General features: G+C 41.3%; 4 protein-coding genes across 4 annotated transcripts in view; 1 reads left to right on the top strand and 3 right to left on the bottom strand.

The window, feature by feature from the left end:
• LOC147906009 (peptidyl-prolyl cis-trans isomerase FKBP42-like) overlaps window positions 1-11,326 on the bottom strand; it is a 15,948-nt gene extending 4,622 nt beyond the window's left edge. The window contains exons 1-2 of the mRNA XM_087382656.1: window positions 11,206-11,326; window positions 10,653-10,824 (exon numbers count right to left, since the gene is read on the bottom strand). The gene's annotated coding sequence lies outside the window, so the exon portion shown is untranslated. The remainder of the gene's footprint in view (window positions 1-10,652; window positions 10,825-11,205) is intronic.
• Window positions 10,639-12,862, bottom strand: LOC147906008 (peptidyl-prolyl cis-trans isomerase FKBP42-like). The gene is made up of 6 exons (XM_087383352.1): window positions 12,701-12,862; window positions 12,340-12,516; window positions 11,558-11,647; window positions 11,206-11,381; window positions 11,038-11,124; window positions 10,639-10,824 (listed from the first exon to the last, which is right to left on the bottom strand). The coding sequence occupies exons 1-6, from the start codon at window positions 12,756-12,758 to the stop codon at window positions 10,639-10,641; spliced, it is 774 nt and encodes a 257-aa protein (XP_087239478.1). The 5' UTR covers window positions 12,759-12,862.
• A 35,856-nt stretch (window positions 12,863-48,718) lies between these two features.
• On the top strand, window positions 48,719-75,482 carry LOC147906007 (microbial Terpene synthase-like protein 13). Its single transcript, XM_087383253.1, has 2 exons — window positions 48,719-49,664; window positions 75,289-75,482. The coding sequence occupies exons 1-2, from the start codon at window positions 48,719-48,721 to the stop codon at window positions 75,480-75,482; spliced, it is 1,140 nt and encodes a 379-aa protein (XP_087239379.1).
• A 1,925-nt stretch (window positions 75,483-77,407) lies between these two features.
• On the bottom strand, window positions 77,408-98,540 carry LOC147906006 (peptidyl-prolyl cis-trans isomerase FKBP42-like). Its single transcript, XM_087383140.1, has 7 exons — window positions 98,483-98,540; window positions 98,119-98,295; window positions 97,337-97,426; window positions 96,976-97,160; window positions 96,473-96,594; window positions 77,769-77,827; window positions 77,408-77,607 (listed from the first exon to the last, which is right to left on the bottom strand). Exons 1-7 carry the CDS (start codon window positions 98,538-98,540, stop codon window positions 77,408-77,410), a joined length of 891 nt encoding a protein of 296 aa, XP_087239266.1.
• Between the last annotated feature and the right edge of the window lie 45,639 nt (window positions 98,541-144,179).

Here is a 144,179-nt window from a genome sequence, read left to right as displayed (position 1 = left end):
TTGGACCTGGAGAGTGTGGGGCTCATGAAATTTACCACTGGCAGGCGTGACACACGTCAGAGGTGCTGGTCAGGGTGCTGGTCACTGAAAATTTTTAAATCAATTTCTTCACTTTAAAATTAATACAAGTTTGACGTTTGAAGTTTGAAGTTGAAAGTTTTGTAGCTCTCTGTCAATTAAATGTGTACAATGTATATTTTCCTGGTTGTTTAAATTGTAAAATTAGGGTCACGAATGATTCAGCCCTAGGGGCTGATCCATACTTCCGTACCCATATACCGTATGCGTATGTTAACGTATGGAAAAAACTATGATTGCAGGCATGGACCCCAAGGGATTTGGAATTTTTTGAAGAAGGCGCCTTAGCAGCTTCTTCTGCCTTCCTACTTTCCCATCCGGCCCCCCTTCTCTTCTTTCCCCAGCCACCCTCCTTATCTCTTCTTCTTTCCCACCCATCCTCCCCTTCATCAGGGCTGTTCCTCCGATTTTCAACACGTGTGTGTGAGTGATTGGAGTGGATCCATGGCACACCCGTGTATGAGCAAGGAGGACAAATTCAATGGATCCAATATGCTCATTGGAAGCTGAACATGAAAATCTAGTTCATTCACAAAAGCCTCTAGGAAATCATTCAAGGGTATGAAAGGAAGACCAAACATCCAAAGAACTCGATATGTTGGGATTGACCGGGATGAAGCTTTCCTTGAGGAACTCCAAGATTGGGAGGACCGTGATTCTAAGGCACATTCGGCGTTGGTGCGGACCATTACGAACGAGGTCTCCCCAGCAGTGCAAACCTTGGCTAGTGCCTCTAAAGTCTGATCCAGGTTGAGGATCTCTATGCCCGGGATTCTTCATACGGGGGTTGTCACTTTGCAAGGTCAGCTCTACAGTCTTGAATTTCCTGCAAGTAGCTTGATGCAGCCGTTTATAATGAAGGCCAAGGTAATCCATGACCAGCTACAGGCAATGGGTGCTTCCTTATCCTCTCCTCAGTTGGCTGCATTTATCCTCACGAAGCTTCCAACAGCGTATGATGTCATTTCCCAAGCATTGCGGTGCCAAGTTTCGACAAATCAGTTGGATTTTGATGACATCTGCTCCCTTCTCTTGGAGGAGGAATCTATTCTCCTGTCCCAGGTAAGTTGAAAGTGTCTCATGGTGGTGATCAGGGACTTTTGATAGTGTAGAAGAAAGAAAGAAGCTGGTGCTATGCCCGTGGGAAGAGAAGTCACTTTGCAAATGATTGTCGGTCCAAGCACAAGACGAAATCCAAGGACTAGGACACAACTTCATCAGGCACGCTCTTCTTCGGACAAGTCTGGTGATCCGAGGCAGCTCTTGCTCAAGAACTCCAGATTGCAGCGGAAGAGCGGGCTGAGCTATGGACTTGATGTGTTCGAAGTTCATTGCTTGGTGTAGCAAAGACTATGGACAGGACGTTTTCGAGTTTATTGTTCGGGGTTCCTAGATGTTATGTGTTCGCCAATGGATATTGGGCATGGTTTGCTCTACAGCTCAGCATTCTTTACTTGGAATTCACTGCACACTGGTATGGAAAACCAAAAGCCAAGCAGATCTCTTTGCTGTTCATGGTGGCATTGTGTTTCGAGGATCCAGATTGACAGGTGCTCTCTCCAAAGTGATTCCAATATTCAGGTGCTGGAGGGTCCATGGTTGCATCTTCATTTAGAGCATCTCATGTGTGGAGAGTGAAGAGCTTCTATGTGAGTGTGCCTGCCCTGAAAAGGAGTAGTTTTTGCAGTTAGTTTGGGGGCTGTTTACCAGGGCATTTAGCCAGGGTTAGGGGCAGGTTAGAAGGCTGGTCAAGGGCCTGTTACAGGCTGGTTTTGTGCCAGTTGGCTGGGGCTAACCAGGTCAGCAGTGTGGCTGACCAGGGCCGGGTCAGTCGGCTGACCAAGGGCAGGTCAGTCGGCTGACCAAGGTCGGGGCAGCTGAGCTGACCTGGGTCGGGTTAAGCGGACCTGGGTTGGCTATTTGCAGCCCCTATCCCAACACTATAGATAAGGCTTCCTTGCCACATATGGATTGTTCCATTGCGCTTGCCACGTATTCATTCTTCCATTTCCTCCTCACAAACACCTCTGGTTGGCACTGTTTTGCATGCTATAAACGAGGCTATCTTGCCCCTCTCTCTCTCTCTTGTGTACGCAATGTGCAACATTGACAGTACTCTCATGATGATTTCAGTTTTCTTTCTCATTGACTTTTTAGACCTTTTTCAGGCATTTCACATTTGATGAGTCCCCTGTTGAGGTAGTTTCATCATACACTTATCTGGGGGTCGTCTTTTCCGGACCCACCTTCACCATGAGACCCGCAATGCAGGCGCGCCTGAGCAGAGGATATGCTTCATTGGCTAGACTAGAGGGACAGTGCTGCCGCTCTCATTTTCAGGATCCACGGACCAAAGGGTTGGCTTTTTGACTCCTTGGTCCGCCCTGCAGGGATGTATGGCAGCCCATGCTGGGGGGCAGATTTGTCGGATACAGAGTGGGCCAAGGTGGAGCGGCTACAGGTTCTCATGTTATCACGGATGATCTGTGGTAAGCCATCTGTCCCTCACCAGATCATTCAGGTGGAGTTTGGGTCACCCCCATTACAGCTAGATGCTGCATTTCAGGTCATTACATATCTGTACCGAGTCAGGGAGTATGGGGATTACACATCCGGGCGTAGCAGGATACCATGGCTAGCACTGTCCTCTTCTATGGCACTTGCAACAGGGCAAGATCAGAGGTGTTGGTATGCACGCACAGAGAGATGGTTTGCAGGACTAGGGCTCCACATGGACAGACTACCTCCTTTCCAATACAGCATGGACGCTCCTTTCTCTCCCCTCCTATCACACGAGGTCAACCAAGTTATTCTTGAGGATCTACTACAACTACACATATTCCGGACTTGGTTGAGCCCGAGTGATCTTCCAGTGAAGATGAGTTCTACAAAGATCACTTCCTACATATCACAGTGGAGGGTTTCATTGATCCACCAAGATACATGCAGATTCACCTACCCCACTCGCTGAGGATCTCCCTTGGGCAGTTCCGGGTCTCTTCACACAGACTTCGTATCGAGAGTGGCCGAGCAGAGCGGTTACCTAGGGAGAGGCGCATATGCACACTGTGTGACATGCAGGAGGTTGAGACGGAGGAGCACTTTATCTTCAGGTGTCCTATTTACTATGAGATCCGAGGGCGTTTCTACTGCCTCTTCAGAGATAGTTATGGGATGTTGGCCCATGTCCTCTCCTACCCAGACTAGCGATGCTTGGCTGGTTTCATTCATGAGATGCTCAGACACCGAGATAGGATACTCCGAGCACAGAGACAGGAGTAGCCTTCTCCCTCGACTGATCCCTCTCAGAGCTCTATCACGAAGTTCTTTCAGCTAGATCACATAGACTCCCTCGAGGCGAGACCCCGACATGACCGTGACCCGGAGCCTGTGACCCGACAGCTCAAACAGAGGGTTGACTCACATATCACACTTGGGGACATCCCCTCCTTGTTTAGAGTCGGAGCCCAACCGACGGGGGTCACAGTGGCCTTGGTTAGACGCAGAGCTACGACCAAGAGACGTATCAGGACTGCACCCTTGAGGAGGCGACAACGTTCTATTGTTGACCTCATGCCTCCACTTCCACAGCCTCATACATCCCGATATTGTGTTGCTGACGATGATGATGATGATGATGATGGTTATGGTGATGCCGACGATGATGCTGAGATGGATATATATATACATATAGTCGGGATATGACTATGTTGTACTTAGGACTTAGTACTGCCATTTTGCATTTTTTTGCATTCTGCATTGGTATGGATGCTCGTTTAGTAGCTCCACTACCACAGCTCATTGTATCAGGTTTTTCAGTCTCATAGACCCATCGGTCTTCCGAAGACTTTAATAATCTCTCTCTCTCTCTCTCTCTCTCTCTCTCACACACACACACACACTTTTTTTTTTAATAGTAATATCTAGTGCAGTATATTTATATGCTCATGAATTTACATGATGGGAGGTCTCCGAAATGGAGAGTATCCCAAAGATCAGAAAACTAAAAAGAAAAGCTCTATGCAAGAAGCATCCATATCACCCTCATGGCAAGCATCATATAAGGATTGCCGCAATGAGGCTCGGAAAGATTCATATGACTTGTGAATCTGCCGACCCAAGTATGCCAAATTATGCTCACTCCAGATTGTCCAAAGAGCCCAATATCTCACCCAAGAGAGAAATAGTGAGTATTGAGACAAAGACCTCATAAATCTGCCAAAGAGCCAGAAATGTTTCCCAAATCTGTGACTCGGGAAACAGAGCCGAAGATGATATGAAATTCTCCTGAGAAGGATCCTAGAACACGGGCAGTGCCAAAGCAAATGAAGAACAGTCTCTGAAGGAGCCTAACATCTTAAACATGTGGATGGTGCAATGCGACGTTTAGCAAGTGTGACCCCCACTGACAATATGCCTGTCATACATCTCCAAAGAAAAAGTCTTTGTTTCAAAGGCATTTTACACTTCCATAATATCCCGAGATTCTTCCGCCACCATGAGAGGGGCTTCCTTATATGCCACAGAGAATTAGCATATTGCTGAATCCATGGAGCAGGCTGAAGAAGCCTGTAGGCTTTGATGGAGGTTAAGGCAGAAAGAGGAACAGGATGAGTGCATGTAGCAGAGGGTTGCAATTGCCAATCCGTAAGCATGTCTGTGTCAGCCACAGGAGGAACAGGTAGAAAAGGATGTAACAAATCAACAATTTTCTTCCATATAGACCTATGATGCATTCCCAATGCATAGGAAGCAGTGGCCTGATAAAAAGATAAAACATAGCCCTGATCATCTACCACATCATGTATGTATCTAATTCCCAATTTCATGAGATTGTATGCTCGTACAGGTTCCTGTAAAGCGAGTGGAATGTCAAAGATGGCACTCCAATGAATACTTTCTTTCCTCATTGAGTTTGTCCCCGAGCAATTATCAGGAGCCCATTTGACCTTAGAAAGTAGTTGTTTCCAGTCAAGTATCAGAGCAGTAGAGAAAGGACAACCAGGTATCTTCCCTACAAATCTCCCAATGACAACCTCCCAATGATCAGTAGTCCAACGACCATAAGCACAAGTCCTCATGTTGACACACATGGATGCTAGCATACAAGTCCATGGCTGTTGTTGGCGGAAAAAAGTATGCAGCATAGTCGCCTTCCTTGCAAGTACATGATATCTTATATTGAGGACATTAAGTCCACCATGCATCCTAGGAGAGCACACCATTTCCATCTTCATCAGTCTCAATGCTTTCACAGCAGTTTTTGTCCTCCATAACATCTCCATAGCTTGAGACATAAAGGCTGAAATATCCCTGGAGGACCAATGCAGCAAAGGCAAATAGAACTGGACATAGGACATTACAATGGATTGTACTATTCTGAGCCTGACATGAAGAGGCCAAGTAGAAATCTTCCAGTATTCCAGTTTATGTTGAAGTCTTTGGAAGATCCATTTTAGCTGCTGCTTCCTGGTGATATGCCATCCTATGGGATATCCCAAATGCCTAACTACATCTTTGGAATGCACCACCTGACCTGGCCAAAGAATAGAATGCCAGTCACATTGTTTCAGGGAAAGTAATTTAGATTTGTCAAAATTGACATGCAATCCCGTTGCCAAACCATACAATGAAAGAGTGGTCATAAGCATGTGAACTTCCCAAGGAGAATTCTGTGGCATAAAGAAGGAATCATCAGCATATGCTTGTGCCAAAAAAGATGCAGCCCCAGGGATTTTAAGACCAGTCATCTATCCTGTGTTTGTAAGATGATCAAGATACATTAAAAGAGGATGGGTCGCAATGGCATAGAAGAGAGCACTGAGAGGGCAGCCCTGTCTAACTGATCGACCCAATGTCCATGACCAAGACAAATGACCCCCAAGAATGCACTGAGAAGTAGAGCTAGAGTAAAGCCAGTAAACTGCATTTGCTATCTTGGGACCAAAGCCCAACTTTGTCATGATTTGAGAGATAAAATCCCATTGAACAGTGTCAAATGCCTTAGCAATATCCACCTGCAATATGAGCACATCTTGATGCGAATACTTAGCATATTCAATTGCAGTCAAGGCATTGGATATATTGTCATGGATTTGTCTTCGCGGCACAAACCCATACTGATGAGGATGAAGTCCCGCATCCAGTATCCTGTGAAGCCTATGCACAATCATTTTGGCAATGAGTTTATAAACTACAGGCATCAAAGTAATAGGCCTCCAATCTGACATATGGTCACACAGATGTTTTTTGGGCACAAGTTTGACTATGCCATGCTTCCAAGAGTGCGGCAACTAATTTTCTTGCCAGGCAACATTGATCATTTGCAAGAGGACTTCTTTCAAATCATCCCAAAAAGAAATATAAAATTCCACTGTAAGGCCATCCCAACCAGGGGACTTGTATTTGCTGAGGTGGAACAATGCATTATCAAGTTCTGTGTCAGTAAAAGGTCTCTCCAAGATAAGAGCATCATCCATTTCCACTATTCCAGAAACATATTGGAGAAACTCAGTCCTAGCATCAGTCATTTGATTTGATGGGGAACCAGGAGCGGAGAACAATTTCTGGAAATAATTTTGGCATTCATCTTGGAGATCAGAGAAAGAGTGCGTCCAAGAGCCATCGAGCTTCCTTACCCTTAGACATGAGTTTTTCTTTCGAGTAGCATGCAAGCCCTAGAAGAAGGCTTTTGATGAGCAGCCCTTATCCATGAGGGGTTTCATTCTTGCCCTAATCTGCCATTTGTGCAATTTCCTCTAATCATTAACAGTCAATTTAATCTGAGCATGTGAAAGGGAATCGTTTTCTGAATCAGAGACAGGCCTTAACTGAGAAAATTCAGTCAATTGTTGTGCTGTCCTTTTTGCCCATTTGACCTCATTCCTCCATTCAGTCATATGCAACCTGCAAAGGCAAGGGATGAATTGCAAGTCTGATCATTTGCTGGAAATAGTGATGTCAGAAATAAGCCTGATTAACATGCAATAATCTACTGGAAAGGGGTGGCAAATCATCCAGAGGCATGCCAAGCTGCAAATTCATCCACAATGGGGCATGATCTGACAAGCCCAATGAGAAATCTATAAGGAGATGAGGGCTAAAATCTGCAAATTGTTGTGGGTGAAACAAATACCATCTGTCAAGCCTTGCCCAGTATGTAGTAAGAGCATTATGATGAAAAGTATATCCAAGCACTGACCCTTGGAGAAGCAGCCATAAATCTTCAGCCTGCACAGAAAGAAGCATGCTATCCCATTTCTGTCTTTCCAATGATAGCATATGAGATCTTGAAGTGGTGTTATCTCTTGGTAGAGGGGAATTATTAAAATCTCCACAGATGAATGCATTGGATCTCCATGGATATCTGCATAAAGAATCCCATAATGAAGCCCTCATGGCAGAGGTCTGGGAAGCATAGACTGATGCAAACTCAAGAATATCACCATTGACATTACATTGTATGACCATCATCTGCCACTGCTGTCATTGAAGGCTAACTAAGGTTCCACCAGCTCATGTCTAACCAGTATGCATACACCTGAGTAGGTAGTGGTACCAGCATAATATATATCATAACCGCCAAAATAATCATGACGGCCAACCATGGAGTGTTGATTATGCTCTTGCAAACAAACAATATCTGGCTGCATTTTATGTACATAATTCCCATAAAAGCCTCCACTTGGAGACATTGCAGAGGCTCTGTACATTGTATGTAAAGCACTTAAGTGTTTGAGGCATGAAAGAGGTATATACAGCAAGGTATCAGAATAAAACAAAACATCAGAGAGGCAAAGCCTTTGCCTGCATGGGCTGCATTCCTTCATGATCCATGAAAGACATAGCATTTTTACCTACTTTTGAATCACATATGGGGATGCCCTTCTTCAATACCCCCACCCAATTTTGAAGGATAGGAGCTGAAGTAGAAGCCTGTCCGGGTGAAGGAGAGGAAGCATCCCATTGACGAGATTGAAGGGGGCGTTGCTTCAATACAACCACCTTCTTAGGTTGTTGAAAACCATCCTGATCATTCCCCGTAAATTCCTTCATCTTCTCTTTTCCTTTATCTTTTCCTTTTCCAGCAAGTGACTGCACCTGATTGATTGGTTTAGCATTCTTTGCTCCATTTCTATTTGCTGTCTTAGCTTGCAAATTCTCATTCATTTCCCGTGTCTGGAGCGGCAAGGCATTGGGAGGGGGCTGATGCAGAACCATTGGGCATTCAGAGGCTAGATGCCCAAACTTGTGGCAGGCAAAACAAGCTCCTGCAAACACGTCCCACTTCAATTCAAAATACTTTTTTCCCAATTGCACTCCCTCAACTTCCACTGCAATAGAAGGAGGGGTAGGTGTATCAGTGTCCCAGAGAATGCAGAACCTGTTACGGTTTCCCATGAGGCGTGAAGAACAAATGACCTGTCCCAAAGAAGCAGCCAAGCCAGGCAACTCTTCAAGCATATAGTCCGGGAAGTTAACAACCTCAACCCATACAAGACAATGATGTTGTATAAGACTTTGATAATCCTTGTTTGGGGACCAAGGCATAGCATGTACCATCTACTTCTCGTAAAACAGGGGAGAGAACTCGAGAAGCCTCTGCTTACACGAAGCATCTGATAAATGCACCTCATAAAAGCCTCTGGAAGCAAAATACACTCCCTCTACAAAGCATCCTCCAAGGATGGCCTTAATCCAATGCGCGACATCACTGGCCACTGGGATTCTTCCTGGAAAGAAAATTATAACCGCAGTTTGAGAAAACTTCCTGAGAGGATTCACGAGGGACGGCAATTTCAATTTGTACGTGACCTCTGGAACCGGTTTGCCCCATTCCTGTCATGACTGCTGAAAGTCATCCTTAAGGGTGTCAAACACGTACTGAGCTTCCATAGTAAGTTCATCATCTTGTGATGCAGGCTCTAATAGGCGGCGCTTAGCATCTGCGGGCCTTTCTTTTCAAGCATATGTACAAATATCCAAACCTGAAGCCATGATTGAACTACGACAAGACAAGAACGAAAAAAAGAGCGTACAGACACAGGACTGTACGGAGAAGTACAGAAACAACAAACGTGTACGGAGCTGCAGACGGGACTGTATGGAGATGTAGACGGAGCTGTACGGACGTACGAAGCGTGGTCTTCTTGAAATCTGTACGGAGATGCAGATGGGACTGTACGGAACTGCGTGCAGAATTGCACGGAGGTATGTCCACCTAACCTATCTGTGTGTACGGACGTACAAACAGCGTGCGAACGCTGTATGGGGACCGTACAGGTGTATGGACAGAAGGGGGAGGCTGTACGGAAACCTTGACGAGGCTGAACAGCAGAGGTCGCACTCTCTCTCTCTCTCACACACACACACATCCACACACACACTCTCTCTCTCTCTCTCTCTCTCTCTCTCACACACACACACACACACACAAGTTCGCACACCCGGCATGCACATTAGTTCCTTCACTCATTTTCTCATTCCTTTTGTCCCCTCCTGCTATTTCTAGCATCTAGCAGACTAGGGAGATATGAAGGTCATATCAAACTTGATGTATTGTGCACTACAAAGTTGACTTGTATAGCCCTTCCTATAATGCCCCCTATTGCACTATTTGGCTAGAACAGTCCTACCCATATTACTCGTACTGAGTTTTTGTCACAACTCCAAAGGTCAACAGCAGACCCAGCTGTGCTGACACCTAGCATTGAAGGAGAAGGCAAAAGAAGAAGTAGGCTCACTCTCCTCAGTCAAGCTTTAACTGCTTTAGAAGACTCTCCCACACAAGCAAAGCACAAAAGCCTAGAAAGAAGGTGCAGCGGTTATGCAAGTTCATTCCCAATATGGAACATCTTTTTTTTTCATTTAAAAGCCTTGATGAGCCCATCAAGCATATAAGAAACATAAGGCAACAACAGTTTCAACACAGATTAAGTCATCCACATAATCATATACAGGTGAGCAAGCACAGACGGTTGAGGTGTTTCAGCCCACAAGTTGGGAAAGTATGGTTAGGGATATTCCTCGTTAAATATTCTGCCATGATTGACAATCTGAATGACACATACATATGATAGTCGTATGGCTAATATTGAGATAGTTCTTTCTAAAGACTCGTTTTAGCAGTGTGTTATCATCCTAACTCTGACAGCTGCTAATGGTAAGGGAGTTTGATGATCCGGACATAGCATCACACACATATGAGCACATGGTGCTGCCCAGAACTACATCTCACGCACCCCTGCTATGGAGCACGTCCCATGTTTAAGCCAGCAAGAGTCAAACTTGACACCTCCATCTCTAGGACAAAAAGATGGATTATAGTGACTTGCTGTTTCCAAGGTTCTTTTCTGCTGTATTTCTTGTCTTGCAGGCTGCACATTATATGCTTTCAGCAGGAGCACACCTTTGAGGGATTATCAATGTGCACAAATATAATTTTTCCAAACTAGCAATCTTAGCTTTTGCCAGAATAGCTCATAAAAAGTGAGTATAGAATTGTGTGGCATTTCATTTCTACAGTTGCATTGATTAGAAAAGGAATTGACAGCCCTCTTGTTAACTCTGATAACCTTTTAGTTGTTTTGGGACGAAAATCAGGTTTTGGCAAGGATTAGGTAACATCTCGTACTGCTGTATGGCTTCCTCAATCTTGTCATCTTTGAAAATCTGGTTTCCATCTGCCTTTCTCCTATCTGCTGCTTCAATACGCTCCTCAACAGTCATCTGAGAACGAGGCTTTCCCTACATGCATAATTTCAGCATAAGCTTCGTTAATCGTGACAAATTTCTCGTGAAAAAGTAGATTTTTAAAAACATTTGCATGCACAGGTACTCTGCCAAGTTACACGTGCAGTGTTTGATGTTGTCATCTACATGCTCTATAAAATATGCACATCACACACTATAAAAAGCTACTCTCAAGCTCCACATCAGAGATCGTCTTTCAATCCTCACCAACAAACAGTCATGCATTAAAACATAAACTGGAATTGGGAAAAAAGCTGGTGTACTTGGTCGAATCATGACAAATCCACTGCAGAACTGTACATGAATCAAAAAGGACACCAAGGAGAGATTGCATGAATTCGGAGCACAGTTGGAAAGGTACACTTGCACACTCACTTCTTTCCCATCCTCAAACCCAATCATCTCAACTTCATAGATAAGGTCCGCCTTTGGTGGCACGTTAGGGAAGGAAAAATTCCCTTCTTCACCATAACCAAGTTGCCAACCAACGTGAAAGAGACCAGCTTTCATGCTTCCAACTGCTATAGCGAGACCTCGATGTACTGTCTTCTCTGGTAGAAAAAATAGATAAGGTTGTAAAAGTCACATCTGAAATTTAAGAGAATTTTGGCAGCATACATAAGAAAGTAAAAGGTGAATGCACCCATCCAAATAAGCGAAATACATGTAGTTCTAACAATTCTGGGCAGAATACTAGAGGGATAGGAAGCTAAGGCTGATGATTCACCATGCCCCAGGACCAGTTCCATCGGTTGCTGTTCCTGGAAAGTATCCTGAAATTTGTGCATGATCATCTCAGTCCATGCTCGATAATGTACTGCCAGTTCAAAAAACAAGAGACGTAAAGGCAAGTTATCAAAAGTTATCAATTCACAACAAGCAGAACCCAAGTTCATTTACACTGCAAATGGAAACAAAGCATCAGTGTAAAAATGGCAATATTCTTATCATAGCACAGTAAAATCTGTCCTTGGGTTGTTACGCTGGCATGATGTTTCACCTCTATATTTCATAATAGGCTGTATTTTATATAATGGTCCCGAAAGTTTAAACTTTTGACAAGAACTAAAGATATGGGAAGACCCAGTCTCCGAGAATGATAGTTTCCATGCAAAGCCTTGACAAGTCCACAAAGCATTCAGCCGATTGCTCAACTACCTTGGCAAATTATAGTACCTCTTAAAGCAAGCTTGCCATGTCAATTATTTTATCGCTGCATTGTTGTGATGCGTTGGAGATGTTATATTGTTCCAGGGAAAAGAAGTCACAGATGGACACACATTGATTGAGAAAGAGAGTTGTTGGCCTCTGTCGTATACAAGAAATATCAATTTTGCCAGTCTTAAGTATCTATTCCCAACAGCGAAGCACGCTTACTCCTATAAGACTCGGTCATAACATTCCCTGGACAAAGATCCTGTCTGTACGTTGATCTATAGAGGTACCCTCTTGTTGAAATAGTTTCACAATGAAGCAAATCTCACTGCATAAACCTCAACGTGCACTCACAAAAGCAAGTGGAATGTTGCGAAGGAGGCTTTCCATGACCCTCCTTTACGATTTGTTTTGTCACTCCCTCATGCAGCACTTCCACTTCCGACGCGACCTTGGGTGGCAATGCTTCGTCTCGCTCGAGAGCGGCGCTTTTAAAAACGGAGCCCTCAACTTGGACTGCGTCGTCATTGCCTGAAACACAAGCGAAACTGTCATGGGCGTTCATGCAACTCGGGAAGTGTCCAATCAGCTGCGTGCAGGCCGGCAGAAACGCTCAAAGCGCACAGGTAGAGGCAGGATGGACAAAATTTGAAGAGAAAATCAAGGAACTGTGAGCAGGCAAAGGAGCTTTGAGAGAGAGAGAGAGAGAGAGAACCATCGGAGGACTCTGATTCATCTTGCTGGATTTCTGGGCGAGTGGCTTGCTGGTTCATGGTGAAGTGCAGAGCAATGGATGCTAAGGGGGAAGGGAGTTAGGCAAGAGGAGGATGAAGATGAAAGGTCAGAGAGCCATGGCTGCAACACAAGCTCACAGAGCATCTTCAATCCATATTGAGACATTTAAGTACTTGCTTGTTAGACCATCACATCATAACCCACCTCTCACTTGAGTGCTCACATCACAACCCAACCTTGGTTTGCGCCTGTCAACATGACCTTCGGAGCCCCGTGGCCATCATCACCCGGCTCTCATTCAGAGTGGACACTTGCTAACCCAACTTTGGTCCAACGTGGACAAGCCCCAGTTCACTTGAGCAAGCAAGTTGACCAGGCAAAAAAGGACTTGCTTGAGAGGACGTGATGCCCTCTAGTTCATCAACCCACATGAATCAACCTCATAACCCAACTCTGGTTCGGAGCGAACATGTGCAAACGTGGTAGCTCTTGAGTTTCACCATGATAGCTTCACTCAGATCGTGATAACTTCGCTCGGGTTTGGAGCAAACACGAGTGCACATATTAACTCAACTTTGGTACATGAATGGACATGAATGGAGCAAACATGAGTGCACATAATAACTCAACTTTGGTACATGAATGGACATGATACCCAACTTGGTTCAGAGTACCCAAGGTTTTGCCTCAGATCACAAATGGAATTCACATCAGATGATCGCACCCCTCAAATGCAACCCCAACACTACCCTTCCACAAATAGACAAACAAGTAGAGGGAGAGATGCGAGACAAAAAAGTACTTTGCTTGTTGACCATAATGAGTGGACATAAAACCCAACTCTAGTTTAGAGTTGACACTAACCCACGTCTGCTTTAGAATAAGCATGGCTAGATATCATAACTGCAAACCCTATACAAACAGGATAGCCCAACGTTGGTTTGTAGTTGACTTGAATGTGGTCATGAGATGACATGATAATCCAACTTTGGTTTGGAGAGTGGAGATTGTTGGGATATGTGTGATCGAGGGCTTGCTAGGAGCATGTGTGCATCCACTAGCAGTCATATGGTTGTGTGTGTGTGTGTGTAGAAGAGGCACACTTAGTGCCATAGGCCATGACACAGGTGATGATGTAATGCAAAGGCCCCCACATGGGGTGGTGCCTAGAATGTCCTTTATGCTAAGAGTTTGGGGTATTTAACTATCTCTCCAACCAATTATACTTGTGGAGAAGGAGACTTCTTTGTAAGGGACTGGACACTGCCACATTAGTGGTAAGACCTTCCCAATATGCCTTCATCATATAGTTCCTCTGACATTAACTATGTATCTCAGAGGAAAGCATTCCAAAAGAAGCCAAGAATGAGAGTAAAGCCCTGTAATGGTGAATATTTCATCAAGGTGAACACCAAGAAAAAGATATGTGCCTTCTGTGGAGTACCCAATCATACTATGGAGTATTGCCACCTAAAAAGGTTTTCTCTACAGCTGCTCTCCAAGAGACAAGCCTAAGAAGAGAGGAATGACTCCCAAGAGAATGAAGCATTTCATGTGAAGAAGAGCTGCATCAACAACAAAGGAAATCTTGCTGAAGGAAAGACTCCATCAACAAATGAAGAATCAAACTTTGTGGTAGAAGATAAAGACGATGCCTTTTGAGCACTTTGTCTTTTGAACTTTATTTATCATCACTTGGTCAAATTTTGACGTTCTCTGCCTGGAATAGTACTCCAAAAAGAATGTTATGTGTTTTGTATTTTGTAAATCACCTCTGGTCACCATATGATGTAGGCCATGTGATATGTGTTTACCCCCATGGTACCTCTTGTAGAAATGAGAAACTAGGTCCACACAAAGGCCTAAGATTCATCCTTGTACATGCAAGGGAGATAACCATTTTGGAGGGGTCTATCCCATTTTTGTAAACCTTGACCCTTGGGCACCTTTGCTAGCATGAGATCCTAGCCATAGATTTATCCTTGACCACCATGAGATCGCATGAGAAATTATGTGACTAGATGTATCCTTTGACATAGCATGAGGCAAACCCTTGAGAGGGGGTATGTTGGGATATGTGTGATCAAGGGCTTGCTAGGAGCATGTGTGCATCCACTAGCAGTCATATGGTTGTGTGTGTGTGTGTGTGTGTGTAGAAGAGGCACACTTAGTGCCGTAGGCCATGACACAGGTGATGATGTAATGCAAAGGCCCCCACATGGGGTGGTGCCTATGATTGTGGAGTTCCCATGATTTAGGATTTACCTCCATTGATGTAGGAGAGGTGCCATTGATTTAGGCCACCCTCTCTCCCATTCTATAAAAGAGGGACTTCCCTCTTAAATCAAGAGAACACCCATTGCTAATCTTTTGTGTTCTCACTCCTCTTGCCACCACAATGCATCTATTCTCCCCCACGTTCCAGCAGAGATGAGTGCACATGATGACTAACTTTGGTTTATGATGACCGAAGGTCCATATTAGTGGAAGGCTTAATAACATCTCCAAGTTAGGACCCCATTCAAAGGCAAAGGGACCACTTTGTATCTCCTTGAATATGGAATTTGGGTGTAGAATGTGTTGATTTTTACTTCGGTGTGTACGTGCTACAGTGCTTCATCAATTCTTGGCCAAGATTTTATATGCAATTTGTAGAGACACCTTGCTACTTGTAGTAGTGGGCAAGTTGCCGCTTGTAGCACCTTGCTACTTGTAGTAGTGGGCAAGTTGCCGCTTTCCTTTGTAGTAAGTAAAAGATTCCCACCCTCATGTTGTCATGTAGTTGTTGGAACCCTTCCTGTCCTCGACCGCCTTTGTAGGATAGTACAAAGGATCCCTAAAAGCTTTTGCTACTAGTAGTTATGGGAAAGGCGCCCCTTCTCGTTGCACCTTTCTTAATAGAGTCTCCCACTCCTAACACTCTTCACAATCTCTTCTTTGTGAAGACTACATTGCCATGATGGAAACCTCCTTGGAAACCTAAACTCAATTCTAAACACTAATTTCCTCATGTGACTTGGCCATAGCTTTAACCTACAACTCTAGTCCCCCTTGAACTTTCACACCTAGGCCTTGGTGAAAGTTTTCAAACCTAATTCATCCCTGAGCTTGCAACCACACTCCAGAAAATAAGAAGTGCCTTTATCAACCTAAAATATATCGAGTTAGGATTTGCCAGCTAGGCTTCCAACTTGTCATAAAAAACACCCAAAGACTCCATGTGGCCTCATTTAGGTGATTGATATGATTGACATTGACCTCCCTATACCATAGCGATGCCTTCTTAAGAAGTGCCTTTATCAACCTAAAATATATCGAGTTAGGATTTGCTAGCTAGGTTTCCAACTTGTCATAAAAAACACCCAATGACTCCATGTGGCCTCATTTAGGTGATTGATATGATTGACATTGACCTCCCTATACCATAGTGATGCCTTCTTAATTCTCATCTCTCTTTTTATTAAATGTGCTAGCATCTTTGAGAAAGCATTCATCCTCAATACTCTACTCAACATCCATATTTCTTGGAGCCTCTTCTTCCATCTCTAGAGTTTTAGAACTTGGAAACATGTTGTTTCCAATTTCTTGGAGCCTCTTCTCCCATCTCTAGAGTTTTAGAAATTGGAAACATGTTGTTTCCAAATCCAATGCAAGTTGCCATAGCATCCAAGTCCTTCTATGATAGCTCATCCCACTTTAGCTCAACATAGATTACAAAGATAAGGAATGTGTATGTTTATTTAATGAGTTGCCAAACACGAATAGGGTACTATGATCCAATACAAGGTTGGAGCAATTATATGACATTAAGCTGGTCAATTGATTTGGGTATAATTCTGTGATAACTATCAATGAAATGGCTCATGCTTTCTAAGATGGTAAGTAGGCTAAGCAAGTTATTACCTGAATTTTGAAAAACAATAAAATCAACTATGATATTCACATAAAGTAAGATGCTATAGTAAGATAGATGAACTACATTACTCATAAGACTTTCTAGCTATTATTGAGAGTTTGGGATAGACAACTTATGCAGTGGCATCAAAGAGTGCTTATATTTCATAGTATTCTATACGCAAGGTAGACTAAGTATATTTACTTAACCTATTACTAATCTAGTGGTATCAAAGAGTGCTTATATTTCATAGTATTCTATATGCAAGGTAGACTAAGTATATTTACTTAACCTATTGGTTTGTGTTGGGATAGTTTCGAAATAGGCACCTCATAAGTTTGACGTGATGATATTTTCTTGAGTTGCAATTTTGTGAATTATACAAAATTTGAATTTCGATGATAAAGAATCAATTCCCTTTTAGATAGCTTGTTGCTATTGTTGAGATATCAAGCTCTACCCCCGATATATCTCCTGGATGACTATCATTTATGTCACCGCCTATGTTAGTTGTACTCGTGGTGGAGTTAGACTACCACGTATGTTTTGGTTTGGGTTCACATATGAACCACGTATTCTAGGTTTGACATATAGGGTATTTCCCTCTTCTATTGTATTGTTGTTGTGTGTGCAAAAGTGAAGAAAGGCTTCACCCTCCAACCTTGTGTCCTCTCTCTTTTGTGTGTTGTGAAGAAAGCTGAACTTGAGTCTCCTATCTCTCTCTCTCATTCTTTACATGGTATCAGAGCCTTGTTCGAGGTAAGGAGCTCAAGAAAGCAAGCCAAGTTTGTGGTGTCCTGGTAAGAGGACCAGTGTTGCTTTCCTATTTCGAGTTTGGGAGCAAATCTCTGCAGGTAGCACAGCCAGAAGTGCAGGAGTGCACTGTTTCAGATTGAGAGGCCCTTCGCGGTGTGGCGAGAGCACAGTATTTGAGGCCGTTTCGGGGCCCGTTTTGAAGGCGCAAGTTCTTTGCAGGCACTCAGAAAAAGGCCCTGTTTTTGCTGTGCGACCACCGCGCGGCTAGTCGGTGGAAAGGTGCCACAGAAATTGCATCGTATGCCTGTGTGCAGAGATATTGGGAGTTGCAGATTCATGCCTGTTGCCTATTGATGCAAAATCGTCACTAGGAAGTGACTGTGTGGTGAAATACCACTTTCGTCAGTGTTGCAGATCTGCTCCTGTGAGGCTTTTTGCAGAAGTTTTGCTATTTGCCCTTGTGAGGCATTTGCTGTGTTTACAGGTTGCTGTTGCAATTCGTGATTTGTAAAATGTCTGAGAATCTGTCTACCATTGTCAGTGAGAAGCTTGACAAGAACAACTTCCAAGCATGGAAGTTTAGGATGACAAAACTTCCTTATGGGAAAGGGAGTTTGGGAGTACATCAGTGGTGAAACTGCAGAACCAGTTTTGGGTACTGCTCCTACTCCTGCTGAATTGAAGGCCTTTAAAGAATGGCATGAAAAAGCCAGAAAATGCCTGTATTAGCTGTCTGTTAGCATTTCAGATTCTATGATTGTGCATATACAGGATCTAGAGATGCCTAAGGAGGCATGGGATACATTGGTGAAGCTGTATAGCACAAATACCAAAGCACGAAAGATGCAGCTAAAGCAGGAGTTGCACAATGTGCAAAGGAAAAATCTGAATATAAATGAGTATTCCTTGAAGGTGAAAGGCCTTGCAGATTCTCTTGCCTCCATTGGAGCACCTGTTGATGATGAGGACTTAGTGTCTGTGACCTTGAATGGTCTTGGGAAAGATTATGCACAGTTTCGGACATCCATTGGAGTCTGTGAAACATTTCCTGACTTTCAGGAACTTATTGCTCTCTTGCTGAGTGAAGAGCAAAGGAATGGTGGTTCAGCCACCTCAACTTCTCAAGAGACTGCTTTCTACTCGAATACAGGTAGAGGCAGAGGTAGAGGAAGAGGCCGTTTTGGTGGGCGTGCAGGAAATCAGAACCAACAGCAACAACAGGAAAACCAGTCCTATGGAGGAGGACGTGGTAGTTCTAGAGGCAGGGGGAGCCAAAGAGGCTGTGGTTCATGGCAAAGGAACCAGCAAGTAAATAGCAGCACAGAATGCTATTATTGTGGAAAGCCTGGACACAAGGAGAATACATGCTATAAAAAGCAGAATGACATCAAAAGTGGGAAGTTGCAGCAAAGCAACTATGCATCATCAAGTGGGCATGGTGACGACAGAAATGAGCACCTTTTTGTGATGCAGCATATGGTTAACTCCATGTCAGGAGATGCTGCAGCTTGCAATGATGTTTGGTATGTTGATTCAGGTGCCTCTAACCACATGACCAGTCATGGTGAGTGGTTTCATGATGTTAGAAATTTGGATAAGCCAGGTTATGTTGAAACAGGTGATGATACTGCGCACCCAATTACGCAGGTTGGTAAAGTGCCATTGGCTATGCAGGATGGCAAAACGAAGTACTTGGCAGATGTACTTCATGTTCCAAAAATCACTAAGAACCTGGTTTCAGTTGGCCAGATGGTTGAGCAAGGTCTGCAGGTTAGATTTAATCCTGATGGATGTTTTGTTGAGGACCTGAAAAATAAGTGCCGCTTGGTTGCGAAAGGCAATAAAAATGGCAGAATGTTCACCTTGGATGTTGATATGCCTGAGGTAAAAGCTGCTATGTTTGCGCATGGGAGAGGTGTCATTACAGATATTGAGATATGGCACAAGCGCATTGGGCATGTGAATATACAAAGGCTGAAATCTATGCAAACGAAAAACATTGTTGCAGGTTTGCCTAAATTCAGAGTTGAGGGAATGCAAAAGGTATGTGAAGCATGCCAAATGGGTAAGCAGGCCAGACATGCATTTCCCAAAAATGCTAAGGTGAGCAGAAGACCTTTGGAAGTGATCCATTCAGATGTTTGGACAACCAAAACTGCTTCTATTGGTGGATGCCATTATTATGTGACGTTTATTGATGACTACACTAGGAAGGTGTGGATTTATTTTATGAAGCACAAAAGTGAAGTGTTCAGCCATTTCAAGGCTTTTAAGGCCATGGTTGAAAAAGAGAAAGGTGTGCATATTAAAGTGCTAAGATCTGATGGAGGGGGAGAGTACTTCTCAGAAGAATTTAGTGAATATCTGAAAGAACAGGGAATTCAAAGGAAGTACTCATGCAGGTCTACCCCTCAGCAGAATGGGGTTGCAGAAAGGAAGAACAGGCATATTGCAGAAGTAGGACGGGCGATCCTAAATGAGAAAAACATGCCTGATTATTTTTGGGCTGAAGCAGTAGCAACTGCTGTTTATATTATGAACAGAACCCCCACTGCAGCTGTCCATGGCATGACGCCTGAAGAAATGTATACAGGCCAAAAACCAGATATTTCTCACTTGAAGGTATTTGGTTGCATAGCTTATGTTCATGTTCCTGATGAGAAGAGAACAAAGCTGGATCCAAAGGCAGAAAAATGCATCTTTATTGGATATGCTCAGCACCAGAAAGGGTATCGCTATTATAACCCTTCCACCCGCAAAATGCAAGTGAGCAGAGATGTTGTTTTTTATGAAATGAGCAGCTGGTATGCACCAACTGTTATGGTAGGAGATGCAGATGCAGGAAATGGGAATGCTGCAATAAATGCAGAGCAGCAATCTCAAGCCTTGAGTGGACCCAGAGAGTCCTCTACTAGTGGATCTAATGCATGGACAAGGAGATTGAGATCTAGTGAATCGTCACATGGCAGCCCTGATAGTGTTGTGCAGGTATCACATAAGGGAAAAGAAAAAGTAGACCATGCTCCAGTGTTTGATGTGTCTGCTGGTAGCTCTCATGTTGATGGAGAGTCAAGTGGCTCTGAAATGAGCCTTGATGAGGAACTTGGGATTCCTTCTGTTGTTACACCTGGTGCAAGGAAAAGCAGGCATGATTTAAAGACTCCTGCAACTGATCCAGTTGTACGGAGGTCCACTCGTATTAAGTATCCAGTTGACAGGCTGAGATATGATGGGTATACAGCACATCACTATGCTTATATGGTCAAGGTTCTGGAGGAGCCAGAGCCCACATGTTTTGAGGATGCAGCAGGGCATAAAAATTGGGAAGCAGCTATGGATGAAGAGATGGCTGCCTTGGATGCAAACCACACTTGGGATTTGATGCCTTTGCCTCATGATAAGAAGGCTATTGGCTGCAAGTGGGTTTACAAAGTAAAGCACAATGCTGATGGGTCTGTTAGCAGGTACAAGGCAAGATTGGTTGCCAAAGGTTTTGCACAGACATATGGAATTGACTATGAGGAAACTTTCAGCCCAGTTGCAAGGATGGCAACCGTGAGAGCAGTAATTGCTATGGCTGCTGCAAAGGGATGGTCTTTGCATCAGATGGATGTGAAAAATGCCTTCTTGCATGGTGATTTGCAGGAAGAGGTTTATATGATGCAGCCGGAAGGTTATGAGGATAATTCACATCCCGATTTTGTATGCAGGTTGCGCAAAGCCTTGTATGGCTTAAAACAGGCGCCGAGGGCATGGTCAGACAAGATGGGGCAATATCTTGTCACTATTGGATTTCAGATTTCCAATTCAGATTTTTCACTTTATGTGAAAAGGACAAACAGAGGGATTGTGCTTATAGTCATCTATGTTGATGACTTGATTATTACAGGTGATAGTGATGCAGACATTAATGAAGTGAAGCTGCTGTTGAAGCAGAAATTTGAGATGAAGAATTTGGGAGAGCTGCGTTACTTCTTGGGCATTGAGGTTATTAGATCCCCGAGTGGGATATGGCTGTTGCAAAGGCAATACGGTTTGGACATGCTGTCCAAATATGGGATGACAGGCTGTAAGCCTATTTCTGTTCCATTGGAGCAGAATGTGAAGCTCAATGCAGAGACAGGTGAGCTTCTTGAAGATATTACTATGTACAGGCGCATAGTAGGTAGCTTGATTTACATGACTATAACCAGACCAGATTTGAGCTATGCTATGGGGCTGGTGAGTCAGTTTATGCAGGCACCGAGGAAGCCACATTTGGATGCGGCTAGGCGCATACTGCGGTATGTGAAGTCCACATTGCATTATGGACTGTTTTATGAAGCTGGGTGTGCATTACAGGTACATGGATACACAGATGCTGACTGGGCTGGTAGTGTCTCAGACAGGAGATCTACTAGTGGTTTTATGTTTTCCCTTGGGAGTGGTGCCATCAGTTGGAGCAGCAAGAAGCAGCCAACAGTTGCCTTGTCGAGCACAGAGGCTGAGTACAGGGGTGCAGCAATGGCTGCATGTGAGGTAGCTTGGTTACGGAAGCTACTTGCAGATATGGGACAGTCAATTCATGCAGCAGTTGTCATTCGTTGTGACAACATTAGCAGCATCATGCTTGCTAATAACCCAGTTTATCATGCTAGAACGAAGCACATTGAGGTGCATTATCACTTTGTGAGAGAGAAGGTTCTAGCTGGTGAGATTGATCTTGTCTATGTCAGCACTGAGGAGCAGGTGGCTGATATTTTTACGAAGGCATTGGGTACCGAGAAGCTTCGCAGATTTAGGAGCTTGCTTGGTGTACGTGAGATGGATTTGAGGAGAAGCTTGAAGCTCAATGACGGTATAAGGAGGCCACACAAATCCATAACCACCTTGATAAAAGTAGTCGACCAATCCAATCGATCCAAATGTAACATGCCATGTATTCCATGTGCTTTGACCAATGCATGGCATGTCGCCACGTTGATGTGGAGTCTCTCCTATTGTTCCAGGAGCGTTTCCAAAATTTGCCCCATGATTAGCCAATTAGATCTGACTGTCCACATGATCCATGCCTCTACAACTAAGTGATTGTAATCAAAGCACTTCATACCATAGGAGATGCCACTCGTCAAGATAGATTACATGTCAAAAGATAATTTTGCACTATTGCATACAATTGAGCAAGGAAATAGGGTCAATCAAGCATATTTTCTACACTCAAAGATTATGGGTGAGGTACAAAGAAATGATATGCGTAAATCCCCTTAGAATTTTAGACTGAGACCATTCCCATGTGCACTTCTTTTCATTGAAGAAGGGCAATGTTCAACACAGCAATCCCTTGCCCAGAAGCCCCATCCAATTGAGAGCTTTGTTGATGGTGAACCTCCTAAAAGAGTTTTGTGTTTGTAGATTTGTTGTAATGTGGCTATTTAGCATTCAAGCACAAGAGGCAATTCAACAATATAAGCAACAGTAACCTTTGGGAGACATATGGTCTAATCCCATTACAAGCAGTGCTACACAAACCCCATTTATGATATGATTATGTGGTAACTTAATCCTAAGTAAAGGAAAATGTATTTCCTTGTGCAATCACTATGTTGGTTCTATTTGTAGTGCCGGTTGTGTTTAATCCCAAACCAAGGAAAATGTATTTCCTCGCAACAACTATGCTGTTTTATTTAGTGTGGTGGCTCCACAACGTTAAAGTTAATCCTAAACAAAGGAAAATGTGTTCCCTTGTGCAACCACCGCGCTAGTTCTATTTTAGTGGGGGTTGCAAGAGTTAATTATAAACCAACAAAAATGTATTTCCTTCCAACCACCGCACTGGTTCTTAGAGCTATTTTTGTGCTACTTGTAGTTCATCCTAAAATCAAGAAAAATGTATTTTTGTGTGCAACCACTACGCTGGTTCTATTTTAATGCGGGTTGCCAATAATCCTAAACCAAGAAAAAATGTATTTCCTTGCAACCACCACGTTGGTTCTTGGAACTATTTTAGTGCTGCTTGCAGTTAATCCTAAAACCAAGAAAAATGTGTTTCTTTGTGTACCAATTGCTTGTGCAATGATTGCAACCAACTACCAGCAATTACTACAATATTAGTATTATTTTATATTAAAGTTGAAACTTAAAAGAGATTACATGCAACGAGTGTAACAACTCAACAATTACTGAGAGCAGACGTTAAACAAAGAGATTACATCCTAAGACAACTTATAACAACTCAGGAATTGCTTAGTGGAGAAAAATTTGAGCAAAAGAGATTACATCTACATGCAAATATAGTTTATAAAAATTAACAACTCAGCAATTGTTGAGAGTCTCATGGAGCAAAAATTGAACGGAGGAAAAATTGAACAAAATAGATTACATCTACATCCAAAGAAAGTTTGTAAAAATCAACAACTTTCAATTGCTGAGAGTCTCATGGAGCAAAAATTGAACAAAAGAGATTACATTTATAAAAGCTCTCCAATTGCTAAGAGCCTTAGAGCCTAAAAGATTACATCCAATGAAGATAACCACTTAACCATTGTGGAGTGGTTATGAGACTCATTGAGCAAAAGTCGCAAATTGGATTTTTGTAGAAATCAGTATTGCCGATTGTTGTTAATAGACCACCATACATTATCATATACATAGAGGCCAGCCCATCTTGCTGCATTTGATTTTTTTGAGAGCCAATGGAGAGGTCAAAGACTGTGCATAAATGTAGGACTCAAAATTCGACCCCCCCAACAACACGAGAAGGAAATTGAGCTTAAGCGACGATGTAGTAGTCCACACCCGAGATAATCTAAGCGACCAAATCTCCAGCCTATCAAAGGGCACATAGCTTTGCCAACATTGACCTTTAAAAAAACTAGGAATATGAGGAAGCACATTAGCTGTACTGATAGTTCGAGCCAACCAAGAGAGATCAATCCCTGAACCAGTGATCCACCCACGTAAGTCCAAAGGAAACCATACCACATTGCTCGTAGGCCAATCCGGCCTAAGTTGAGCAAACATGGCGGCAACAAATCTGGCCTCAGTCAATATCCCACATATTAGCGACCTCTCTAAAGCAAACCTACTACATATCTTGTGGATAGTCTCCTGAAGTGTTGCAAACCTCCTCACACAATCTCACCATCAGCTTCTTATAAATTTTTTCCTCCTTATAGGTGCACAATAACTCCTCCTTGTGCTCCTCGGTTTCCTCATCTTTGTTGACTTCTCTCTGAATACACCTTTGATTCTGTGATGTGTCCTACACAAAAACTTATATCATAAGCCAACTTATGGCCAATTGAAATGATTCATGAAACCAAGAAAAAGGGTAGAATATTCACCCTCTCCATGATGTTCATATCAAACAGCTAGGTATGTAACATGTTCTTCTTGTAGTCTCTTGTCATGGGATCAAGTTCTTGCCTTTGCTAGTTCGGAAGGCACTTTAGATAAGAAAATATCTATTGGAAGGTCTTGGGTAGTAGGCCATGACCTATAGGAAGGAGAGGTTACTAGGAAAAGAGGATGGCGAGGAAAGGTTTGGGGCATAGAGACCGTAGCAAAAAGAGCAAAGTAGGGGCAGATGAGAGCAAAGTAGCGAAATCATGTTTGGGGTCATAGTTAAATATGCCTTAAATTAATCAAAATTCAAGGCATTGTGGTGACTAGAGGCCTCGTTGTGCCATCCAAAAAATCATGATCCATCTAAGCTACCTTAAATTAATCAAAATATGAGCCAACACAGTGACTGGTAATCAACTGCACTAAAAAGTTTTTGCAACAAAAATAATCGCATGTAAGTCTAGCAAAGGCATGCAAGCTCAGCATGCAATCACAAGCCACCACGGTGTGACTGGTGATCAACTATAGTAGGACATCCAAATAACCATGGAGCCACCATGTCGGGATGTCCAAATAATCATGAATGAGCATATGAATGCACAAGATTTCCCACGTCATAGATGCATTCAATGAACTCTTAGATCCCATGGCAAGCCTGATGATGCCATCCAACTCATCATGAAGGAGTAGTGATTGGTAATTAAGTGGTAATTAAATTGAATGAAAGCCACCATGCAATGCGCTCTCCCTTGGCTAATAGTTCTCTCTCTGCTTACTTCTTTTCAGCCACCTCTTTCATCTTTCTTTACTCTACTACTCATAGCTATCCCTTGCGGACTCACTTTAGTCACTGTCTTTAGTGATGGAAAACGACAACATCAGCAAGAATTTTTTTGACTATTGTCTTGTGGAAGATGAAAGCCTTTTGAAATGGGTTCCAATAATCATGAAGGAGCAACCATTCCTCCCCAAATCGTTTCTCACACAGTCGTTCCTTGCCTAATCTTAAAATTGTGACATACGGGAGCTCCTCACATACTCTTCATGACACACACAGTATACTCAGATAGATCTTGAAAGATATGCGCTACAATGTTACCTTTAATGCAAGCCTGGTGGTGCAAGACTTATTTTCGACATATTCAATGACATCTAGAATAGATTTTCTAATTCGATCCCTCTCTCTCTACCCCCAAGATTGGGATTGCATGCAGCCTCCCACATACAATTCCGATCCCAAGGATCGGTATCTCATTTCTCTTTATCTATAATATGACGTACTCTTTCTCAATGTGAGAACAAATGAAAACAAAAAATGAATCAAATGAAGACAAAAGACTATTATGAACATGATTAATCCTATACTTAACAACACTAACCACACGTTCAACTACAGAACTAACATGGCCATATACTCACAACATCTACCCTCATTAGCAAAAAACCATCCCAACTCTCCATAGACTCTTAGCAAGGACAACAAAAAGAGAACTATACATTGAGTATACATTTTTGTAGAAGGAAAATCTATGATAAAGGAACAAATGGAGTGGTCACTTTCATTATCAAAGGCTCATCCCTACCGGGTTTACTGCCTATTACAAAAGTGCTTCTCAAAGTAGAGTGTAGTTCAAAATAGAGGTAGCTACTCTTGTTTGGTTATGGACGTGGAGCTTGGGTCTTCCAGGTGTTTTTCTTGTCGTTTGGGGTCTTGGAGGTGGATTTGGCAACAGGCGTGTGCCCTCCCTTTTTAATCATATCTTGTAAATCTTCAATGGCCATCTCTAGCACCTTTTTCCCCATGTATTCGGGATTGATGTCAATCAACGTAGGTAAAGGAAGCACATATTATTACTCTCAGCTCCATGACACACATCATCTTGTGAGTCACTATAAAGTGTGCTTCTCTTACCAGGATATAATAGTTTGCCATCGAGTCTACTAAGCTTTCTCAGATGCAAAAGAAGGGCTGTTAGCTCCTTGGCTCAATACTTGGAATGGTATGAGCCCTGATGGTGGAAAAACCTTGGCTATCCATGGATGGCTTGATGGAGCCATGATGGTATGAGAGATGCCCAACATCTTCTGGCCTTCCATTTCCCTTTCCTTTAAGAAAAGGGAAATAGATAGGCATGGAAAGGCCTGGTGACCTTCCAAATAGGCTGGGTCTTTGTTGTTGAATCATAGTTGTCGATCTCTTGGCTTGACCATTCCCTTTTGGAATGGTAGCCCAATGACGGATCCACAAGGGTTTTAGAAGAAGGGCGTGCCTTGTGTGCTATGCTAGAAGCTGGTTCTCCACCTTTGCATGGCACCTATTTTGTCCAGCTTTTTCTAGAAGCCCCTCATTAAGAATATTTCCCTTGGTTGCCCATCTAGCAACTCCCCTGGTCATGGCTATGGCTCGTGGAGTGCTATGGGATGGACAACCAAGGCAAATAATAGATGCCATGACTTGGGCAGCATTAAGCAAAACGGGCATCGGGGTTGCAATAGAAGATTCATCATAGGGGTGGAAGGGGGCTTTGAGAGCATGGAAGGGGGTAGGAGAGGGATTTTCCTAGGTGCAGCAAATTGTTTCTCTCCCCTTAAGGCCTTTATATAGCTAGGTTGGAGGACTTCCCACCCTCCCACTCTTTTCACCTTTGTTTCTTATGTCAGTTTGTGGGACGTTGGGTGCCTATAGATGCTATGATCGCATAATCTACCAGTGGATTTTTTAATGACCAGATAATCATGATACTGGAACCCCCTTGTCGAGATGAGTTAGGGGAGGGGTGGTGGCACATGCAAAGTCCCAATTAAATATTCCAGTCAGCACCCACCTTTCTGGTAGCCTAGCCTAGCATAGGCGGTCATATACATCATCGTCTAGCCAACCATGACGTGAAATTAGATGGTTGCCTTGGGAGAATTTCTTAGTCTCATCCCTGTCTCATCAGAGCCAAGATCATAATAATTCAATGGCAAGCAAACTACCATTTTGAATGGCATTATAACTAGAAAATCTAAAATTCTAATAGTCTAATTTCCTATTATTCTTACTTTCTAATTCTAGCTTAATGCTAATCCTACCCTGTGGTCCTGATATTGTTATAATAGTTTGATGCAAGCTAATGTGAGTAGAGAGTTTAGATGGTGATGACCGCTCTCATGTAGGGCCAGTGTTTACCTGGTGTCTATAATTGTCCAGATGAACTTTGATCATCCACAATCTTAGAGTTATCCAAGAATACATATTAGTAAATTTCAACCTGCAATGTGGATCTTGAAAATCTGAGCTTGCAAATCAGGTGGTCCTGAGTCTATAATGTTGATCATCAAAATCTGAGCCTGTGAATTAGATGGTCTCTTACAGCTACACACTTGGAACAAACATCGATCCATTTGAAGGATGGTACTATAATGTGGATCTTTTGAATGAGATGGTCTTGAGTCTTCTCATCCAACATGCACACACAACCATACTGATCCCCCTTTTTGCACTCTATGATGAAAATAAAACAAAAAACAGTATGTGCAAAAATGCCTTCTAAATAAAAAAATTTCAACCACCGGGTTGGTTTAGAACAATCACAGATAATCAAGCTAATAACTAAACTAATCAAGATAATAATTAAACTAATTGAGCTATTAGCCAAAAAAAAAAAAAAGTTTAGGATAGTCACATATAATCAAGCTAATAATTAAACTAATCAAGGTAATTATTAAAGTAATCAAGCTAATAGCAAAGAAAAACAACCAAGCTAGCTTAGAACTCGTTTAGAATAGTACCACCGGGTAGGTGTTTGAACTAAACTAGCTTGGTTATATATTGCTGTATGTGCAAAAAACACAATCTAATTAAATTAATCAAGCTAATAATTAAACTAATGAAAGCTACTAGAAGACAAAACAAATTCTACCCTTGGGTTGGTTTAGGATAGTCACATAACTAATGTTTGACCTGAATAGGTGTTCGCGATATATAACAACTATACAATAATGATATGTTGCTGTTCACTTCTGCATTTCTGTCCAAACACAATTTCAATCATTTAATTGTTGCTATTTAACTTGAACCAACTCGGTGATGTTCCAAGCACTAGGCTAATTTACGACAATCAGGTTTAGATATTAACATGTATATGACTGGAACAAAACAAAAATTAAATTTAAATAATTTACTAGTAGGAATCACACTCAGTGGGGTCACCGTGTATAAACCCTATATATCATGTCCGTTCAAGGCCTATTTGTAAAATCCCTTATCTATGAATTTTTCATTATTAAAATGCACCCTTTTCCTATTCAATCTATAAATATTTTTCCAAAGTCCTTTTTATAGCACCCTTCTGTATGTGAAAACGTGTGAAAATTTAGAATTAAATATGTCCTTATGTTGAACTCACGTGATAGTCGCATTTAATATTTAGTGACCCCCCGAGGAATCACATCAATTTTAACCATCGATCTGGTCATCAATTAGACAATAACAATATATTGTTGTTCTGTTGTGAAATATGTTGCTGTGTTTTTCTGCTCAACCACACCGGTATAGGACAATCACATAGCTAGTGTTTGACCTGAACCAGCCATGGTTTCTTGATGTTCCAACCACTCGGTTGGTTTAGGACAACTACGTTAAGTCCATCTAGAAAATAAACATTACAAAACTCAATCACAGACAACCGCCGAGCTGGTTTAGGACAATCACATGATGTTCCAAACACCAAGCTATTTTAGGACAATCACATTAAGTCCAAGCTAGCCAGATTTGAAAATTAGATAATTAAACTATTCTAAATCTCAATCACAGACAACCATTGGGATGGTGTAGGCAAACACTGATCTGCATTGTATCTAGCATGTGTATGATGTGCTCGTCTAATTGCTTACATCCCTCTGCTTTTTATAGATGTCCTTTTGATTTCAAATCAAGATGATTGTGAATTACTTCCGCTCTGTCTTCAAGAGTTGGAGCCATGTTGGTCCTTTTGATTGACAACATCTTCCACATTATACGGCCAAGCCATTTCTTTTGTGTTTCAGGGGATACCAACATAGCTACTGTCACCCTCTTGTAGCTTGTTGATCTAAGATCATGTTCTTTGCTCCAATGATGTGCACATGTAATCACTTCATAGTATTGCTATGTAAGAAATCTTCTTTCTTCTCATTATTTCTCCCTCTGCAAACATTGCAAAAGTGTCCTCCATTGTCATTTTGATACTGTGCCATTACTTTACTCAACCCATAATTTATTCCTTGTGTCTTGACCAAGCTTTTCAAATTTCCTATCTTGTAGCCTCTGTTTGCTTCTCTTGCAAGCCATGACAAACTGCATCTTTCCATTGATTCCATGGCAACGATCAGTGAGCTGCTAGAATAGAACCTCCAAAATAGAGACTGGCTAGCTTATAAAATAATCAAAGAATAGAAGACAACTTACTCGAGTCATCCAACCCTGGGATTGCATATTCACATAATCATATGAATTTTCTTTGATTACGTGTCATGACGACACATTTCATGAATCATGGGCACAATCATGCCTTTGCGCTATCAAGTGGCCCTAACTTGAAAGCCGAATATATATTGGCAGTAGTATCAATACTACCAGCGGTAGTCTCCTACTAGCAGTAGTACTAATACTATTTCCAGTAGTTTGACACAATACTACTGGCGGTAGTATGCACACTACTGGCAATAATATTATAACCGATGGTAGTGGCAATATTCCTGCGAGGGATCCTATTACTACCCATGGTAATTGACATACTGCTACCATTAGCACTACTATTACTAGTGGCAATACATAAATTACCACGTAAATACTACCAGCCCAAGATATATGCCATCCGCTAGGCTCATTTTCACCAAAAGTGGATTGAGAAGAGGCAAAAGTCCTCCTCTCTCCAAGTCTTGGCTGAGGGGCCTAGCCTAGGAAGTGGTTCCTGGTCCCATGTCATGGAATAGGTCGAGACATACATGGTGGTTGTAGCTAGCTTGATTTTTGTAAATAGTTGGACTACAACCTACATGCATGGTGGTTGTAACTATTGTTATAAAAAGTTTAACTAAACCTTCATATTTGTCAAATGGCTAGCTTAGCCTTCTACTTTCAACCATCGAACTTAGCTCTAAACTACATCGACATTCAAAAAGTATAGCTTCCAAGATTAATAGAGTGGCAACCCTCTTAGGCCACATTCATAAACACCTTAATAGCTTTAAAATTTACAATAATAGTATTGATAATAAAAGTTACAATAATAATATTGATAATTGCTTTGTTGTGAATATCAAAAGCCACACAAAATCTCCCATAGTATACTTATTTTTGTGATCTACCATCATGTCATGAACCTTAGTGGTGTACATATGGTGTCCAGAAACACAATTTAAAAGACTGCAAAAGTGCATTAAAGCTCTATTAGATGCCATTCTTCTGAAGGGGTTATGGAAAGCATTTCATGTAGTTAAAAAAAAAAAAGAATGTATAGGGTGGGAATTATTGTCAGATGCCTGCCTGCTCATTATTGTGTGGCAAATGTAGCTCTTTGCTATTGTCAAGTGATAAATCTTTCTGCACACACAGTAAGATTTGCTCGCAAGCATGGGCTTAATGTTAGATATCAATGCTCCACTCTCGTGTAACTACGCGAGAACCAGCTAACTTTACTTGTAAGCCCCCCATATGAGGAGAAGGCATTTGAGTAGCTCGGTTATCCAGTAGGTCCTGGTTTGGACACCAAATGGGGGCCATGTGTGGCGTGATGGCTGAGTTGGCAACCCGCCAATGCCGAAATTAACGGATTCAACAAAATGCTAGGCAGATATATATCTAGATATATGGGAAGGTGCCACACCATAATGAAGTGGTGATGTACTTTGCAAAATTCTTGTACGTGCACTTCATAAAGGGTATCTAGGTGGATTTCTCATCTTATAAAGGACAAGGGTAAGAGATTACAATGTACATTTACGTCCAATAACAGGTTATTAAGAAATTTTCACGGATGGCAATGGATGTACGGAATTGTGCATAATCCTTTCCTAGACCATTCAAGGTCATAGAAACTAAATCATCATCTTCCACTGGTGACCCAATAGAAGCAAGTGCATCTGCAATCTTCTTCACCTTCATATGGTAGTCATTGATGCTCATATTTTCTCTCTGCACATTATGCAACTCCTGCTTGAGGTGCATTTTCCTGGCTTGCATATTTGTGCTATACATTTTTGTCAAAGTATCCCATGCCTCCTTCGACGTGCTTGCATCCTGAATATGCACAATCATAGAATCTGAAATACTGATAGATAGCCATTACATAACTTTTCTGGCTCTCTCATGCCAGCCTTTAAATGCGTGCAACTCCTGTTGATTAGGAACATTAGGAATAACTGGTTCTTGTTCAGCTCCAGTAATGAACTCCCAATAGCCTTTTCCCTTAAGGAAATTCGTCATTCTAAACTTCCATGCTTGGAAGTTGTTCTTGTCAAGCTTTACACATTTTCAACTTCTTCCATTTTAGGGTGAATCTAGATACTTATACCAACAACTATCAATGTTTTAAGACCACCATGCAGTAGTCCCACTAGTTTGGATTCCAAATTTTCAATCCATTTTGGTTTTCAACAAATCAAAAAAAAGTTATGGAGCGTGCGCTTAAATGGGTGTGCGTTATTTTAGCACAACATTAGAGGCCCGCCGTCCTTGGGTTGATGAGAAGCTCACATAGTGTACTTTTGAATGATTACTTGGTTGCATGTATGTACGGAATAGAATTTTGATATTTTTGAATAAATTGGTATATCCTATAGTCTTTTGGATGCATGCTTCACATGTAACATATCACTTGTAATGCTTTAACGTTCTCTTTCCAGATCCTTATTCCATAAATTTTTTGTCTCATTTACGATTTGAAATGTATACTACAACTTGAAGACAAAGTTTGCGGAATTACGTTGAGCAATGCATAAGCTATGGGTCATGCAAGATACCTATATACAGAAAAGTCCCTGAACCTCACAAAAAATGGCTACACCCAAGCAAACAATGACCTCATGCTCATTTTATGAATTACATTGTAGCTACAAGAATCAACTCATGCAAAACGAACGCCACCTAATGATGTTTCTTACTGATATTTATCTTTGAGGAACATATTACTCTAAGGGTCATATGGGTCATAGTGCAACATGTTAACATCTCATCTAATCAATCATTTTTTATTGATTTACATCTTTGAGGCACGGGGGATTCACTAATAGTAATAAGGAGACGTCACCTGCGTGCAATAAATATATGAAAATTCCTCAACACACTATTCAAAATTTTTGGACTTTCTCTCTTGGTTTGGACTTTTTTTTGGAGCATATCTTCTCCACTCAACTTCACTTAGTGAGCTCAAAATTTGGGTTTTTTAGAGCACTAAATGTGTCACTTATATACAAATATGGCCTTACTAAGCTAAAAAGTCAAGTGGTGACCTCTAATTTAAAAAAAAAAGGCTCAGTGAAGCTATAATTCCCAAACTTGTGCATGGTGCCCCCATCCAATAACTATAATAATAATAATAGTAGTCTCCTAACTCTAGTTCAATTTTAACACTATGAAGTGAAAATATGACACCATATGAAAAGAGTTTGTTGAATTCAACATGTAAGTGGTGTATAGATACACCATTTTTTTGAAAACAAAGAGTTTGTTGAATTCAATATATAAGTGGTGTATAGATACACCCTTTTTTGAAAAACAAACCATACAATAAATTATCTTATTGGTGGTGTATAGATACACCATTTGTATGGAAAAAAGCATACAGAACATTATCTTATGCATCTGAATCTTGTTCAGAGTCATCAGATTCATGTAATGTATTTGCACTTGATGGGTCAAGTCTTGCCAAATGATGTTTAATATGGACACGACTTGGATTAGGGATTGTGATACATTTTTCAACATTGTATCCATGCTTCTTTTTAAACCTTCGTGTCCTCGATTTCCAGCAATGAATAATGCTACTGACTTCCACCTCATATCTACTAACATATTTATATCCAAAGGAAAACTTGGTGACCTAGCTTGCCAAAAGGATTCACAGTATTCAATGCTCATTAAGTTTTCTTGTCTTTCTACAGATTGGATAAGTGCTTCAGTTGATTTAATTGTCTCCAAATTCTTAGTTGATTGCTTAGGATATTTTTGCATCATACTTTGAAGATGTTTAATGAAGGCTTTCAAGCCTTTCATTTCATCTATGTCAAGTGATTTGTTTTTTGCAAGAACAAATCTAGTTTCCTCTAATGGAATTATTCGTTGTAATAAAGCGTATGACTCACTCCATAAATGATCTCCATATATTGAGTAGTGCTTCCATTGCATCACTGGAATATTGTTATGCATGTGAAACCGAAAGTAGTGTGGATTTGTGTGTCCTATTAGGGCATCATCTCCTGTTTGTAAATGTGGCTCTATGAATGCTCTCCAATCTACCATCCTCTCTAAGATAGCCACTTTTGATTCTTCCTTGTGAGAACCTCCAAATTTTTTCCCAATTCGAAATAGCATATCCTCCATTGTCAAAACATCCATTGCCTTCAACTCACCAGAGATAACACTGAAGATTTGATCTATGTCTTCATGTATATGGCCGACAAGAAGAAAGCCAACTTCCACTTCTTCAAATATTTTCAAACCAACCAGCATAGAGCATAAAGCAAATATATATTTATTCTTGTTCTCTCTCCAACAATTATCAGCTTGTATTCGCAATGTGTTAGGTAAACATTTGTGAGCATCTCTGACCTTTCTTATTGCTTTCATGATTGATGTAACAACCTGGTTACTATCATGGTCATGCAAACTATCAATCCATACATCACAAAAGATTCGGTATCCATGTACTAATACTCCACACAAGTGTGTTTTTAGTCCACGTTTGCCCTCCTCTAATGCCGGTGGGATATGTCTATATCATGGCAAAGTGGTTGTATTCTGGTCCATGCAATCAATGGTGATGCACATGGACTTATCGACATGTGAAATAGCTTCCTCTCTCTAAGAAGCATACAACTTTCGAGCATCCTGCACATGACATTGATTGCCATTTAATATATCTTCCTCGCTGCTGCTCACATTTACTATGTTCAATGGCATTTTTTAATTCATCACATGTCTTACATTTTGACATCCTTTGCTTTGATGGTGTCTTGACATGGCAAAAATCTCTACGCCAAATTTTGTACAAGGTTGATCGTGAAATCATGCTCTCATCTCTGTTTTGTCTCGTAAAGTTTTATTGATAGTTTCTAGGATGACCTTCTTTGTCATTCCCAAAGGAAGATGTTGTTGGCATTCGACACGTCCATCTAGCATTATTTGTTGAAGATGAGGCTGCGGTAATGCATGGTCTTCGAGAACTTGCTTTAATGTTGTGGTTGCATTTATAGTGCTTCCATGGCATTTAAGCTTGTAGGTATTTCCATGAATTGTATGAACCACTTTTTCTTTCACCTCTGCCCCGATGGTCCAGTATATGCCATGTGATAGTCTAGTTAACCATTGATATCCTCGATTGCAAATGGGTCTCCCATTAACCATGGGTTTCAATCTAGGTTTACAGTGTCTTGTGCTCAAATCTTGATTAGTGCTTTGATGAAGAAAGCATGAAAACTCTTGAAGAAGATAGTTATGTCTATTAGGCACTGTCTTACTCCAAATACCAAGGCGTATGGCTGCACAATCATCTTTCCCAACTTTTCTAATGCAAAGTCTCTTGCAACAAACTCGCATAAGCATCCTTTCCATATTCTCCTCAGATAGCATTACATGTCTCTTTGGTTCTGGAATTTGATGCCATGATTCTTCGCCTCTTCACACTCACATACTTTCTTTTTGTAAATAGTGTCTTGCGTTTTCTAGTTGTAAGACCATCAAACCTCGAATCCATTTTCCTTGAATCTTCATCTTTATAATCAAATGCTGTGTGGGCTTGAGAATTATTTGATACCTTATAATATCTTGGAAATGGCAATCTAGTAGACATGTTTATTGATGTCAATTTGTTGCCAATGCCTCTTGAATTTTGTGGTTGAACTGTTTCTCCTTCGTAACTCAAGATTCTCCCATCTATATTCTCTGGCATGCTAGCAACAATATTACGAACAACATGACAAGTCTCAGATTCTCTACCCCTTTTGCCTTGTGTTCGAGTGGTAACATCATGATCATTGTTACTAATATCATCAATTCCTATTATTGCATCACTTATCCCATCGATCTTTGCATGTATTTTTCTTTGTGGTCCCATCTTATTATTCTTAACACAAGACAAGTCTTCTATATCAGTAAGCATGTTTGAGTCACTTGCAACACAAGACAAGTCTTCTATACCAGTGAGCCTGTTCGAGTCACTTGCAACACAGGACAAGTCTTCTATACCAGTGAGCCTGTTCGAGTCACTTGCAACACATGACAAGTCTTCTATACCAGTAAGCCTGTTCAAGTCACTTGCAAAACAAGACAAGTCTTCTATTCCAGTGAGTATATTTGAGTCACTTGCAACACAAGAAACCTTTTCTACATCAACATCTGTTACTATAATGTCCTCAATACCTATGAGCATGCCACTATGATACTCTTGATTACTACTATAGCTTCTTATCAATTTGGATCCCATTTGTGTTATAGTCTTTTTCTTCTGATAATATTCTGTTGTGTCTTCTCTGTGTCTTCCATGACATTGAAGGAAACTGTCTTGGGCAAACTTGATTTCAAGAAAGCTAACCCCCATTTACAAGTATTATGAACTTGTAGTCGAGACGTAGTATTATGGACGTCTAAATGTGAAGTACTATCCATTGCATTTTGAATGACACTTGCACTAGTCAACTTAATTATCTCCACTATACAGAAAACTCTGAGCATAGGCCTTAAAGTTGCCAATTGCTAAAACTTCTCCAGAGCAAGATAACATCTCTACTTTTTCCCCCTCAAAATAAGTTTTCTTGATATCTTGAAAGTATGTCTTTGGAACAATTTCGTCTTGGTCCTAGAGTGTTCTGTGTGCTTGCATATCAAATATGTCACATTGTAAGCTATCTCCCAATGTTTCAAAGTCTCCATGTGGATATTTCAAATGTACTTCAGGATTTACAACGTTGGTGATTATTACTACACATCTTCTCTCACCACAACGTTGGAAATGACACACATTCATAGGATCAAGACTATGAATTCGTCCAAAAGCCACCACTTCATTCTTTTTATATAACACCACATCCATACCCTCTGTTAGGGTGAATACCTGTTTTATGTACAAAAATAGATTAGCAACTCAAAATGAACATAATAAATAATCATTGAGCTTATTATTACTTTATAACTTCTATATCGAAACTAGCAGAGAAGGCATTAAACCTAAACCCTACATCCTAAACTTTAAATAATTAATACCAAAACATCTTAATCACCGTAAATCCTAAACTTTAAACATTTAATTCCTAAACCCTAAACCCTAAATCCTAAACTCCTAAACAATAAATCCTAAACCTTAAATCCTAAACTCTAAATCCTAAATCCTAAATCTTAAATCCTAAACCCTAAACCCTAACCCTAAAATACAACCAAAATTTAATGAAATTTTTTAATTTGTGCAACAGGTTGGATATATCCCCCAACCTGTTGCTTGAGCAACAGGTTGGGGGATATATCCAACTTGTTGCACGAATCAATAATTTTTCTTATTTGTGCAACAATTTGATATACAATTGGGGAATATATCCAACCTGTTTCTTGATTTGTGCAAGGTTGGATATACCCCCAACCTGTTGCTCGAGCAACAGGTTGGGGGGTATATCCAACCTGTTGCTCGAGCAACAGGTTGGGGGTATATACAACCTTGCACAAATCAAGAAACAGGTTGCCCTAAAATACAACCAAAATTTAATGAATTTTTTTAATTTGTGCAACAGGTTGGATATATCCCCCAACCTATTGCTTGAGCAACAGGTTGGGGGATATATCCAACTTGTTGCACAAATCAAGAATTTTTCTTATTTGTGCAACAATTTGATATACAATTGGGGAATATATCCAACCTGTTTCTTGATTTGTGCAAGGTTGGATATACCCCCAACCTGTTGCTCGAGCAACAGGTTGGGGGGTATATCCAACCTGTTGCACAAGTCAAGAAAATTCTTGACTTGTGCAACAGGTTGGATATACCCATTTTCTTGACTTGTGCAACAGGTTGGATATACCCCCCAACCTGTTGCTCGAGCAATAGGTTGGGGTCACCCCAACCGAGGCCTGTTGTTGGATATATCCCCCAACCTATAGCAATAGGTTGGGGGATATATCCAACAACAGGCCTCGGTTGGGGTGACCCCAACCTATTGCTCGAGCAACAGGTTGGGGGGTATATCCAATCTGTTTCAAGCAACAGGTTGGGGGGGTATATCCAACCTGTTGCACAAATCAAGAAAATTCCTTGATTTTTGCAATAGGTTGAGTGTACCATTAACCTATTCCACTTGCAACAGTTTGGGGGATATATCAAACCTAGTGCACAAATTGAAAAAAATCATTAAATTTTGATTGTATTTTAGGGTTAGGGTTTAGGGTTTAGTATTTAGGGTTAAGGATTTAGGGCTTAGGATTTAAGATTTAGTGTTTAGGGTTTCGGGTTTATGATTATGTTTTTAGGGTTTAGGGTTTAGGATTTAGGGTTTAGGGTTTAGAATCTAGGGTTTAGGGTTTAGGATTTAGCATTTAGGGTTTATGATTATTATTTTAGAGTTTAGGATTTAGGATTTAGGTTTTAGGTTTTAGAGTTTAGGGTTTAGTATATAAGATCATGAGCTTAGAGTCTAGAATCTAGGGTTTAGAATTGAAAATTAGGTTTTAGAATTTAAGTTATAGGGGTTAGGGTTTAAGGTTTAGGGTTTAGGGATTATAACTATTATATAAGTTTAAGAGCTTAGATTGTATAACCTAAGATTTAGGAAACTTTAGGATTTAAGATTTAGGGTGTAAGATTTAAGGTATATAGACTATATAAAATATGCATTCCAAAGTATTTAGTTTAGATATATATAGACTATATGTTATATGCTTTCCAAAGTGTTTTGTTTATAGGTATGATCCTTTGCAAAGGCTTTACTTTAAGTAAGTATAAGTCTACCTAGTCAAAGTATCCTACTGATTAGGGACAAGCACATAGGCTAAAAGCACACCGATTCATATTTTCTTACATTCATGCTGCATGGTGTATTAGAAGGTACGATCCTTTGTAAAGGCTTTACTTTAAGTAATTATAAGTCTACCTAGTCAAAGTATCCTACTGATTAGGGACAAGTACATAGGCTAAAAGCACACCGATTCATATTTTCTTACATTTATGCTGCATGGTGTACCAGAAGAAATGAAAAAGTATGTGATAAGAAATATTCAGAAGAAATATGTATTCCATATAATGGATACCATGGATATCTGGTGGTTGCTAAAGTAAAAAAATGATATGGATGCAATGATACTGTAGTTTTGTGCAAAGCCTTAAACAAAGTTTAAGGCTTTTGCAAAGTATTACACATAGTAACAAAGATAAGTAAGTATGCTAAACCTCTTCTAGATCCTATGGTTTTAAATACCTACCTTACAAATACATTATCTAATTTTTCATTCTTCGACTAACTAAGAAGTATTATACACATGGAAGAAAAGCATACATGCTAAAAGTAAGTGTGTAAAATTTAATATTTTCTTATTTTTTAAATTAATTCAATTCTTTGATTGACTACTTTTTAAAATTGAAAGGTTATTAGTATATAATCTACATAATTTTAAATGTTATTAGTGTATAATATTAATAATTTATATATTTATTTAAATTTATATAATAATTAATTTATATTTATATTAGTTTTTAAGTTAATAATGTATAGAATAGCAATATATTTACTAATTCCTCATTGTTTTAAGAATAAGTATTATATAAAGCACATATGCTAGAAGACTTCCCTTTCAAGTTATATTTTTTTAATTAATATATTTATATAATAATTATATTAATTTATAGATTAATAATATATATTTTCAGTAAAATTATATTTTAACATTAGTTAATAAAAATTTATTATATTATGGAGTAAAAATATTATAAATGGATTTCTTATATTAATAAAGTGTCATGAGAAGAGTTTTTTGAAAGATTTATGATTAAATTTTGTTTTGAAGTTATTGCGTACACAATAGGTAGGGAGGTTTGAGTGGTTTTGAGGTTGAGAGAGAAATTTGTAATAAAGTGTCGTGAGAAGAGTTTTTTGGAGAGATTTATGATTAAATTTTGTTTTGAAGTTGTTGCGTACGTAATAGGTAGGGAGGTTTGAGTGGTTTTGAGGTTGAGAGAGAAATTTGTAATAGATTGTTTTCTTTTTTGAGGAGTTTTTTGGAGAGATTTATGATTAAATTTTGTTTTGAAGTTGTTACGTACGCAATAGGTAGGGAGGTTTGAGTGGTTTTGAGGTTGAGAGAGAAATTTGTAATAGATTGTTTTTTTTTGTTGAGGAGTTTTTTGGAGAGATTTATGATTAAATTTTGTTTTGAAGTTGTTGCGTACGCAATAGGTAGGGTTTGAGTGGTTTTGAGGTTGAGAGAGAAATTTGCAATAGATTGTTTTTTTTTTGTTAGAGAGTTTTTTGGAGAGATTTATGATTAAATTTTGTTTTGAAGTTGTTGTGTCCGCAATAGGTAGGGAGATTTGAGTGGTTTTGAGGTTGAGAGAGAAATTTGTAATAGATTTTTTTTTTTGAAAAATTGTTGCGTGCCCAATAGGCTAGGAGAGAAATTTCTGAAAATAGGTTGTGAGAGTTTGAGGGAAAGAGGAAAATTTGTGGGAAAAAAGATTTAATGCAAAAATGGTTTTTTGAAGTTGTTGCGTACACACAAGTTTTTGAGATAAGAATCGGATTTGAAAAAAAGTTCAAATTTACAAAAACTTGATTCTTAGAAGTTCTTGCGTACGCAATAGGTTAGAAATGAACTCACCTCTTGCAACATTTTGAAAATTTTTGAGAATCTTGCAACAGGTTGATGAGAGGAGAGAAGCATGGAGTGTAAAAGAATGATCTTTGAATGAAAGAGAGAATGAAGAATGTTCTACTTATAGTGAACCTAAAAGAACTAAAAAAACCTTAAAAACTAAAAAAAGCTGACTTGACCTAAAAGCTATCCATTTCCTATAAAACTCTACTTCTCCTCATTCTCTCTCACAATTTTCCTAGAGCTCCACTACCTCTCCACCCAGGTACTCCCTCCCTCCCTCTCGTCCCTCCCCTCCTGCTTACCATCCCCTCTCCTCCCGCTTTCTCTCTCCTCTCCCTTCCCCTCTCCTCCCTCCTGTCCCTTGCCCTCCCCTCCCCCTCCCTTCCCCTATCCTCCCCCTTCTTCTCCCGCTTCCTGTCTCCCCCTCCCTTCCCCTCTCCTCCCGCTTCTCCCCTCCCTCCTCTCTCTTCCTCTCCTCCCCTCCCCCTCCCTTCCCCTCTCCTCCCCCTTCCCCTTCCCCTCTCCTCCCTGCTCTCCCTTCCCCTCCCCTTCCCCGCCTCCCCCTCCCCCTCCCCGCCGGCCCCTCCCTTTCCCTCCTCTCCCTCCCCATTCCCCTCCCCACCGGCCCCTCCCTCTCCCTCCCCCTCCTCTCCCTCCCCCTCCTCGCCGGCCCCTCCCTCCCCGCCGGGAGGGGAGGGGGCCGACGCGAGGGAGAGGTGGGGAAGGGGAAGGGGAGGGGGCCGACGGGAGGGCGGGGAAGGGGGAGGGGAGGCGGGGAGGGCGAGGGGAAGGGGAAGGGGGAGGGGAGGCGCGGGGAAGGGGGAGGGGAGGCGGGGAAGGGGGAGGGGAGGTGGGAGGGCGCGGGGAGAGGAGGGAGGGGGGTTAACCCCCCCCCAATAATACCCCCCCCACCCCACCTATTGCGTGCGCAATAGGTGGGGTGGGGGGGCGACGAGGCAGGGAACGGGAGGGGAGGTGGGAGGGCGGCGGGACGAGAGGAGGGAGGGGGAGGGTTAAACCCCCCCTGTTGCGCACGCAACAGGTGGGGTGGGGGTAATAATACCCCCCAACCCACTTGTTGTGCACGCAACAGGTGGGGGTAAACCTCCCCTCCCTCCTCTCCTCCCGCCCTCCCTTCCCCGCTTCCCCTCTCCCTTCCCCGGCCATTAACCCCCCCTCCCTCCTCTCCTCCTGCCCTCCCGTCGCCCCCTCCCCCTTCCTCGCCTCCCCTCCCGTCGGCCCCCTCCCTTCCTCCCTCCGCTCCCTTCCCCTCTCCTCCCGCTTTCCCCCCTCTTCTCCCTCTTTTTTAAGGTGGGGAGCGGTGAGGAGGACGGGAGGGGAGGGAGGAGGGAGAGGAGAGGGCAGTCGGGAGGGAGGAGGCAGGCGGGGAGGCGAGAGGGAGGAGGAGAGGAGGTAGGCAGGGAGGCGGGAGGGAGGAGGGAGAGGAGGCAGGCAAGGAGGTGAGAGGGCGGGGAGGGCGCAGACGGGAGGGAGGGGAGGGGGTCGACGAGAGGGCGCAAACGGGAGGAGGAGGCAAAGAAAGAGGAAGGAAGAGGCGGGATGGGGGAGGCGAGAGGAGAGGAGGGGGTTAACCCCCAACCTATTACGCACGCAACAGGTTGGGGTTAATCCCTCCCCTGCCCTAAGCTCCCAAAGGGCTTTAAATTTTTATTTTATTTTTAAAGACAAAAAAATTAAATTAATTTAATTTAAAGAAGGAAAAAAAAGACGAAAAAAATTAATTAACTTAATTTATTTTAAAAAAATAGAAAAAGTTAAAATAAATAAAACTTAAAAAAATTTTAAAAAATTAAATTAAATTTTAGATATAAAAATAAATGAATTAATTAAAATAAATTAAAATAAAATAATTAAAAAAAGATAAAAAAATAAATTAATTTAATTTATTTTTAAAATTAAAAATAAATAAAACTTAAAATAATATTTAATTAGAAATTTATTTAATATTTTGAGTTTGAAAATCATTGTAATTCTCATTTTTTATTTTTGATTGTTTTTCAGAAAACTATGACTTCCAGTTTTGATTCCAAGGTGTCTTTCAAATACCTTAAACATGCTTGGTATTTTATGGAGCACAAATCAAAGTATTTTTTGGTGATCACTACAGAGAATGTGTCAAGTGTGAAATATTCTCCAGAGGTAGTAAGAAATGGTGGCATGGTCTCAAACATCAACATTAAAGAAAACAATTTGATAGAAGTTGTGTGCAAAGGAAAGAATGACGAGGTGGTTTACAAGTTACGAGTTACGCACAAGCACTTCTTGAAGCCCTTACCAGATTCAATTGAGGGATCTCAAGAATTGCTTAGTGCCTTAGAAGCATTGAAGAAAATGTGGGATGCATTTCCAAGTGGTGGTGTTGTACCTTCAGCAGTAGTAAGTGCAGCAATAAGTACGCCATCTATAACATGTAACCCTCAAGTTGTACCGCCAATATCTGTGGCGATAACTACGGTAACTCCGGTAAGAGTAACTACAATATCTACGGCAGTAACTACAATATCTCCAACTGTACCTACACCATCGACTGCTGCAACTACAGGAACAAGAAGGAGTGATCGTGGAGCAGATTCAAGTTCTACAGCTATTCCTAGAAAGAGAGCAAGAATAACTCCTACTCCACATGCAGATCGTTCAAGTGCAGGTTATTTAAAACTAGGTGAAAAATTGGATAGCGATGAATAGGAGGATCCGCAAGAAGAAGATACAAGTCTCGAAGACTTTTCTATAAGATTGGTAGACTTACATCCTCCAGAGGATGAGGGGTACATTTGGGAATTTTCACAATTCAGCGTGGCCACAATGCTTATTGATCGAGCTTCGTTGTTCACAAATCAAAGAAAGCTAGATAAGACATTTGCACGCAAATTGTATGAAGATACGAGGAAAACAAGAACTCCAATTGCCACTAATATCACTCTTCGTCCTATGGCGTTTAAGAGACTTCAAGAAGATGATCCTACATTGCCTGATGTCACATTTCAAAAGCGCATGGACTTTCTTGATGCTTTTGAGAACTTTAGAAGGAGTGACTTTGTTCGTGGAGAGGCTTTGTACCAAAGCCGATATGGGACTGACGTCGAGAAGAGATACATGCTGGCAAAGAATAGATTCTTGGAAAGATGCAGGTTGAGCCCATTGATGGGCAACACTTTTGTGAAGCTTGCAGGATCGCCCTTGATGAGGGAAGAAACGGAAACTTGCCACAAATTGAGTGGATGGAAAAGTTTCAACGGGTCATTTGTCATATATGCATATTTAACGATGACTCGAAGTACATTCTAGAATCAAAAAGGCTAAATTCTACTCCATTTAGGTTGAAAAAAGGCTCTTCTCTTTCTGAGATCTTGATAAAGGCAAGGGAGTTATGGATGGGCTATGGAAAGCCACAAACAGTGAAGGGCAGGAGACCTACATCTGAGTACATGGCAAAGAGGACTCGGTTCTATAGATGCTTGAAAGGTGTTGTAAGCAATACGCAAGGCATACCAAGTAATAAGGTTGAGGCAAAGGATTTAAACACTGCCGTTGCAAGATACAGGGATGTTACTTGCATTGTCTTCCACGAGGACTCAGTGTTTCAGAGCATGGTGGATGTTTGCCAAGCATATGAAACATGGAAGATATCCTTTGAGGCACCAGAGCACACTGCAACTCAGAGGAAAGAAATAAAGAAACCAATGTCTATTGTTTGGTGGAGAGCATTAAGGTTTGTTCCAGATGCAATAACAGAAGAAGTATGCAAGAAGATCCTAAGTGGTGACTGCTTCTTTGGAAAGAAGAGCAAGCATAGCAACTTGGATGAAGTGGTCACCCGAATGATTCAAAGTGAGGCTGCTCTCTCGGCACTATTATTTTTATTGAAATCTGATGATGAGTTAGCTGGCAAGTCAATTGATGTGGATAAGAAGAAAGCACTTAGCCTAGGTCAACTCCTTGATAAGACATGGGCTAGAAAGTGGTTGGCTTCAATGGATGCAGATGCCACACCAACAAAGGATCTAAGAGCTAAAATGCCAAAGGTTGTTGAGACAGAATATATGGACATCAAGAAAAAGGCCTTGCAGTCCACTGCCCAAGGTAGAGCAATTGGTGGTTTAGATGATGGTTCTCCATTCAGCTTCTCCTATGATATCCTGCTATCAGAGAATGATACAAAATTTACACACATCAATGGCATTGATACAGAGCATTTCATAACAATGAGCGGTCATGCTTGGGAGAAGCCATGTGTATTTTTCATAGATGAATTGCAAGACCTTGCAGTGTCACGAATAGTTGAACTTGTGCGGTTTATCGTAGAAGGTCCTATGGCAGATAAGAAAAGATCAATGTTGATCCTGTTCATGACAAAATCACAAAAGGATGCCTTGTATGCGAGTTTGACATCTGCATTTGGGTATTTACTTTCAAAAGTATACCATGGTATAATCCTACGCAATCATATGACTGTCTTGGAAGGCACTGCCATTCAAGTCTTGCAGCCTTTCTTAATGTGCTTCTTATCCAGGGGTGGTGGCAATCTAATCAAAATTCCTTTAAGGACTCTCGAGCTTCATTACTTTGAGGACAATAAGGTTAAGCTTGATGCAGCAATGGTGGATTATAGAAAGCTGATGGATCCTGATGTGATACTAGAGATGACAAAGAATTTACTAAATGATGGGTGGGAAGTAGCATTGTATCGAATGGGTTTTGCTGCTGAGAAATTGCTACACCAAGGTAGAAATGTAAATGTCATTGATACCCCCCATCAAATTGAGTTCTTTGACACATATTATAGTTGCACTACCTTCTTTGAAGAGGAAAATGTCAAAGAAGAGGGTAGTGAGAAAAATGTCGAAGACGAGGGTAGTGAATCTGAGGGTGATGATTCTAGCTCAGGTGATGATGAGGATGAAAGCTCTGCATCCGATGACTTACGCCAAGAAGAAATCCGCACAAAGAATAAGGATGATCAATTGTCAACTAGAGTCAAGGAGGTTCCACTCATCATATGGGAAGGCTCGCGGCAGCAAGAAGTAGTAGTACAGCACGTCACAGGAAAAGGTAAGGCTAAAGAGGTGGAAGCACTTCCCTTGAAATTAAAAGTGAGGAAGGCACCCTTGATCTTGGGTGAAGGACATGCAAGTGGATCAAGCAAGGAAGCCTTAATCAAAGAAGGTATGGACGAGGCAAAGCATGACTAGGAGGAGTTACCAGGAGGCATAGATGGTTCTTCTACCATGATCTTACAGACTCCAGAGCAGCCTACTAGTCAGGAACCTAGTAGCCAGGTCCCTACTCACCAAGAACTTGGTCATGAGACTCTAGAGCAGCCTACTAGTCAGGTGCTTGGAACTGAAGAGCAAACTATTGAGGACCTTACTACTGAGACTCCAGTCTTAGAGCAGCCTATTAGTTAGGACCCTGATAGTCAAGGGCCTGGCATTGAAGACATTGGTACTGAGTAACATGATGGCTGACGGCTTTGTAATCACAAGTTTTGAACTTCTTTTTTGATTTCTTTACTCTCATTATTGTGTATAAAGATTGTTTATGAGGTCCATTTTATACTTAATGGTGTATTTTAAACTTTATGTCAAATGTGTTTTTACAGTTAAGGGTGTTTTTTAATACCAAGTGAGTTGTATATGTACACCACTTACACATAAAAGGATTTATCTACACTACCTTTCTAAGGGGTTTATGTACACCACCTTTCTAAAAGAAATGGTCATAAAGGTGTGTGCACACCACTTATACATAAAGGTGTTTATTTACACCACCTTTCTAAGAGAATTTGTCATCTATTATTGGTCATCTATTGATGTTCTTAGGTGATAGTAGCTCAATTCACAAGAAGTTATGAAGATGTTTATGTAGACCACCTTTGTAAGAGATTTTTGTGAAGTTATGAAGATGTTTATGTAGACCACCTTTGTAAGAGATTTGGTTATGCATTGATGTTCTTAGTACTTAATCATCAAATCTTTTGTTTTGAGTTGTCAAATCTAGTTCAAAAAACAACATTACTAGTATATTCAAAATTTTTGGACTGTTTTTTGGTCCATTTCTCAAATTGGACTTTACACAAGTCCAAAAATTTTGAATAGTGTGTTCCTCTTATCTACCCCCTATTTACGGGACCTTACCTTATAAAATGTACCTTCCTTCCCTTATATAACCCCCCTCCCTTACACTCACATGGTACCATACGATAAACCCTAGTGGACTCCCCGGACTCTGAGGGATCTATTGATCTGTAAGGAGTCCGTAAGGGACCTTTGCAACATAATTTAAATGTTTCAAAGAAGAAGACACAATATGCAGTGCTTTTTCATTTTTTAAAACTACTCATAGGACAACATTCAACATCTCATCTAATCAATCAAATTTTATATTGTATTTTATCTCTAAGGAGCCTATTCCTTTGACGGCCTAATTCTATAATGTGGCTTTAAATTTTTTGACACATATATAAGATGGTGATCTTATATTATTGACTTTTATATCCAAGGGACCTTCCTTTGACCGCCTAATTTTCACACTATTTTATAAGATGGTGGTCCAAGGGACCTATTCCTTTAACGGCCTAATTTTCACACTATTTTATAATTTGACTTTTTTATAACACAGATAAGGTCATGGTCTCTTATTAAAATTAAAGGGTTACCGACATGATTGTAATTCTTTTAAAACAAAGACACAATATGCCTCATTGATTCATGTTTTAGAAACTATTTAGTTTTCCTCCAATGAACAATTTTTTATAGGTTTTTATCTTTGAGGGACCTATAATTCCTTTGATGGTATGTTCTGACTATTTTAAAGCTTGCATTTAAGGCTTGATTAATATACAAGTTTCGTTCAATGTAGGCTTCATTATACATAAGATTAAGGTGTCCCACTAAACTCAAAGAGTTCATAAGCATGATTGTAATTCTTTTAAGAGGAAGACAACTTACAATTACTTCAGGAGTCATAGTGCACCCTAAAATCCTTTAATAGGTCAAAATAATTAGGTGGGTGCCGACTAAATGAATAGAACTTTAAGATGATCGTAGGCATGAATAGGAGATATTGTCTTCCTCCAACTTTATGTATACCCATCACCTAAGGGCCTTAGCACATAGATGGGGCTAGCATGGGTTTAGGATGGGAATATTTTTGTCATCATTACTCCCATCCTACACCAAGTGGTCTAGGATGGATTTAGAATGGGAGTAGCCACTTTTTCTCCCATCCTGGACCGGCCTCTAGACCCTGGCAGCCAGAATAGGTTCCCCTTTTTTAGGGATTCAAAAACATGGAAGGATGACATGTGTCCTTGTCCCCACAAGGTCCCCACCTCTTAAACACATGAAATGATGCCATGTGTCCTCTTCCTCCTAAACCCATCCCTAGTTCTTTTTTTGTTAGCACATGGTGGGATGGGAATAGGATAGAAATATGCATGGGACCACTTGGGACCACCTTTTCCCATTCCCATCCTATTTCTTCCCATGTGCTAAGCCCCTAAGTAGGAAGCGTGGCTTTATGATAGATTTAGGGGTTTCCGCTTTGTCCGTACCGGATGTGGGGGGGGCCTGGAAAAGATGCTTATAATAACATGTGATTATAAATACGATGTTAATTATGGTGTGGTAGTTAGAGCGTATAAATGTTGTTGGATCAATTCCCAATCGTCTATAATCTTTTGCACTTCCGACGCTCAGCTTTTTCGCCGACCCACAAAATAGGCTAGGGACCACACGTGACACAAACCCGATACGGCGTTGATGGGATAGGACCTGTGTCAGGTCTGAAATATAGGACACGATGATGTCGCAAGTCTGAAATATAGGACACGATGATAAACGTGTGCGTTGATCTTACTCCGTCGGGCTCTATTTATTACCGATCTTCTTCTTCTCGACTTACCCGCATACCGACTCCCGCTCTATCCCCTTCGATCTGTCTGTCTTCATTCTATCTTCGTTCTATCTTCCTCCATGGAGAACTTGCCTTCCAATGAACAAAATATAACTATTCCCCATCCCCAATGCTCCTTTCCCTGGAACAATCACCCCGATTGTCTTCAACTCAAATCCATTTGTGATTCCTGGGTCGTACCCCGCTTCAAGGACCTTGCGAAATCCGGCTTTACCGACAAACTCCTTGTTGAGTCCAGGTTTCATCTCTTTGCGTGCCTGGCCTATGCCAATGGTATTAGCAAACGGATGGTACCCATAGTCAAGCACGTCGCCTGGATGTTCTTGTTGGATAACTTCCTTGACGATCCCAAGGAAATGGGAGCCAACTCGGCTGCGGCTGATGAGATTTTGCAATCAATTATAGGTGTCTTAGAAGGCAAAGTCATCAGTAACTCGTCCTCTTCTCACGTGGCGCGCGTGATAACCGAAACTGCCGCTGATTGGTGGAACGAGATCTGCGAAGAGATGCCGAAGACGCAGCAGGGTCGCTTTATCCGATACTTCAAGGCGTTCCTCGACGCGAATAGGAGCCAGGTTATCTATCGACAAACACAGACTGTTCCTGATCTAAACACTTTCATTGAAATACGTCGATGCACTTATGGGTGGTATCCGGCCTCCATACTGATGGAGTACACGCTGGGCGTAGAGCTTGATGAAGAAACATACACGAATCCACTCATTTGCAAACTGCAGGACGCCACAACCGACAATCTCTGCTGGGTGAACGATCTGGTGTCGTTCAAAAAGGAGTATCTTGAAGGCGATTATTTCAATCTTATTGCAGTGATGTATTTGGACTATTCAAAATCCAAATCCACATGCAGTCCTGTCGACTTGTCGGGGATTGTTTCGGAAGTGTGCGAGCTAATCAAAGTCAAAGACGAGGAGTGTGTTAGGCTGGTGAACGAGATAAGGAAGACAAGCCTGATGGATAAAACTGGGCTGCAAGGCTATCTCGAAGGTGTGGGCAATTGGCTGGCGGGAACACTTTACTGGAACTCTTTGAGTGCTCGATATGCAGATCTATCTACACACTGATGCTTACATATGTAAGGTCATGTCTACACATCGATCTAAAAGCTTGATTTGAAAGTTTGCCTCTCAAATATCCCTTATTTAAAGGCATCAATCAGTTCATGCTTACATAGTTATCACATGTAAGGTCATGTACTATCTATCATAAGGTCGCAATGTATGCCTCTTGGGACTTGTTATCTTTCAAAACCTCCTTTATCTCTGGTACAATATATATGGAAAATAAAGCCACCAAATTAAAATGTTCCCTTAGTTTTTTGAATCAACAAGTTTTGACCTTATAGATAGTTCTATTGATGGCACATAAGCCAATTAAAGTTTTTCCATAATAAAACCTTGCTCTTACTTTGCTTTCTTATGAAAGAAATAGTTCTTTAATAAGAGCCCATTCCTACTTACTGCATGAAAAGCATGGCATTCGGATTTTAGATAATATGATACATAATATAATAAATGCGGAGTTCCTTTAAGTGTTGCTTCTATCTTTAAAAGCTGCGGCTTTTTCCTCAAAAGAACAATTCATAGCTTTAACCTTTGAAAGCCAAGACATCATTTTTTACAATGCACCTTTCCAGAATATAGAATAGAATCGCTAAAATGTCCCTTAAAATCTTTGTTTCTACACAGTGAACAACATGCCACTATAGACAAGCTAAAGAAGTAAACAACACAACAACATGAGACACAGAGACAAGCACACATAGGTAGTGTGAGGATAGAGCTTCACATAGATGTTGCACATAAAGCAAGCTTCCATAGGCATAAAGCAAAACTCAGATAAGATAACAATTGGCATATAGCCACATTGTTGCTACATGTACCTCAATAGTACTATGTTGCACAATGCCACACCATCACTAACATAGGCAATCCTACCACATAAGCAAGAGTGCCACTTAGGCACACTTACCTTTGTAACATATGTACACGCTTGTTGGTACATGGATAATTATGCAATGCCATCTAATATTCGAATCTTAATCCATAATATAAATTCAAGATAGTCACAAATCATATGAGGAGAAAAAAACCTATCGATTGTAGCTCCTAGTTTATATATGCCTTTTGAGATTGTATCTAAGAGATATCCAAGTAAGATGTGGGGATGTATGAAGCCAATGCATGATTAGGTCATGTAGCCATTTTTTGTGAAGTATATTGCATATGGGTAACTTGCCTGGCCCATAACTTATGCAGTGCCTAACATAATTTGAAAAACTTGGTCTCCAAGCAATAACACACATTCCAAATTCGAATGTGAGATTTAAAAAAAAGAAATTAACGTTTTGAATGAGATTGTTAAATAATTTCAAGAGTTATGTTGCATGTGAAGCCCCGGGGGGGGGGGGGGGGGGGGGGGGGCACTAAGAAATACGTAAGATAGCATGTGTGATCAACAAAAGGGGTTTTATGTAAGTATATATTCATCTTCGACTGAATATCTACTATGTTTAATCATTCAAATGTTTTGTTATTCATATCTACCTCCTTGAATTTGGATCCACATAAATCTATGATTGGTAGGCTTCCAGATGACGACGAGTACATAAGGTCAAGAAGGATATAGAATCAATTGGCAAAAGGTGGCAAAGCATCATGTGAGTATACCCTAATCCTCATCGTTGTCTTACAATCGACGCTCTTATCTTATTTCCTAACTTGTTTCGTTCTTAGGGAGGAAACTTTGACCCATATAGAGACCTAGACATGGAGACTAGATCTTAAGACGAAGCAGAGAGGCTCATAGAAGAGGAGGTGGATCAGGCCTACACAGAGAGGCTATATACGAGGAGGGCAAGGAGGACGAGGAGGGCGAGGAGGATGAGGAGAGTTGGAGGGGGAGGAGGAGCAGTAGGATAGGACATTTTATCGTTTGGTATTTTGGCACTTTTGCCATTTTATAGGGCATTATTTCAGTAGATTTGCCATTTTCCACTTCGGCACTTTTGCCATTTTGTAGCGCATTAATGTGGTAGATTTTCCATTTTCAACCTCGGCACTTTTGCCATTTTGCAGACCCTTTTTGTAACATTGTAATGTAAATTTGTAGACCTCTTTTGTAACATTTATAATGAAAAATTTTTTTCTGGGGCAGGATGGCAAGCCCCATCCTACCCCATAATTTTTTTAAAATTCTGTTAGAACGTTGGTATATACTGACACTCTAGTGTCGGTAGATATCAATGTTCATACCGATGCCCATACTGACACTGGAAACATTCACTTACCGATGCCCATACCGATGACTATATCAACACTTTCTTTGCGATGTAGACACCGACGAACATTCCAACACTTTTCACTGGTTAAGTTTTTTTTTCTTTGTATTTAGCATCAGTATCGGCATCGAAAAGTGGCCTGTATCTTGTAGTGACCTCAATTTCAACCTTTCCCAGCAGCTGAATTTGTGATTGGCAAAGCTGATCGAGATCATCTTGGCTTTGTGTTATTGTTATCTGTTTATAGTTTTAGATTCACAAATGTGTAGTAATAGAGTAGGATATAACCTGATGTAGTTTATGAAGCATCATATTTATGTGACAATAGAGGGTTTTCAATCTTACATGCTGCATCGAGGATAGTTGGTTGAATTTGTACATTTGTCATTGTCATATGTATGTTGTAATTGCTTATAGATCATTGGATCTTCTTTTGAATGCAAGTAACGAATTGTGTTTTCTAGATCAATCATAGCACTGTCTAGCTTTTCATCATGGAATCCAACATCTCGCCTAAATTGATGAGAGAGATACAATCATAGCATTGTCTAGCTGTTCATCATGGCAGCTAACATCTTGCTGGAATTGAGGAGAGATAAAAATGCGAGTTTGTCATGTCACAACTTGGTTTCATGTAGCTTGTAGAGTAGTGCCCAAGCGTGATGTGCATGAAGTAATTAAACTAGAATGCTTGGTGATGTGTTGTGCCAGCTAGAATTGTTGAGATCCCATCAAGATTTTGAGTTGTCATTGGATGGAGAGGCAAAGCTTGTTCTTGTGCAACTAAGTGGTCCAAAATGCATTGCCTAAAAAACATGAGAGAGAAAGGATTAGTTGGCACACACCTTGTGGCCTCCACGAATGAGGCAAAAGAAGAGATTAATGTAGGAGTTGCCCAAGGTAGGACATCAATGCAAATGTGCACTCAATATGTTTCCAAGTGCAAATATGATGTGAACTTTCTACATCGTGCAATAATGGTCCTTAAGAAATTGGGATCGGGAGTGGAAGGAAGGGTGCACTAAGTATCAATTGTTGGTGTTTCAAGTCTAAAATCAATAGCTTCATATGAAGGAAAAAGAACTAAACACGATATTGTTGATGCATATGCCATGTTGAAGATGGAGCTAGCCATGTCAATGACATACAGAGGCGTGTGTCATGCCATAGGACGTTCTGATGATGAGGAGTTATGGATTATCAGTCCATTCTTTAATGGTGGCTCAATCCATAACATGTTTATGCATTTTCTTGCAACTTTGGAAAGCTATAGGTCTAAAGCAAACATTGGTACCTAAGAGAGGACTCTCGTCATGTTTGGGAAAACCTAGTGATAAAAAAGCGGGCGCGATTGTTTGTAGATCAATCCTTGCCTATCGCTATTGGTTGCGATCAGTGCACTGAAGGTAGTGCATGCTAGAAGGTATATACATGTATAGATTTGAATGCATGTAACTATATGCTCGACTTCACTGCCGATGAGAAATAAATGCATGTGGGGATAATTGATTAGGGAACACAACAACACAAAGCAACTATAGACGCGCTTGGTAGATGCGCAAAATAGCGGGCACGTCTATAGGCGTTGCTTTAGTAGAGGAATTACGGGCGCGTCTAAAAGCGCGTGTAACAACTCGTCTATTTGTGCGTGTATTAACACGTCTATTTGCGCGTCTAAACTGAGAAAATACGGGCCCGTCTAAAATCGTGTTTATCAGCGCGTCTATTTGCGCGTGTATTAGCGCGTTAACACTGAGAATCAAACGCGCATTTAGATGCGTAGATAGACACAAACCAGAGAATACAAAAAGTGAGATTTTGGTGTACATCATTGCTTTCCAAACATTGCCCATGATTACCAAAGCACATAATTTTAACAAAAAGATCAATGCTTTTTTGCAAGCCCACATCTATAAGAATTAAGTGAGGTGAGGAGAATGAAACAATATGTAAAATAGTTTTGCCAATATCAATGATGGGGCTATGGTTCAATCTCATCCTCAATGAGATCTTGCCAAACTATCTACTTCAAAATCCAAACAAGTGTTTAGATCTACAAATACATTCAACCCACTACTACTTGTGCTACTCATGTGCTCATCGAAATTAGCATCACCAATGGTAGGCTCGTCCTCACGGGTAATGGCCTCAATATCTGTATCTCCTATCTCATGATCATCCTCCTCTCTCGTATCACGATCATCATCACGTCCATGGCCATGATCATCCTCCATACGCTCCATATTAGTAAATGTACTATACATCACTTTGGAACGTGGCATAATAGGTATGACATGCCACCATCTATTATTATCCACCATTGGTTGATAGACAACCTAATTCAAACACAAATACAATCATGTTATTTTTCTTGCATCAAATATTTAAAAGCGAGTATGGTAGTACTAGTGTGTCCTTCCTACTTTGCCAAAACTTTGTGGAGTCAATAGTTACAAAGCCACTTGCATGGCGTTTGATTGTTGCATTAGGGCCTCTTTCCACCACGTCCTTAAACCACTTTACATCCAAAACATACACAAAGAAGTGTCGAAAGTCAAGCATAATAATATCTTGGATTATGCCACAATAATCATCCATGGCTCCATTGGCTCCCTCAAAGCTAGCAATGACGCCGCAATCTTGTGTGTTTCTCTTATCATCAATCTGTTGTGTTCGAAAATGCTTGCCCTCACACCATATAGCATTGAACATAGTGCACTACACCAAGAAAAAATCAATTAAATAAGCAATCTAAATTATTGAAAGCTCCTAACTTATGCATAACATTCTATATACCAACCTTGCCCATGCATCCCCTAGCATACTCCCATTCTTCCATTGTGATATGCATCCCCTCGTCTTTCTCTGCTTTTTCCATTTCATCAAGTAGCCAATCCACATGAATATCCTTTGGAAGTGCTCTTAGATACTGAGGGTATGGCACACGAGATCCGTGGTGTGTACGAAAGAGGGCCCTTTCTTCTTGTCTTCTTGCCTTTGCATCCTCGTATCTTGTCACCCATCTTTTCATCACATCACTATTAAGCACGCAAAAGAGATTGATACTATTATGCAACTCCGTGTCTATTACTTTGTTGCGTCCTTTCCCTTGAGACACAATAGAGGTCATCCTTAGGTCTTCATCATCTCTCCATAGTCATGGGAGAGAGCTATCCACATCAACAAGAAACTTAGAAATATATACAAGTGACTCTTGTACCAACCAACCCTCGGCCATGCTACCTTCGGGTCTTGCATTTTGTCTCACGAAGCCCTTCAAGGTCTTCATGAAGCGCTCGAGGAAGAACAACCATCGTGCATGTATAGTACCACATATAGCAATCTCATCCACCAAATGCACTATAAGATGTAGTTGGCTTGTGAGAATAGAACGTGGAAATGTCTCCTCCACTAAACAAACCACCTCCACTGACATAACTCGAGCATTCTCAAGCATGGTGGGATCTATTTCCTTTGAGCTCACATACCTAGAAATGAAAAAGTACAGCATATTAGCAATATGCATTCAAACTTGCATGGAGCATTGATACGCATCATATTTTGTATCATGTAAAGTACCTCACAAGCTCGCCCATCTTGTAAATACAATCTTTCACATCCTTCGATGCACTACGTGAAATGCTAGTAGGTAGTATGAACTGAACCCACGAGAAGGTGGTTGATTAGTTGCTTATAATTATTCACTCACAAATTTGAAAGGAAAAGGATATTATGCACATAAAATACTTACTTGGAGCATCTTGTGCCAATCATGAGATTTCAAGCCATATAATTGCTCTACACCTCTTTTCTTGCTCTTTGTAAAGGCTCCCTTCAAACACCTCATGCATCCAGTGGGAGTACGAATTGTAGTAATAGCGCGCTTCACTGTCGCCATCTCTAGCTTTGATAACATCCACGGTGCACGAGGTAAAAAAACACGCCCATTTGGTCTCTCTTGTGGCCAAGCTTCATGCATCCTCCCTATGGTACGTAAATCCTCCCTTATGCTTGCGGAATCTCATGTCCCATTCAAATGCTCCCAAATGGTAGATGCCACATTCTTGAAGATATGCATGGGATCAAGCAGGTGATTGATCTTGAGGTGGGACCAATATGGTAAACGATAAAAGATGGAGTATCTAAACAAAATAAAGTATTAGTGGGCAACCTTTATTTCCAGCCAATATAGCACACAATAGTTACAAACCCTTACCGGCTCATGCCAAGTGGTGGAGGAGTCATGGAACCGTCCCAAATTCTCATCCAATCTCCTACGATGAGTGATTGTGGGAGGACTTCATTCCAAGGGGCAACATATCTAGGATGATCAAGTAGGAGAAATCGATGGTGATTCTCATAGATGACCTTATTCAATGCGTCTACCCGTGAGGCAACTAGTGAAGGACCACAAACAGGACATGCATGGTAACCCGATGTAGTGAGACCTGAACAATAGACGCAATTAAGAGTTGAAGGTGGGTTTAGGGTGCACGATACATGTTTCCTCGAGTTGAACAATCTCCATACTTTGAGATGTGATTGAGTGTAATCTTGCGTGCACGATACATGTTTCCTCGACATCGATCACACATACATTTGATTTTTTGCTCCAACCACATTTCGCGATGGTGGATACGGATGGATTCATCCTCACTGGAGCTACTTGTTGAAGATGAAGATATCCTACAAACAAACAACCCACAAAAATTTGCTCTTCTTCAAATGTTTAATTTTAAACTCTGTGGTGCATCTAAAAGCACGTCTGTTTGTTCTGTGGTGCACGTCTATAGGCACGTCTAAAAGCGCATCTAAAACCGCATCTACTCTATGTATTTAGATGCGCTTTTAGACATGCCTATAGATGCGATTTTTAACCTGCTTTTAGCGCGCTCGCTTCGCTTTTCTTCACATTACTTATACTTCGCGGCTTGCTTGCTTCCTTATTAGCAGATCCACAGTTTTGACGCTTAAGAGGAAGGCTCCCACTCTTACTTCCAAGCTTACACTTAAGAGGAAGGCACCCACACTTACTTCCAAGCTCAAAGGAGAGGAGGGCGAACAAGGAGGAGAAGCAACTTTGAAAAAGGAGAAGAACCTTCCATACCTCTATCCAAGGTAAGTCTTTTTGCAGTTGATCTTCTTTGGAAGTTTGCTCTCTTTGGATTTGTACTTTCTCGTATCCAAAAAATGCATGATCTGGGTATCAGTGTCACGTTTGTGTGTCGGGCACAGTGTCCTTTTCTACTCTTTAGAAAAGTCCATCTGTCGGAGTGCGTCTATAGGCACGTCTCAGAGCGCATCTAAAACCGCATCTACAGGCGCGTCTAAACGCGCGTCTAGCCTATTTACAGACGTAGACAGCCGCGTCTATAGACGCGCTGTTATACGCAAAAATAGATGCGCTAATCAGACGCGTCTATAGACGCGCTTCGACAGTTAGTAATCCTCTCTTCCCTTCCCCTTTCTTCTTAGCTCATCAGTAATAGATTTTTTTTCTTTTTTCCAGTTCATCAACATGTGGCTAGGAAGCGCTTCTAGCTCACCTGATCCTCGGGATTCTATTTGGAAGGACTTATATAACCTTTTAGGGCACCCTCCTAGTCTTGCGGAGTTATACGGGTATATGACAGGTACTTTAAACACCCCCCAGGAGTCGGCACTACAGACTCCAAACCACCCCACACCAGCTGAGATCACCCCAGCGGAGTCAGCACAGCCCAGCCGGCTACACAGCGTAGGCCCATCTCCCATGCCATCTTATGCCCCTTCCCCCATGCCGTCTTATGTCCCTTCCCCCATGCCGTCTTATGCCCCTTCTGCCATGCCGTCTTATGCCCCTTCCCCCATGCCGTCAGGAGGTCCTTCTGTCTCGTAGAGCCGTCGACGTACTCCTGTGCAGTCGAGACTCAATTCTCCAGCTACGAGTGGTCAACGTAGTCCCGTGCAGTCTCCAGCTACGAGTGGCCAACGTACGAGCTTGAAACGACACAGTAGCAGGGCGTAGTAGCAGGGAAAGCGGTGGGGGATGCATGGCACAGTGCTTTGGGAGGGGTGGCGGTGGGGACAATGATGATTCAGATGATTTAGACGTGCCTTCGGGTGATGGTACGATATTCTATGACATCACTTAGACAGGAGGCATCTTGATGGATGTGCGGGGGAAGGACATCATGGCCTTCATGCGCTCTGTAATTGCTAACAATTATAGAGATTGCTTTATCCACTTCAAAGACCAGCCAAAGAGGTTGGCTGATGAGACCCTCACTGCTGTTCGTTCTAGGTATCCTAACCCCCCCAATCGCCAGTTCACAGATAAATGGGCCAAGTCAAAGATTATTATGATACTTGGCAATAAAAGATCTTCGCTTTTAAGAGGCAGGCACTAGCAGAGATTGCCAAGCTCGAGGGAGGTCAACCACCAAGGGGCCCGCCCCACACCGCTCACAAGCGTGAGTGGAAGAAAGCAATGAAGTCAGCGAGGGAGGACCCCAGTCTGTAGCACGTGGAGGCACGAAGGATCCAGATGGAGGAATATGGAAGCGCGCATTTTGGAGCAGGGGGTGTTGATTCATAGGAGGCCCAATTTGTAAGTATCGATCTCAAATTATATTGCTTATGTAGTTTATTAGGAGGTTGTTTCTTTGTACTAATCCCTCCGCAAATTGTGTCGTCTTGTAGCTTGAGATCGTGGGCAGATACCCTACTCCTGTGGAGACAGCCTACCACTGCCACCATCGCAGAGGAGATACATGGAGGCACTTCTATGATGACGGATTGATTACTAAGGAGCAGTATATCCGGGCTACTGGAGCGGTCCCCGAGGTATTTGAAAGTAATTAAATAATGCCAATATAATAAGTAAAGATTTGATTTTTCATACATTGATATATGTTGTCCCTTGTTTACAGGCCCGTGCACAAGACGACGAAGGAGGCGCAGAAGGGAGTGCAGAAGGGAGCACAGAAGGGAGCATGGAAGGCAGCGAGGATTAGTCGTAGAAGTAGTGCTAGCTACTCTTTTTTGTACTTAAAGCCACTGGCTTGGCTTCGTGCCTCTTGTATATACACTTCTCTTATTTTTTGTACTTGAAGCCACATGACGTGGCTTAGCTTTCTTATTTTTTGTACTTGAAGCCACATGACGTGGCTTAGCTTCGTGCTATATGTACATACAAGCACTTTTTGAGCTTTCAATTTTATTGCGTTTTGGAGTTGTAATGTTTTATTTGGAATTGTAATTAAAATGCGATTGCATTGGCTTAAGAATTGAATTACATAATGTGGAAATGGGATTCTTGTAACTATATAGCATACACAACATACACAGCATTCTGTAAATTTTAAAAAAAATATTATAAAGCGCATCTATCAGTGCATCTATAAATGCGTCTATATACGCGTCTGTCTGTTTGACAAGCGTCTATTTTTGCGTCTATAAACACGTTTATAAGAGCATCTATTTAAGCATCTAAATGCATGTCTATACGCGCGTGTGTCTGCTATATAGACGTGCTAGTAGACGTGGGTCTCCAGACGTGAAAATAGACGCGCCAATAGATGCGCCCGTAAGTTTTTTATTTAGTTCAATAAACACGTCTGTGTGCGCGTCTATGGGTGCTTTGTCTTGTTGTGGAAGCTCATTGCATTGGACAGAGAGTCGTGAGACACAAGATCCCAGATGTGCTCCATGTGCAAGATTTTCTTGGTTTGCTCTAAAACTTTATTGTAGGGAAGAGGCAGCCCCAAGAACAACGGGCCCAAGTGGTCACCTCACACCGGCTATTATACTGTGGGTTGGTTATTTGGAGAAATCTGTTGAGAGTTCACGCTCAACATCATGTGATCATGTGTGCATAGCACCATCACGTGATCATATGTGCATAGCACTAACCCAACAGAGTGCTATAAAGGAAAGGGTTAGATCCCCTAACCCTAACCCTAACCCTAAAAGGGTTTGTATATATTCTATTTTTTCAACTAAATCTAGTGTATAGTTAGTCATTTGTGGTGTGCTCTCTAGCTGTGCCCTCTCTCCTTATCTCCACTCTTCTCATCTCCCCTCTTCATATTTTGTCATGGTATCAGAGCATGGTTTTGCCTTCTGCTGAGATGCCATCCTTCTTGTGAGAGTGATTGAGAGATTGAGAGATCAAGAGAGATTGAGTGTTCTCTTCTGTTGAGAGAACCTTCACTTTCTTTGATAGAGAATTTCCATTCATTGGAAAGATTTCCATCCATTTAACTCCACTGCGAGAGTTTTTTGATTGAAAGCAAGAGAGAGTGATCTTCTTCAAGTGTTTGTGAGAAAAATAGGTAGAGCCTTCTTGAGAGATTTCTGCTGTGAGAGGGAGACATGTTGAGAGACATGCTTCATTGAGAGAGCTAGCAACGCATAAGCAACCCTCTAACTCTTGCTCATGCAATAGCAAGCACGGCCTACTACAAGGCAAGCAAAACTCATAGTTCTCATAGTTTGGAAAGCCAGACGCCTCTCCAAACTACAAAGGTCTCCAGCAGCACTTGCATCACCAGTAGCTAGCTCCTTAACCGCCTCAATGACTATCTGCAAGGCCTCTACTCCACGCTCTCAGCTTGTAAAATGATGGCTCCCCAGTAAAGGCGGCTTCTTAGCATTAACTGCTCCATGGACGACCCCCCAACAATAGCTTCACGGGTGACCCTCTGACAACAGGCCATCCTACCGCGCTCCTTTCTGCAACAGACTTGTGGGCAATCCCGAAGAAACAACACTTCACCTCGAGTGCGACCCACGGCCTTCTACTCTCAGCCGCGTGCCTTCCTAGACGGCCTCCCTATAGCACCTTCCAACGCTCCATCATGCAAGATGGCCAACGCTCCAACCTTGCCTCTCTATTCAGCGAGCGCTCCAGCGATAGCCTCTCCACCCGACTATACTAAGAAGCTCTAAGGTTCCTTCTAGCACTCCAGCGCTCTTTCATTCCTGCAATGAAGCTCCAAATGGCCTCCTTACCTCCACGGGCTTCGACGTCTTCTACAGCATCGAAGCATCACTCAAACGGCTGTGAGCTTGCAAGCTTGAAGGTGAAGAAGATGGTGAAGCGCCGCAACTCCAAAATGAGCTCCCTGCATGCAACGACACAATGACGGATTGTCTCTTTGCCATCATCTTCTCCAAGTGGCCATTTCGTCGTCGTCTTCCTACTTAGAGTCTCTCTTGCTCTCAGACTGATATGTTGCAGATAGGAGCTAACCAGGGTTAGGTTCCGTCAACCTTGGTTAGGTGGTTTGGTCACAATTGTGACACATGGCACCCTATCTGCCACGTCACTCTAAGTGACATGTCAGCAGCCCCATGAAGCTACCACATCATCAGCTTATCTGCCAGTTGTCACCGACTGCCATGTGTGAGTCAAAGTCAATCTACCACATTAGCATGTGCCATGTCAACCTTATCTGACATGTCATCTACCACGTCACTTGTGCCATGTCATCATAGACACGTCACGCTACCAGCTCATCTGCCACATCAGCATAGCCATGTCATCACTGCCATGTCATTATTACCACATCATCTACTGACATCATCATTTGTGCCACCTCAGCTGTCCAATCAGCACCCAATCAGCACTGACCCCTGCAGGCACACACAGTGCTCCACAGTCACTTCATGGCCACAGCCACCTCAGCACAAATGTCCATTGGCACACCTCTTGCTAGTCATAGTGCCACATCACACTGCATGTGACCCATAGTGACACATCATCATTGAGCACCATTTGCACTCCTTTTGCCCCTCCACCTAGATCAAGTCGTATCTCTTGATCCAGGAAGAATTTGAGGGTGCTTCAAAAAGGAAAGTCGCTCGTTTTTTTGTGCTGTACGCGTTGTCACATCAGGCGCACATTTTGGTGCAAGTTACACTCACATTTGAGCCTCGCCAACAAAACCACTTCCTTCACGCACATTTCTCTCTACATCGAGCATCTGACACAGCACTTAAAAAGAACAAAAGAAAAGGAATTATTTACTGTTCTTTCATCGATCGACAGTTGGTATAGATATAGATCAGAGTAGGCTAGATCACCATAGAGGGGACGCTTTAAATCTCCCCAAGTTGCCAATCTAAGCCATGCCGGAAATTCCTGACTAGTACCTACTCGGAGTAGTCCATACGCTCACATACGGTTTCACATCATTACATTACCTGAAACCTTATGTTCATCAGTTTAGTGAGCAAACTTCAGAGAGTACAGAGGCATTACATATTGTTTCAGTGGGTAGATAGCACTTGATTTCACACACACATGCCACCATTGTAAAGCCTATTCGGCTATCTCACAGCATCGTGCACATCATTTCAGCCTTGTAAAGCCTCTTGGCTATTCCTGGCATCATTGCCACAAGCCTTGTAATACAGATCATAGATTTTATATATTGCAGTTCTATCTTCACCGACAGCTCAAAGATTTCACTTGGCACAGTTAGTGTATTTGCAGTTGATTCATACAAAGATTTTCACGACACTTTTGGGTACATTTCTTGCACCATGTCTATGACTAGCAATCTCAATCTGGAGGCATCTACTAAGTTACACAACTCCAATTATGGTACATGGAAATACTGAATGGAGACCATTCTTGTACTTCAGGACAAATGGGAGTATGTCGATGGGTCTACACCTAGACCATTGGCCGATCCAGCCACAAGTAGCTCTACTCCATCTGTTGTCACATCACCAGCAGCGGGATCTACAATTGGATCTACAGCTACACAAATAGTTTCTGCACCAGTAGTAGATCCTACCATTGCCCGAGCTCAGGTAGAATGGGATAAGAAAGACAAGTACGCCTATCATCTGATCAAGCAGAATGTGCAAGATGTCATGCTAGAATAGCTCAACATAGTCAAGACATCGAAAGAAGCATGGGATATGTTCGCAGCTCTCTACGAGTCTAAGAACACATTCAGGATTCTCACACTAAGAAAGCAAATCAACCAGAGTTTTCACAACAACGAAACCGGTCATGCTTATGTACTCCGCATAAAAGAATACAACAATCAACTTGCAGCAGTAAGAGAGACAATGAACCCCGCAGAAATGGTTCAAGTCATTCTGAATGGACTAGGAGAGGGATACGAGAATCTAGTTCAGAGTATTGCCATACAACGGCAAATTCCAACACTGGAAGAACTTCAGTCAGTCCTACTTGGTGAAGAACTCAGGACGCAAGCAATTCAAGCACGTAAAGGTCATTCTAATGATCAAGCATTCACAGCTTCAGACAAAAGCAGAGGCAGAGGCAGAGGCAGAGGTAGAGGTAGATTATATCAGAAAAGTGGTCATCATCAACAACAAAATCAAAGTGAGCATCAGCATCAGCATCAGCAAAGAGGAAATCATTCCAACCGAGGAAGATTTCAAGAACGAGGGAATGCATCCACCAACGTGTCAAACAATCAGTGCAACTACTGTCACAAGTTTGGACACCATGAAAGAGATTGTCGCAAGAAGCAATACGACCAAGGCGATCAGTCCAGTAGTAATCGAGGGAATTCCTGAGGCAGAGGAAATCATCGTGGTGGACATTCTAGTCACAGTCATTTTCCAAATAAACATGGAAATATGTTTATTGCAAGCGACGAAATGCATCAGACTGATACAATGTACCCAGACACTAATTTCAATCCCAAAAAGGATTTCAGCTATCAAGTCGACCAAGTGGAACATGATCCTTGGTATATCGACAACGGTGCATCATCTCACATGACAAATTATCAGGAATGGTTCACAGAAATGAAGCCATTAGAAGGAAAGAAAAATGTCATCTACACAGTAGACAATACACCGAATCTAGTTCAAGGGATAGGCGTTATCCCTATGAACAATTTCACTGGTACAAAAGGATTAGTGAAAGATGTGCTCTATGTTCCGAAGCTCAACAAGAACCTTTTGTCAGTAGGTCAAATGATGGAACACAATTACAAAGTCATCTTCGACAGTGATGAATGCACTATGAGAGACAAATCCAACAGATGTCAGCTAGTAGCAAAAGGTGTCAAGGAAGGATGCTTATATAGAATGCTAGCTACAGTACTAGATAAGCATGCCATGTCAGCTCAACCGCAATAGATGCCACTATCTGCAAAATGGCACAAGAGATATGGTCATGTCAACTTCAAGTACTTGTTAGATCTTAGGAATCAGAATATGGCAATTGGGATTCCGAAGCTACAGTTTCTTGGAAAGGTTTGCAAAGCATGCTGCTTTGGCAAACAAAAGCGAACCAACTTTGGCAGAAGTACCTCTCGTGCACGAGGTATTCTTGATTTGATACATACAAATGTATGGGGTTATGCCCAGACCCGCAGCATCAATGGTTCACTTTACTACTTGACTTTCATCGACGAAGTTACAACAGATATTGTTGGGTCTACTTTCTGAAAGAGAAATCTGAAGCATTTTCCAAATTTCAAGAATTCAAAGCCATGGTAGAAAACCAGACAAGCAGAAAGATCAAGGTCATGAGATTAGATAGAGGAGGTGAATACATGTCTTCAGCATTCATGAACTTTGGCAAAAATCATGGCATTTGAAGACAATTCACATGTGCAAATAGTCCTCAACAGAATGCAAGAGTTAAAATGAAGAATGGGACTTTAGCAGACAGTGCTAGAGAAATGCTTAGTGAAAAGCACCTTCCAAATTAGTATTGGGCAGAAGCAATAGCCACTGCAAACTATTTGCTTAATTGGCTTCCTACTGCAAAACGATACAAGGTATGACTCCTTATGAAGCATTCACTGGATACAAGCCACACATTGGGCATCTCCGCATATTTGGTTGCATAGCATATGCCCACATACATGATGATCATCGCAGGAAATTGGATGCGAAGTCAAGCAAATGCATCATGGTTGGGTATAATGAAGAAAGCAAAGCATACAAATTGTATGATCCCATCAACCGCAAGGTCATTATCTCCAAAGATGTAATCTTTGATGAGGAATTAGAATGGAAAACCTCACCTACACAGGAGATAGAAGCACCGACTTCACAGTCATCTACAGAACAGGTTGATGAAGAAGAGCAAGAATTGCCAATAACACCCCAAGCAAAGCCACAATAGCTCATACGGTCTACTAGGGAAAGCAGATCTCCAGCCAGATTGACATATGTTCAAAAAGGCAAAGCAATTCAAGTTGAAACCACCAACTATGCTCTTATGACTACCATCATGGCTACAGAAGAGCCAGTGTACTTCGAAGATGCAGTAGACAAGCCAGAGTGGCAAACTGCTATGAATGAAGAAATGGATCCTTTGTATAACAATAATACTTGGGAATTATGTGACCTTCCACTAGGAAAGAAGGCCATAGCAAACAAATGGGTATACAAAGTGAAGTACAATCCAAATGGAAGTATTCAAAGATACAAAGCCAGATAGTTGCAAAAGGATTTGCATAACAATATGGTCAGGACTATGATGAGACTTATGCTCCAGTAGCAAATATGGATTCCATACGGTTCTTGATATCCCTAGTGACACTCAACAGATGGAATGTGTATCAGCTCCACGTCAAGAATGCATTTCTCAATGGTTATTTAGGCGAGGAAGTCTACATGCAACAACCAGCAGGTTATGTTGAACCAAGAAAGGAGAATAAGGTTTGCCATCTCAAGAAAAGTCTCTACGGCTTAAAGAAAGCTCAAGTATTGTCTTGGAATTGAGTTTTGGAGAGATTCAGATAGCACATTCATGAGTCAGCTCAAGTATGTTGACAGTCTCCTGAAGAAGTTTCATATGGCAGACTGCAAGATTTCAGCCACTCCCATGGAGTAGAGTTTGGAACTTACTAAAGATTCAAAAAAGCCTACAGTCATTGACAGGTACTATAGGCAACTCATCGGATCTCTTATATATCTGACAATCACACGGCCAAATATTTTGTTATGTAGTAAGCTCACTAGCACAGTTTATGGCAAATCCAAAACAATCTCACTGGAATGCAGCCAAAAGAGTCTTGAGATACATCAGAGGTACAAGACAGTTTGGGATAGAATACAAAGGAAGTCATCCATGGTTGCATGGATACTATGACAGTGACTATGCCGGAGATCATGAGACTAGGAGATCAACACAAGGATATGCATTTTCATGGTTGTCAAACAAACAACAAACTGTTTCTTTGTCTTCGACTGGAAGCAAAATATAGAGCACTCACTACAGGTGCATGTGAGGCTATATGGCTTAGAAGACTATTGTCAGAAATAGATTACTTTAATGAGTCAAAGCCAACAACAATATATTGCGATAATCAATCGGCTCAAGCATTGGCCAAGAATCTAGTATATCACTCCAAGACAAAGCACATTGATGTCAGAGAGCACTTCATCAGAGAAAGAGTGTTACTTGGTGAAATCACACTACAGCATTGTGATAGCAAAGAGAATGTTGCAGACATATTTACCAAACCACTCGGTAAAGAGCTATTCGAGAAACACCGACTAGCTCTTGGTTTGATGTAGAGGAAGGACATTCCCATTAAAGGGGTGTGATGGAATGTAATGCTCAGTTCTTCTTCGATTCCCAAGAATCATCATCTTGAGGGAAGGCCTATTTCATGATGTTGATCTTGAGGGAAGGTGTTGAGAGTTCACACTCAACATCATGTGATCATGTGTGCATAGCACCATCACGTGATCATATGTGCATAGCATTAACCCAATAGAGTGCTATAAAGGAAAGGGTTAGATCCCCTAACCCTAACCCTAAAAGGGTTTGTATATATTCTATTTTTTCAACCAAATCTAGTGTACAGTTAGTCATTTGTGGTGTGCTCTCTAGCTGTGCCCTCTCTCCTCATCTCCACTCTTCTCCTCTCCCCTCTTCATATTTTGTCAAAATCACCAAATTAATTTATGATGCTGATCAGTATGGTCAAAATATCGCTAAGAATGACATTGTAGTGAGACCCTCGCTTGATTGCAAAAATAAATTTATGCACGACAACCTCAAGGCATGTGCCTCCATGGACTAAAATTTGAATAAAATCCATGCACACATGGCCAATGAAGAAGAGGCTTTGCAACGCACAGAAGAGATGAAGATTTTACTACACTTTGGATTTGAAATGAAACTCTTTGGGTTGTACAAAATTTTACTTCATCAATGTAAGTCCTTTCACAATGTAAGTCCACTATTTTGCAAATGTTAAGTCCTACATGCTCTTTTCATCAATCAAAACTCCACCTTCAATAAATAATGTGCATGAGCAGCAATCACAATTCCATCTTTGTTAATTGTGCTATGTTATTTCATTCAAGCCCGCTCAAAATTTCATCTTACGCATTTGATAACTAGGAATGGATGCTTCACGTGTTTCTAATTACATTTCATTCAACATGCTCATGTGTAGCTAATTATGTTGTGTTATTTCATTCAAGCCTACTCGAATTTTGTGGTGCATCTAGTGCATGACCATGTTTTTTTGGAGGCATCTTTACACCTATCTATCATCCAGTCATTAGAAAAAAATAAAACTATAGTCTACTGTATAAATGCTATTTGTATAAATGCTATACATTATGTGAAATAATTCTCAAAACAACTTTTGATTCATTGCAACCAAGTCTTACTACATCGCTTTACTTGCACATTACTTCAATATCGAGACTAAAACAGTCCATGATCATTGATGCAAACATCATATAACCTCAATTTCTAAAAAATGGGGTCCATGATATGAATTATCAATCAACTACTTCAGGAGTTTCCTTAAATGCCACATTCTTATCTCCCACATGATCATCATCCACATGTTTAGCTCCCCGCAAGATGGCAACAACATTATCAACACCTGGTCCCTCACACCTCTAGATCATGTGCTCAGGATCTCCCAAGAAGTGTGAAATTTTCTTGTACCTTAGCGTGATTTTGAATCCCTTCTTGTGTAGCCATGAATACTGCCAATGTAAGACAAACACAAGCACTTATGTGTTATTCATGTCAATTGATATAATATTTTGATACAATATAACGTACAAATATTAAAAAATTAAAGTACCTCTAGGTCGAGTAGTGGGTCTAGGGGTCAATATGTGCCTCGAGGGGTTCACCTCATAAAAGTTTAGTGTACCATGTGCATTCAAAAGGAGGTGTATTTTAATTCAATCTTTTGGGAAAATTTCACTGGATTACAATAACATGAGGGGGATTTTAATTCAACTTTACAAAAAAAAGCTTATTTTATAAGTAAAGAGGGGTGTTTTTATTGGGGGGAAAATTTTAGTTGAGGGGTTTTTGAAGTACCCCTTGAACACACATGATACATTGGGTTTCTTAGTAGTGCACACCACAAGATATGTGCATCTACTTTATGATATTTCTCTAATTCTCTTTCATGTAAGATAGCCACACCTCAACACAAAGAAACCATCCAATCGTCTTGCACCCTCTCGACATAACTAGATGTCTAAATCTGGCTATTGGAATAGGTGTGGGATGACAGTTAATTGCCTTTTTCCATGTCCTTCTCTCTCTCAAGTAAGCATTATCTGCACTATGATGATTCACAACACCATGCAAAAGTGTAAAAAATAGTCAACAACCAGTTAAGAATGGTGAACAACTAGTTGATAACTGTACTTGAGGCAGTAGAAGCAATACAAATAATATAGGATCTTTGTAGTTGCATGAATAACACTTGTCATGTGTGGCAATCATTGTTCAATCACTTGAATTTAAAGCTACTCAAAACTTGTGTGAGTCTAAGATATTCTTGGCACATACCCTGAACTTTATTATGCAAAAAGTATCCCTTCAAAGTTTCAAGCTATTAACATGCGAGGCACAATCAGAGTTTCTCAAATGGAGATAGAAAATATTCCTATGGAAGTCAAAAGATCAATGTCTACATCAAAAATGATTTATGATACTGTATCTACATTGATGGCACTTAAGCATATAGTCTCTTTTATCTCTCCACATAACCTGCAATCAGGATGGATAAAGTAATGGCAATGCAAAAAAAGTAGAAGAAGCAACTGAATCAAAGCTAGTGGGGTAGAACAGGTAGCTTCATGGTTACCCTTTGGAATCTCACATTTTTTAGATTTCAAATTCTATTTAGATGATCAAGGACCACAAAACCAAGCCTATCTATGGGTAATTGGCATAATAGACTATCAAGCAATAGATTGCTAGAGGAGGATACCCTAATGCAGACGATGAATTTATGTTCTTGTGAAAATGAGAGGATATCTACCCATGGATTAGTATGTCTCTCAAGACTTGGTGGCAAAAATATTCCATTTACCACTTATTCCACCTCCATCGATTAAAGCCGCAAGAGAATGTATAGATGACATGCTTGCTAAGGAATTTGGAGACCACGAGTGTTTGTTATGACAAAATATGAAGAGGGGAGAGGAGAAGAGTGGAGATGAGGAGAGAGGGCACAGCTAGAGAGCACACCACAAATGACTAACTGTACACTAGAATTAGTTGAAAAAATAGAATATATACAAACCCTTTTAGGGTTAGGGTTAGGGGATCTAACCCTTTCCTTTATAGCACTCTATAAGGTTAGTGCTATGCACATATGATCACGTGATGGTGCTATGCACACATGATCACATGATGTTGAGCGTGAACTCTCAACACCTTCCCTCAAGATCAACATCATGAAGTAGGCCTTCCCTCAAGATGATGATTCTGGGGAATCGAAGAAGGACTGAGCATTACATTCCATCACACCCCTTTAATGGGAATGTCCTTCCTCTGCATCAAACCAAGAGCTAGTCGGTGTTTCTTGAATAGCTCTTTACCGAGTGGTTTGGTAAAGATGTCTGCAACATTCTCTTTGCTATCACAATGCTGCAGTGTGATGTCACCAAGTAACACTCTTTCTCTGATGAAGTGCTCTCTGACATCAATGTGCTTTGTCTTGGAGTGATATACTGGATTTTTGGCGAATGCTTGAGCCGATTGATTATCACAGTATATTGTTGTTGGCTTTGACTCATCAAAGTAATCTGTTTCTCACAATAGTCTTCTGAGCCATATAGCCTCACATGCACCTGTAGTGAGTGCTCTATATTCTGCTTCAGTCGAAGACAAAGAAAAAAATGGCTATTTGTTTAACAACCATGATATAGCACCTTGACCAAGGAAAAATGCATATCCCTGTGTCGATCTCCTGGTCTCATGATCTCCAGCATAGTCACTGTCACAGTATCCATGCAACCGTGGATGACTTCCTCTGTATTCTATCCCAAACTATCTTGTACCTCTGATGTATCTCAATACTCTTTTGGCTGCATTCCAGTGAGACTGTTTTGGATTTGCCATAAACTGTGCTAGTGAGCTTACTGCATAACAAATATCTGGCCATGTGATTGTCAGATATATAAGAGATCCAATGAGCTGCCTGTAGTATCTGTCATTGACTGTAGGCTTTTCTGAATCTTTAGTAAGTTTCAAACTCTGTTCCATGGGAGTGGCTGCAATCTTGCAATCTGCCATATGAAACTTCTTCAGGAGACTGTCAACATATTTGAGCTGACTCATGAATGTGCTATCTGAATCTCTTCAGAACTCAATTCCAAGACAATAGTGCATAAGTCCAAGATCTTTCATGTCGAACTCTGCAGATAAGTCTTGTTTTAATTTTTTGATGAAGCTATCCTTGCTTCCTGTCACAATCAGATCATCTATGTACAAAAGTGCAATAGTAATATCTTCCCCTTGAACTTTGTAGTACAGAGTATGATCTGCATTGGACTTCATGTATCCCAGATCAGCAAAATACTTGTCAATTCTGCTGTACCAACTTCTGGGTGCTTGTTGCTTTAAGCCATAGAGACTTTTCTTGAGATGGCAAACCTTGTTCTCCTTTCCTGGTTCAACATAACCTGCGGGTTGTTGCATGTAGACTTCCTCGTCTAGATAACCATTGAGAAATGCATTCTTGACATCGAGCTGATACACATTCCATTTGCTGAGTGTCGCTAGTGATATCAAGAACCGTATGGAATCCATCTTTGCTACTGGAGCATAAGTCTCATCATAGTCTTGACCATATTGTTGTGCAAATCCTTTTGCAACTAATCTGGCTTTATATCTCTGAATACTGCCATCTGGATTGTACTTCACTTTGTATACCCATTTGTTGGCTATGGCCTTCTTTCCTAGTGGAAGGTCGCATAATTCCCAAGTGTTATTTTTATACAAAGCATCCATTTCTTCATTCATAGCAGTTTGCCATTTTGGCTTATCTACTGCGTCTTCAAAGTACACTGGCTCTTCTGTAGCCATGATGGTAGTCATAAGAGCATAGTTGGTGGTTTCCACCTGAATTGCTTTGCCTTTTTGAGCATATGTCAATCTGGCTGGTGGTCTGCTTTCCCTAGTAGACCGTCTGAGCTGCTGTGGCGCTGCTTGGGGTGTTGCTGGCTATTCTTGCTCTTCTTCATCAACCTGTTCTATAGATGACTGTGAAGTCGATGCTTCTATCTCTTGTGTAGGTGAGGTTTTCCATTCTAATTCCTCATCAAAGATTACATCTCTGGAGATAATGACTTTGCGGTTGATGGGATCATACAATTTGTATGCTTTGCTTTCTTCACTGTAGCCAACCATGATGCATTTGTGTGACTTGGCATCCAATTTTCTGCGATGATCATCATGTATGTGGGCATATGCTATGCAACCAAATATGCGGAGATGCCCAATGCGTGGCTTGTGTCCAGTGAATGCTTCATAAGGAGTCATACCTTGTATCGGTTTGGTAGGAAGCCGATTAAGCAAGTAGTTAGCTGTAGCTATTGCTTCTGCCCAATATTGATTCGGAAGATGCTTTTCACTAAGCATTGCTCTAGCACTGTCTGCTAAAGTCCCATTATTCCTTTCAGCTCTTGCATTCTGTTGAGGAGTATTTGCACATGTGAATTGTCTTCGAATGCCGTGATTTTTGCAAAAGTTCATGAATGCTGAAGACATGTATTCACCTCCTCTGTCTGATCTCATGACCTTGATCTTTCTGCCTGTTTGGTTTTCTACCATGGCTTTGAATTCTTGAAATCTGGAAAACACTTCAGATTTCTCTTTCAGAAAGTAGACCCAACAATATCTGCTGTAGTCGTCGATGAAGGTCAAGTAGTAAAGTGAACCATTGATGCTGCGGGTCTGGGCATAACCCCATACATCTGTATGAATCAAATCAAGAATACCTCGTGCACGAGAGGTACTTCTGACAAAGTTGGTTCGCTTTTGTTTGCCGAAGCAGCATGCTTCACAAACCTTTCCAAGAAACTGTAGCTTCGGAATCCCAATTGCCATATTCTGATTCCTTAGATCTAACAAGTACTTGAAGTTGACATGACCATATCTCTTGTGCCATTTTGCAGATAGTGGCATCTGTTGCATTTGAGCTGACATGGCATGCTTATCTAGTACTATAGCTAGCATCCTGTATAAGCGTCCTTCCTTAACACCTTTTGCTACTAGCTGACCTCTTTTGGATTTGTCTCTGGTAGTGCATTCATCACCGTCGAAGATGACTTTGTAGTTGTGTTCCGTCATTTGACCTACTGACAAAAGGTTCTTGCTGAGCTTCGGAACATAGAGCACATCTTTGACTAATCCTTTTGTACCAGTGAAATTGTTCATAGGGATAACACCTGTCCCTTGAACCGGATTCGGTGTATTGTCTGCTGTGTAGATGACATTCTTTTGTCCTTCTAATGGCTTCATTTCTGTGAACCATTCCTGATGATTTGTCATATGAGATGATGCACCGCTGTCGATGTACCAAGGATCCTATTCCACTTGGTCGACTTGATAGCTGAAATCCTCTTTGGGATTGAAATCAGTGTGTAGGTGCATTGTATGCAATTCCTTGCTTGCAAGAAACATATTTCCATGTTCATTTGCAAAATGACTGTGACTAGAATGTCCACCACGATGATTTCCTCTTCCTTGGGAATTCCCTCGTGGATTGACCGCCTTGGTCGTATTGCTTCTTGCGGCAATCTCTTTCATAGTGTCCAAACTTGTGACAGTAGTTGCACTGGATGTTTGACACATTGGTGGATGCATTCCCTCGTCCTTGAAATCTTCCTCGATTGGAATGATTTCCTCTTTGCTGATTTTGATGTTGCTGAGGATGATGCTGATGCTAATGCTGATTCTGACTTTGATTTTGTTGATGATGACCACTTTTCTGATATGATCTACCTCTGTTTCTGCCTTTGCCTCTGCTTCTGTCTGAAGCTGTGAATGCTTGATCATTAGAATGACCTTTACGTGCTTGAATGGCCTGAGTCCTGAGTTCTTCACCAAGTAGAACTGACTGAAGTTCTTCCAGTGTTGGAATTTGCCGTTGGATGGCAATACTCTGGACTAGACTCTCATATCCTTCTCCTAGTCCATTTAGGATTACTTGAACCATTTCTGCGGGATTCATAGTCTCTCCTGCTGCTGCAAGTTGATTGTTGTAGTCTTTGATGCGGAGTACATAAGCATGACCGGTTTCACTGCTATTGCGAAAACTCTGGTTGATCTGGTTTCTCAGGGTGAGAATCCTAGATGTGTTCTTGGACTCGTAGAGAGCTGCGAACATATCCCATGCTTCTTTTGATGTCTTGACTGTGTTGAGCTGTCCTAGCATGACATCTTGCACATTCTGCTTGATCAGGTGATAGGCATACTTGTCTTTCTTATCCCATTCTACTTGAGCTCGGGCAATGGCAGGATCTGCTACTGGTGCGGAAACTGTTTGTGTAGATGTAGATCCCGATGTAGATTCCGTTGCTGGTGCTGTGACAACAGATGGAGTAGAGCTACTGGTGGCTGGATCGGCCAATGGTCTAGGTATAGATCCATCAACATACTCCCATTTGTCCTGAAGCACAAGAATGGTCTCCATTCGGTATTTCCATGTACCATTATTGGAGTTGTCTAACTTAGCAGATGCCTCCAGATTGAGGTTGCTAGTCAACATGGTGCAAACAATGTACTCAGAAAGTGTCCTGAAAAACTCTATATGAATCAACTGCAAATACACTAAAGATGCCAAGTGAAATCTCTGTACCGTCGGTGAAGATAGAAATGCAGTAATATATATATAAAATCTGATCTGTGTTACAAGGCTTGTGGCAATGATGCCGGGAATAGCCAAGAGGCTTTACAAGGCTAAAAATGATGTGCACAATGCCGTGAGATAGCCAAATAGGCTTTACAATGGTGGCATGTGTGTGTGTGAAATCAAGTGCTATCTGCCCACTGAATCAATCTGCAATGCCTCTGAACTCTGAAGTCTGCTCACTGAACTGATGAACGTAAGGTTTCAGGTAATGTAATGATGTGAAATCGGATGTGAGCATATGGACTGACTCCGAGTAGGTACTAGTCGGGAATTTCGGGCATGGCTTAGATTGGTAACTTGGGGAAATTCAAAGCGTCCCCTCTATGGCGATCTAGTCTACTCTGATCTAGATCTAAACCAACCATCGATCGATGAAAGAGCAGCAAATAATTCCTTTTCTTTTGTTCTTTTTAAGTGCTGGGTCGGATGCGTCGATGTAGAGGCAAATGTGCGTGAAGGAAGTGGTTTTGTCGGCGAGGCTCAAATGTGAGTGTAACTTGCACCAAAATGTGCACGTGATGTGACGAGCGCGTAGAGCACGAAGAAACGAGCGACTTTCCTTTTTGGAGCACCCTCAAATTCTTCCTGGATCAAGAGATACGACTTGATCTAGGTGGAGGGGAAAAAGGAGTGCAAATGGTGCTCAATGATGATGTGTCACTGTGAGTCACATGCAGTGATGATGTGGCATTGTGCTTAGCAAGAGGTGTGCCAATGAAGCTCTGTGCTGAGGTGGTAGGAGTGTGCACATGTAGTGTGTGAACAGTGTGCCTGGCAAGGGACTGTGCCTGCAGGGGACAGTGCTGAGGTGGCACTGCTGATGTGGCAGAGGTGACATGTCACTGATGACATGGCAAGTGACGTGGCTGATGATGTGGCAAGTGACGTGGCTGATGACGTGTCACTGATGATGTGGCAAGTGATGTGGCTGATGATGTGTCATTGATGATGTGGTAGGTGATGCGGTTGATGACATGTCACTGATGACGTGGCAATCAATGATGACATGGCCTGATGATGTGGCACTGGTGACATGGCTTGATGATGTGGCTACTGGTGCTGACGTGGCAGATGACGTGGCACTTGGAGATAAGGTTGCCACGTGGCACACTGGAGACCTAGCCTACGTGCTATCTTATCTTGCCACGTGTCGCTTGGAGAAGCTCACAGAATCTGTTGAGATGCCAACGGAATCTTGAAGATTCCATCGTCGTTTCCGTTGGAGAGGCCGATTGGAGCTCTGTTGAAGAGTGCGGGCATGCGGAGGAGACGGTTGCTGTGCCAGGCGTTGAAGGGCCGTCGGGTGCCAAGAGCCTGAAGGCTTTGGAGGTCGTGAATCGGTGGCTACTTGGAGAGGTGGCCGGTCGTCGGAGATGGCGCTGGAGCCTGGCTTAGTCAAAGCTAGGAGTTTTCAATGAGGCGCGCTGGCGTTTTTCGCTAGGTGGCGCTGTCCGCTAGGGAGTCTGCAGAAAGGAGCCGTCGGTGGCTGTGGTGGTTGTGAGAGCCTTGGAGATCGCGCATTCAGCCGATCGTGAGCTCTTGGAGCGTAGATGGCGATGGAGGTGGCTCGTGAGCCCGCGATGAACCCGTTGTTGTTGCGCGGAGCGGCCGTTGAAGACGCTGGGCTTTGGAGCTACGTAGTCGGTTTGCAGGTGCTTTGGTCATAGATGCTTTCGAGAGTCTCTGCTTGTTGCAGGTCCAAATGGCGCATCGTAGTAGTGTGGTCGGTGAAACGTTGAGGCTGGAGAGAGCTTTGAAGATGCCCAAAGAGTTTGAGCAGCGTCGACGTTGCATGCATTACGTGCTGGAAATGCCATCGAGGGCGTTGCTGTGGAAGAGCCGTATGGCGCTAGAGGTTGTTGGCGGTTGAAGACGGTGGAGCAGACCGTGAAGGAGCACGTTGCTCGTTGGAGAGGCTTGGAGGTCTGTCAGGAGACACAACACTATAGCTTGGAAGTCCTTGCAAAGGCTTCCAGTTTCTGAGAAGAACTCATCCATCCGTATGAGCTTTAGGAGGCCGTGAGCTGCCAAGCTAAGGTCATTGGAGCTTGAAGGTGTGCCTTGAAGGAGAACTAAGACCATAGAAGCTTGCTGTTGAGGTTGCCTTGGAAGCTTGATCTCTCTGGCTGGAGTTCTTTCACAAGCTTGTTGTAGAACAATTGGAGGACTCTCTTTTTCCTTCAACTTCTCTCTCTCAAACGAAGAATAATGGACGGAAACTTTCTCTCTCAATCACAATGGAAGTCCTCACAAAGAACTCAAGCAATGAATGTAAAACTCTCTCTCGCTTTCAATCAAAGAACTCTCTATCTCACAATCTCTCTCGCACTCTCAAGAATTGCAATGCCTCAATGGAAGGCAAGGGAGCTCTGATACCATGACAATATATGAAGAGGGGAGAGGAGAAGAGTGGAGATGAGGAGAGAGGGCACAGCTAGAGAGCACACCACAAATGATGACTAACTGTACACTAGAATTAGTTGAAAAAATAGAATATATACAAACCCTTTTAGGGTTAGGGTTAGGGGATCTAACCCTTTCCTTTATAGCACTCTATAAGGTTAGTGCTATGCACATATGATCACGTGATGGTGCTATGCACACATGATCACATGATGTTGAGCGTGAACTCTCAACATGTTATGAATGCATAGCTACTATAAGAAATGGTGTTAGTGCCATGCCCATGAGGTTGCAAGTGGACGGAGGATTCAGTAGGAGATGGAGGAAGGAATAGGAAACCGAGGATATGAGGAAGAAGATGGACGAGCACAAGTGTGAGGTATTCGGAGTGAACAAGGGGTATAACTATCCTTAGCTGATTCTAGGGCTCAGAGCTGCATGGCGATTGATGCTGAACTCAAGATATCACCAGCAGTTAAGTGACCATCACAACAAGGAGTACACAATCTTGCCATTGGATTCTGTGCACCTACCCCTATCCAAGGAATGAGTACCTCACGGTGACAATGAATGGGCATTTAAGGTGGCCTTCATGGTGATATCTTTGCAATTGGAACCCGTTCATTGGCAATGGTAATACCCACCATCCCTATAGATACGCCAAGTAGAAAGAAGTCGATTCACAATACTCAAAGATCCAAAAGGGTCTTGACCACTGCATCTTCAGCTTCCTTGCATGCGGCCCATGCAGATGTTGAAGAGTAGGACCAAGTGTCCCTTCTTAAAGAATTTATTATTTGATGCCAAGTCCAATCAAGTCTCTTTCTTTGTGCTTGCACTACCTATTTCAAGTAGTAACTTTCCATCCTATCTTCCTCCAACTTCTCCAGACCATCAAGTCAAAACTCCATGGACTCCTACAAAAGTAGCTTGTCTTCGATTGCAATGCAGAGGCTCAGAACAACATATTCCAATGGCATGATAGCCTCCATCCTGATTGCCAATTTGAATGGTGTGAGACCTATGGTGACTTTGAATGATGTGCGGTATGCCCATAATAACAAAGTGTATAACTTGGTTGTTCTGCCATATTGCAAGTGCCTTGAGCAAAAGGGACCTGCAATAAATTGCCACACCCATGCAATTATTCCAAACACAACTTCAATAAATTCTCCCAAATACCACTTCAATCAATTTATGCATTCATGTGTAGCTAGGGCCATGAGAGGGTTGAGTGGGTGTTTCCAAATGGGAGAAATGGAATCTACAAGGGATTACCAGAATTTGAGCGACTACGTTCGAGCGAGACCAAAGTTGAGACCAAAGTTCGAATGGGCCTACACTTTCAAATTTAGCACTGGAGTTCATTTATCAATTTTGAAAAGTAGCAATCATTGATGTCAAGCCCTTTTCTCTTGGGCAAAAAGTATAGCCATGTTTACACCTGCCCAGGAAGGACCTCGCTTTCGTTATTCATGGATAGTGGTTTGGTGCAAAGCAGGTGTAAGTTTTTATGTATATCTTGCTTCATTATAACAAATGTTTGCTTGGAAAACTTGACCATTTCCAAAAATTCTCTATGAATTTGCAACTCTAGAGGTAAATAGCAATAGTTTCTTGCCCTACCTATTACATGTATACAAATCTTTGCTCTCAGACAAAAAGCACCATACTTGGACAAGAAGTAGATCAAAGGGATTTGCACATGTACAAGCAAATCAAAAGATTTATCTCACATCTTTATTGGATTGGAAACATCCTTAGTGGATATATTAGAACTATAGTATGGCTTCTATGAAGTAGTCTCCAAAAATTTGCTAATACACCCGTGTGTGCACATATTCCAAATACCTACTACCAGCTTTGCAAAATGTCTCCTCTATGGTCTCCAAATTTAACCAAGTCCATTGCTAATACTTGCTTGGCTTTGATGATAAGCCAAGGCCTGGAGCAATTCAACCTTTGTAAGTGCAGCTTGGTGCATGAACTCATGCACTTTGTCACTCAATCCCAAAACATCCATGACGACAAAGTAGATGTGTTTGCACAGAATATACATCCCTTTCTTTGCATCTTGTTGCATGAAGTCCTTGCAAGATGATCGTGGAAACTCTAATATTGTCATTGTGTATGTAAAGCCTTTAGCAAAAGAACTCTTTGTACGCACATGAAATAGATGCATTTCATTTGGAATAATTTTTTTCTCTTGTAGAATTTCAACATTCAAACACTGAGCCTTCTAAATCCTCTCTTGAAAATCTTTACTCAAATTTGATCTCCACTATACTATCTTGTTATCCCTTTGGCCTGCATAAACATGACTCATTGCTGCAACACTCCTTGGCACGTGTGCTCCCTCCACATGTAGACTATCATCCTCCTCAAGCACAAAACCTGCTTGTTGCAAGTGCTCCTTTTCATGTGTTTAAGTCCCAATTGCGACCTTCCATACCCCAAGTGAATGACCAAGCACACCCAAGATGGAGTAATCAACACACCAGGTATGGCCCACAGAGGTATTGCAAAACCACACAAACTGCTCTTTGATACAATTAGGATGTTGTCTTCTACCCTTGAAGCAAGGTGCGGGGAAACCTGCACTCCCTCTTCGACCCATTATGTTAAGGCATTGATAGTTTGTGGGGTTATCATGGGGTTACAATAGATTCATAGAGGTGCAAGTACCCACAACCCTTCGACCGATGATTGCGACCCCATTTTGTATATCCATGGGACCAACGGTGTCTCTTGATCATTCTATGCAGGTTCACGTATTCGGATTACACATTGTGTCTTTCCTGTCTTTCTAAGTGCTGAGTATGATTCACATGTGCATGAGTATGCATGCAGTTTATCTTTCCATAGCGCCTATAGCTTAGGGTATTACACACTGGCCACCACAACTAATCATCAGTTTCCTACATGTGGGTTGTGCATCAACCTTTATGGTGCACCATTTGTGTCAGCATTGCCGGGCGGGATGGCAGGTGACATGACCACGACTTGAGGTTTCAGTGGTGGCTTACCTGCAAGCTCGTGTGACCCAGAAGTGACAATAGATCAGCGTTGTGCTCGAAGAACTATTTGCAAAGAATACACGACCACAACATGCCCTATTTGATGATCACCATTTTGACATTGAATTAGTTCGTTAGATTTTGTGGCTTCATGTGGAAGGAGACCGTTTGACCCATCAAATTGTAGAATTAACCCATAGCATAAATCCGAATGAGGTCGCAAGGACCTCTGAAGCCCTTAGTTTTGACAAGAGGCTGCCCCGTTAGCCTAGCGGTCCCTCTCCACCGATGGAGAATTATGGGTGGAGCGAGATGTTTGGCAGACTCCACAAGATGCTAGCATCGGCATTTTGGGACCTAATGAAGCCCAATTTGAACTAGAGCACCCTGCAAGAGCATGCGAGGGCACCTTATTCGATAGATGAGTGCGAACGATGCCATTCGTCCCTTTCGAATGGGGTCGGTGCGTGCTGAGCGAGCCATCTTCACCAACAATAGGGCATGTCTCATCAGTGGTACAAGGTTTGTTCATCACTCCGCCATCTCTGATGACAAGAGGAGGGCTAATTCCATAGGTACTAATTGTTCTGGTTGCTCTGATCAATCCAGTCACGATGGTAGCATAGTAAACGTGAAGTACACCAAGTTTCAGGGGAGAGTTCGCAATGATCCAGATGCACATGTCTAACAATTTGATGACTAACTATACCGTAGATTTCGTTGGAAATATATAATATATACAAATCCTTTTAGGGTTAGAGTTAGGGCATCTAACCCTTTATTTTATAGCACTCTATGTGTTAGTGCTATGCACAATATTGAACACATGATGTTGAGATGGTTTCTCAACACGTTCCCTCAAGATCAACATCATGAAGTAGGCCTTCCCTCAAGATGATGATTCTGGGGGATCGAAGAAGGACTGAGCATTACATCCCATCACACCCCTTTAATGGGAATGTACTTCCTTTGCATCAAACCAAGAGCTCCTCAGTGCTTCTCAAAAAGATATTTGCCAAGTGGCTTGGTAAAGATGTTTGCAACATTTTCTTTACTACCACAATGTTGTACTATGATGTCACCAAGTAACACTCTTTCTCTGATGAAGTGCTCTTTGACATCAATGTGCTTTGTCTTGGAGTGATATACTAGATTCTTGGCCAATACTTGAGCCGATTGATTATCATAGTATATTGTTATTGGCTTTGATTCATCAAAGTAATATGTTTCTAACAATAGTCTTCTGAGCCATATAGCTTCACATGCACCTGTAGTGAGTGCTCTATATTCTGCTTCTATTGAAGACAAAGAAACAGTTGGCCATTTGTTTAAAAACCATGATATAGCACCTTGACTGAGGAAAACTGCATATCCTTGTGTGGATCTCCTAGTCTCATGATCTCCGGTATAGTCATTGTCACTGTATCTATGCAACATTGGATGACTTCTCTGTATTCTATTCCAAACTATCTTGTACCTCTGAAGTATCTCAAGACTCTTTTGGCTATATTCCAGTGAGACTGTTTTGGATTTGCCATAAACTGTGCAAGTGAACTTATTGCATAACAAATATCTAGTCGTGTGATAGTCAGATATATAAGAGATTCGATGAGCTGTCTATAGTACTTGTCATTGATGGTAGGCTTTTAAAAACATTTTTTAAGTTTCAAACTCTGTTCCAGCATTCAGTGGACACAAGCCACACATTGGTCATATCCGCATATTTGGTTGCATAGAATATGCCCACATACATGATGATCATTGCAAAAAATTGGATGTGAAGTCATGCAAATGCATCATGGTTGGCTATAGTGAAGAAAGAAAAGTATACAAGCTGTACGATCCCATCAACAAGGTCATTATCTCCAAAGATGTAATCTTTGATGAGGAATCAAAATGCAAAACATCAAATTCTCAGGATATCGACACATCGATTACTTAGTCACCTACAGAAAAGGTTGATGAAGAAGAGCAAGAATTGCCAGAGACACCCCGAGAAGGGAAACAACAATGTAGACAGTCTACTAGAGAAAGAGACCACCAGCCAGATTGACATATTATTAGAAAGGCAAAGCTATTTAGATCAAAGCTACCAATGATTCTCTTATGAATACCATCATGGCTACCGAAGAGCCAATGTACTTCGAAGACGTAGTTGACAAGCCAGAATGGAAAACTACTATGAATGAAGAAATAGAAGCTTTGCACAAAAACAACACTTGGGAGTTATGTGACCTTCCACCAGGAAAGAAGGCCATAGCAAACAAATGGGTTTATAAAGTAAAGTACAATCCAGATGGAAGCATTGAGACTAGTTGCAAAAGGATTTGCATAGCAATATGGTCAAGACTATGATGAGACTTATGCTCTAGTAGCAAAGATGGATTCCACATGGTTCTTGATATCACTAGCGATACTCAATAGAAGGAATGTGTACCATGTACATGTCAAGAATTCTTTTCTCAGTGGTTACCTAGATGAAGAAGTCTACATGCAACAACCAGCAAGTTATTTTGGACTAGGAAAAGACAATCAGGTTTGCAATCTCAAGAAAAGTCTCTATGGCTTAAAGCAAGCACCCAAAAGTTGGTACAACAGAATCGACAAGTATTTTGCTAATTTGGGATACATGAAATCCAATGCAGATCATACTCTCTACTACAAAAGTTTAAGGGGAAGAAATTATTAATGCATTTTTGTACATAGATAAACTAATTGTGATCGGAAGTAATGATAGCATCAAAAAGTTGAAACAAGACTTATCTTTAGAGTTCGACATGAAAGATCTTGGTCTTGGAATTGAGTTCTGAAGAGACTTAGACAGCACCTTCATGAATCAGCTAAACTATGTTGACAATCTCTTGAAGAATTTTCATGTGGCACATTGCAAGATTGCAGCCACTCCCTGAGCATTGCTCTAGCACTATTTGCTAAAGTACCATTCTTCCTTTTAGCTCTTGCATTTTGATGAGGAGTATCTCCATAAGTAAATTGTCTTTGAATGTCATTACTTCTGCAAAAATTCATGAATGCTGAAGATATGTATTCACCTCCTCTATCTGATCTCATGACTTTGATCTTTCTGCATGTCTGGTTTTCTACCATGGCTTTGAATTCTTAAAATTTGGAAAAGACTTCAGATTTCTCTTTCAGAAAGTAGACCCAATAATATCTACTGTGGTCATCGATGAAAGTCAAATAGTAAAGTGAACCATTGATGCTGCGGGTCTAGGCATGACCCCATATATTTGTCTGAATCAAATTAAGAATACCTCGTGCTTTAGAGGTGCTTCTACCAAAATTGGTTCGCTTTTGTTTACCAAAGCAGCATGCTTCGCAAACTTTTCCAAGAAACTAAAGTTTCAAAATTCCAATTGCCATATTCTAATTTTCGAGCTCTTTCAAGCTTTTGAAATTGACATGTCCATATCTCTTGTGCCATATTGCGGAAAGTGGCATCTATTGTTGCAATTGAACTGACATAGCATGCAAACTTGGTACTGAAGCTAGCATTCTGAACAAGCATCCTTCCTTGACTACTTTTCCTACTAGCTGATATCCTTTGAATTTGCCTCTAATCGTGCATTCATCTCCATAAAAGATGACTCAATAGTTGTGTTTTGTCATTTCACCAAATGATAAGAGGTTCTTGTTGAGCTTCGAAACCCTTTCGAAACATAGAGTAAATCTTTCACCAATCCTTTCGTACCACTGAAATTATTCATAGGGATAATGCCTTTCCCTTGAATTGGATTTGGTGTGTTATCTGTAGTGTAGATACCGTTCTTCTGTCCTCCTAATGGTTTCATCTCTGTGATCCATTCTTGATGTTTTGTCATATGAGATGATGCGCCACCTCGGGGGGGATCACTATGTGTAAACCCTCTATATCACGTGCGTTCAAGGCCTATTTGTAAAATCCTTTATTTGTAATTTTTCCATTAATAAAATATACCCTTTTTCTATACAAACCTGTCAATTTTTTCAAATTCATTTAAAAACTCCCTTATGTAAATTAATTTTTGTAAAATTTAGATATTAAAAATATCATTCTATTGAACTCATGTGATAGGGTTACATATGATGAATGATCCCCTCGAGTGTGGCACTATCTATGTACCAAGGATTTTGATATTCTTGATCAACGTTATAACTGCATTCCCCTTTTGAATTGCAATCAATGTCAAGATATATTGTTTCAGTCTTCTGCATGTCCTTGCTTGCAAGAAACATATTCTCACGTTCATTGGCATAATGATTGTGACTTGAATGTCCACCATGATGATTTTCTCTTCCTCAAAAATTCCCTCAATTGTTGCTAGATTGACCGCCTTGGTCGTATTGCTTCTTGCAGCAATCTCTTTCATAGTGTCCAAACTTATGACAGTTTTTGCATTGAATGCTTTATATGGTGGTGGATGCATTCCCTCATTCTTGGTATCTTCCTCTATTGGAATGAACTTGGATTTTAACGTTGATGTTGTTGAGGATGCTAACTTTGCTGATGACTTTATTGTTGATGATGACCACTTTGCTGAAATGATCTACCTCTACTTGTGCCTCTGCCTCTGCTTCTATCTAAGGATGTGAATGCTTGATCATTGGAATGACCTTTGTGAACATGAATGGCTTGCCTCATGAGTTCTTCACCAAGTAACACTCATTGTAGCTCTTCAATTGTTGGAATTTGTCATTAAATGGTAATACTCTAGACTAGATTCTTGTATCCCTTTCCTAGCCTATTTAGAATGACTTGAACTATTTCTATGGGATTCATGGTCTCTCCTCTTGCTTGTGCGAGTTGATTGTTGTAATCCTTGATCTTGAGTACATAAGCATGATCAGTTTCATTGCTGTTGTAGAAACTTTGGTTGATTTGGTTTCTCAGTGTGAGAATCCTGGAAGTGATCCTAGACAAATAAAGAGCTACAAACATATCCCATGCTACTTACAAACATCCCAGATGAAGCTAACAAATAACACACGTGAGGAGCCAAGTGCGTACATTTGAGGGCTCCATTCCTATGAAAAACTAAATGAGTTCATGAAATAGTGCAATCAACAACTACCAAAACAAGGATGGCTCTGACCAATTCACAAACGGTAATGTCAAAAACTATCATGATAAATCATCTACAACAAGAGCAACAATAGAGTTTTATTAACAACTATCTAATGAAGTAATTTTCAAGGCTTGTGAAAAATATATTAAGGAAGCTAGACATCCTCCATGTGGGAAAAAATATTACTTATTACAACACTACCATTTATATAAACCATCCATGGTATTTTTGAAAAATGATTTTCCTTAAGTATCTCTTGTGACTATTGTAAATGATTGCTATCAAACCGTAGTTCTACTTTTTCCAATAATGTTTTAATAAAAAAATTACGCACTAGTTTTGTATATTTTAATAATCAATAAAAATAAACTTTGAAAGCTACTAAAAGAGAGCATGACTTTGAAAGAAAAGACTCTCATCATGCCAAATCACAAGAAGTATGTTAAGGTATAACTGTAAGAAAATAATACAATGTCTGTGCTCAACAGATAACAGGATCTTGTATGCAAGAGAGAAAACAAGATAGTATGGAGAATCAAAATTTTGATTATTGTAGAACTGATACAATAGATGGCGTTGCCTCCCAACCGTGCACTCCTGTGAAAGAAGCTTCGATGGCGTGCTGGAAACAGTAGAAGACGGAGGCTGGATGCTAAAGAATCAGGGTTGCTATAGCCAGTGATGAAATGGGCTTTACGAGCTTGCTCTTATATAGCCACCAGTCATAGTTGGTTAGGCTCAATTGGGTGACTGACCCAATCCGCCCAAAACGGTCGACTGGGGGTCGGTCCCGAAATAGGCCACCGACCATATGATAGAACCGGTGCGCAAAACAGAGGCACTAACCTACGGTCTCCGTTCAGCCGAGATCATCTGAGGCTCCAAACGGGCCCCGCAACCCGAGAGTGGGCTACCTCGAGAAATGCTCTGTCTACTCTCAGTGCGGTCAATCAAGGGATGCCTTCCCGCACTTGCATGTAGCCTAGTTGGCAGTATACGAACTCTATCTGAAGCCATCCAGCCATCAGGCCACACATGGCCCCCATCTGGTGTCCAAACCAGGACCTACCGGATAACCGAGCTACTCAAATGCCTTCTCCTCATATGGGGGGCTTACAAGTAGAGTTAGCTGGTTCCCGCATAGTTACACGAGAGTGGAGCATTGATATCTAACACCCCCCCTCAATGTCCACCCGCAAGTGAACTTACTTTTTCGGCCCAATGCCAAGTCGATGAAGATGCCTCTCCAGCAAGTCTCTTCCAAGAGCCTTCATGAAGATGTCCGCAGCATTCTCTGTAGTAGGACAGTACACCAAGTCGACCTCTCCATCCATGATGAGCTCGCATACAAAGTGATATTGAATCTCAATATGTTTTGTGCGAGCGTGGAACACCGGGTTCTTCTGCACTGCACCCATGTCCCCCAAAATCCTCCTCAACCACACTGCCTCGCAAGAAGCAAAGCATGCAGATTTGTACTCAGCCTCGGTAGAAGAAAGAGCAACTGTGGGTTGCTTCTTGCTGACCCATGACACAACTCCAGATCCAAGTGAGAAACAGTACCCTGTCACTGATCTCCTGCTGTCCACGTCTCCTGCCCACCAATCCGAGTCACAGAATCCGATCAAGATGTTGCCCTTGGTATAGGTGATGCCATAATCAAGTGTGCCTTTGATGTATTTCAGCACCGCATCCTTGCCCTCCAATGGTTCTCCCGGGGCTTATTGGAAAACCTGCTTAGTACACCAGTCGCAAAATTGATGTTCGGCCGTGTGTTGCACAGGTAAATCAAGCTGCCCACAAGCCTTCTGTACTTCGCTTCGTCCACCAATGGTGATGAATCCTCGTTTGAGAGCTTCGTGTCAACCTCCATAGGGGTACCAACTGTCTTGCACTCAGCCATGCCAAATGCCTTCAGTATCTCTCCAGCATACTTCAGCTGTGAAATGAAGATCTGTTTCGGCTCCTGCCAAACTTCAATCCCCAAACAGAAATGCATCAGTCCGAGGTCTGTCATTTCAAACTCTCTTCCTAGCAAATGCTTCGTCTGCGAGATCTTCTCTTCATGGTTCCCTATTATGACAAGGTCGTCCACATAAAGGACCACGATCATACACCTGCCTCCTTCTCTGAAGATATACAAATTTGCAGTAGATGGGCTCCTCCTAAACCCGTTTTGCAGAAAGTAGGCATCAATTCACTAGTACCACACTCGTGGAGCCTGTTTCAACCCGTAAAGTGCCTTCTTTAGTTTGCAGACTTTACCTTCTGAACCGGGGATCTCAAAACCTAGTGGTTGTTCCACGTATATCTCCTCCTTGAGATCTCCATTCAGAAAGGCGGATTTCACATCCATTTGAAACACGGGCCAACTTCCCTAGGCAGCTAAAGCCAAAACACTGCGAATTGTGGTTAGTCGAGCTGTGGGAGCAAAAGTATCTTGATAATCAAAACCATGTACCTGTGCAAATCCTTTTGCCATGAGCCGATCCTTGTACTTATCCAACGTGCTGTCAAACTTGTACTTGGTCTTGTACACCCACTTGGTTTCGATTACCTTGCGTTTTGGTGGTCGATCCACAAGGTCCCAAGTGTTGTTCTTCATTATGGATCCATACTCTGATTGCATAGCCTCCATCCACCTATCATCGCCCGGATGCGTCAATTTTACGAGCAAAAACCTATGAGCAGGTTTATACGAGCGTGTTTTTCAAGAGATTTTAAAAATAGTATTTCTTTAGGAAACATGGTTTTTACACTTTTATCTTTATTAGAACTAGATCCCTTTATCATAAAATTATACAGACTAGTCACCTATTCCTTTCTACATAACATAAATCTTCTTATTCATAGATATCCCTTTGTACCCTTGTTATTACCTTAAAAAAGTATTGAAAAATAATTAATTTAAGAAACGTCCCTCATAATCACTCTCAATATCATAATATTATACATAAATAATTACTTATTAAACACATTTATATCATATGTCAATATCTTTCAAGTGTTTTTATAGTATTAATAACAAGATATTTATGGACATGTTTCTACCGAAGTTTAAATTACTATAAATAAGTATTAACTTGGGCTTATATATCACTCTCATAAAATACATGTAATATTTAATACTATATATGCAAGGTTTTCCAAAATATAACCCCATAGATGTGCTCAAATGGGGTTTTCCGATCAATTTGAGTGGCTGAATGACTATATTTGGACATTGGATGTGAAAGTTATGTCACTTTTAAAAGTGCTGTCCAAGGTAGTTTCGCCAGCGAAACTACCTTGAAAGACCTTGTTCAAAGGGGTTTCACTGGCGAAACTACTTTGATGGCTTGCTTCAATGAGTTTACTTTGGAGAAACCCTTTCATGAAGATAGGTTGAGAGAGGTTTTTCAATGTCACCCCCTATTAAGTAAAAAGTTGTAAGAAGGATCATAAGGGAATTTTCATAGAGAAGTCTACTCTACATGTGGGTTTCTTCAAAAGCCATCCCATTATGTTCTCACCATTCCAAAAGATTCACATAAATATTCGTGTATAAAATAGGCATTCCTATAATACTTTTCATATTTCTAAGTGAAACTATGTTTTCTTATGATCCATTTTTGTCATATTTTTGCATAGTTGGAAGCTTTTTTTTTCCTTCGCTCGGACGCTCGCAAGATTTCGCTCGGAAAATGCTCGTCCCCTCATCGCCCTGTGCCTCTTCAAGACACTTGAGTTCATCAACACGGATCACTTCTGTCATCAAAGCATAGTTGACCAAGTGTTCCTGCGCCCTTCTTTGCTCCTCTAATCTCTTGGACTAGTAGTGTTCAGATGGTTCCTCCTCAATGGTTGGAGGTTCTCTACCATCCAAAAGCTGCTTAACCCACTTCGAGAATGGCCGTTGCCATTGTGGTTCTATAGGCTCTTCTTCATCTTCTTTGTCTTGAATCCTCCCAAGCACCGTTGTGGGATTTTGGTCTGCTATTGGTGGCGGTACTGGATATCCTAGTCCTGGTTGTTTGGGAAGGAAGCATCCTCCTCCAATTGATGCGGCTGTTCTGAGAAGACCACATCACGACTTACAATTACCTTCTTGGTAATAGGGTTATAGAGATGGTAACCCTTCGCCTCTTCACTGTAGCCCAAGAAAATACACTTTCGGCTCTTCGGTTCCCATTTGGTCCTGATAGCATCAGGGACATGCACAAAACAGTCACATCCAAAAACTCTGAAATGTGCACCTGAAGGTTTCTTACCAGAAAAGGCTTGCAGTGGAGTCATCCCATTCACAGCCTTCGTGTAGCTATGATTCAGGATGTAAACTACAGTGTTACATGCTTTAGCCTAGAAAGTCTTTGGCAAATCTTTCCCTTTCATCATACTCCGGCCCATTTCACAGATGACGCGCATCTTGCGTTCTGCTACTCCATTTTGCTGTGATGTATGTGGCGAGGGTTTCTGCCTCTTGATTCCGTGACTTTTGCAGTAACTTTCGAATTCAGTCGATGTGAACTCTCCACCTCTGTCTGATCTCAACTTCTTCACCTTCCTCCCTGTTTCTTTCTTCATTACATGCCATTCCTTGAACCTACTAAAAGCCTCATCTTTAGTCTTCAGGAAGTATATCCATATCCTTCTACTGTAGTCGTCGATCAGCGTCATGAAGTAGTAGGAACCACCCAAAGCTTCCGCCTCCATCTTTCCACAGAGGTCCGTGTGAACGAGCTCTAGAGGAGCCTTTGCCCTGCTGGCCTCTTTAGCAAAGGGATGCCGATGCTGCTTGCCCATCATGCAAGCTTCACATACATTGGGCAGATCTGAAATTTCTGGTAGGTCTGCAATCATTCCACTTTTATGCATCTCCTTCAAAGAACTAAGGTTTAGATGACCAAACCTCTCATGCTACAACTTAGTGTTCTTCACATCCGCTCGAGCACTGAAAGCTGAGAGTTCATAAATGTTGTTGCGCCGTGTACCTTTACCAACGACCTTTCCTTGAATATCCAGGATCTGTGCACCATTCTTATGGAATTGAACTTTGAGGTCTCGATCCATGATCGTAGAAATGGACAACAAGTTCCTCTTGATATCTGGCACATAAAGAACATCGGACAACTGTTTTACAACTCCATTTGACTTGAGAGCAATCGTACCTTTTCCTTTTGCTGGACATTTTGCATCATTTCCGACTGCTACCAGGATGTCATTCCCTACCGGCTGTAGAGAGGTATACCAATCCTTCCGACTGGTCATGTGGCACGATGCACCACTGTCAATGATCCACGGTTCATCCATAGATACATGAACTGCATCCATGCAAATCTCCTCAATTGTGACGAAATATCACCAAAACTCAAAGCTCACAGCTCTACTGGTACTGCCTGCACGTTGTTGCTCGACTCTTTCTTTACTCCATTCTTCTCATCTGCAATCTTCTTTCGACACTCATTCTGCTTGTGCCCTGCCTTGTTGCAATAGAAGCACTTGATCTTCTTCTTTCTCTTTTTATCATCAGAAGAAGATGGGTTACCAGAGTCCTTACCCTTACCTTTCTTTGATCCGGTCTAGAAAGCTGAATCTTCTCCAGTCCTCGTCTTCTGATGCATCTCCTCCTCCAGAAGCATTGCGCTGAAATCCTCAAAGTTGAGGGGCGGATTTCTATTATGCGTATTCAACGCTGTAACAAGACCATCGTACTTTGGTGGGAGAATCCGTATGCACCTTCGTGCTAGATTCTCGCTGGTGATGGTGATGCCAATCGCAGTCATCTGATCGCGCAGATTCTTCACCCTGGTGATGAACTTCTCTGCCGTTTCAGACTCAGACAACTTCTCGTTCACGAGTTAAGTCTCTAGATTCTGAATCCGCGTCTGATTCGTGGTCTCGTACTGATTTTTCAAGACCGTCCATGCCTCCTCTATTGTGGTGACATGTTGAATTAACGCCATGACGGAATCACTAACACTGCAGACAATAGAACACAGTGCATCTGCATTTCTTCTTGTCCACGCGAGAATTTCATCCGCAGTTGGTACTATATGTTGTCCTGCATTGGCTGGATCCAATCTCGCAACCGGCCTCACATCCACCCTAGTAGCAGTGTCCCAAAGCTCGTATGCGCTTAGGATGGTCTTCATCTTGAACTTCCAGAGTGGATAGTTAGAGCCGTCCAACTTTTTGCTTCGCCGAACGGTGGGATTCGCAGTCTTGCGGGCTGGGCCATCTCTTACAATCTTCTCGCAAATAGAAACACACTACCAAATCTTCTTGCTAGAGTCCAGGCTCTGATACCATGTAAGAAAATAATACAATGTCTGTACTCACAACAGATAACAGGATCTCGTACACAAGAGAGAAAACAAGATAGTATGGAGAATCAAAAATTTGATTACTGTAGAACTGATACAATAGATGTCGCTGCCTCCCAACCGTGCGCTTCTGTGAAAGAAGCTTCGATGGCGTGCTGGAAACAATAGAAGACGGAGGCTGGATGCTAAGGAATCAGGGTTGCTGTAGCTAATGATGAAATGGGCTTCACGGGCTTGCTCTTATATAGCCACCAGTCGTAGTCGGTTAGGCTCAATTGTGTGACCGACCCAATCTGCCCAAAACGGTCGACTGGGGGTCGGTTCCGAAATAGGCCACTGACCATATGATAGAACCGGTGAGCAAAATAGAGGAACTAACCTACGGGTCTCCGTTCGCCATCCGAGATCATCTGAGGTTCCAAACAGGCCCCGCAACGCGAGAGTGGGCTGCCCCGGGAAATGCTCCGTCTACCCTCAGTGCGGTCAGTCAAGGGATGCCTTCCGGCACTTGCATGTAGCCTAGTTGGTGGTGTGCCAACTCTATCTGAAGCCGTTCGGCCATTAGGCCACACATGGCCCCCATCTGGTGTCCAAACCAGGACCTACCGGATAACCGAGTTACTCAAATGCCTTCTCCTCATATGGGGGGCTTACAAGTAGAGTTAGCTGGTTCCCGCGTCGTTACACGAGAGTGGAGCATTTATATCTAACAATAACCACATATCTTAATTTCTAGTCTCACATCAATCTTTTGTTATGCATGCTTTGATATACAATTTTGAAAAATGAGTTTACTTAAGTACTTCTAGTGTGTATTCTTAGTAACTTTTGCAAACCTTAGTTTCATTTTTGTTAATAATACTTTATGCAATAATTTTGTTATTTATTATAATCAATAGAAATTCAATTTTAAAAGATTATGGATAGGCTTGGTCATGCATTGTTAGTTCCTAGTACGTGTATGTATTTTCTAAATTCATAAATAATTTATCTCATTTATCTATTAAGGAGAGGTTTTAGTTATTCAGAGGAGAAATTTGAAATGTTCAATTAGGATGCTTTTTTGAACGTGGCCTTCCAATTCTTTGTTTTAGTTTTAATTCATTTGCCTCCCAAGGAGTCCTCCTCTAATTTCATGTGTGCTCCACCTTCACTATGTGTCTCTTTGTCCTTTCTATCTTTAAAGGTATAAAGCTTGTACCTTTTGTAGTTATGCCTTCTAAATAAAACATTACTTAATATAGAGTGTCAGGTCAAATTTTCCTTGCCAGCATGACCATTAGGACAAAAAAATTGCCTCTCTAGATTGTTGACAGTGCAATTTTCCTGCATCTTTTAAAGCTCTTGTGTATAAGTTTGGATCACATTTTTCTGAAAAAGTATCTTATTGATGAGATATGATTTTTCAAAGCCCGAAAGTTTGAATTTTTTAGAAAGGGACTTTAGGCACCATTGAAAAAAAATGTAGTGCTCGATTCACAATTCCATTATTATCAATCTGATTCCAATAGTATATTCCCCAATATCCCTATCTCCCTTTGGCTTTGTCCCCCACATTGAAGCATCTATTTCCCATAGAGTCAATGAGAATTTGAGTCTAGATTGAGTCTATTGTTGCTGAGAAGTACCTTGTATCTTTCGCTTCTTGATTGGATGTCTTGATTGGATGAGATATGACCAGCATTACGATATGTTACTGACTTTGCTTCAAGTTCATTCTTCATCACTCACTTAGCATGAATGACATTACCTAACATTATCCATTAGGTAATTTTCTTTTAGCTCAACTTATATGAGCAGGATCTAGATTCGTATCAATAGGATACAAAAGATATCCATTGCTCTAGTTTTCATGCTTGAGAAATAATCTAAGAGCTAAGGAATGCATTGTATGAAATTTTAACCAAATGAAGAGATGCAACATACAAACAAGCTACCCTCACAAGAGTAAATGGATGTAGGAGCTATAGTTTGTAGCCCAATTATGAGTAGAAGCTAGATTTGTATCAGTAGGAAATGAAAGGTATCCATTGCATGAGTTTGCAGGTTTGAGAAGGAATCTAAGAGCAAGGAATGTAGTGTATAGAATTGTAGCCACATGAAGAAATGTAGCATACAAACAATATATCATTGCAAAGTCAAACAAATCTAGGAATTGAAGTCTGCAAGGAAATATAGGGGAACAAAGAGAAGGATAAAGCATAAAGCATATCTTGCAAACAAAGTCAAACTAATGTTTGACCTAAAATGTGCAAAGAATTTATCCTAAAAGGTATTTTACAATTTGTTAGTGTCAATAACAATTATCAAAATTGTCTCGAGATTTACTAGTGATATATTTTATATAATCATCTAGATATATTTTTTACATTGGTTTCATTATTAAGAAAAAGTTGAAAGTTTTTTCTCCTATAAAAACAAAAGCTCAGTATATATGCCAAGATTGGAACTAAATTTAGAAAAAGAGATAATATTAGGCTTTAAGATTCTAAATTTATAAATAATTTCCATGAAAGTTCACCAAATTTTTATTTAAAAAATCTAGATACTTTAAAATTTGGCCAGAATATATATTCATAAATAGCTTGAGTTTAGATTCTAGGCTCTAGCTAGTTGTTGGCATGTTACTTGTAGATAACCATAAAAAACTAAACATTCATTCAAGTTTGTCACTAGCAGTCATCATGATAATGTTTGAAAATTAGTGGTTCTATATTGTAGTTCTTATCTTCTTGAGTCTCAACTCTAGAATTTCAATTGCTCTCAAGTCTTGGCTCTCCACCCTCAAACTCACACCAAGCCTCAAATATTACTCTTTAATCTCTCTAACATTTTGATATCACGAGCAACACCTCATACTACCTTGCAGCTTGCTCTAGTGCCAGTGTCCAACATCCAAAGGTATGGGAGAATTTTGTGAAAACTTTGGATTTTTTATGCCATGAGATGTCTTTAGATAATTTTAAAAATTTTGCATTAATGCACAATTGATGAGCATAAATTTTGCCTTAAATTAGCATGAATATTAAATGAAAATGTGATGATTGACAAGATTGCATTAGGAAGTGTAGGACAAGCTACCACCAATAAATGTCATATTACCATCAAAATACATGACAAATATCAATTAAAAATGCTTGTGGGGATTCTTCATCATTTAAACTCGTCCAAATTCCCATGAATTTAATGTAACATGTTATATTTCACATCTACCCAAATGCTCTAGTATGTAATAGTCTTGTTCTTCATTGATACCTTGATTACATATGGGTATTTGGTTAAGTCAAATAATCACCAAAAGCCTCTGACCATTTATGTAGTTAAACTCATTCTCCTTCACTAGTAGCTATTCTACCATCTATATCCTCCAATATAGAGAGAGCATTGAGAGAAATCCCACTAATATCTTGAATCCCTATTATTGGATAATTTATCCCACTAACCTCTTCATTTATTTTCCCTTGTGCTTTCTCAACATAGTTTTATACTGACCAGTAACGTTAAGTTGTACTCACATTCAACACAAGAAATCTCTTAAGTGTTAAGAACAATAAACTTACACATAAAAAATGTTCGTCCTCAATACCCATGCCCATGTCAGTAATTTATGCTCTCCATACATGCTTGAATTTAATGATGCAGAGCCCTTTTGTGCAATCCTTTTCTTCTGGTAAATAACTACCTATGCCTAGGTGATGTCAAGAAAGCCCATTTAATAGTACTCTAAACATATAAATATGAACTATACTGCATTGCAAATTTTGAGTGATGCCTTATCACATTAGCTTAATTACATCTACCATGGTCCATATAAAGAAAATTTTGAATATAGCCTTTGAATTCACCTATTGCTAACACTTCTCTCGAGCAAGGAAATGGCTCGAATTTTACTCCTTTAGATTTGGTTGTCTAATATCAAGTAGGTAAGCCTTGGGTATGATTTCATCTTGATCACAAATTGTTTTTTATACACAAATGGTTGGTAATTTTATCACTACAAAACTATTCTCATCACAAACAACATTAAAAATGGCACACAAGTATGAGAGCATCAATATGTATTCATCCAAAAGATGCCACTTCATTGCTTCCATATAATACCACATCTAAGCCCTCTTCTAGTGTGAATATATATAACAAGTTTAAAAATGTAGAAATATCTTCATCTAGTGCATAAACACAAATGGCAAGAGATGATCTATATGAGTAAATTATTTTTCATAACTATGATCAATGCATGTTATCAACACTTGAAATGTGTTAATTGATATGATTAGTTAACTTATAGCACTTTAACATATAAATATGATAATATATTATAATCTCAACACTAGAAAATAAGACATATCTATTTCACCTATGCATACATAAAAGAATCAAGGATTCTATATTGGTCTCTCATTGGTGGATAGACCTCCCTTGGGCCCCACTACCTTCCACTTGCATCCCTCTTGCCTGCACCACCTCTTGGGGCATTGACTCATCCCCTTAAACTTTTGGATGGTCCCCCTACCCTCTTCCTTCTCCATGGTGGGCCCAAATTCGTGTGGAATTCCCCCGCCCCCCTCCCTCAAATTCGTGTGCACTTTCCAGCTTTTGGATCCAACTTGGATCTCAACTCATCTGGCACATGAACATAGGCAATGCAACCAAAAACTTTCAAATGATAAATATCTAGTTTCCTACTAGTATACCTCTCCTCTGGCGTCATGCCATGTATTGCCGCAGTGGGAATCCTGTTCATTATGTAGACTGCTGTAGCAACTGCTTCAGCCCAATAATAATATGGCAGGTCTTTTTCGTTAAGCATGGCACGAGATACCTCTCCAATATGCCTGTTTTTCCTTTCTGCAAGTCCATTTTGATGTGGGGTATGACTGCATGAATATTGATGCTTTATGCCATGCTCCTACAGGAACCTTGCAAACTCATTTGATAGGTACTCTCCCCCTCCATCTGACCTTAGGCATTTCATTTGCAGGCCTGTTTCTTTCTCAACCATAGCTTTAAAAGCTTTGAAATGCCCAAACACTTCACTTTTCTTTTTTATAAAATACACCCAAACTTTTCTGCTGTAGTCATCAATAAAAGTGCCAAAATAATGACAGCCTCCAATAGATGCAGCTTTAGTAGTCCACACATCAGAGTGGATTAATTCCAATAGCCTCTTACTCTCTTGAACATGTCTAGGAAATGGTTTCCTTGCCTATTTTCCAAATTGACAGGCTTCACATACCTTATGCATTTCTGCAGCCTTGAACTTAGGCAATCTTGCAACAATATTCTGGGCCTACATTAATTTAAGTCATTGTACATTAACATGACCAATGCGTTTATGCCAGATATTTATATCTACGACTACACCAGTCCCATGTGCAAACATTGCTGCACTCAATTCAAGCATGTCTGCATCCCCAACATAAACATCCTGCCCTTCTTCTTCCCTTTTGCTATCAAGCGACCTTTATTTTTCATATCCTCAACAAAGCATCCATAAGGATTAAATCTGACCCCTGCAAGCCCTGCTCAACCATTTGATCAATAGAAACCAAGTTCTTGGTGATATTCGGGACATGAAATTTTGGCAAGGATTAGGTAACATCTCGTACTGCTGTATGGCTTCCTCAATCTTGTCATCGTTGAAAATCTGGTTTCCATCTGCCTTTCTCCTATCTGCTGCTTCAATACGCTCCTCAACAGTCATCTGAGAACGAGGCTTTTCCTACATGCATAATTTCAGCATAAGCTTCGTTAATCGTGACAAATTTCTCGTGAAAAAGTAGATTTTTAAAAACATTTGCATGCACAGGTACTCTGCCAAGTTACACGTGCAGTGTTTGATGTTGTCATCTACATGCTCTATAAAATATGCACATCACACACTATAAAAAGCTACTCTCAAGCTCCACATCAGAGATCGTCTTTCAATCCTCACCAACAAACAGTCATGCATTAAAACATAAACTGGAATTGGGAAAAAAGCTGATGTACTTGGTCGAATCATGACAAATCCACTGCAGAACTGTACATGAATCAAAAAGGACACCAAGGAGAGATTGCATGAATTCCGAGCACAGTTGGAAAGGTACACTTGCACACTCACTTCTTTCCCATCCTCAAACCCAATCATCTCAACTTCATAGATAAGGTCCGCCTTTGGTGGCACGTTAGGGAAGGAAAAATTCCCTTCTTCACCATAACCAAGTTGCCAACCAACGTGAAAGAGAGCACTTTCACTAGCTTTTATGCTTCCAACTGCTATAGCGAGACCTCGATGTACTGTCTTCTCTGGTAGAAAAAATAGATAAGGTTGTAAAAGTCACATCTGAAATTTAAGAGAATTTTGGCAGCATACATAAGAAAGTAAAAGGTGAATGCACCCATCCAAATAAGCGAAATACATGTAGTTCTAACAATTCTGGGAAAAATACTAGAGGGATAGGAAGCTAAGGCTGATGATTCACCATGCCCCAGGACCAGTTCCATCGGTTGCTGTTCCTCGAAAGTATCCTGAAATTTGTGCATGATCATCTCAGTCCATGCTCGATAATGTACTGCCAGTTCAAAAAACAAGAGACGTAAAGGCAAGTTATCAAAAGTTATCAATTCACAACAAGCAGAACCCAAGTTCATTTACACTGCAAATGGAAACAAAGCATCAGTGTAAAAATGGCAATATTCTTATCATAGCACAGTAAAATCTGTCCTTGGGTTGTTACGCTGGCATGATGTTTCACCTCTATGTTTCATAATAGGCTGTATTTTATATAATGGTCCCGAAAGTTTAAACTTTTGACAAGAACTAAAGATATGGGAAGACCCAGTCTCCGAGAATGATAGTTTCCATGCAAAGCCTTGACAAGTCCACAAAGCATTCAGCCGATTGCTCAACTACCTTGGCAAATTATAGTACCTCTTAAAGCAAGCTTGCCATGTCAATTATTTTATCGCTGCATTGTTGTGATGCGTTGGAGATGTTATATTGTTCCAGGGAAAAGAAGTCACAGATGGACACACATTGATTGAGAAAGAGAGTCGTTGGCCTCTGTCGTATACAAGAAATATCAATTTTGCCAGTCTTAAGTATCTATTCCCAACAGCGAAGCACGCTTACTCCTATAAGACTCGGTCATAACATTCCCTGGACAAAGATCCTGTCTGTACGTTGATCTATAGAGGTACCCTCTTGTTGAAATAGTTTCACAATGAAGTAAATCTCACTGCATAAACCTCAACGTGCACTCACAAAAGCAAGTGGAATGTTGCGAAGGAGGCTTTCCATGACCCTCCTTTACGATTTGTTTTGTCACTCCCTCATGCAGCACTTCCAGTTCCGACGCGACTTTGGGTGGCAATGCTTCGTCTCGCTCGAGAGCGGCGCTTTTAAAAACGGAGCCCTCAACTTGGACTGCGTCGTCATTGCCTGAAACACAAGCGAAAACTGTCATGAGCGTTCATGCAACTCGGGAAGTGTCCAATCAGCTGCGTGCAGGCCGGCAGAAACGCTCAAAGCGCACAGGTAGAGGCAGGATGGACAAACTTTGAAGAGAAAATCAAGGAACTGTGAGCAGGCAAAGGAGCTTGGAGAGAGAGAGAGAGAGAGAGCAAACCATCGGAGGACTCTGATTCATCTTGCTGGATTTCTGGGCGAGTGGCTTGCTGGTTCATGGTGAATTGCAGAGCAATGGATGCTAAGGGGGAAGGGAGTTAGGCAAGAGGAGGATGAAGATGAAAGGTCAGAGAGCCATGGCTGCAACACAAGCTCACAGAGCATCTTCAATCCACATTACTCTCTTGAGACATTTAAGTACTTGCTTGTTAGACCATCACATCATAACCCACCTCTCACTTGAGTGCTCACATCACAACCCAACCTTGGTTTGCGCCTGTCAACATGACCTTCGGAGCCCCGTGGCCATCATCACCCGGCTCTCATTCAGAGTGGACACTTGCTAACCCAACTTTGGTCCAACGTGGACAAGCCCCAGTTCACTTGAGCAAGCAAGTTGACCAGGCAAAAAAGGACTTGCTTGAGAGGACGTGATGCCCTCTAGTTCATCAACCCACATGAATCAACCTCATAACCCAACTCTGGTTCGGAGCGAACATGTGCAAACGTGGTAGCTCTTGAGTTTTACCATGATAGCTTCACTCAGATCGTGATAACTTCGCTCGGGTTTGGAGCAAACACGAGTGCACATATTAACTCAACTTTGGTACATGAATGGACATGAATGGAGCAAACATGAGTGCACATAATAACTCAACTTTGGTACATGAATGGACATGATACCCAACTTGGTTCAGAGTACCCAAGGTTTTGCCTCAGATCACAAATGGAATTCACATCAGATGATCGCACCCCTCAAATGCAACCCCAACACTACCCTTCCACAAATAGACAAACAAGTAGAGGGAGAGATGCGAGACAAAAAAGTACTTTGCTTGTTGACCATAATGAGTGGACATAAAACCCAACTCTAGCTTAGAGTTGACACTAACCCACGTCTGCTTTAGAATAAGCATGGCTAGATATCATAACTGCAAACCCTATACAAACAGGATAGCCCAACGTTAGTTTGTAGTTGACTTGAATGTGGTCATGAGATGACATGATAATCCAACTTTGGTTTGGAGAGTGGAGATTGTTGGGATATGTGTGATCAAGGGCTTGCTAGGAGCATGTGTGCATCCACTAGCAGTCACATGGTTGTGTGTGTGTGTAGAAGAGGCACACTTAATGCCATAGGCCATGACATAGGTGATGATGTAATGCAAAGGCCCCCACATGGGGTGGTGCCTAGAATTTCCTTTATGCTAAGAGTTTGGGGTATTTAACTCTCTCTCCAACCAATTATACTTGTGGAGAAGGAGACTTCTTTGTAAGGGACTGGACACTGCCACATTAGTGGTAAGACCTTCCCAATATGCCTTCATCATATAGTTCCTCTGACATTGACTATGTATCTCAGAGGAAAGCATTCCAAAAGAGGCCAAGAATGAGAGTAAAGCCCTGTAATGGTGAATATTTCATCAAGGTGAACACCAAGAAAAAGATATGTGCCTTCTGTGGAGTACCCAATCATACTATGGAGTATTGCCACCTAAAAAGGTTTTCTCTACAGCTGCTCTCCAAGAGACAAGCCTAAGAAGAGAGGAATGACTCCCAAGAGAATGAAGCATTTCATGTGAAGAAGAGCTGCATCAACAACAAAGGAAATCTTGCTGAAGGAAAGACTCCATCAACAAATGAAGAATCAAACTTTGTGGTAGAAGATAAAGACTATGCCTTTTGAGCACTTTGTCTTTTGAACTTTATTTATCATCACTTGGTCAAATTTTGACGTTCTCTGCCTGGAATAGTACTCCAAAAAGAATGTTATGTGTTTTGTATTTTGTAAATCACCTCTGGTCACCATATGATGTAGGCCATGTGATGCCTGGAATAGTACTCCAAAAAGAATGTTATGTGTTTTGTATTTTGTAAATCACCTCTGGTCACCATATGATGTAGGCCATGTGATATGTGTTTACCCCCATGGTACCTCTTGTAGAAATGAGAAACTAGGTCCACATAAAGGCCTAAGATTCATCCTTGTACATGCAAGGGAGATAACCATTTTGGAGGGGTCTATCCCATTTTTGTAAACCTTGACCCTTGGGCACCTTTGCTAGCATGAGATCCTAGCCATAGATTTATCCTTGACCACCATGAGATGGCATGAGAAATTATGTGACTAGATGTATCCTTTGACATAGCATGAGGCAAACCCTTGAGAGGGGGTATGTTGGGATATGTGTGATCAAGGGCTTGCTAGGAGCATGTGTGCATCCACTAGCAGTCATATGGTTTTGTGTGTGTGTGTGTGTGTGTGTAGAAGAGGCACACTTAGTGCCATACGCCATGACATAGGTGATGATGTAATGCAAAGGCCCCCACATGGGGTGGTGCCTATGATTGTGGAGTTCCTATGGTTTAGGATTTACCTCCATTGATGTAGGAGAGGTGCCATTGATTTAGGCCACCCTCTCTCCCATTCTATAAAAGAGGGACTTCCCTCTTAAATCAAGAGAACACCCATTGCTAATCTTTTGTGTTCTCACTCCTCTTGCCACCACAATGCATCTATTCTCCCCCACGTTCCAGCAGAGATGAGTGCACATGATGACTAACTTTGGTTTATGATGACCGAAGGTCCATATTAGTGGAAGGCTTAATAACATCTCCAAGTTAGATCAAGGATGGACCCCATTCAAAGGCAAAGGGACCACTTTGTATCTCCTTGAATATGGAATTTGGGTGTAGAATGTGTTGATTTTTACTTCGGTGTGTACGTGCTACAGTGCTTCATCAATTCTTGGTCAAGATTTTATATGCAATTTGTATAGACACCTTGCTACTTGTAGTAGTGGGCAAGTTACCGCTTGTAGCACCTTGCTACTTGTAGTAGTGGGCAAGTTGCCGCTTTCCTTTGTAGTAAGTAAAAGATTCCCACCCTCATGTTGTCATGTAGTTGTTGGAACCCTTCATGTCCTCAACCGCCTTTGTAGGATAGTACAAAGGATCCCTAAAAGCTTTTGCTACTAGTAGTTATGGGAAAGGCGCCCCTTCTCGTTGCACCTTTCTTAATAGAGTCTCCCACTCCTAACACTCTTCACAATCTCTTCTTTGTGAAGACTACATTGCCATGATGGAAACCTCCTTGGAAACCTAAACTCAATTCTAAACACTAATTTCCTCATGTGACTTGGCCATAGCTTTAACCTACAACTCTAGTCCCCCTTGAACTTTCACACCTAGGCCTTGGTGAAAGTTTTCAAACCTAATTCATCCCTGAGCTTGCAACTACACTCCAGAAAATAAGAAGTGCCTTTATCAACCTAAAATATATCGAGTTAGGATTTGCCAACTAGGCTTCCAACTTGTCATAAAAAACACCCAAAGACTCCATGTGGCCTCATTTAGGTGATTGATATGATTGACATTGACCTCCCTATACCATAGCGATGCCTTCTTAAGAAGTGCCTTTATCAACCTAAAATATATCGAGTTAGGATTTGCCAGCTAGGCTTCCAACTTGTCATAAAAAACACCCAATGACTCCATGTGGCCTCATTTAGGTGATTGATATGATTGACATTGACCTCCCTATACCATAGCGATGCCTTCTTAATTCTCATCTCTCTTTTTATTAAATGTGCTAGCATCTTTGAGAAAGCATTCATCCTCAATACTCTACTCAACATCCATATTTCTTGGAGCCTCTTCTTCCATCTCTAGAGTTTTAGAACTTGGAAACATGTTGTTTCCAATTTCTTGGAGCCTCTTCTCCCATCTCTAGAGTTTTAGAAATTGGAAACGTGTTGTTTCCAAATCCAATGCAAGTTGCCATAGCATCCAAGTCCTTCTATGATAGCTCATCCCACTTTAGCTCAACATAGATTACAAAGATAAGGAATGTGTATGTTTATTTAATGAGTTGCCAAACACTAATAGGGTACTATGATCCAATACAAGGTTGGAGCAATTATATGACATTAAGCTGGTCAATTGATTTGGGCATAATTCTATGATAACTATCAATGAAATGGCTCATGCTTTCTAAGATGGTAAGTAGGCTAAGCAAGTTATTACCTGAATTTTGAAAAACAATAAAATCAACTATGATATTCACATAAAGTAAGATGCTATAGTAAGATAGATGAAGTACATTACTCATAAGACTTTCTAGCTATTATTGAGAGTTTGGGATAGACAACTTATGCAGTGGCATCAAAGAGTGCTTATATTTCATAGTATTCTATACGCAAGGTAGACTAAGTATATTTACTTAACCTATTACTAATCTAGTGGTATCAAAGAGTGCTTATATTTCATAGTATTCTATATGCAAGGTAGACTAAGTATATTTACTTAACCTATTGGTTTGTGTTGGGATAGTTTCGAAATAGGCACCTCATAAGTTTGACGTGATGATATTTTCTTGAGTTGCAATTTTGTGAATTATACAAAATTTGAATTTCGATAATAAAGAATCAATTCCCTTTTAGATAGCTTGTTGCTATAGGTGTTTCATTTAGATCAATCAAGGGCATTACATTTTTGTTAATGACAAACTATTTAAACTCTAACATATCCGTGAATTGTTCGACTATTTTACATACTACTCTGATACCACTTGTTGGAATTTCAAGCATGCAAACCTTGCTGAATTTTGAATGCACTCAATATAACTTCCACATGTGATATAGAATAAAGCAAATAAACACTCGACATAAACAAAACAAGAACGAGATTAAATCGTTCCTCATGTACATGCAATTGCTTAATTACGGAACGAGATTTGTGACTCAATGTACCGAGAGATTGAACTTTTATTGATATCAACTTAGGAGTCTATCTAAAGACCTAAATTACCATGCACTTGGACTGTGTTTGTTGCAGTTCACATCATAAGGATTGACCCTGACACGGTGAATAGCTGCTTATAGACTAGACACAATACTAGAACTAGCCAAAGCCTCTGTATGCGGCTCTCTTTGAGAGTTAGGACAAGAAGGAGAAGCTTGAAGCTCAATGACGGTATAAGGAGGCCACACAAATCCATAACCACCTTGATAAAAGTAGTCAACTAATCCAATTGATCCAAATGTAACATGCCATGTATTCCATGTGCTTTGACCAATGCATGGCATGTAGCCACGTTGATGTGGAGTCTCTCCTATTGTTCCAGGAGCGTTTCCAAAATTTGCCCCCCATGATTAGCCAATTAGATCTGACTGTCCACATGATCCATGCCTCTACAACTAAGTGATTGTAATCAAAGCACTTCATACCATAGGAGATGCTACTCGTCAAGATAGATTACATGTCAAAAGATAATTTTGCACTATTGCATACAATTGAGCAAGGAAATAGGGTCAATCAAGCATATTTTCTACACTCAAAGATTATGGGTGAGGTACAAAGAAATGATATGCGTAAATCCCCTTAGAATTTTAGACTCGGACCATTCCCATGTGCACTTCTTTTCGTTGAAGAAGGGCAATGTTCAACACAGCAATCCCTTGCCCAGAAGCCCCATCCAATTGAGAGCTTTGTTGATGATGAACCTCCTAAAAGAGTTTTGTGTTTGTAGATTTGTTGTAATGTGGCTATTTAGCATTCAAGCACAAGAGGCAATTCAACAATATAAGCAACAGTAACCTTTGGGAGACATATGGTCTAATCCCATTACAAGCAGTGCTACACAAACCCCATTTATGATATGATTATGTGGTAACTTAATCCTAAGTAAAGGAAAATGTATTTCCTTGTGCAACCACTATGTTGGTTCTATTTGTAGTGCCGGTTGTGGTAAATCCCAAACCAAGGAAAATGTATTTCCTCGCAACAACTATGCTGTTTTATTTAGTGTGGTGGCTCCATAAAGTTAAAGTTAATCCTAAACAAAGGAAAATGTGTTCCCTTGTGCAACCACCGCGCTAGTTCTATTTTAGTGGGGGTTGCAAAAGTTAATTATAAACCAACAAAAATGTATTTCCTTCCAACCACCGCACTGGTTCTTAGAGCTATTTTTGTGCTACTTGTAGTTCATCCTAAAACCAAGAAAAATGTATTTTTGTGTGCAACCACTACGCTGGTTCTATTTTAATGCGGGTTGCCAATAATCCTAAACCAAGAAAAAATGTATTTCCTTGCAACCACCACGTTGGTTCTTGGAACTATTTTAGTGCTGCTTGCAGTTAATCCTAATACAGAACTAACATGGCCATATACTCACAACATCTACCCTCATTAGCAAAAAACCATCCCAACTCTCCATCAAGGACAACAAAAAGAGAACTATATGGACGTGGAGCTTGGGTCTTCCAGGTGTTTTTCTTGTCGTTTGGGGTCTTGGAGGTGGATTTGGCAACAGGCGTGTGCCCTCCCTTTTTAATCATATCTTGTAAATCTTCAATGGCCATCTCTAGCACCTTTTTCCCCATGTATTCGGGATTGATGTCAGCAAAACCTTTCAAAGTAGGAACGAGGAGTGCTCCTAGCAAAAGCATGATATCAACTTCATGCTTCATTATCTTGAAATACTGGTAGAATAAAGATTCCAAGTACTCTACCTACTCTTGGTTTTTGCTTGCCATGTGTTGACATGAGTTTTTGGTGAGGAGAGTTGCACTAAAAATAATAAAAAATACATGAGGGATATTAAATTGCATGCAAGCCCAAGAAGCTGCCATGCCGGCCTCATCATCATTGAGCTCTATGATCATACCGAGTTTGGTTGTCCTGACTCTCGACATTCCTTATTTTGCACAACTCCCTATGCTCAAGGGTCCATGAGTAACTGGGGACAATACAAGCACCTCATAATTGAGCATAACTTTCTTCATCATAGCTTCCTTCAAGGCACTAGAAGAAATCAACCTAGGTAAAGGAAGCACATATTATTACTCTCAGCTCCATGACACACATCATCTTGTGAGTCACTATAAAGTGTGCTTCTCTTACCAGGATATAATAGTTTGCCATCGAGCCTACTAAGCTTTCTCAGATGCAAAAGAAGGGCTGTTAGCTCCTTGGCTCAATACTTGGAATGGTATGAGCCTTGATGGTGGAAAAACCTTGGCTATCCATGGATGGCTTGATGGAGTCACGATGGTATGAGAGACGCCCAACATCTTCTGGCCTTCCATTTCCCTTTCCTTCAAGAAAAGGGAAATAGATAGACATGGAAAGGCCCGGTGACCTTCCAAATAGGCTGGGTCTTTGTTGTTGAATCATAGTTGTCGATCTCTTGGCTTGACCATTCCCTTTTGGAATGGTAGCCCAATGACGGATCCACAAGGGTTTTAGAAGAAGGGCGTGCCTTGTGTGCTATGCTAGAAGCTGGTTCTCCACCTTTGCATGGCACCTATTTTGTCCAGCTTTTTCTAGAAGCCCCTCATTAAGACTGTTTCCCTTGGTTGCCCATCTAGCAACTACCCTGGTCATGGCTATGGCTCGTGGAGTGCTATGGGATGGACAACCAAGGCAAATAATAGATGCCATGACTTGGGCAGCATTAAGCAAAAGGGGCATCGGGGTTGCAATAGAAGATTCATCATAAGGGTGGAAGGGGGCTTTGAGAGCATGGAAGGGGGTAGGAGAGGGATTTTCCTAGGTGCAGCAAATTGTTTCTCTCCCCTTAAGGCCTTTATATAGCTAGGTTGGAGGACTTCCCACCCTCCCACTCTTTTCACCTTTGTTTCTTATGTCAGTTTGTGGGACGTTGGGTGCCTATAGATGCTATGATCACATAATCTACCAGTGGATTTTTTAATGACCAGATAATCATGATACTGGCACCCCCTTGTCGAGATGAGGGGGGAGGGGTGGTGGCACATGCAAAGTCCCAATTAAATATTCCAGTCAGCACCCACCTATCTGGTAGCCTAGCCTAGCATAAGCGGTCATATACATCATCGTCTAGCCAACCATGATGTGAAATTAGATGGTTGCCTTGGGAGAATTTCTTAGTCTCATCCCTGTCTCATCAGAGCCAAGATCATAATAATTCAATGGCAAGCAAACTACCATTTTGAATGGCATTATAACTAGAAAATCTAAAATTCTAATAGTCTAATTTCCTATTATTCTTACTTTCTAATTCTAGCTTAATGCTAATCCTAGCCTGCGGTCCTGACATTGTTATAATAGTTTGATGCAAGCTAATGTGAGTAGAGAGTTTAGATGGTGATGACCGCTCATAAGCCACACATTGGGCATCTCCACATATTTGGTTGCATATCATATGCCCACATCCATGATGATCATCGCAGGAAATTTGTTGCAAAGTCACGCAAATGCATCATGGTTGGCTACAGTGAAGAAAGCAAAGCATACAAGTTGTATGGTCCCATCAACCGCAAGGTCATTATCTCTAGAGATGTAATCTTTGATGAGGAATCAGAATGGAAAACCTCAAATACACAGGACATAGAAGCATTGACTTCACAGTCATCTACAGAAATGGTTGATGAAGAAGAGCAAGAATTGCCAAAAACACCCCAAGCAGAGCCATAGCAGCTCAGACGGTCTACTAGGGAAAGCAAACCTCCAACCAAATTGACATATGCTCAGAAAGGCAAAGCAATTCAGGTTGAAACCACCAACTATGCTCTTATGACTACCATCATGGCTACAGAAGAGCTAGTGTACTTCAAAGATGCAGTAGACAAGCCAGAATGGCAAACTGCTATGAATGAAGAAATGGATTCTTTGTATCATAATAATACTTAAGAATTATGCGACCTTCCACTAGGAAAGAAGGCCATAGCAAATAAATGGGTATACAAAATGAAGTACAATCAGATGGAAGTATTCAAAGATACAAAGCCAGACTAGTTGCAAAAGGATTTGCACAGTAATATGGTCAAGACTATGATGAGACTTATGCTCCAATAGCAAAGATGGATTCGATACAATTCTTGATATCACTAGCGACACTCAGTAGATGGAATGTGTACCAGCTCGATGTCAATAATGCATTGCTCAATGGTTACCTAGATGAGGAAGTCTACATGCAACAACCAGGAGGTTATGTTGAACCAGGAAAGGAGAATAAGGTTTGCCATCTCAAGAAGAGTCTCTATGGCTTAAAGCAAGCACCCAAAAGTTGGTACAGCAAAATCGACAAGTATTTTGCTGATCTAGGATACATGAAATCCAATGTAGATCATACTCTCTACTATAAAGTTCAAGGGGAAGACATTACTATTGCACTTTTGTACATAGATGATCTGATTGTGACAGGAAGCAAGGATAGCTTCATCAGAAAGTTAAAACAAGACTTATCTGCAGAGTTTGACATGAAACATCTTGGACTTATGCACTATTGTCTTGGAATTGAGTTCTGGAGAGATTCAAACAGCACTTTCATGAGTCAGCTCAAGTATGTTGACAGCCTCCTGAAGAAGTTTCATATGGCAAATTGCAAGATTGTAACCATTCCCATGGAACAGAGTTTGAAACTTACTAAAGATTCAAAAAAGCCTACATTCAATGATAGGTACTACAGGTAGCTCATCAAATCTCTTATATATCTAACTATCACACGGCTAGATATTTGTTTTGCAGTAAGCTCACTAGCACAGTTTATGGAAAATACAAAACAGTCTCATTGGAATGCAGCCAAAAGAGTCTTGAGATACATCAGAGGTACAAGATAGTTTGGGATAGAATACACAGGAAGTCATCCAAGGTTGCATGGATACTGTGACAATGACTATGCTACAGATCATGATACCAGGAGATCCACACAGGGATATGCATTTTTCCTTGGTCAAGGTGCTATATCATGGTTTTCAAACAAACAACCAACTATTTCTTTGTGTTCAACTGAAGAAAAATATAGAGCACTCACTACAAGTGCATGTGAGGCTATATGGCTCAAAAGACTATTGTCAGAAACAGATTACTTTGATGAGTCAAAGCCAACAACAATATACTATGATAATCAATCGGCTCAAGCATTGGCCAAGAATCCAGTATATCACTCCAGGACAAAGCACATTGATGTCAAAGAGCACTTCATTAGAGAAAGAGTGTTACTTGGTGACATCACACTACAGCTTTGTAATAGCAAAGAGAATGTTGCAAATATCTTTACCAAACCACTCGGTAAAGAGCTATTCGAGAAACACCAACTAGCTCTTGGTTTGACGCATAGGAAGGACATTCCCATTAAAGGGGTGTGATTGAATGTAATGTTCAGTCCTTCTTTGATTCCCCAGAATCATCATCTTGAGGGAAGGATGTTGATCTTGAGGGAAGGTGTTAAGAGATCACGCTCAACATCATGTGATCCTATGTGAGTAGCACTAACCCAATAGAGTGCTATAAAGGAAAGGGTTAGATGCCCTAACCCTAACCCTAAATGAGTTTCTATATTTTCAACTAAATCTAGTGTACAATTAGTCATTTGTGGTGGAAATTAATATTCACCGTCTATGCCGACTCCAAGTGATACACCCACCATTGAAGCATGTCCTCCTTGTAGCTATTTTTCTCCTTCTTCTCTGGGTCTATTTCTGTGAGTAGGTCATCCAACCTCATTTTCAGATAGAACAAAAGCATTCCAAAGTCTTTTGGGTATGCCATAGATTCGCAGTAGGTGGATTGGTGTACAGAGTTTTGGGGCTACATTTCATAATGGGCTCTTAGTTGTGTCTGCACTGCACTTAAATAAGAAGAGAGTTCATTGAGCCCGACCTTATCATTCTTAAGTCTCATGTTAGTTGTCTAATCGAAATCTTTTGTCTCACATTAGTTGTCTAATAGAAATCTTTCGTCTCACATTAGTTGACTAATCGAAATCTTTCAGTCTCACATTAGTGATCTAATCAAAATCTATCATCTCATATTAGTTGTCAAATCAAAATCTTTCGTCTCACATTATGGTCCTTGGCGTGTCAAAGGACACTATCTAGTCACATAACTGAGAAAACATTGCCCAAGTAAACTCTAGAGAAGATTAATAATTCAATAGATTACACACAGATTACATCTCAAAGGCTCCTTTCCTTCAGATTACATCTCAAGGACTCCTTTCCTTCAGGGGGCTGGTTCCACATTGCTTTGAGTAGGTCACCTTGTCAAGCTCCCTGATTATAGGCTCGGCCCTCCTTGCTCCTTTCCTTACTCCTTTCCATAATGGGGCTGGTTCCTTCCTTCACGGGTCTGACCCCTTCCTTCATGCCACTTTCTCTTTCCTTGATTTGAGCTTCCTGGTTGTAGGTTCGTCGGCCCCTCTTGCTCTTGTCTTGAAGGGGCCTGGTTTCTCCCTTTAGGCTCCTTTTCCTCGCAGTCAATCTTGGCCTTCTTCAATTTAAGCTCCTTGTTTTTTGCATCTTTTGCCCAAATGGAAATTGAGCTGTAGCATCTACTTTCTCATCGTAGATAGCTGTAGCAGGAAGGCACATTTGATCCTGTGACCTGGGCAATGGCAAATGGCATTCTCTACATAGCGATTTTGCATACGCAAACACCCCAAAGCAAAAAACATGTACAAGGTGGTAGCACGCAAGACATCGGATCATGCAGTCATCTATGATGGGGGTATGGCAGACCATGGATTTTGGACCCTACTGCATAGCAGGATAGGCATCCAATTTAACTATTGTGGCTGCCGTCAATAGCACAGTCTTGCTCTGTATATGATGAAGTTGCTTCTTGATTCCTTCCTCCCTCATCCTAAGGTTGCAGATGTTCTCCTTCATCTTCTCCACTCTTTGCTCACTCTGTGCAACAACTTCATGTGAATCCCTCAGCATCTGTTGAAGCTGCTTAAATTTCTCAAAAACATCAACATGGGCCATTTCCAAGACTTCCACTCTAGTTTGGAAATCTCTCAAGATGACGGACTGCTTTTCATAAGTGTCGAAAGCCATGGCAAGCTCGTGCACATCCCTATCATAATCTTGTTGCAGGGTCTTGTAGCTTACTCTTTGGACTTCCAATAGTGTAACAGTTTTGAAAAAACAACCCTCACCATGGCTACTGCAACTTGCTCCACCATGGCTACTACAACTTGCTCCATCGTGGTTTCTCTCTACATCCTTCCTGGCTTGGAGAGCTACCTCGCTTTCTTCTCCACCCCGGCTGCTCTCTGCCCCATCCTTCCTGGCCTTGAAGCTCTCTCACAGTTCCTGCATCACCTTTTTGGTTTCTGCATTCTCTCTTTTCAAGTCCTCCATCATCTAGTCTTTTTCAATGTTCAATGCGTTCTGCATGTTGTAGAGTCGTTTGTAAAGACCCTCCTTTTTGGCTCTCTGATCTTCAAGCTCCTTTTGCATCATTGCTAGCTCCTTGTCCATAATGTCCCCGTCACTTCTCACTTCTTCGAGCCTATCTCGGAGCTCCTTCATCATGCGCTTCTCTACTTCTTCTCTTCTATTCCTTTCCATGTCGACCATTTTTACAGTGGCCTCAGCTTGCTGTTGTGCCTCCTCTACCTTGGCTTCTGCACCTTCCCTTAGAATTTTCTCAAGTTGCGCTGCCTTTGCTGCATCGGTGGTTTTCTCTTGTAGAAAATTCACCTTGTGAGACATCTGCTTATCGTATTGCTCAAAAATCCCTTTGAGGGTAGATGCCATCAAGTGCATTGCAACTCCAATGGACTGAGATGACAATTGGGATTTGCCATCCATGCAATTCTTCAGGTTGGTTAACACACTCTTGGAGATCGCCCTTGAGAAAGATACACGACGTCCTTTCAGTTGCTCTATTGCTACTTGAACCTGCCAAAACTTCACGGTTCCTCTCATATCAGGAAAGAAGTGAATGGTCTTTTTCAACACATCTTGGAGGTTTGTTGGCAAGCTAGAAAGCTTCACTCCACCATCTTTATGAATCTGAGCATTGGGGTATACATCTAGAATATCATGTCTCTTCCACTGCTTCTCGAAGAAGTGTGCTTGTTGCAAACTGCCTCCAGTTATTCCTAGAGCATTTTCAATCACGCTTTCAATGATGGTAATCTTTTGACCTTGATAGACTACTTGCCCCTCCTTCACATTCACATCCTGTACCAACCTAGTGAAGTTTTTGAGAGCATCCAAATTGGGCTTTTGAAGAGAGAGAGAGGAGCTCCCATATGTCACGATTTCAAGATTAGGGGAGGAGAGGCTCTCACACTGTGCTGCAAAGGGGGAGGAAAGATTGTGTGAGGAGCCCCCAGATGATGTAGGGTCCATTATGAGAGGGGATAGAAGTTGTAGGAAGAGTGCAAGGGAGATAGAAATGGTTGAGAGGGATAGAAGATGAAACAGTGAAGGAAATGGAATAGTGGAGGTTTGAGTTTGCAGTCCGATTGCAAGGGAGAAAGAAATGGTCGAGAGGAATAGAAGATGAATCAGTGAAGGAAATGGAATAGTGGAGGCTTGAGTTTGCAGAGTCCGATTGCAAGGGAGAAAGAAACGATGGAGAGGAATAGAAGACAAAACAGTTAAGGGAATGGAATGGCGGAGGCTTAAGTTTGTAGCCCACGACTACACTATCAAGGTGAGAGCCACCGCGGTGGTTGGCCTGAATTTTGATTAATTCAAGGCGGCAGTACTAACTTGCATGGTAATGAAAGATTAGAGGTGATTAGGCTTCATGATTTACTTTTGTGGGAATTACTAGCCAGTGGTGGTGGCTGACATCAGCCATGTCTGTCATGGCTACGATTCCACCGGGCTGGAAGTTAAAATTACCAGCCACCGCTCACCAACCACCGGGCTTAAGCATGCATGAACAATACGAGTGCAATAAAAATTACCAGTCATCATCAGGCTCACATGCTCGGTAGAGTACTAGAGTGCATGGTAATGAGTGATTAGAGGTGATTAGGCTTCATGATTTACTTTTGTGGGAATTACTTCCTGGTGGTGGTGGCTCTCATCAGCCATGTCTGTCGTGGCTACAATTCCATCGGGCTGGCAGTTAAAATTACCAGCCACCACCAGGCTTAAGCATGCATGATCACTACAAGTGCAATAAAAATTACCAGTCACTAGGCTCACATGCTCAGTAGAGTACTAGAGTGCATGGTAATGAGTGATTACAACTACGTCTATCGTGGCTATGATTCCACCGAGCTGGTAGTTAAAATTACCAGCCACCGCAATAACCTGCTCACCCACCACTGGGCTTAAGCATGCATGATCACTACGAGTGCAGTAAAAATTACCAGTCACCAGGCTCGGATGCTCCAGTAGAGTACTAGAGTGCATGGGAATGAGTGATTAGGCTTCATAATTTACTTTTGTGGGAATTATTGCCCGGTGGTGATGGCTCTCATCAACCACGTCTGTCATGGCTACGATTCCACTGGGCTGGCAGTTAAAATTACCAGTCATCGGGCTCACATGCTCAGTAGAGAACTAGAGTGCATGGTAATGAGTGATTAGAGCTTAATGATTTACCTTTGTGGGAATTACTACCCGATGGTGGTGGCTCTCATTAGCCACGTCTGTTGTGGCTTAATTCCATCGGGCTAGTAGTTAATTACCAACCACCAGAGTGGCTTGCTCACCCACCACATGACATCTACTTCATGATTACCAGCCCGTCTGGGGTTGCGCCTAAGATTCCACTATGAGGGCCCTCTCATCCGCCCTTGCTCTTATACTTTGCTCCACACGTTCTGCTACTTTGCTCCACACCCCTCCTCCATCTCTTTTCCACCCCTGCTCTACTTTGCTCCATGCCCCCTCCTCCAACTCTCATCACTCATCTGCTCCCCTGCTCATCTGCTGCTCACCCACTCATCTTCCCCATGCCTACTACCACCCCCCCAAGATGCTCTGTGATCCCAATGTTATCTACCTTCTCATATAAGGTGATTGTGTTGCACTCACCTGGAGTAGAAATTTTGGCACTAGTGGAGACCCTTCGTTCCCACAGTTGATTCCCCCCACATCTGCCTGTCACCACCTTAGATGACATGCTCACAAAGGGTCTCTTTATGGCTGTGGTGTATGGGTTCCCCCTAGATGTTGACGAAGGCCTTAGTATTTTTAGAGCAGAGTACTCTTGACTTGTTGGGGGGGCCATAATTCTGATATGAATTACAAGGCTTGTGGCAAATGATGCCGAGAATAACCAAGAGGCTTTACAAGGTTGAAATGATGTGCACAATGCCGTGAAATAGCCGAATAGGCTTTACAATGATGGCATGTGTGTGTGAAATAAAATCAAGTGCTATCTGCCCATTGAACAATCGGGAATGCCTATGAGCACTCTGAAGTCTGCTCACTGAATTGATGAATGTCAGGTTTCAGGTAATGTGATGATGTGAAATCGTATGTGAGCATATGGACTGACTCCAAGTAGGTACCAATTGTCGATCGATGAAAGAACAGCAAATAATTTCTTTTCTTTGGTTCTTTTTAAGTGCTAATGTGCCTGTAGGAAGTGGATTTGTCAGACGAGGCTCAAATGTGAGTGTAACTTGCGCCAAAATGTGTGCATGATGTAACGAGCGTGTAGAGCATAAAAAATTGATCGATTTTCCTTTTCGGAGCGCCCTCAAATTCTTCCTGGATCAAGAGATATGGCTTGATCTAGGTGGAGGGGCAAAAGGAGTGCAAATATGCTCAATGATGATGTGGTAATCAGGGGGTCACATGCAGTGACTGTGCCTAGCAGGGACTATGCCTGTGGAGCCCTATGGTGAGGTGGTAGGAGTGGTCATATGCAGTGCGTGTGGAGCAGAGTGTGTGCTTCCAGAGGGGTAATTGTGCCTGCAAAGGGTCAGAGTGCCATGTGGCACTGATGAGGTGGCACACGTTGACTGGGCACTAATGAGATGGTAGATGATGATGTCAGCTGATGATGTGGTTGTGCTGACATGGCAGCGAAGCTGGCAGTGATGATGTGGTAGATTGCTACTGACATGTCACCTATGACTAGACTACTGATGTGGTAGGCGGCTGCCACATGTCAGATGACATGACAGATAGGGCTGACGTGGCACTGGAGATAAGGTGTGCTGATGTGGTAGGGCGTGATGTGGCCTTGCCTACATGGCATTCTCCATCATCTGTGTCATGGTCGTTGTGAGCGGCTATCATTGCAGAGCGCCCTATAGAGCCTTATTGAAGCATGCACGTAGAGCTCACCTTTGAAGCCGGTTGTAGAAGGCGTCTACTGTGGAGAAGGCAGAAGCTTGGCATAGAAACCGCGGAGCAGCCCATGGGCGTGGAGTCGTGGAGTAGCCCGTGAGGTGTGGATGCTGGAGAACACGCAGAGGAGTCACCTTGGAGAGTAGCTATCGCTATGAAATCAGTAGTGTAGGGGCGCCTTTTCATCTTTGCTGCTGAAAGCCAGCGGCGGCTTGGAGCCTATCTATCACTTGGAGTTGTGAGCTAATGGCGTCTGTGCTGGTGTCTCGTTATTGCAAGTGAGGCGGTTGAAGAGTCCCAGGAGGCAAAGTGTGCAGCCCGCAATTGAGCACAGAGCAAAATGACATGTTGAAGATGGTTCATCTGTTGGAGAGCATCGATAGAAGCCAAGAGTTTGTTGATGGAGAGGCTTAGCTTGATGAAGAGTTCATTGAAGAGTCGTCCGTGAGGTTTGGGTGCTGCTTTAGCTTTGCATGAGGGCGTTGGCAAATGCGTTGCTACAGGTTAGTGTTGCTCGTGGATGGTGTTGAGTTACAGGCTGAGGCTGGCGGTAGCCGAGAGCCTTGATGCTGGATGCATTGAGTCGAGGGAGGTAGACCACTTGGAGGCGCCTCTGCTATGAATGCACTGTGAGCTCATCTACAGGAGCCGTTGGTGCTGGGAGCCCTTAAAGGTGCTAGTTGGAGTTGTCTCTTGGAGAGGTCGCTGAAGGAGGCTTTGCTAGAAGCTTTGCAAAAAAAACACTCGTTGATGAAGCTATGAGCCGTGGAGACTCGGCGTTGTCGGCCGTTCAAGGTTGGTGCTATAAAAGCTTTGAGCCCATAGCTGAGAGTAGCTCGGTGTTACAAAGCTCTCTCTTCCAAGTTTTCGATGGAGAAAAAGTCTCTTTGGAGACTCAAGACGCTCTCTCTCTCTCTCAAGCAAGGTCTCACCCTATCTCTGTCTTTCAAAGTAGGATAGACTCCTCTCTTTACACCTCTCTTTCTCTCACGGAAGAAAGAACTCTCAATGAAAATAAATGGATGGAATTTCTTCCAAAATGAATGGAATTTTTCTCTCACGGAAGAGAAAACTCAATCCTCAATCTCTCAAACTCTCACACTCTCTCATATTCTTGCATACTGATTGAAGTGCCTCAATGAAGGTAGGGGAGCTTTTATACCATGACAAAATATGAAGAGGGGAGAGGAGAAGAGAGAAGATGAGGAGAGAGGGCACAGCTAGAGAGCACACCACAAATGACTAACCATACACTTACAAACCCATTTAGGGTTAGGGTTAGGGTTAGGGCATCTAACCCTTTCCTTTATAGCACTATATTGGGTTAGTGCTATGCACACAGGATCACATGATGGTGCTATGCACATATGATCACATGATGTTGAGCGTGATCTCTCAACATATATGTCTCTGACTTCTTTACATGTGAGGCATTAGTTGACATGTGGAAGGCCTCCCCACACGGTGATATAACCATCACATTCAATAAAGCATGGCGTTTTATGCTTGTCCACCCATCTGAGACAATTGTGCATCCGGTGTTATGCAGTTGCTTGAAATATTTAATCTTTCTCTTTTGCATATGCCTTGTCTAACAATGTTGTACGCAATGTGTGGTATGAAGGGGGCTTGAAGCCTGGTCCATAGTTAGCAATGCAATTCCATGCAGCTCTCATATCATTGTTATCAACCATACTTTGTGGATATATTGACCGCAAGATTGATCTACCAAGTACATACTGTGCATTCTGCAAATCTTGAATTTTGATGCTCTCAACTATCGTGGGTTGCCTAAAGTTAGTAGTCACAGTTGTTGCTGATCTAGCTTCAAGACATAGATGGAGATCTATCTTGCATGCTAGTGTCCACACAAGGAGTTCGGGCATGGGAGCCTACAACACTTGTACTTCCATCGCAGTGTGTGCTTATAGACTCTACTTCACTTACACCTTAACTTTTCAAATTGATCTTCTTTGGATTTTTCTAGAAGATTGCAACTTCTTTGTTAAGGTGTGAGCTACTGCAACAGCTCTTGGGGCCACATAACGTTGAATGCTCTTTCTTGAGTCGCCAAGAAAGTGACCCCTTATGCGAGGTGCTCCCCCTAATTTTTGTGTTCCACAATACTTGAATTTCCACTCAATGTAGACCCGAACATTAATGAGACAAAGTCCGAGTCTAGACCATGTGACTTGCATTTCCCCCCCTGTGCACATAGAATATCTCTTTGAGAGGATTGTGACACCCACATAAATCCTCTCCTCGTATCTTGGTCAACAACCTCACAGGGTGGATCAAGTGTTGGGGTAGTGCCCATTACAGCATTGAGATCCTCTTCTACAACTCCTTGTTCAATCACGGGAACATTATTAGGCATATGAGTACTGGCATGGGCATGACTCGATGCATCCATAGTTTGCCTACTCACAACTCATCTTGAAGATTGTGGATGAGCATTACTAGTCTCATGCATTTCTGATTGTGCAGTCATAGTCACAATACATGCCCTCTTTATGCTCAAATCATTGCCATCTCATCTCCCCCTTCTCTCCATGCCTTAGCTTAAGACTCCTCACTAACAATTGCATTCATTGGAACTCATGATCATGGTCCACAAGTTTCCCAAAATGCAAGGAGTCGGAGTATAGACCACCCTCAAGAACACACAACAAACACTCACATCAACTAGCCCTCATGTTTGTGGTCTACAATTTCCCCAAAACACAAGGAATTGGGGTAGCAAACCACACCCACAAGTATAATGAATGCCGACTCACCCTCCCCCACTCATCCTTACCACTATTCAAATCCAAATCATGGTTCACTTTCTTTCCCAACTTACCAAAGCGTTTATTGGGATATGAACCACAATCGGATCGAATGACGAGCCCCTTTCCACCAATATATAGCGCTAGGCTGCATGGGAAATTGTGAATTTGCAACCCTCAATACTGCCAATACTTAAAAAGGGGGTAATTTACATATTACCACTGGTTATATGAATACTACTAACGGGAGTTTTATCCGGTTTCCCAATTTTTTTTTTGGATAAACAACGTGATCATGTTGTTTTCATGCTACTTTAAAGCGTAATTAATGAATGCTAATAACCCATCAACACAAATGTGAAAACGTGAACGTAATCCTGGATCCAACCTTAATATTTTTTTGCACCGCGCACTACTACATGTCCTCTAGCCTATAAGGATCATCTCAGTATTTAGCATCTCAATGTCAATGCTCCTTAGGGAGAGGGACGTTTTGGGCACTCGTTCAAGGGTAAGATTGATGACTAGGGATTACGGTGCAGGTTGTGATATTCAAAGATTTGTAGGCGGGAGGTGTGAAAATGTAAAATTTGAGAGAGTAGCAAATTTTCAGCTGCCGGCACTTCCCTCCATTGGCGATACACATAAGCAAAATTGGATATCCCAAGCAAGTGCAATGTGGCCTAAATTGCTACAAAACACAAATAGGACAAAGGGCATGCTATCGGGTTTGATGCTATGTATGATGAAATGCAATGACCTTAGGCAAGCTTATGAGACATATAGCAAGCAAGTGCATGGAAAAAGAACCAATACAAAATAGTAAATACTGATGAATTTTTAAAATATCTTTGCACATACACAAATATTTAGATTTTAAAATTTCATTTTTTAGGGTGAATCTAGATACCACCATCACTAACTATCAATGTTTGACGGCCACCATGTAGTAGTCCCACTAGTTTGGATTCCAATTTTTAAATCCATTTTAGTTTTCAACAAATCAAGAAAAAGTTATGGAGCATGCCCTCTAATGGGTGTGCATAATTTTAGCACAACATTGGAGGCCCCTTAAATTATACTTAAGGTTCTCAATAAGGTGTGTCCTTGGGTTGAGGAGAAGCTCACATAGTGTACTTTTGAATGATTACTTGGTTGCATGTATGTGCAGAACAAAGTTTGATGTTTTTGAGTAAATAGATATATCATATACTATTAATGAAGCATGCTTCACATGTAAGATAGCACTTATAATGCTTTAATGGTCTCATTCCAAATCTTTATTCTATAACTTTTGGTCTCATGTTCAAGATTAAAATGTGTGCTACAAATTGAAAACAAAGTTTGTTAAATTCCATTGAGCAATGCATAAGTTATGGATCAGGCACTCGTCAGGCAAGATACCTATATACAAAAAATGCCTTGAACCTCACCAAAAATGGCTACACCCAAGCAAACAATGATCCTCATCTCTTGCTCCACCCTCCTGCTCAACCCTTATCTCCACCCTTTGGCTATATCTCACTTTCAGTTGATTTCGTTCTTATTCCTAGTTGTCTCCAAAGTAGTAGTAGCAGTTCTCTCCCATGATTATAGAGTGGCTGAGATGGTAATGGACCTTAATTGGATGGTCAATCTGCCTGATTCAATCCACCTACGAACAACATTTGAGTCCTACACCAATGGTGTTTATTTGTGGCTTCCACATGGGATGTATAACCAGGTTGATCATGATGGCTTAATGTCTCTAATTACTTGGTGCAAGCAAAGGTTTAATTGATCATAACGGAGACTAAAACAAAAGCATATAAAAGAGATTTGAAATGGGAATGACTCAATAACTCTCACAAGAGATAACTCAATCTATTATCATCAGCAAGAGCTCATCCCTACTGGGCTTGTTGCTTAGTACAATCATAGATGGCCACAAAGGCACACACAACACACACTACAAATCACACACCAAAAAAGTCGAGTTGCTTCCCACAATATCAAGCATCAACACTGATTGTGTATTGCTGCCTCATGAGAACAAGACCATGCCACCTCTTGAGCTCGTGGGAGTCGAACTTCTAGAGATAGCTAGAATGATAATGGCTCACCATGACTTCTTGCTACGTAGGAGAATGCATGTAATGATGCCACATTATCAACCATGAAATACTCACATGGACTCAGCCAATCACCATGCTTCATAAAAGAATCCTTCTAAACCTTAATCACCCACAAGTCTCCCTGTGAGGATGAATTCCTAACAAATCAAGCCACAAAAATGATCTTGCAAGAGTTTTTGCAACCTTAGGTGGAACTAGAATGGGATGAAGGTCATTTTTAGAAAATTTGGGTAGCTCACTAGCTGAGCAGAGTGTCAAGTAAGCATTTTTGGGTACTTAGCTCACCAACTGAGCTGAGATTTCTTGTGTCAACAAAATGTCTAGCTCACCAGCTGAGCTGAGCTTTCTTTATAATGTGAAATTTGATTTTAAGTTCAAAAAGGGGACATATAAGCAAAGCTAGTCTCTTTATAATAGGAAATTTGATTTTAAGTTCTCTAGGGGGACAAATTAAGATGAGCTTCCTTGTATTGACAAAATAACAATGGAAATTGAATCTATTAGATGGGCCTCCCCTCCTTCATGAATCAATGAGGTTTAGGGAAGTAATTTCTATATATTAATATAAGAAAAGAGAAAGGTTTTTTAGGGAAATACTTTCTATATATTGATATAAGAAATGAGAAAGATTAGTCTCATAAGAGACAGTTACAACAAAGATCAATATCCATCGATCTTATAACTTATCACCCACAATGCACATGATCTATTGAAAAAAATAAAAATAAACTATCGATTGTATTATAGGGCTGTGGCAGGCTTGGAAAAAGACCTTGTATAAAAATTGGTTGCTCAAAAAGGGTCATCCGCCCACAACCTATTAATTCTTTATTTTAACAGCATTGAGACTTCTTGAAAACAACACCCATGATTGTACTTACTACATAAAAAATCATCTTATATCTCCTTCTCCATATGCGATTAATTATTGTTGCTATGATGACCTGCCACACCTTCTATAGCTCTTTGTTCATCCCAGTCTTATCCCCCAAAAGTGCTGCCATTTAAAGAGCATTTACTAATATCTTTGCCAGTAGCATTTACAAATCCTCTCAAGTCCCCTCTATCTAAATAGACCACATTACTTGGCCACTCATTTACAATGTTTCTTAAGAGACTTTGCATTAAGTGACATCCTTAAAGATGAGCTTCCACTTGACAATCATCTTACTGGGTAGCTCTGATTGAGGAAATTTGACTTCATAATTAGAGAGAATTATGCCTTGGCAAGGAGCCTTGACCCCCCTAGGACCACATTCAACGCAATCAAATACCTGGCAATTATTGCCCATGGTTGACTGCAATGAAGTTTAAGGAACCATTTAACAATCATTTTCCTGCACTTCTAGACCAAATTCTCTAACCCAAGTGCACCTTCCTTCTTACTAGCCACCATATTATTCCAGTGTATGGCATGCCATTGCTCCCTCCATACAAAATTTCTAATACACCTGTCCATTTTCTTCAATGCATTATCCAAAAAAGGAAATGCAAAAATCACATACACTGAGATAGACAACAGTACTTGTTTAGCAACAACTAATGTACCTGCAAAAGACAGTTTGGAATTCTCCCATGCAGAAAACTCTCTGCATCTTGGACATGCACCACTCAAAATTATATTTCAAACAAACAACAAATCCAACAGGGCATTCTAAATATTTGATAATTTCATTAGCTCTGATCCTAAAAGAAAACCTTGTATATCATTCAGGTAATGCATCCCACCCCAACCAAGCTGCAGTGATTTTGTCTTGATTTATTTTGGAATCAAAGACCATAGAAAACTTCTCAAATATAGACAAAAAATTGCTTAAATTCTCCTACCTTCTAGCCATAGGACTCGAGTTATCATTAGCAAAAAATTATGTACATAAATTAGAACCATCTGGTAGTGACAATCCTTTAATGCATCCTTGATCAAGCCAGTATAATCAGTTTGACAAAGTAGAGGTTCAGTCACAATGGCAAATCACAAAGGAGCTAGAGGGAATCCTTGCCTAATAGACTTCATGAGTACAAATGAACCTTTCAAATAACCATTAATTAGTGACAACCTGGCAAAAGCATTGGAAAATAGTATTGTTGTCATTGCACCAACCCCAATCTCTCCATAGTGGCAATGATAAAACTCCAACTAATTTACTCATAGGCTTTTTCAAGATCTAAATTCAACAAAAAAAAACTCTCATTATGCAACACAACATAATCAATAGCAAGACAAAATTCATTACAACATCTTGTATATTTCTATTAAATATGAAACGATACTGCCTAATGATTCTTCTCAGAATGAGCTTAATCCTATTGGCCATAGCTTTTGCCATAACTTTATAAACATAGCTTAACATAGGAAGGGGCCTCCAATGCCCAAGTAGAGACCTGTTTTGACCTTTAGGGGTTAATTTCACAATGCTAGTATTTATGCTCTTAGGTAGACAACCCTTGTGAAAACATTGATTAATGAGAATAGTAATGTCCTTGCCACACACCTTCCAGTAATGCTGATAAAACTCAATGGAAATACCATATGGCCTAGGAGATTTTTCCCCTGGTCGTAGAATAATCTCATTCCATGAGAAGGGTCTTTGCAAGAGAGAAATGACTAGCTTCATATTGTAAAACCTTAGCTGCATTTTGCTCAAAAAATCTTCAACTCAATGTTTGTAATTTGGTGTCAGTCGAGGGACTAAACTTGCAATCTTTGACAAATTACTGACAAATACCTCCACAATATTTTCTTCACGAATCAATGTGGTTAGATATCACCCTAGAGAACTTTGAATGGAAATTGAATAGCTCCTAGATGCCAGTGGTTTCAGTATTCCTTCCTTAATCTTTGTGCCAAAAGACTAATTAGATACCTCCTCGCTGTTAACAAATTGGTTAACAATATGCCACTGTTGGTTAAGTGATGTGATTTGATGGACAGTGGCAAGTCCATCGAGCCAAGATTGTGTCTTGGAGCTAGATGGGCCCAAGAGGATGGTAAAAGAATGAGAAGGAAGAGTGGTATAAAGAGATTAGGGTTGGCCCTCCCTTCAAAAGGTGGCTTGTATAAAAGGCCAAATGGTTGACTTTGGTCTTCATTGTTGTTTACACAAGTTTGAATACAAGCTCCCTCTTCTCTTCCAAGAGAGTGTTTTGGGTGTTCTCTTGTTTCCATTGTAGTGCCCTTGTGGCTGCCACTCACTCCACCCCCCTTCACCCTCCTCTTCCCTTCTCCTCCTCCCTCCCTTCTCCCCTCTCTTCTCCCCTCTCCCCCTACCCTCTTTCTCACCCATCAAGAAATCTTGCATTTTGGCTTTCAAAAGTTGTTTTGCTTTGAAGTTTTTTTCATTGAGTAGGTAGATTAGGTAGTTTAGCATCCCCACATCACAAAAAAACATGAACAGAAACTTCTAAATCATCAAGAATCATCAAAACCTAGTCGACAAAACTACGTGTTCCTATCCCCATGGGTCAGTGCAATAGCGCTATCCTGTCGACCGGCGCCATAACCGTATCCCATTGGTCAAACTTGCATTGACCCGATACCATAGCTCTATCCTGCCGGTCAAACTTGCATTGACCCGATGCCATAACTGTATCCCATCGGTCAAACTTGCATTGACCCATCACCTTAGTGCTATCTTGCGGACTTGCTATCTCGCCAGCCGTTGCCTTAACTCTATCACTGACTTGACACATGTCAGTACCTAGCCCACCACCCTAATTAATTACTATCAGTCAGCTATCCCATTGGTCAAAATTACATTGACCCGGTGCCATAAGGCTATCCTATCGATCGTTGCTTTTGCCCTATCCCCACGGGTTGTCGCCATATCTCTATCCCGCCGATCGTTGTCGTATCTGCCATCAAATCCATGGAACTCTTCATCAGGACCACCAATGTATGGGACATCGCCTACCATTCCACGACCTCCTTCTGTATCGCAAACAGTCCTTATGGATGAAGCAATGAGAATCCTAGTGCAAGCACTAGGAAGGGGGGCTGCCGCTCAACCATTGATGTTTCCAAGATGGGATACCAACCCCTCAAGGAGCAAGCCTATTACTATCTCCAAGCTAATCACCAAGTTTGTAGGAGAAGGAGACCCAGTCTCCCATGTTGAGAGATTTGAACAAATCCGTGAGACCTTTGGTAATATTGGGGATCTAGACAAGGTCAGTGCTTTTAGCTTGAGTCTTGATGGCAAGGCTGGACAATGGTTTAGAGCATTAAACCCTGAGGAGAAACTAAATTGGGACACATTGCATAAATCTTTCATTGTGGAGTTTTCCCCCAGTGGGCTCAAGTGGAACCCAATTAACCAGTTTTATCAGGTGAAACAGAAGGACACTGAGTCCTTCAGATACTATATCACTAGAATTAAGCATCTGAACTCGCGATGTGAACCCCATGAGAGGATGAGTGATGTGCAGCTTCTGCCATGCTTCCTCATAGGGCTATGGGATGCTAAGCTGCATGATCATTTGTTTTCTATGAATCCCACATCGTTCGAGCTATGCAGCAAGACAACAATATGCTTAGGGCATAACATGAGGGAGATGCCCCAAAAGGATGAATCCTTTGCTTCCTCTGATATGTCCCAAATAGCATACGCTTCAACTTAAGAAGCAACTAGGGATGCAAGTATTATGCCCAAGGTGCTCAACATGGAAGAGTTGGCCATAGATCTATTAAACAAGTTGAGCCAACAATGGAATATAGAAGCACCAAAAGATGCTCCTAGAAACCCACATCTCTTTCCACAAAGAGATAACATATGGTGTGGGGTATGCACTGGAAATCATCCCACTAAGGAATGCCCTCATCTTAGAGCCAGGCCAACACTCTACTGTGCCCATTGTGATCATTGGGGAAATCATGACACATCCCAATGTCATTATCCTAGGGTGATTCCTCAACCCATTTATCAACAAAGGCCGCATCTACCATTGCCTACACCACCCAATCCATCCAATCAGGTACAATGGCCAATACAAGGAGCCATATCAGCCAATCAAGGGCAATTTAGGGCTCAAAATATTCCATTACCCTTGCCAGTATTGGGACCTCAACCACCACCACCACGAATTACTCCTTTGAATCAAGTATTGGTGGAAGAGCTACCTAGTGATTGGGGAGATCCTAGACCTACCGTCAATGGACACACCTATCCCCAAAATAGTGACAATGCAAATCGGTCTAGCATTATAAGTCACTACATTATACAAGGTGACCAATACATTCCGGTCTACCAGACGGCAACGATTCCTCAAAGAATGGGAGATAGGAACAACTTGATCAAGGCCCAACCCATTCAATGCCATATGTGTCAAGGGCCACACCCCACCAATGAGTGTCCATATAAGGGGCAATCTAAGCAGCCAATTACATGTGCACCAACATCTAATACACCCCCACCATTGTGCACTGGGTGTGGTGTGGACCATCTCTTTAAGGATTGCTCGATGAGAAGGCCATCTAAGTCCACAAGCCTTAACTTGTTAAGCCTTGACAGAGGCCAAGTGTCATTAGTATCCTTGAATGTAATCACGATGTTGCAAGCTAAAGCTTTTAAAAAAGAGCTTCACAAACAAGCCAAAAGGGATAAAGCTAGCACGTCACAACCTAGAAATGCAACTGAATTAGCACGAGTAAGAACCAAGGGTGCAATGAAGATTGGGAAGGGAAAAAATAAGGTCATCATCCAAGATGGGTTGGATGAAGATACAGCCTCCGTAGCAACATCATCTTCCTCGGGTGATACTCTCTCAAATGGTACCAGCAACAACCACCCACATGAGGCAAATGAGGCACTAATAACGGCTTCAACCCATGGCCAAGCTACAACACCTAAGGGTCATGGTGAATATTCTAACCCATGGGTGGGGAAACAAGATCTCACCGAGGTGTATAAATTGGTACACAAGTGCCAAGAGGAATGTCAGTAGAGTCTCAAGGCAAGCAAGAGTATTGATACAATTCATCCTAGACATGAGATAAATGCTCAAGCCTCAAAAGCCTTGCAAATACCTGAAAGGGTAGAGGAATAAGGTGTGTCATGCCCTTCAAGAGAGGGATCCACCCTAATGCAGCCGATGTTTGAAGAAGACCCTACCTTGCAACAACTAAAGGAGGATGACAAAATGTCCTTATATGGCTTAGAAGAGTCTAAATCAATAGGCATAGAATCTATGACTGGTCCTCAAGACATCGCAGGATTAGCCACATTCCTGTCCACTGAGATCAAGATGCCCATCGCACCACTATTACGGGGTAATCCTACTTTATGGAGAGACCTGTCGGATTGGATGGGCAAATAGTAACACCCCAACCCACAAATACTAATAATGTTGAATCTCCCAATCATGCTCAATACCTGTTATTCATATCTAACTCCTTGAATTTGGATCCACATAAATCTATGATTGGTAGGCTTCCAAATGACGATGAGTACATAAGGTCAAGAAGGATATAGAATCAATTGGCAAAAGGTGGCAAAGCATCATGTGAGTATACCCTAATCCTCATCGTTGTCTTACAATCGACGCTCTTATCTTATTTCCTAACTTGTTTCGTTCTTAGGGAGGAAACTTTGACCCATATAGAGACCTAGACTTGGAGACTAGATCTTAAGACGAGAAGCAGAGAGGCTCATAGAAGAGGAGGTGGATCAGTCCTACACAGAGAGGCTATAGATGAGGAGGGCAAGGAGGACAAGGAGGGCGAGAAGGATGAGGAGAGTTGGAGGAGGAGGAGGAGCAGTAGGATAGGACATTTTGTCGTTTTGTATTTTGGCACTTTTGCCATTTTATAGGGCATTATTTCAGTAGATTTGCCATTTTCCACTTCGGCACTTTTGCCATTTTGTAGCGCATGAATGTGGTAGATTTGCCATTTTCAACCTCGGCACTTTTGCCATTTTGCAGACCCTTTTTGTAACATTGTAATGTAATTTTGTAGACCTCTTTTGTAACATTTATAATGAAAAAATTTTTTGTGGGGCAGGATGGCAAGACCCATCCTGCCCCATAATTTTTTTAAAATTATGTTAGAATGTTGGTATATACTGACACTCTAGTGTCAGTAGATACCAATGTTCATACCGATGCCCATACTGACACTAGAAACATTCAGTTACTGATGCCCATACTGATGACTATATCAACACTTTCTTTGCGATGTAGACACCGACGGACATTCCAACACTTTTTACTGGTTAAGTTTTTTTTTCTTTGTATTTAGCATCAGTATCGGCATCGAAAAGTGGCCCGTGTCTTGTAGTGACCTCAATTTCAACCTTTCCCAGCAGTTGAATTTGTGATTGGCAAAGCTGATTGAGATCATCTTGGCTTTGTGTTATTGTTACATGTTTATAGTTTTAGATTAACAAATGTGTAATAATAGAGTAGGATATTACCTGATGTAGTTTATGAAGCATCATATTTATGTGACAATAGAGGGTTTTCAATCTTACATGCTGCATCGAGGATACTTGGTTGAATTTGTACATTTGTCATTGTCATATGTATGTTGTAATTGCTTATAGATCATTGGATCTTCTTTTGAATGCAAGTAATGAATTGTGTTTTCTAGATCAATCATAGCACTGTCTAGCTTTTCATCATGGAACCCAACATCTCGCCTAAATTGATGAGAGCGATACAATCATAGCATTGTCTAGCTATTCATCATGGCAGCTAACATCTTGCTGGAATTGAGGAGAGATAAAAATGCGAGTTTGTCATGTCACAACTTGGTTTCATGTAGCTTGTAGAGTAGTGCCCAAGCATGATGCCCAAGCATGATGTGCATGAAGTAATTACACTAGAATGCTTGGTGATGTGTTGTGCCAGCTAGAATTGTTGAGATCCCATCAAGATTTCGAGTTGTCATTGGGTGGAGAGGCAAAGCTCGTTCTTGTGCAACTGAGTGGTCCAAAATGCAAGCTTCCATTGCCTAAAAGCATGAGAGAGAAAGGAGTAGTTGGCACACACCTTGTGGCCTCCACGAATGAGGCAAAAGAAGAGATTAATGTAGGTGTTGCCCAAGGTAGGACATCAATGCAAATGTGCACTCAATATGTTTAAAAGAAGTAAACACGATACTGTTGATGCATATGCCATGTTGAAGATGGAGCTAGCCATGTCAATGATGCACAGAGGCATGTGTCATGCCATAGGACGTTCTGATGATGAGCAGTTATGGATTATCAGTCCATTCTTTAATCGTGGCTCAATCCATAACATGTTTATGCGTTTTCTTGCAACTTTGGAAAGCTATAGGCAGCAAAGCAAACATTGGTACCTAAGAGAGGACTCTCCTCATGTTTGGGAATACCTAGTGATAAAAAAGCGGGCGCGATTGTTTGTAGATCAATCCTTGCCTATCGCTACTGGTTGCGATCAGTGCACTGAAGGTAGTGCGAGAGGTAGTGCATGCTAGAAGGTATATACATGTATAGATTTGAATGCATGTAACTCTATGCTCGACTTCACTGCCAATGAGAAATCAATGCATGTGAGGATAATTGATTAGGGAAGCTCATTGCATTGGACAGAGAGTCGTGAGATACAAAATCCTAGATGTGCTCCGTGTGCAAGATTTTCTTGGTTTGCTCTAAAACTTTATTGTAGGGAAGAGGCAGCCCCAAGAACAAAGGGCGCGAGTGGTCACCTCACACTGGCTATTATGCTGTGGGTTGGTTATTTGGAGAAATCTGTTGAGAGTTCACGCTCAACATCATGTGATCATGTGTGCATAGCACCATCACGTGATCATATGTGCATAGCTAACCCAATAGAGTGCTATAAAGGAAAGGGTTAGATCCCCTAACCCTAACCCTAAAAGGGTTTGTATATATTCTATTTTTTCAACTAATTCTAGTGTACATTTAGTCATTTGTGGTGTGCTCTCTAGCTGCGCCCTCTCTCCTCATCTCCACTCTTCTCCTCTCCCCTCTTCATATTTTGTCATGGTATCAGAGCATGGTTTTGCCTTCCGTTGAGGCGCCATCCTTCTTGTGAGAGTGATTGAGAAATTGAGAGATCGAGAGAGATTGAGTGTTCTCTTCTGCTGAGAGAACCTTCGCTTTCTTTGATAGAGAATTTCCGTTCATTGGAAAGATTTCCATCCATTATACTCCATGCGAGAGTTTTTTTATTGAAAGTGAGAGAGAGTGATCTTCTTCAAGTGTTTATGAGAAAAACAGGTAGAGCCTTCTTGAGAGATTCCTGCTATGAGAGGGAGACATGTTGAGAGACATGCTTCATTGAGAGAGCTAGCAACGCATGAGCAACCCTCCAACTCTTGCTACAATAGCAAGCATGGCCTACTACAAGCCAAGCAACACTCGCAGTTCTCATAGTTTGGAAAGCCAGACGCCTCTCCAAACTACAAAGGTCTCCAGCAGCACTTGCATCACCGGTAGCTAGCTCCTTAACCGCCTCAACGACTATCTGCAAGGCCTCTACTCCGCGCTCTGGGCTTGCAAAACGATGGCTCCCCAGCAAAGGTGGATTCTCAGCATCAACGGCTCCACGGACGACCCCCCAACAATAGCTTCATGGGCGACCCTCAGACAACATGCCATCCTACCGTGCTCCTTTCTGCAACACAGCTGTGGGCAATCCCGAAGCAACAACACTTCACCTCGAGCACCACCCACGGCCTTCTACTCTTAGCCGTGAGCCTTCCTAGACGGCCTCCCTACAGTAGCTTCCAATGCTCCATCATGCAAGATGGCCAATGCTCCAGCCTTGCCTCTCTGTTCGGCCAGCGCTCCAGCGATAGCCTCTCCACTCGACTGTACTAAGAAGCTCTAAGGTTCCTTCTAGCACTCCAGCGCTCTTTCATTCCTGCAATGAAGCTCCAAACGGGCTCCTTACCTCCATGGGCTTCAACGTCTTCTACGGCATCGAAGCATCACTCAAACGGCTGTGAGCTTGCAAGCTTGAAGGTGAAGAAGACGGTGAAGCGCCGCAGCTCCAAAACCAGCTCCCTGCATGCAACGACACAATGACGGATTGCCTCTTCACCATCATCTTTTCCAAGTTGCCATTTCATCGTCTCGGGGGGGTCACTCATCATATGTAACCCTATCACGTGAGTTCAACAGAAGGAATTTTTTTATTTCTAAAATTTACAGAAATAAATATACATAAGGGACTATTTAAAATAGTTTTGGAAAAAAATTACAGATTTGTATAGAAAAGGGGTACATTTTATTCATGAAATTTTTTACAAATAAGGGACTTTAAATATAGGCCTTGAACGCACGTGATATAGAGGATTTATACATAGTGACCCCCCTGAGTTCATCGTTGTCTTTCTACTCAGAGTCTCTCTTGCTCTCTGACTGATATGTGTCAGATAGGAGCTAACCAGTGTTAGGTTCAGTCAACCCTAGTTAGGTTAGGTTCAATCAACCCTGGTTAGGTGGTTTGGTCACAATTGTGACACATGGCACCCTATCTGCCACGTCACTCTAAGTGACACGTCAGTAGCCTCGTGAAGCTACCACATCATCAGCTATCACCGACTGCCATGTGTCAGTCAAAGTCAATTTGCCACATCAACATGTGCCATGTCAGCCTTATCTGCCATGTCATCTACCATGTCACTTGCCACATCATCACAAACACATCACCCTGCCAGCTCATTTGCCACATCAGTATAGCCGCGTCATCACTACCATGTCATTATTGCCACATCATCTACTGACATCTTCATTTGTGCCACCTCAGTAGTGCCACCTCAGCTATCCAAGCACTGACCCCTGCAGGCACACACAGTGCTCCACAGTCACTTCATGTGACCACTCCTGCCACCTCAGCACAAGTGTCCACTGGCACACCTCTTGCTAGGCATAGTGCCACATCACACTGCATGTGACCCACAGTGACACATCATCATTGAGCACCATTTGCACTCCTTTTGCCCCTCCACCTAGATCAAGTCGTATCTCTTGATCCAGGAAGAATTTGAGGGTGCTCCAAAAAGGAAAGTCGCTCGGTTTTTTGTGCTCTATGCGTCGTCACATCATGCGTACATTTCGATGCAAGTTACACTCACATTTGAGCCTCATCGCATGCACATTTGCCTCTACATCGACACATCTGACACAACACTTAAAAAGAACAAAAGAAAAGGAACTATTTGCTGTTCTTTCATCGATCGACGGTTGGTATAGATCTAGATCAGACTAGACTAGATCGCCATAGAGGGGACGCTTTGAATTTCCCCAAGTTGCCAATCTAAGCCATGCCCGAAATTCTCGACTAGTACCTACTCGGAGTCCAGTCCATACACTCACATACGGTTTCACATCATTACATTACCTAAAACCTTACGTTCATCAGTTCAATGAGCAGACTTCAGAGAGTACTACAGAGGCATTGTAGATTATTTCAGTGGGCAGATAGCACTTGATTTCACACACACATGCCACTATTGTAAAGCCTATTCGGCTATCTCACGGCATTGTGCACATCATTTTAGCCTTGTAAAGCCTCTTGGCTATTCTCAGCATCATTGCCACAAGCCTTATAATACAGATCATAGATTTTATATATTGCAGTTCTATCTTCACTGACAGCTCAGAGATTTCACTTGGCACAGTTAGTGTATTTGCAGTTGATTCATACAGAGATTTTCACGACACTTTTGAGTACATTTCTTGCACCATGTCTATGACTCGCAACCTCAATTTGGAGGCATCTACTAAGTTAGACAACTCCAATTATGGTACATGGAAAAACCGAATGGAGACCATTCTTGTACTTCAAGACAAATGGGAGTATGTCGATGGGTCTACTTCTAGACCATTGGCCGATCCAGCCACAAGTAGCTCTATTCCATCTGTTGTCACAGCACTAGCAGTGGGATCTACAGCTACACAAACAGTAGTAGCAGATCCTACCATCGCCCGAGCTCAGGCAGAATGGGATAAGAAAGACAAGTACGCCTATCATCTGATCAAGCAGAATGTGCAAGATGTCATGCTAGGATAGCTCAACACAGTCAAGACATCGAAAGAAGAAAGATGTGCTCTATGTTCCAAAGCTCAGCAAGAACCTTTTGTCAGTAGGTCAAATGATGGAACACAATTACAGAGTCATCTTTGACGGTGATAAATGCACTATCAGAGACAAATCCAAAAGATGTCAACTAGTAGCAAAAGGTGTCAAGGAAGGATGCTTCTATAGAATGCTAGCTACAGTACCAGATAAGCATGCCATGTTAGCTCAACCGCAACAGATGCCACTATTTGCAAAATGGCACAAGAGATATGGTCATGTCAACTTCAAGTACTTGTTAGATCTTAGGAATCAAAATATGGCCATTGGGATTCCGAAGCTACAGTTTCTTGGAAAGGTTTGCGAAGCATGCCACTTTGGCAAACAAAAGTGAACCAACTTTGGTAGAAGTACCTCTCGTGCATAAGGTATTCTTGATTTGATACATACAAATGTATGGGGTTATGCCCAGACCCACAGCATCAATGGTTCACTTTACTACTTGACTTTCATCGACGACTATAGCAGATATTGTTGGGTCTACTTTCTAAAAGAGAAATGTGAAGCGTTTTCTAGATTTCAAGAATTCAAAGCGATGGTAGAAAACCAGGCAAGTAGAAAGATCAAGGTCATGAGATTAGATAGAGGAGGTGAATACATGTCTTTAGCATTCATGAACTTTTGCAAAAGTCATGGCATTCGAAGACAATTCACATGTGCAGATACTCCTCAGCAGAATGCAAGAGCTAAAAGGAAGAATGGGACTTTAGCAGACAGTGCTAGAGCAATGCTTAGTGAAAAACATCTTCCAAATTAGTATTGGGTAGAAGCAATAGCCATTGCAAACTATTTGCTTGATCGGCTTCCTACCACAAACTGATACAAGGTATGACTCCTTATGAAGCATTCACTGGACACAAGCCACACATTGGGCATCTCCACATATTTGGTTACATAGCATATGCCCACATACATGATGATCATCGCAGGAAATTGGATGCGAAGTCACGCAAATGCATCATGGTTGGGTACAGTGAAGAGAGCAAAGCATAGAAATTGTATGATGCCATCAACCGCAAGGTCATTATCTCCAGAGATGTAATCTTTGATGAGGAATCAAAATGGAAAACCTTACCTACACAGGAGATAGAAGCATCGACTTCACAGTCATCTACAGAACATGTTGATGAAGAAGAGCAAGAATTGCCAGTAACACCCCAAGCAGAGCCACAACAGCTCAGACGGTCTACTAGGGAAAGCAGACCTCCAGCCAGATTGACATATGTTCAGAAAGGCAAAGCAATTCAAGTTGAAACCACCAACTATGCTCTTATGACTACCATCATGGCTACAGAAGAGCTAGTGTACTTCAAAGATGCAGTAGACAAGCTAGAATGGCAAACTGCTATGAATGAAGAAATGGATCCTTTGTATAAGAATAATACTTGGGAATTATGCGACCTTCCACTAGGAAAGAAGGCCATAGCAAACAAATGGGTATACAAAGTGAAGTACAATCCAAATGGAAGTATTCAAAGATACAAAGCCAGATTAGTTGCAAAAGGATTTGCACAACAATATGGTCAGGACTATGATGAGACTTATGCTCCAGTAGCAAAGATGGATTCCATATGGTTCTTGATATCCCTAGCGACACTCAGCAGATGGAATGTGTATCAGCTCGATGCAAGAATGCATTTCTCAATGGTTATCTAGGCGAGGAAGTCTACATGCAACAACCAGTAGGTTATGTTGAACCAGAAAAGGAGAATAAGGTTTGCCATCTCAAGAAAAGTCTCTACGGCTTAAAGCAAGCGCCCAAAAGTTGGTACATCAAAATTGATAAGTATTTTGCTAATCTGGGATACATGAAATCCAATGCAGATCATACTCTCTACTACAAAGTTCAAGGGGAAGACATTACTATTGCACTTTTGTACGTAGATGATCTGATTGTGACAGGAAGCAAGGATAGCTTCATCAGAAAACTGAAACAAGACTTATTTGTAGAGTTCGACATGAAAGATCTTGGACTTATGCACTATTGTCTTGGAATTGAGTTCTGGAGAGATTCAGATAGCACATTCATGAGTCAGCTCAAGTATGTTGATAGTCTCTTGAAGAAGTTTCATATGGTAGATTGCAAGATTTCAGCCACTCCCATGGAACAGAGTTTGAAACTTACTAAAGATTCAGAAAAGCCTATAGTCAATGACAGGTACTATAGGCAACTCATCGGATCTCTTATATATCTAACAATCACACGGCCAGATATTTGTTATGCAGTAAACTCACTAGCACAGTTTATGGCAAATCCAAAACAGTCTCACTGGAATGCAGCCAAAAGAGTCTTGAGATACATCATAGGTACAAGATAGTTTGGGATAGAATACAGAGGAAGTCATCCACGGTTGCATGGATACTGTGACAGTGACTATGCCGGAGATCATGAGACCAGGAGATCGACACAAGGATATGCATTTTTCCCTGGTCAAGGTGCTATATCATGGTTGTCAAACAAACAGCCAACTGTTTCTTTGTCTTCGACTGAAGCGGAATATAGAGCACTCACTACAGGTGCATGTGAGGCTATATGGCTCAGAAGACTATTGTCAGAAATAGATTACTTTGATGAGTCGAAGACAACAACAATATACTGTGATAATCAATCAGCTCAAGCATTGGCCAAGAATCCAGTATATCACTCCAGGACAAAGCACTTCATCAGAGAAAGAGTGTTACTTGGTGACATCACACTGCAGCATTGTGATAGCAAAGAGAATGTTGCACACATCTTTACCAAACCACTCGGTAAAGAGCTATTCGAGAAATACCGACTAGCTCTTGGTTTGATGCAGAGGAAGGACATTCCCATTAAAGGGGTGTGATGGAATGTAATGCTCAGTCCTTCTTCAATTCCCCAGAATCATCATCTTGAGGGAAGGCCTATTTTATGATGTTGATCTTGAGGGAAGGTGTTGAGAGTTCATGCTCAACATCATGTGATCATGTGTGCATAGCACCATCACGTGATCATATGTGCATAGCACTAACCCAATAGAGTGATATAAAGGAAAGGGTTAGATCCCCTAACCCTAACCCTAAAAGGGTTTGTATATATTCTATTTTTTCAACCAAATATAGTGTACAGCTAGTCATTTGTGGTGTGCTCTCTAGCTGTGCCCTCTCTCCTCATCTCCACTCTTCTCCTCTCCCCTCTTCATATTTTGTCAAAATCACCAAATTAATTTATGATGCTGATCAATATGGTCAAAATACCGCTAAGAATGACATTGTAGTGAGAGCCTCGCTTGATTGCAAAAATAAATTTATGCACGACATCCTCAAGGCATGTGCCTCCATGGACTAAATTTTGAATAAAATCCATGCACACATGGCCAATGAAGAAGAGGCTTTACAACCCACAGAAGAGATGAAGATTTTTCTACACTTTGGATTTGAAATGAAACTCTTTAGGTTGTACAAAATTTTACTTCATCAATGAAGTCCTTTTGCAATGTAAGTCCACTATTTTGCAAATGTTAAGTCCTACATGCTCTTTTCATCCATCAAAACTCCACCTTCAATAAATAATGTGCATGAGCAGCAATCACAATTCCATCTTTGTTAATTGTGCTATGTTATTTCATTCAAGCCCGCTCACAATTTCATCTTACGCATTCGAGAACTAGGAATGGATGCTTCACGTGTTTCTAATTACATTTCATTCAACATGCTCATGTGTAGCTAATTATGTTGTGTTATTTCATTCAAGCCTACTCGGATAGAAACTCCTCATTCTACACACCAATTTCATGGTATTTTCTATAAATTTTATGCTACTGCTAGGCTTCTGTCAATTTTATGCAATATGGCATTGTCCTCACACACACCATATACACAAGCTACCTTTGAGGCCCAAGGCCAAGAATCTTGCTCAAAAAGTGCAATGAAGTACTTAATGGACATCATCGATGCTACATGGCATGAGAGTAGGAGGGCAAAGGTGGTTGCAGTTGCACAAGAAAGCTCCTACCATGACTCGAATGATTGGAAAGTGAGACACATTCATGAGGCTATCATCATTCAGTAGTCACCATCGATGTGGAGAGTCTCTCAACGGGGCCACGAGAGATGGCCCATAAAACAATGCACACACCAAGCTATGCATGAGAATGCATGTTTCTTTATGAGATGGTGTAGTAAGATCACCACATAGTGGTTGTATTCAACAATACTTTGTGAAGATGTTGCATACAAAATTTGTGTTGGGTCAGCTTCCTGTCATCTTGTGGACTTTGCTGACAAGCCGCAAACACACGAGCCTACATGGAGTGCACCTCCAGTAGTTCCTATGGTTGCATCACTGCCCTCAGACATTGGAAGTCCATCCTCAGGTAAAAATTTCCACCATCTATTGTGATTTTTGTTTCAATCTATTTGTGAGTTAGGTTTGAGGTTCACTTTTATATTGTCTACACATTTTGAAGTTTTCATGAACGTGGAAGAGGGAGTAGTAGCACTTGCTCATGGTGTTGGTAAACTGAAAGGAAAGGAAAGAGTGGACACAAACTCAGAATACTTGCATTATGGAATGAAGAAGAGTGAGGTCCTTAAGTAGGCACCTCATACATGCTCACTGACATCACTGATGACTTCAGAGCTCCACAATCATCTCCTCAATCTGCTCCTAGATTCTCTCAATCATCCTATGTGGCTTTTCCACCACCTAACTGTGCTTGTGGGCACCTAACTGTGCCTCTAGCACTCACACATAGAAACCAAGGTGTGCCTGAGGCATACACCTTGAGATATCCCAACAAACCCCCCCTCAAGGGAATGCCTCAGGCTATGTGAAGGATACATCTAGTCTCATAGTTTCTCATGCCATCTCATGGTGGTCAAGGATTAATCTATGGCTAGGTTCTCATGCTAGCAAGGGTTCCCATGGGTGTAAGGTAAACAAAAAGGGATACAAAAAGACCTTCCAATGGTTATCTCCCTTGCATGTACATGCACACAATGTCTACAGGAGGTACCATGGAACAAAACATACACATGGCCTACATCATAAGGTGACCAGAGGTGTTTACAAAACACACAAAACACAATAGTTTATTTCATTCATTTTGGAGGACTATCCAGGCTGAGTACCTTGACATAAAGAGAGATCTGGAGTATACATAGAGATGATTTCAAATGCATAATCTTCATGGGATGCCTCATCTTGTGGAGGCAAAATATCCATGTCAAGGCAAGGTCTTACCACATGGGCAGTGTCTAGTGCCTTATAAGATGGTACTATGATAGAACAAGTGGATCTGAAAATCATATCCTTCAAGAGAACAATTATCTTGTCATCTCCATAGTTGTATAGAGAAGCATATCTTAGGTATCTGACCTTCATCTTTTTCTTGTACTTGGAGTCAAATAAAAGTGCCATGAGAGGGTAGATCTCTGGCTTTGTAGTTTCTTCCTTTTTGGCAACCATTGTTTTGGCAATCTTCAACAAGGAAGTCAGGTTGACATTTTCATCCTTTGTAGCATAACAAGACATTGCTTTATGTTTTGGCTTTTCACATATTTTGCATAAGTAAGCCATGAGAGGGTCTAACCCAGGTATTGGGCAGTGTCTTCTCTCTTACAAATCTTAGAATAACAACTGAAATGCTTCAAAATATAAGCATTTAATGTAGCAAAGTCTTGTGACCAAATTTCAAACAATGATGCTTCTTCTTACATGCTTCATAGAAGTGGCTAAAATGAATACTTTCTAATCAAAACCAGGTCTAGCAATTCAAAACAAAACTGAAGCTACACTTGTACTAAAGTTATTGAAAGTTTTAAAAAAATAGAAATGCTAGAGTAGCATTTTATGTAGCATCATCTTCAAAAACTTGTCCAAAACTGTCAAAACTAAAAGGCTGAACTTGGAGAGCTTGTAGCTCACTCTTCAAAGCAAGGAAAAGAGGTCTTTCTAAAGCAAAAGAAAGCTCATATACCAGAGAGAGTCCAGCACAGAGGTTGGACGAAATGGTGCGCACTTTTGCCCGGGAGAGTTGCTACAGGATGAACCTGAGTTTTAACGATTTCTCCCTTGTTACTGAACCAAATGAGCTGAAAAATGGCTCAAAATCTTCGTCTTAAGGTCGCCCATCTACTCCTAATAGGGCTCAGGCAATGGCGGAGCAGGCAGGGAGTATTGAGCAATAGAAGAAATGGCAAAAAATGCGCTGTTTGGGGAATGGCAGCCACCACAGACGTTTTTTCTTCAATTGCTTGCAGGTGGAAGTTCGCCCATACTAGAGGAGTTTCCAGCTCAGAGGGTTTGGGCAATGGTCGTTTGTAGGTGGAGAACCAAGCTCTCAAAGATGTTGTGAAGAAAGAGGAAAATGGAGAAGAAGAAGATGAAGAAGAAGATGATGATGTGGCAGAAATGGGCTCAAGGGGGATCAAAGGGCTCTGATACCATGTTGGTAAACTGAAAGGAAAGGAAAGAGTGGACACAAACTTAGAATACTTGCATTATGGAATGAAGAAGAGTGAGGTCCTTAAGTAGGCACCTCATACATGCTCACTGACATCACTGATGACTTCAGAGCTCCACAATCATCTCCTCAATCTGCTCCTAGATTCTCTCAATCATCCTATGTGGCTTTTCCACCACCTAACTATGCTTGTGGGCACCTAACTGTGCCTCTAGCACTCACACATAGAAACCAAGGTGTGCCTGAGGCATACACCTTGAGATATCCCAACACATGGCACTCGTAGAAAAGAACTCACCTTCACACCATTAATTGTCCAAGATGCAGTGCACGAGCATCAAAATGTTTTGAGTGAGAAGAAGCATCTCAAGTGAGAGGTCAAACAGCTGAACATCTTGCTTGTGCATAGAGGGAGCACACTAGACACTGAGAATGTGCTATGATAACAAACACTCATTGCCACTACTTACCATCGGTAAGTTAGGGATGTGCAACAAGCCCTTCAACATATAAATGTGGGTAGAGCCATCCAAGATATAGATCCTAACTTCATTGACCTAACTGCTCGCAAGCCATCCACCCTTCCTTTTCCTATCACATATGTGTCTGAAGGACCTTTGTATCCTATTTAACAAGATCTCTTTGATACAGCCACTCGGTACTATGTGTTCTTGTGCCATCATTTTTTTCACTTGGTGTGCCTTGTGGACACCTTGAAAACAAGAAGTGCATGTGTAGCATGTAATACACCAGTGGCACGTGAGTTGTATGATACACTTGGCATTGGGGCAACTTATTGGCTAATTGCTAGGTCGCAAAGTGTGGATTGTAGATAACTTTATTGAATACTCATGCAAATATGTATTTATTAATGTGAAGCTTGGATAAATCTTTTTGAAACTTTCTTGCCTATTGTTTTAATTTTCCATATGTCCATTGTGCTCTCAAATTCTCTAATGTAGTCTTTGTCAAATCATGCTAATTGAAAGTTTGTTTACACATATATAAAGTGGTTTGTGTGTTGCATTTCAAAGTGCTTCTAATACATCATATCATGTTAGTTGAAACTTGGTTTAAGCGTATATGAAGTGGTTTAGGGTTGCATTTTTAAACATCAGATTTGTGTACTTTTAGATTTGTTCACCATGCTTGCAATCCTCCTCTCGTGCTTTGTATCCATTATTCTTATCATCCTTTTATGTGGCCTCTTCATGGTGCTACTACACAATTGCCATCACTATAGTTATTTGTGTGGTTCACCGCCTGTACGAACCTAAGGGATGGGTTGAGGAGATGCCCTGCTTTTGAAGAGATGTTTTTTGTAACTCTACTATGTGCCGATGTATTTTTTTAAAACTAAACTCTATGGGAATGGTACTATAATTCACATTAGGTAAAGAGGTCATACTTTACACTACAACTGTAACTGCCCCTATCTTAAATGAAAAGGTTTTGTGGTTGTTCGTGCGGTTCACCACTCGCAATGGTGCTAAGGAAATTTTGAGTTTCAATCCTTAAAGTTGAGGAGTATATGGCTACATTGTAATTGTCTCATTTGAGACTAAATTTTCCTTAATACAGAATGTTTTTTCTGCCCACAAAAAAAACACTTTAATGTGTGACAATGTATTTTTTTGAAATTGAACTCTATGGCAACGATATTGTAATTTGCATGAAAAAGAAAACTCATGATTTTTAACTTAATTAAAAGACTGTAAAAGTATATAAATTATAGTAAATATCAATTAAGCTTCAGCATCGATACTTTCACTGTCATTAGATTTTGCAGGTTGAGCAACCTCTAGTACTGGAGCATCATGCAAAGGACCAGGAAGAGTTTCAGCCACCAACTTTGTGGGATAAATTTCAAGGCTAATGTTTGCAAGTGAGGTGTCAATGCCTCAACAATTTCCAATCATCTCCATGTAGTCATGTTCTTTGCCAATTTTTGTATCTTGACATTTGTAAATAATCCTTCCTTGTTTCTAAAGAATGATAACTCCCTGATGGCTGCTACATACTCATTATTGCCCTCAAAGAGAGTAGCCAACAATGCATGCCCAGTTTTCATAGTCTTTGCATTAGTTTCAGGATGATATTCCCACCATTGACTCATCCAATACATGACTAGCATAGTGCATTGAGTTGTGAGCTTGAGTCCACCATTTACAGACAAATTCATTAGTAGTTGACATTTGGCCAACGTGTAATGGCTCTCATTTTGCTGTCTCCTTCCTTCAGTACGTCACGTTCAACAGTCCATCAAGCCATGTAGGCATTTCCTATACTTGATCATTTGACATCTAATTTATGAATGGCATTCCAAATGGGCTTCATTACCTCTACTGCATCTAAAATCCTCTTCCAAAAGCTAGGGGAAATGGATTGACTTTTGAGCTCATTATACTCCATGCAAAAGTTGGCCGTGTGATATTCAACTATCCGCAATGTTACCTATGCACTATAGAATATTTTGGTAATAACATCCTACAACTTTAACAAGCACTCTAATGCAATATAGTTCATACCAAAGTGTGTCTTTCTAGGCTTTAAAAGTTCCATCCTATACAATGGATCTTGGTGGTTCTAAATATGCCAAAAAATCTTTCATGATTAAGAAAATACAGTACCATCTTTCAGCCCTCATCAATGGGAATCTTAAAAAACTGTCTCGGAGTTCTTGTACCAATCCTTGAGTACTAGGTCGAGACAATGACAAGAGCATGGTGAGGCCCAAATCATTGTGGATATATTTACTTATCATCTTTCCAGCTTTTCTACACTTATTTTCATTGTTTGTGGTGACTTGAATCACATTTTGCTGCCCCACCTCTTCAATTACCTTTTGGCATTGTTCAGCAACATACTCTCCTGTCTTTGCTTGGCCACTTGTATCGACTGAAAGATGGAGTGCCTCACCTTTGAAGGTGACAAGACTCATTGTCACATTCTTCCATCCATATCGGTGCAAATAGTCTTATCCATGCCATCATACACAATCTGATGCATCTCTTCTCATCTTATCATAGTACTTATCCAACATGTCATCTCGCACAATGTGGTAAGATGGCATAGTAAATGAAACACCTGCTCTTGCGACAGAGGCCATTGTATTTTTCCAATGGGGACTTAGAACCCTATTCAAAGGACATCCAATACGACATATCACTTCAAAGATGTCTTGTTGGGATTTTTCATCCCATTGTGTTTAAAAGAAGCTTCAAAGGATATTTGGTCATAGTCTTGCATATTGAAGAGACATTCTGAACTTGTCCTTACTATGTGCCGATGTATTTTTTTAAAACTAAACTCTATGGGAATGGTACTATAATTCACATTAGGTAAAGAGGTCATACTTTACACTACAACTGTAATTGCCCCTATCTTAAATGAAAAGGTTTTGCGGCTGTTCGTGCGGTTCACCGCTCGCAATGGTGCTAAGGAAATTTTGAGTTTCAATCCTTAAAGTTGAGGAGTATATGGCTACATTGTAATTGTCTCATTTGAGACTAAATTTTCCTTAATACAGAATGTTTTTTCCGCAAAAAAAAAAACACTTTAATGTGTGACAGTGTATTTTTTTGAAATTGAACTCTATGACAACGATATTGTAATTTGCATGAAAAAGAAAACTCATGATTTTTTACTTACTCAAAAGACTGTAAAAGTATATAAATTGCAGCAAATATCGATTAAGCTTCAGCATCGATACTTTCACTGTCATTAGATTCCGTAGGTTGAGCAACCTCTAGTACTGGAGCATCATGCAAAGGACTAGGAAGAGTTTTAGCCACCAACTTTGTGGGATAAATTTCAAGGCTAATGTTTGCAAGTGAGGTGTCAATGCCTCAACAATTTCCAACCATCTCCATGTAGTCATGTTCTTTGCCAGTTGTTGTATCTTGACATTTGTAAATAATCCTTCCTTGTTTCTAAAGAATGATAACTCCCTGATGGCTGCTACATACTCATTATTGTCGTCAAAGAGAGTAGCCAACAATGCATGCCAAGTTTTCATAGTCTTTGCATTAGTTTTAGGATGATATTCCCACCATTGACTCATCCAATACATGACTAGCATAGTGCATTGAGTTGTGAGCTTGAGTCCACCATTTACAGACAAATTCATTAGTAGTTGAGATTTGGCCAACGTGTAATGGCTCTCATTTTGCCATCTCCTTCCTTCAGTATGTCACGTTCAGCAGTCCCATCAAGCCATGTAGGCATTTCCTATACTTGATCATTTGACATCTAATTTATGAATGGCATTCCAAATGGGCTTCATTACCTCTACTGCATCTGAAATCCTCTTCCAAAAGCTAGGGGAAATGGATTGACTTTTGAGCTCATTATACTCCATGCAAAAGTTGGCCGTGTGATATTCAACTATCCGTAATGTTACCTATGCACTATAGAATATTTCGGTAATAACATCCTACAACTTTAACAAGCACTGTAATGCAATATAGTTTGTACCAAAGTGTGTCTTGCCAGGCTTTAAAAGTTCCATCCTATACAATGGATCTTGGTGGTTTCTAAATATGCCAAAAAATCTTTCATGATTAAGAAAATACAGTACCATCTTTCAGCTTTTATCAACGGGAATCTTGAAATACTCTCTCGGAGTTCTTTTACCAATCCTTGAGTACTAGGTCGAGACAATGACAAGAGCGTGGTGAGGCCCAAATCGTTGTAATTATATTTACTTATCATCTTTCCAGCTTTTCTACACTTCTTTTCATTGTTTGTGGTGACTTGAATCACATTTTGCAGCCCCACCTCTTCAATTACCTTTTGCCATTGTTCAGCAACATACTCTCCTGTCTTTGCTTGGCCACTTGTATCGACTGAAAGATGGAGTGCCTCACCTTTGAAGGTGATAAGACTCATTGTCACATTCTTCCATCCATATTGGTGCAAATAGTCTTATCCATGCCATCATACACAATCTGATGCATCTCTTCTCATCTTATCATAGTACTTATCCAACATGTCATCTCGCACAACGTGGTAAGATGGCATAGTAAATGAAACACCTGCTCTTGCGACAAAGGCCATTGTATTTTTCCAATGGGGACTTAGAACCATATTCAAAGGACATCCAGTACGGCATATCACTTCAAAGATGTCTTGTTGGGATTTCTCATCCCATTGTGTTCTAAAAGAAGCTTCAAAGGATATTTGGTCATAGTCTTGCATATTGAAGAGACATTCTGAACTTGTCCTTACTCTGTGGATGCATTCATACATCTTGATGTTTTTCTTGAAGCACCAAGAGTGCCCATAGGAATCTCTTGTGAGGAAGCAGGTAAGTCAACAGATGTAGTTATAGCAATAGATGCCTCACTTAGGGATTCTCCATGCACAATAACTTATCTATCATGTGCTCGACACTTTTTGGTCCTCCTCCTAGTTTTCGTACAATCCCTTAAGTGCCTCCGTCAGTACACTTCCCAATCAAATTTTTGGGGTCTCCTAAGAAGTGAGATCAAATCCTAGTGCTTGATCCTATGAGCTATTTTCCACATATTGTGCAATTCCACTTATTAGGATATTCAATTGTAGTAACATAATTTTGTGGTGCATCTAGTGCATGACCATGTTTTTCTGGAGGCATCTTTACACCTATCCATCATCCAATCATTAGAAAAAAATAAAACTATAGTCTACTGTATAAATGCTATACATTATGTGAAATAATTCTCAAAACAACTTTTGATTCATTGCAACCAAGTCTTACTACATCGCTTTACTTGCACATTACTTCAATATCAAGACTAAAACAGTCCATGATCATTGATGCAAACATCATATAACCTCAATTTCTAAAAAATGGGGTCCATGATATGAATTATCAATCAACTACTTCAGGAGTTTCCTTAAATGCTACATTCTTATCTCCCATGGGATCAACATCCACATGTTTAGCTCCCTGCAAGATGGCAACAACATTATCAACACCTGGTCCCTCACACCTCCAGATCATGTGCTCAGGATCTCCCAAGAAGTGTGAAATTTTCTTATACCTTAGCGTGATTTTGAATCCCTTCTTGTGTAGCCATGAACACTGCCAATGTAAGACAAACACAAGCACTTATGTGTTATTCATGTCAATTGATATAATATTTTGATACAATATAACATACAAATATTAAAAAATTAAAGTACCTCTAGGTCGAGTAGTGGGTCTAGGGGTCAATATGTGCCTCGGGGGGTTCACCTCATAAAAGTTTAGTGTACCATGTGCATTCAAAAGGAGGTGTATTTTAATTCAATCTTTTG

Source organism: Dipteris shenzhenensis, chromosome 1, assembly GCF_047967505.1.
Source record: "Dipteris shenzhenensis isolate YYH24624 ecotype China chromosome 1, Dip_SZ_1.0, whole genome shotgun sequence".
NCBI lineage: Eukaryota > Viridiplantae > Streptophyta > Polypodiopsida > Gleicheniales > Dipteridaceae > Dipteris > Dipteris shenzhenensis.
This window is presented reverse-complemented; position numbering and strand designations above follow the sequence as displayed.

Bases quoted from the DNA above. Each gene is read 5' to 3' on its own strand.
- LOC147906007 (XM_087383253.1), top strand. From the start codon at position 48,719: ATGGAGAACTTGCCTTCCAATGAACAAAATATAACTATTCCCCATCCC. The intron at 49,665-75,288 runs GTGTGGGCAATT...GGAATCTTGAAG, and splicing joins GCTGCAAGGCTATCTCGAAG to ATTCCATCGTCGTTTCCGTT.
- LOC147906008 (XM_087383352.1), bottom strand. From the start codon at position 12,758: ATGAACCAGCAAGCCACTCGCCCAGAAATCCAGCAAGATGAATCAGAG. The intron at 11,125-11,205 runs GTGAGTGTGCAA...ATTCATGTACAG, and splicing joins GGTTTGAGGATGGGAAAGAA to TTCTGCAGTGGATTTGTCAT. The intron at 10,825-11,037 runs GTGAGGATTGAA...TTATGCATGTAG, and splicing joins TAATGCATGACTGTTTGTTG to GGAAAGCCTCGTTCTCAGAT.
- LOC147906006 (XM_087383140.1), bottom strand. From the start codon at position 98,540: ATGAACCAGCAAGCCACTCGCCCAGAAATCCAGCAAGATGAATCAGAG. The intron at 97,161-97,336 runs GTGAATCATCAG...TTTTTCTACCAG, and splicing joins GGAACTGGTCCTGGGGCATG to AGAAGACAGTACATCGAGGT. The intron at 77,828-96,472 runs GTTACCTAATCC...TTGAAAGTGTAG, and splicing joins GCCATACAGCAGTACGAGAT to GCCCATTCGAACTTTGGTCT.